Genomic DNA, 115,742 nt, shown 5'->3' with positions numbered 1-115,742 from the left:
GCGGGGATTTGAACTCACAGACTCTGGACTCCCAGCCAGGCTCTCCTCCCCACAGCAAGTCCCCATATAAAGCCCCTCTGGTGTAAAGCACGTGCCCATGGTCCTCCTGCTTCCCCAAGCCTTGAAGTCCAGAAGGGCAAGGCTGGCCACACCCAGATTATATGCATCATTCAGCTTTCTCTTGGTGGCTGTTCCTGGGATTCTGATTTACACGGTTTACCCAGAATGCTACAGCACAGAGATGATGTGGCGCTCCACCGGTTGAACTTTCTGCCAGTTACACAACTGTTTCAAGGCGTGCCTGGCCAGCCAGCTGGCCCAGGGGGGAAAACACCTGCCATGTGCGCTTGCCCAATTGCTTCTGCATACTTCCTTAGGTGTGGATCCTCCATGGTACTCAGATGCCCAAGAACTTGGGCTTGCCTCCTGATGCCAACCTGTATTCCTCAGATGGGTACATCTCTGCCCGGGACTGGGCCTTTCTTTCAAGGGCCGAAGGACTTGCTTTACTAGCTGCCTGGCAAGCCCTTGCTGCCTGGAACTTCCGAGGAGCGAGTGATTCCCGTGCAGCCTGGCTGGCAGCATGAATATTTGATAAATGAACTATTCAGACACTTTGTATGAAATGCCCCACCCTTTGCCTGCCTAGTAGTGGCGTTTGTGTGCTGGCAGAAGGATCCTGCCTCTCTTCCAGTCTGTTTTTGCCCTCCACCTAGCCTCTCTCTCTTTTTTATTTCCCAAAGAGAGAGGTGGTTTCAGTTTAATGGCTGGTTCTGCAAAAGGTGGGAGGTTTCGTTTTTGCTTTGGGTGTCAGGAGGATGTGTGTCTCAAGTGTACTTGCTGTGAGTAAGCCACCCACATCGCCTGGAGTGATAGCAGGAGAGAGCGAGCAAGGAGGATCAGAGGAGAGAGGGGGCAGTCTAACTTCAGACAGAGGAGAGAAGGACAAGAAGAGCCTCCCCTTTCACACATGGGTTTAAGGTGAGGCTTGGTCTGTTCTGTGGGATGCCTGTCTGTTCTCTGCATGCACTTGCCTGGGAGTAAGCTCTTGCTGAACACAGTGAGACTTACTTCTAAACAGAGATGGCTAGGAGTTTTGCAGGGCAGCTCTGTACCTATTTAGTCGGAAGCAAGCACCATCAAGGAAAGCGAGGCTTACTCCTGACTGAGTAAACATGCTTAGGATCACACAGTGAACCTGCGCGCATGGCACTTGGATGAGAGGAATATACAGTGGTTGAAACTCCTGTTTTATGAGATGATACAGCCCTACAGGCTGAAGGAAAAGCATTGCTTGCTAGATTTTTTGGGGGGAGGGAGAGGGAGGTTATTGTTGTTGATGTGCTTTGTTTGGGGGAGGGTGAGAGAGAAGAAAGGGAGGGGATTTTGCTGTGTGTTACTTCTGTTCTGTGGCACTTTTTATGATGATACAAAACTGCTAGGACAAAATGCATTAGCTAAAAAGTCTGTTAATTGCTTTACGTCAGACTGATGGATGTGATGCCTACTTGTGGCTTCAGTGCTTGTAGTCCTAATGCGATTTGTGATAGAATTTCTTGAGTTACAAAGCAGCAACAGGAATAGAAAGTGTTTTATCTGTGGAAGATGTGTGGAATCTAATCACAATCATGAGGGATGGAGAAATCAAAAGTGACGTTTTAAATATGTACATCACATTCCTACGAACTTCCCACGGTGGGAAGTTTTGAGCAATCTGACTGTACTGTGCATTTCAGAGGGCTTTATGTTGTGGCCCCATAGAAATTCGCATGGAAAATGTTTTCTTGGTGGGGGGGAATAGTGGAAAGTTGTGACGTTTCCCTCCAAGTGTGTTGCCCACATCTTTTGTGTCCTGCCAGAGCTGGCTCTTAGGAGAGGATCAGAACAGTTATTAGTTGCCTTTAGTTCCGGGGGTTCCCAAACTGTGGTCCACGACTTTTGTTCAGGCGGTCCATAGCATGTCTGTAAAAATACAATTAAAAACAGCACACTGCAATTGCCAAAACAGGCAAAACACCACCACCACCCACTTGAGTGGTGTGCTGAGATCATCAGCAATGTTCAAGTGGTTCATGGGGGGGAAAGTTGGAGAACCACCACTTTAGTTGGTTATGCATCTTTCCTCAAAAGTGTAATGCTATGTGGGGTGTATGATAGGTCCCATTAAACTATGGCTTCTGGTCTTTGCATGCATCAAAGGGGGGGTAAAGGCCCGATGGTCTGGGGTAGTGCTGGGGGTTCATAATCCGGCCACTTTCAGAATTAATGGAAGGAGCGACTCGTGTTTGTGTTGAGGCCCGTAAATTCTCTCAGAAGCCTCTCTTGCCGCTTGCTGCCAACACGCGGCGGTTTGGAATTTCCACATGGTGCTGGTATGTGTCTTATCATGCCCCTTGTCAGATAAACATACCCAGAACTTTGCTGGGACTTACATTTAAAACTCTTTGGAATGCCAACATGAAGGGTGCTGCAAATGGGGAACAGCAATCAGTAGGAGGCAGACATGTTGTACCCCAGCCTCCACCCCAACTTCTAGAGCTGGGGTGGGGAGCCTCTGGTCCACCACATGCTGCTGGACTGCAACCCCCATTACCCTGACCATTGACCATGCTGGTTGGGGCAGATGGAGTCCAACAATATCTGAAGGGCCACAGGTTCCCCACCCTTGCTCTAGACAAGGTGTAGGGACCCTTTGGCCCTCCAGGTATTACTTAACTACAACTCCCATCAGCCTCAGAAAGCAGGGCCAATGGCCAGGGATGATGGCAATTTCTAGCAACATCTGGACAGCCAAAGGTTCCCCATACCTGCTCTAGATCAGTGATGACACAGCTAACTTCTTCAGCCTGTTAGATTTATGAGAGGGGGATGGAACTGCCCTCTCCCCAGCATTGATATCATTGGTCTGGTTTGAACATAACACTAAACCATGATGAACGTTAACCATAGTTAATAAACCATAGTCAAAGGTGATGTGTCTGGCAGACAATTACTTATTATGTCACAGGCAGCTATGTAGTTTTTGGGTGGCAACAAGCTCCTTAATCTATAGTTAAGGAGAAGGTCCAGCTTCACATGTAATGCAAAGCTATGGCTTATAAACCAGCTAAAAACTATGGTTAACACTGAACCATAGTTAATAAGCCATCAAGTTGAGTTCATACATACCACTAAGGTACGGTTAGCGTTATGGTCAAACCAGGCCATTGAAGCACCCAGTTTCCCAAGTAGAGGGACCTCTTGCAAAAACTCAGGGGGCAGGGGTCCTTTCATTTAATTTCTGCCTACCAGGACAGAAGTGGTGCGTCCCCTGATAATGGACTGCCTTCAAGTCGATCCCGACTTATGGCGACCCTATGGATAGGGTTTTCATGGTAAGTGGTATTCAGAGGGGGCTTACCACTGACTCTCTCTGAGGCTAGTCCTCCCCAGCTGGCTACAGCATGCTCAGTTTGCCACGGCTGGACGAGCCAGCCCCTTCCTTGTCTGTAACTGCCAGATGGGGGGCAACTGGGCTCTTTGGGACTATGCAGCTTGCCCACGGCTGCACAGGTAGCAGGGCACGTAACTCCTGAGCCACTCCCTGTGGGGGTGATATTTAGCTGGCCCTTGACACCCAGGAGACACGAGCGGGGATTTGAACTCACAGACTCTGGACTCCCAGGCAGGCTCCCCTCCCCACTGTGCTATACCAGCTGTCTCCCCTGATAAGTGTGCTGTTGTCCAGAGATCTAGAGTTTTTCATTTGCCCCTCAAGTTGCATTAGTCTAACATCTGTTGTCCATGCTCTGGTAACCTCTAGGTTAGATTACTGTAATGCGTTATACGTGGGGCTGCCTTTCAAGATTGCTTGGAAACGGCAGCTGGTACAGAATTCAGCAGCCAGATTGCTGGCCAGGGCAAGATGCTCTGAACATATAATACCAATCCTCATACGATTGCATTGGCTACTGTAAGAAACGTGGTTTTCCTTAAGGGAAAAAAACCCTATGAGACCCCCAAAAAGGTCTTTCAGGGAAAACTCACAACAGAGACAATTGTGAAGCAGTTTTCAAAGCTTTATTTCGTTCTTGCAAGGACGGGTGCCTACCAGAAGGCAGGCACACCCAACATGACATTGGTACAGACTTTTATCCCCTAGCTCGACGCTATGGTTCCCTCCCCTGCCTTCTCATTGGACAGAGTACTACAGGGTTCACAGCCTATCCGAGACGCCTAATCATGTCACATGAAACTCCTCCCCTGTTTACATCTCCCACTCCTCAGTTTTAGGCTACCTTATACCCTTATTTATTATTTCCCATATATGATATATTGCTCCCCCTCCCTTCCTCATTAACTAAGCATAAAAACTCCCTTTACGTCAAGCAAAGTAATGAAAGAATAAAACCTCATCTGAATCAGCCAAGCATGAATCCCCTTTCTATATTAAAACAGATTTTGACCACAAACAGATCTTAACTGTCTGTGTCCCAGATGGTCATCTTACCTTATTCTATCTTTACAGGAGAAAAAACCCCTCTTTGCTTATCAGCATTCCTCATCTGAAACCCTTCTCTGTGTACTGCCTCCAAGGGAGGTGCAAAGGGTGGTGACATTCTCTTCTTAGTGGTGCCCCCCCCCATTTATGGAATACTCTCCCCAGGGAGGCCCGCCTGGAACCATCCATTTCTGTTTTAGGTGTCACACAAAAACATTCTTATTCACCCAGGCCTTTGGACCTTAATTTTCTAGTTCTCTTTTAGTGGGGAGGGATTGAGTTGGATCTGCTCTTTTACACATGTTATTGGTGAGCATTTAAAGTTTTAATGCTTTTAATGCTTGTTTCTATAAGTCACGCTGAGTCCCCATTTTCTGAAAAAAGCAACTAAATTATTATTAACAATTAATTAATTAGTTAATTAAAATTATAATTATTATTGCAGTATTGGCCAACCTCCAGGCCCTTTGCTATCCTAGTTGGCTGACTGGCCCAGCGGTTGCGTCAAAAGGGTGGCGCATTGGGGCTTCTGGCTTGCAGGGGCATCAAGTATACAAGATGCTTTGATTGTTAGTTTTGCAGTTGATGTCCCCTTCATCCCAATGCACGGGTGGCCCAAGGCATTTTTCTAACTGAGGCAAAGGACAAGGTGGCACTCCTTCCCATTCTACATACAGAAGCCAGCAGGGCTGGCATTCGACGCTAGCAACAGGAATGTGTACTCCAGTGCATCTTAGGGCAGCTGGCTAACTTAGGGGGTGCACAGGGCCAGCAGCACATGGCACACACAGCTCTGTCTTTTAACACCTTACCACCACTCCCTGCTGCCTGGAACAGCCACCTCCCTTTGCCTAATGATAGGGCCAGCCTGGTCTTGATGGTTAAAATGTGTTAAGATTGCCTTAACGGTTCAGTGACAGGGCATACGCAGGATTCTCTGATCCTATATGCATCTGCCCAGTTGTCAAATTCTTCACTGGAGGTCTCTCAGTTTTCACGGTAAGGGTGAGTGGTTTCCAGAGAGAGGGCCATCTGTGTGGTGGCACCCCATTTGTGGAGCTTCTTCTCCACAGCCATCCACTGGGCTGGCACCAACTTTTGTTATCAGTGTTTAGGTAAGAACGCCTCTCTCCCACAGCCGTTTAGTGGCATTTTGACCAGTGGGATTAACGCTGTTAGCGCTTTATTCAGATTGTAGCTGTGGAGGTTTCTTAGTGTGGATTGTTTGTGGTTATTTTTTGATAGTATTTTAATATCATAAGCATGGTTTGGGGAAAACATCCCAACGGTCCAAATTAGGATCCTTGCTAGGTCTAATTAGGGCTGCAGGCCAGAGGTTCCCCACCACTGTTTGAAATAATGTGTCCTAAACTGTTTTAGGCATTATATCATCAAAAGGCAGGGTAAAATATATTTTAATTAATTAATTTAAAATTTGGGCTGATTATATTTTACCTAATTTCCAGAGTGGTTTAACAATCAATCCCTGTTCCCTTGGAACTCTGGGAATTGTAGCTCTGTGTGGAGAATAGAGGACTCTTAACTACTCTCGGCATCCTTAACAAACTACCGTTCCCAGGATTCTCTGGGGGAAGCAATGAAACTTTAAAGTGGTATGATATTGTTTTAAATATATAGTGCAGATGGGGCCGTAGAGGACTAGGATGACAAGTTACTAACAGACTCAAGCCTGTGCATTAGGGTTGCCAGGTCAGAAGCATCCCAAATCCTGAGATTTTAGGGGCGGGCCCAAGTGATGTCACAGGGCAGGCCCAGGTGATGTCATTAAGCATGATACATTAAGCATCAATCACAGTTGTTTGGAGCGTACAATTAAAAAAAATCTGACTGAAAATTAAGCTAGACGTTTTAGCTAAAAGATGGAGCCTGGGTAGGGATCATTTAATCTAGCCTACTTGCTTTCGGCAACAACGGTTTAAGTGCCTTCAGGCCAGGCCAGTCACCAGAAGCCCACTGTAGGAAGAAAGGAGACTAGTGTTGTGGAGATGTTAGATGGGAGCATTCGGGAGTAAAGATGGATGCCCCTGAAGGCTGCAATTCTAAACACATGTACTAAGGGACTAAGCCCCCATAGAACTCAACAGGACTTACTTCTGAGTAAATATAGTTTGGATTGTGCTGTTGGTAAAACTTGACTAGGGATCCTCTGCAAAGACATCCATATCCAAGAAGGGTTGGCAACCCCCTGCCTGGAATGCCCTGCCCTTATCTTTTAATGTGGCTGCTCCAAACTTCTTTACAGATTTGACCCTTCACTTCAGAAAGAGGTCTGAGAAATGAGTAAGAGTAAGAAGATTCTCTACCCTTTCTGTCTGCATAGGTGCCCTCATCCTTCCCCTGCGCCCAGCAGAAGCTCTGGGCCAGGCGAGACACAGTGGCATCTCGTAGAGGACACTTTGTGCTGTCCCAGAGCAGAGTTTGGGGTGGGCACCCCCAGTTACTTGTTTTTTATGATTTTATGACATCATTATGTATTTATGATAATATCAGAAGCCTGTTGATTTTGATTGCATAAATGTATTGTTATTCTTGACGGGGAGAGTCCCCCGATCACAGTGATATATCATACAGGGTACCCCAACATATATTTTGGGGTTCAGAGACATGTTAAGTTTGGTTTGAAGTTGCTGTAGTTGTCAGCTCTTCTTTTTTAGTGTTTTGAACTTTCAAGCAAATAAGGAACTGGGAACTGGGAACTAGGAACCAACTTCAGCGTCGTGTCAGTTAAATAGATTAAACAGTCATGGGGGGGGCTGACGTTTTGGTGTATATCTCGGGGACCAGACCACCTAGAAACTTAATTTTTTTTTTTAATTGAAGCTGAGAGTTCAGGGGTTAAGGTGTGGGAGCTGGAGGGCCCCCCAAAACCTGGAGACTCTGGCTGAAAACCAGAGACCTGGTAACTCTACTATGCATGTTTACTCAGAAGTAAGTTCCACTAAGTTCAGTGGGACTTCCTCCCAGGTAAGTGTGTACAGGATTGTAGCCTCACAACTGTAAATAATAAATAAGAGGTAGACAGATTTATGTGTTTAAACAATTGCAAGGATGCAACCTTAGTACAGAATTGGTATTTTTTTCTATTGAAATTTCACTGTAACTTATAAAACAAAATCCTCACAAGACCTTTTGTTTGGTCTTGTTTGGGCCATCTATCTGCCAGGAGGGACACCAAGAAGAACCTCCTTTTTTGATTATCCCAAATTTTGTTGCCAATATCTTTTGCCCAGGTATTGCAGATCTGACTTAGGCCCCTAGTTCTTGCATTTTGCAGGAGGCAGGAAAGATCACAACTGTTACAAGATGGAAGGTGGGGAGAGATAGGGAAATAGCTGCTTTTGTAAACTGATAAGTTTATTTTTTTTACAGTTTGGCAGGTGCTAAGCAGCACAGACATGTAGAAGAAGGTGCCTCCCTCCCTCCCTGCCAGTTGCGCTCAGGCCGAGCTGGTAGAAAGACACCCTTTTCCTCTGTGTGATCCTAACATTCCAGGTACAGTGCTGCTTGGTTGTTGATGTACAACTCTAACCTGTCAGGGCAGGGGTTAATTGAGACAGAGCATCTTGTGGGATTAAGCTTCCTGTTGTTTTGGTTGGAGATGGATTCTCTGCAAGCCCTGCCAGGAGGGAGAAAAAAAAGCCAATTTCTAGTTCACATTAGGGCACTTAATGGCCTTTCAGTGGGCACTTAGCAGTTAATGGTGATGTGAAAGCCACTGCAGAATCGCATGGACAGATTCATTACTTGTTGTAGTGTTTCCTAAACTTCCCAATGGCAGAGATGCTTTTCTTCTGAATTAACATTTGAGCCATACTTCATTTTTATATTGAAAAGGGTGTTTTTTTTAAATGGTTCCTCTTTATTTAGAACAGTGATGCATAAAGAGGCACAACAAGCATCTTCCTTTGAGAACAGGTAATTGTGTTGCATTGATAGGGGTTGAATGTTCCAGTCAAACCTGAAGCAAAGGCTGTTGGGAGAACTGAACCAAGAGCCCTGTGGATCAAACAGGGGCACTGAGCCTGCTAGCAAAGGGAAGAAATGCCGGCCATTTTAGCCAAGAGAATACTGCAACAGTTCCATGATCCATTTGACCTGGGATGTCAGGTGATGGTCGAGAGAAAAACTTGCAGGCCAGCAGACCTTTCTCTGTCTGGAAAACAAGCACTGTTGCATTCCAGTCCTGCTTGTATGCTTCCCAGACACATCTGGTTGGCCATTGAGAGAACAGGATGCTCTTAAATTTGACGTCTGCATTATTCTCTCTCTTTTCTCCCAGACATCTAGCTTTGGCCAGCCAGTCTTCAGCCAGCTTCTGATTTATCATGCAGAGAGGCAGTGGGCAGCCTCATCTATGAAGGGGATACTTTGGGCTTATAAGAAGGAACCTATTATTATTTCATTAATTTGTCTCTTGCTGTATTTCTAGCAGTTATCCTGTGGCACAGTTGTGTGGCTTGGAATACAGTTTAGGAATGCCTGGCTTAATTTTAAAGAGAGAGAGATAAAGAGATGCTGGAGTTCAAGAATATTCCCAAGATCCATCCTGCCCTCTAGTTCAGGAGCCCCTAACCTTTCTGGGCCTAGAAGGGAATGTTTGGAAATCTAAGAAACTGTTGTGAGCACCAGAAAATACAAGTTTCACAGAAGAAAGACTGGTGATGCTCAGAACCCCCCTCCCCAAACAGCCCAGACACCTTCATCCCACTAAAAGAAATTAAACACAGAAAAAAGCAGGCCACCCCCCTGAACCAACCCTCCCCCAGCCAAAAAACCCTCAATTAAAAAGTTACTAAATTGGGAGGTGCGTGCCAGGAGGGGTGGTCTGAGAATACCATATTGGGGATCACAGCTTTGGCCCAAGACTTTGTCTCCCTAATAAGTCCCCAGTAAATTTTAACTACTTTGAAGGTTAAATCAAATGCTAGGAAAGTCATCCGTAGGAATCATAATGTCAGTGGCTGTAAGATCATGTCTATACCACAGGCTTGAACCGGTTTCATAACTGCTCTCTCTCCCCACAGAATCTTGAAAAACCCCATGGTGAAGGTGGTAATTGCTAGTTTTCTTTCAGGAAAATTTCATAATAGCTTCTTTCCTATATTATTTCATTCAGTGTTTAGAACTCCCCTCTGGATTAGGTAGCTGAATGTTGGAAGATTTGGAATAGACAAAAGGAAGTATTTCTTCTCAAAGCTCATAGCTAAACTATGGAATTTGCTCCAAGATATAGTGATGAGCAACTAGACAATTAGACAAATTCATGAAGGCTATCCACGGCCAAATGGTGGCTATTTTCTCCCTCCACTGTAAGAGATAATATGCCTCTGAACACCAGTTGCTGGCATCATGAGCAGGAGAGTGCTTTTGCATGGTGAAGGTGGTAATTGCTAGTTACCAGTTCTTTACTTGACCAAAAGTTAGAGATAATCACAAAAGTTTAAAAACAACAACTGAAGTTTATATGTCACTGAATCCCAAAATACAGTTTGGTCTACCCCATAACATACATCTCCATGACTAGTGGACTGACCCCTTCAGGTTCCACAGTATCGTTGTTTTCACAGTTCTGTCTGTGCAACACACATAGAAATGCGATGACAAGAACAAATAAGGAACTAAGGTGTGCACATGCCACAATAAACCCAAATCATACACTTCCACACCCAGGAGAGTGTCCTCTATAGGATGTCATTGAATTGCATCTGGCCCAATGCTTCTTTGGGGCATGCACAAGATGCTGTCAAACCTGGCACATCCATGCCAATAATGCCCAAAATATGTAGAAAGGAATAAGGAATTGGAGGTTTGCACCCCAAAATAAGCTTTGGGCCACCATAAAGCATACACTCACACATCCAGGAAAGTGTCTTCTATGGGATGTCACTGAAGTGCATCCAGCCCAGTTCCTTCCCTGGGCACAAGACACCGCCATAGGCATATAGTCATGCCTGTAGCAGCCAAAATAGGTATAAAAGAACAAGGAACTGGGGGTGTTAAGCCCAAAATAAGCTTTGGGCTGCCATGGATGTACATTTTGAAGAGCTGATCATGAAGATATATTTCTCACAGTTTTATGAGGGCCAGTGTGGTTTAGTGGTTAGAGTGTTGGGCTACAACCTGGGAGACCAGGGTTCGAATCCTCACACAGCCACGAAGCTCACTGGGTGACCTTGGGCCAATCACTGCCTCTCAGCCTCAGAGGAAGGCAATGGTAAACCCCCTCTGAATACTGCTTACCGTGAAAACCCTATTCATAGGGCCGCCATAAGTTGGGATCAACTTGAAGGCAGTCCAGTTCCATTTTATCAGGTGGAAAATATACATTAAGAGAAATTAAAGCAACCAGCTCCCCCCCCCAGATTCTTCTTACCAATACTGATAGTATAACATCAGATTTGGATTGGTAAATTACCTCAGCTACAACATCGCATTTCACCAAGACTAATGTGGCCAGGCCCCCCCAGCTCTACCTTTCTGATGAAATTTTATTGCAGGTAGCTAAAAAGAACTAAACCGTCACAGCAAAAAAGTTGATGTATCCAATAACCACGTTTCTTGGAGACAAAGAATATAATACAGCCGAAGGAATTTACTAAACTCTTGAGCTATACACTTGTTCTGCCACCCAGCAATAATCCATGATGTCACGAAAAGGGAAGAGTGTGGCTCCGTCCTATCTAGTCAGGGGGGTTGCCAAAACAGACGTTGGGTATTAAAGGGGGGAACTCGAATTTTCTCCCTGCTTTTCTTAAAAGCAATGTCCATCTCCTGGGTCTGGGAGATTATTTGATCTTTTGCTTGTGTCATATCTAACTCTATCCAAGTTATAATTAGCTTGGGTACTCCTCACATAATTTCTGGGTGGAATAGAAGTATTAAGAGGGGCAGACATGAGAGGTAAATCTTCTCTAAAGACAGGGCTGTCCCCATGACTCTTCCATGAAACAAGGATATTATTTGGATAAGTTACATATGAGGGTATGCCTTCCTTGGACATCCTGCATTTAAACGGGGGCTCTTTAAGAGAATGAGCCCTTTTGTGTCGTTGGGAGAAATGGCTAGGGACTTTTCTTTGTTGAACAACTTCTTGGCATGAATACGTACATTTAGATCTTTGTCCCAATGTATGCTTACACCCTTAAAAGACACATTACTATTTTTAAAATAAGAGAGAAGAGTCCAAAAGGTTTGGCAATGTTCCAAACAAGTGAAAGTCTATTCAGTTATACCCCTTTTTCTGCCATGTCTCCAGAGGTACAGACATATACGAGTCATTTCCTTAAGATCCCAGCTGCAGGTGATTATTCTGATAACACCTCTGGACCTTTTTTCCATGAGCTATCCATCTGCTTCAGTGGCCAATTAAATATAGAAATACAGAAATCGGTCTTATCCTGTGGTATCTGCCGAGTCCCTATTAATTCATTATCTGCCTGATTCCTCACACTCATCTTCGAATCCATTCTGCCCCATAACATTGTCTAACCTATCAAATTCTGTTAGTGAGCCCTCTTGCCACTCATCTAATACAATAAGGTTAGGGTCAGAAAGAGTAAGGTGGGAAAGTTCAATAATGTCATCCTGGATTTCTTCCTCATCTGCCATGTCTGGCCATATTGTACCCTGTCTTTCCCAGTCCGTCAAAAAGTCACACACGTGATCCCCAAGATCCTGGTCACCAATGTGGGAAATATCAACCTGCAGCTCTCTTAAGACAGAGTTTTTATCGGCTTCTTGAACAGGTGTTACTGGAGCAGGAGCTGTTGTCAGGATCCCAATCTCAATTAACCCACTATGACCTGCATATTGGCCTTAAGACCAGAGAGCTCCTTCCTTGGATTGTCTAGGTTCTGAAACATTCTCTCATTCTCCCTGAGATATTTATATACTTCAGCAAGGGCTGCCTGAGTTTCCTTTTCTATGCCCTTAACCAGTGAATTGCCTTCAGTACAGTATCAAAATTGTACAAAGATGCACCATCTTCAGGAAACAATAAAAAAGAATTTCTGCATATGAGTTCTGGGTCAAGAGACCATCTGTTCTTGACTGCAAGTATCTGGAAACTCTCCCAGCTAGGGATCTCTACTTTCTTCATCATTCACCAAAAAATAAAGTTCAATGAGTCTTGCCCTTACTTAAATTTCCTTCATTAAATGTTCCTTCAATTTCCACAGGGAGGCAATATTCCAAAATTGACCTCTGTGCAGGTACAGAGAGAGGTTCTATAAATCTCTTTTGACTTTTCTGGGATCTGGTTACTACCATAGTGCCCTAATCACTCTGAGTTCACTCCAGGAGAAAAATGCCAGGCACTTGTTCTACTGAAATATTTGTCATCCACTCAATGCAATTAAAAACAGGCAAGGCAGCTATAAAACAATTAAACAACTTCAAAACAGAGTGCTACTTCCTTGTTCCTCTCCTGACAAACCCTCCCTCATCCTTGACTGGTAATAAACTCACAAGATACTCCTAATTAGAACACCCAAGGGGCCAATCAGTCTCACCTCAGGTTGTAAATTTTAAACTTTAGACTCCTTAAACACAAAACACTATATTTGTATATTTGTTTTAATGTTTTTGGTTGCTGTAAACCTCCCAGAGAGCTTCAGCTATGGGGCGGTATACAAGTGCAATAAATAAATAAAATGTTAAAATGCTAAAACCCTAAAACAATAAAATAAAAGTGTAAATCAATAAAGCCAGTAATTTAGGAGGGGGCAATGGAGCTCACAACAAAGCAACCTTCTCTGTCGCCATTTCTCCCCGTTTTCCTCATGAAGATATATGATATATGGTGGACCAAAGCTTATTTTGGGATTCAGGGACCTCAGCATTGTAGATTTATGTTCCTAGGATGATGGGAGTGGGTTCTAGGGTTGCCAGGTTCAGGGCCTGAGACTGATCCTGTATCTTTAAGAGAAGAGAAAGTCAGCCAAGTGCAGGTGTTCTTGCAACACTGTAATGGGAAAAAACACACAGTGGAATTCTCCCTTCCCCCTGCACAACTTCCGTATCTTTAAAAGTTGTGCAGGGGGAAGGGAGAATTCCTCCTTGTGGTTTTTCCCATTATAGTGTTGCAAGAACACCTGCACTTGGCTTTCTCTTCTCCTAAAGATACAGGATCAGTCTCAGGCCATGAACCTAGCAACCCTAGTGGGTTCCAACAAGATTGGGAGGGCATAGGTTATCTCCCCTCTGAGGTAATCAACGAGTTGATTGAAAGCTGGACATCCTCCTAAGAATACGTACTCAGAAGGCTTACAGAGTTCAAGTAGTGTTGTTATTAATTTAAGTAAGCACACATAGAATTGCAGCCTCACAGCAATTGTCCAATCCTATATATGTCTACTCAGAAGTAAGCTGCATTGAGTTTGGTGGGGTGTACTTCCAGGTAAATGGGTATAGGTCTGCAGCCTAATTTTCTGTACATTGCATTTTAAATTGTTGTGAGCTGCCCTGAGCACCTTGTTGTGAAAAGGCAGGATGGGGGACTGAGTGGCTGAATCCTGTGCATGTTTTCCCAGAAGCAAGCCCTAGTTTCATGGGGCTTATCCAAATAATTGGGTGTTAGAACAAATTAAACCAGAACTATCATTAGAAGCTAAAATGACGAAACTGAGGTTATCATACTTTGGACACATAATGAGAAGGCACAATTCACTAGAAAATACAATAATGCTGGGATAAACAGAAGGGAGTAGAAAAAGAGGAAGGCCAAACAAGAGATGGATTGATACCATAAAGGAAGCCACAGACCTGAACTTACAAGATCTGAACAGGGTGGTTCATGACAGATGCTATTGGAGGTCACTGATTCATAGGGTTGCCATAAGTCTTGTTCGACTTTAAGGCACGTAACCACAACAATCCCAAGCAGGCATGTATAAGACTGCAACTGGGCTCTGTGCAGATGTATCCAGAAGTAAATCCTATTAGAGTCACAGGTGCCTACTCTCAAGTAAGCATGCTCACACTTGCAGTCTTCCAGTCTAATCCTAAACAAATTTACTGGGAAGCAAATTCTATTGGGCTCAGTGGGATTTATTCCCGAGTCAGCATGCAAATACAGCAGGTTTACAGCACCATCCTAAGCGCATCCTTCTAGCACATGGCTGCCCCCCCCCCGAATCCTGTGAACTGTAGTTTAAGGGTGAGGGGAATTGTAGCTCTGGTACACAGTACACTACATTTTCCAGGATTTTGGGAGGGAAGCCACGTGGTTATATATATAGTGTGGATGGACTTGTTGGGCTGAAGGTTAGATTGCAGCTGTGCAGCCCGATCCTATGCCTGTTTACTCAGAAGCACTGGGCTCATTGGGGCTTATTTCAAAGCAGACGTGGACAGGGTTGCAGCACCTTCGGTCCATTCAAATTTGGACGTCCTGGTGGCCAGTTGCCTCCCAGGGAAGAGTCGAAGAGGGCGCTTGGGTTTTCTCAGACACGCAAGTATATAAAGTTTCTGCTGCTGGTGTTTAATCGCGAATCAAGCCACTATATGAAGTACTAGGCACTACATTTCCCAGCATGCTTTAGATAAACCGCTCCAAAGGGCGGTTCTGCTTCCCTCCTTCCGGCTGGGCATCCTAGGTAAAGGGGTCCGCCCCATGGCGATGTTTAACTGAGGCCCATGGCAGGCTGCCGGAAGTAGGTCCCTCCCGAGGCACGCTGGGTAGTGTAGTCCTTCAGTGCTGCTCCCCTCTTGAGAAAGGCTTGCGAGTACTTCCCCGCTGGCTTCTCTGGCCTCTTACTATCTGCTGCCGTCGCTGCTAAAGAAAGGGATGGTGGGGCCTCCTGGAAGGCCTGCCGTTTAATAAAAATAATAAAGGCACACGAGGGTGCAACCCCCACCTCCTGAGCTGTGCGCACGGCATGTTGGGGAGCGTAGTCCACTCCTGTTTCTCCGACGCTTGTCAGGCTGCAATCCTCACACCCAATGATCAGAGGATCCACGAGATCCCTTGATTGATTCCATGTTTTTTGCACCATGGCTGTGCCGCGAAGCAGCAAATCTGTTTTTTGATTGTTACCGTTCAGTCTATAGATAGAAATGTATTCTGTGATTTGGTGGGATCGTCTGTAAAATCCAGAAAATCCGTAACGATCCGTGCCACTAATCTGTGTATGTCTTTTGCCATGGTGGTGCAGTGAGAAATGGGATCCTTTATTTTTATGGTTCAGTCCCTGGGCACAGATACTGTTGGGTATGGAAATATTACTGGCTTGATATAAAGTAGATATCGGTTTATTTCCCGATGACTTGACCCCAAACATTCCAGTGGCTAAGTGAATAAAAGCCTGATTGAACTGGAAATGTGTTCCCCTCCCATTTCCTTGTGCATATCTATACTCTCTGTCTTATATGATGTTACCAAGTGTATCACAAAAGAATGTCTATGCCTTATTGACATGGCTGTAGAGCTTGACACATACACGCTTACAAATGCAAAAATGTAACCTGAGTGCAATTCTTAGTTTAATGATCCCCCTGTAACCGAACCTCCCCTTTCCTATCTATCCTTTGTTCCTTTGACTCTGAGCGCTTATCTCAAGGTCGTATAAACTATGCAAGCCTATGCCTGAAAAGAGACAAGATGTTCCTGGCTTTTGTTAACCTAAGCACCCCATTTTCCATATCTAAGATGTTACTATGTCTAGCAATGTTTTTCTATTCTTTATGACGTCTGCTCCCCATTTTTGTAACCACTGGGGAAACTATATAATCTACTGTATTTCAATAAACGGGGTTCCCACTTCTGAAAAGCATCTTGCTGGCAGGTCTTGGGACTCCTTTGCAAAGGTAATATTGTGTGTTATTTCCTGGCCTCTGGTAATAGATTCTTGCTCTCAACTTCGCACCTTCCCGTGTGGATGTGAGCTGAGTAGACAGTGACGGCTTGCGTGTTGGGTTTGGACCTAACAATACGATCTGTGATTTGATGGTAAATGTGTGGTAGTATGGGGGGAAATTGAGGATCTGTGCTCTAAATTTATTTATTTATTAAATTTGTATCTTGTCCATCCTCCCAGAAGGAACCCAGTGCACTATTTATTTATTAAATTTGTATGCGGTGTAGTGGTTAAGGTATTGGGCTACAGGGTTCAAATCCCCACATAGCCATGAAGCTCACTGGGTGACCTTGGGCCAGTCAATGCCTCTCACCCCCATGAAAACCCTATTCATAGGGTTGCCATAAGTCGGAATCGACTTGAAGGCAGTACATTTATATTTTTCCTCCCAGAAGGAGCCCATAACTCTTTCCATAGCTGTGCACCACAGTAACACCATGAACTAGCAAATTATGATTTTTATGGTCCAGGCCATGGGCATTGACGTGATCTATGATCTGATAGCACTTTGGTAGTATCCTGTGAAAATATTTTTGCAGATCTATGCCCTGGATCCATGTTTTTGTGCCACCATGTTGCTGTTTAGGATCCAGGAACTTATTTAAGTTTTGTGACCTAGCTGCGTTTTGGATTTTCATACAAATAAAACCAGCTTCAGCATTGCCTGCTTAGCTATACTCACTGGGCCTTAGACCAGTCACTCACCATCTCTCAGCCTAACCTACCACACAGGATAGATGGGAGGGGAAAAATAGGGCATAGGGAGAACTACATGCACCACTGTGAGCTCCTTGTAGGAAAAGTGGGATATAAATGCAATACCTAATTAAATAAAATATAAATGTAATAAAATAAGTATGTAAGTATAGTTCTGGGTTTATTTCAACTCATTTTATGTTGATGGATAAGTCAGCTTCAGTCCCTACTCTATAAAATGTGGAATAATGGCACCCTTCCCAACAGGTTAGTTGTGAAGGTAAATAAAATGTTTTTGTGATTTTAAAGTGTGTGATTCTATTGTGAGCTGCCCTCAGTGCCCTGTTGTAGGGTAGAAGGGCGGGACAGAAATATTTTTAATAATAATAATAGAATAACAGAATACTTTTTGGATTAGCAGTGTCTATACATTGAGGGGCTGCGGGGGAGGTACATGGGTTGTCCTCATCAATTAGAAATTGTGATGGCAATAACATTATATTAGGAAAGTATGCAAACTAGAAAGAAAAACATGCAAAGCGTTGGGTTCGTGGTTCATTTCTGATGTGGCCCATGTTGTCTCGCAAACCGTCCAGGTTAGGGTTTTCTCCGGTCTAGATGTCATACTGTCGGAAGCAGTGTGTCTCTGAATGAATTCCAGTTGCTGGGAATTGCAAGTGAGGAGAATGCTCTTCTGCTCTGGTCCTGCTTGTGGGCTTCCTGTATAGGCATCTGGTTGGCCACTGTAAGATCAGGATGCTGGACCAGAGTGGCCACTGGCCTGAACCAGCAGTTCTTTTCCTGTCTGTATCTTCCCCCAGCTCCCTACTCAGCAGGCAGAAAAGGAAGCATTAAATTGTTCTAATCTGTGGCTGCCCTTGGGCTTTGAATTTACCTGAGGAACCGAGGGAGAAAAAAAGATTTGTTACAGGGAGGAGTGGATTTGGATAGCTCTGGCTCCTTATCCTTCTCTCCGCCCTCCAGCGATTGCTAAGGGAGATGTGGCAGATGCTCTTTTGGATATGCAAATACACCGTTTTGCCTTCTCATTTGCACAAATATTTAGTTTTGCCACCCAGGCAGAATTTAATTTCATCCCCCTGGCAGTTGCCAAGATCAGAGGGTAGAAAGCCTGGGGGGGGGGAACACACTGGTTTGAGCGCATAATATGTGTGTGATGTCACGCTGCATGCCTATGTAGTAGGACTCCATTGGAGAGCAATTCCGTTATAATGTGGTGGCAGTGCGCATGTACCGCAAAAACTATGTGTCATGGGTGCAGATGTCTTTTCTCCAGGGAGAACAGGAGGACTTGGTACATCAGATATAATTGGCTGTTGGCGCCAGAGTTTGTAAGCACACCAGTCTGCTGAAATAGCAAACAGAAAACCTCTTGCTCAACTGTACCGACGAGCATCCAGTATATAAAACTTGCAGCATTTAAAAGGTAGATAGGTGGGGGCTGTCCAGTGTTGTGCCTCTGCTATCACATGCTGGGCTGAAGGTGTGTGCTTGGAGCCAGCTCCTCCTCACTCTTGAGGAACACGTTTATTCCTTGAGGCAAAAGAGGTCAACCTGGAGAAGGTTGAATCATAGAATCGTAGAGTTGGAAGGGGCCTATAAGGCCACTTAGTCTAACCCACTGTTCAATGCAGGAATCCATGTAGAAGCATAACCAACAGGTGGCTGTGCAGCTGCCTCTTGAATGCCTCCAGTGTTGGAGGGCCCACCACCTCCCTAGGTCATGAGTTCCATTGTCGTACCGCTCTAGCAGTTAGGACTTTTTTCCTGATGTTCAGTCGAAATCTGGATTCTTGAGTCCATTATTCCATGTCCTGCACTCTGGGATGATTGAGAAGAGATCCTGGCCCTCCTCTGTGTGACAACCTTGCAAGTACTTGAACAGTGCTATAATATCTCCCCTCAGTCTTCTCTTCTCTAGGCTAAACATGCCCAGTTCTCTCAGTCTCTCCTCACAGGGCTTTCTTTCTAGTCCCCTGATCATCCTCGTTGCCCTCTGTGATGTTCCTATATTAATGTATATATGGTAAGCGTTGTTGTTTAGAAGATACATGGTAAGTGGAGTGAAAGAGGGGGAGTGAATGGGCAGTAGAATGCGAGATGATTGGCTGAGTGTTTAAAATGGCTGAACGTATAAAAGGAAGAGTGAGAGTGGAACCTGGGGGGGGAGAAGAGAACTGAGTGGGTTGCTTGGTGGGGTTTAGAGAGTTGTTTGCCAGGAGGGAGGTGGAGTTCGGATTAGTATTGAGTAAAACCATATGATTATGTGCCTTAAGAAGAAATCTTGTTAATCTTGTGAGCTTTGTTATCTGTAATAAATACTTAATTTGGTTTACCAAAGGCCTGATCCTTGGCTGGGGTTTCACAGACCAGAAGGGAGGGTAAGGTAATGACCAAGGCTGAAGGGGAACTGTAACAAATGGTGGCAGCGGTGAAGAGAATAACAATACCAGTATTTAGAGTCTCTGGGAATACTAGTATTGGGACGTTACTGGTGGTTGCCTAGCAGGGGGATCTGTTGAGATCTGTGCTAGAGTGGGGAGAGAAACCATAAGAGAGAGCGGTCCGGACTGGTGGAGTCCCTGGTGGTGCCTAGTGACAGGCAGTAACCACGAGCGGGTAGGAACCTGACAGGGAGAGCCAGGGAAGGACGCCTCACACTCTCCTCTGAACCCGTTCCAGTTTGTCTGCATCTTTCTTAAAGTGCGGTGTCCAGAACTGGACACAGTTCTCAAGATGAGGCCTAACCAGTGCTGAATAGAGGGGAAACAATACTTCATGTGATTTGGAAACTATACTTCTATGCATCCTAAAATAGCATTTGCCTTTTTTGCAGCCACATCATACTGTTGGCTCATATTCAGCTTGTAATCAACAACAATCCCAAGATCTTTCTTGCATGTAGTATTGCTGAGCCAAGTATTCCCCATCTTATAACTGTGCATTTGGTTTCTTTTTCCTAGGTGTAGAACGCTGCACTTATCCCTGTTAAATTTCATTCTGTTGTTTTCAGCCCAATGCTCCAGCCAATCAAGATCCTTTTGAATTTTGTTTCTGTCTTCCAAGGTATCAGCTATCCCTCCCAATTTTGTATCATCTGCAAATTTGCTAAGCATTCCCTGCACTTCCTCATCCAAGTCATTAATAAAAATGTTGAAGAGCACTGGGCCCAGGACCAAGTCCTGCAATACCCCGCTTGTTACCTCCCCCCAGTTTGAGAAGGAACCATTGATAAGCACTCTTTAAGTACGATTCTGTAGCCAACGATGGTTCCACCTGATAGTTGTTCCATCCAGCCCATATTTACCTAGCTTGCTAATCAGAATATCATGGAGCACTTTGTATAAAAGCTTTGCTGAAGTCGAGATTCCCACAGTCTAGCAGGGAGGTTACACAAAAAACTGAGATAAGATTAGTCTGGCAGGATTTGTTCTTGATAAATCCATATTGGCTTCTAGTAATCACTGCATTGTTTTCAAGGTGCTTACAGACTGACTGCTTTATAATCTGCTCCAGAATTTTCCCAGGGACTGATGTCACACTTACTGGTTTTCTAGTTCCTAGGTTCCTCTCTTTTGCTCCTTTTGAAAGCAAGGACAACATTAGCCTGAAGAACTTTTTTTTTTTTTTGCTTTTGGCATCTCTTGCTAACCTCAGCTCATTCTCAGCTTGAGCCTTCCTGACACCATCCCTGCAATTCCATGCTATCTGTACTCTTCCGTTGTGGTCTGGCCTTCCTTCCACTTCCTTTATGTGTCCTTTTTTGTTTTCAGGTCATCTCTAAGCTTGTTGTGAAGCCACATTGGCTTCTCCTGCTGTCTTTCCCCCTTTTTCCTTGATGGAATTGTTTGCCGTTGTGCCTTTAGAATTTTCATTTTTTAGAAACTCCCACCCATCTTGGACTCCTTTTATATGTTGATTGATATTTTGGCCAAAATTTATGCTAAGTATCTCCTTCAAAGTTTAGAGAATCATACACTGGTTGTAGAGCAGGCAGGCTTCAAAGAAAAGAAGGTCCATTATTGTTTCTCACTATTCTGTTTGATAATGGGAACACACAGCAAAAGATGGGCAGCTTTTCACTGCATGTATTGACTTAAGTGCTGCTTTTGAGTCTATAACAGAAGTCATCTCTGGGATAAATGTTTAAAAAGAAATATTGATCGCAGACTTTTATTTTTAAGTAGCATGCTGTACAAGGAAAAGTGTTTGAAGGTTCAAATAGGCTCAAATTGTGTTCTTACGGAAGAGATTCTGCGTATAAAGGAGTATAACAAGGCTATTTTTTGGCTTCACTTTGTTTTTATTTTCCTATTCATGTTATAATCATCAAAACTGTCATGTGCCTAAGATTCTGGAATGGCCTGTAAATATTTAGGCTGATGATATGGTTTTACTTTCAGTATCACAAGTTGCATGAGGGGTTAATTGAGATGGTTTGTGGTGACTAGATCGAAAATTGGATTATTGCGATGTGCACTCTACGTGAGGCTGCCCTTGAAGACAACTCAAGTCCAAAATGCAGCAGCCAGATTATTGGCAGGGGTTGCTGTGATGCGCCCTTCCCTGGCTCTCCCTGTCAGGTTTCTACCTGCTCGTGGTTACTGCCTGTCTCTAGGCACCACCAGGGACTCCACCAGTCCGGACCGCACTCTCTTATGGTTTACCTATCCGCTGTAGCACAGATCTCAACAGATCCCCCTGCTAGGCAACCACCAGTAACGTCCCAATACTAGTATTCCCAGAGACTCTGAATACTGGTATTGTTATTCTCTTCACCGCTGCCACCATTTGTTACAGTTCCCCTTCAGCCTTGGTCATTACCTTACCCTCCCTTCTGGTCTGTGAAACCCCAGCCAAGGATCAGGCCTTTGGTAAACCAAATTAAGTATTTATTAAAGATAACAAAGCTCACAAGATTAACAAGATTTCTTCTTAAGGCACATAATCATATGGTTTTACTCAATACTAATCCGAACTCCACCTCCCTCCTGGCAAACAACTCTCTAAACCCCACCAAGCAACCCACTCAGTTCTCTTCTCCCCCCCAGATTCCACTCTCACTCTTCCTTTTATACGTTCAGCCATTTTAAACACTCAGCCAATCATCTCGCATTCTACTGCCCATTCACTCCCCCTCTTTCACTCCACTTACCATGTATCTTCTAAAACAACAACACTTACCATATATACATTAATATAGGAACATCACAGTTGCTTTGAAAACTCACATAACTTCCATTCTACAACAGTTGCATTGTTGCCAGTTTGTTTCCGGGCCCAATTCAAGGTGCTCACAATCCTAAATGACTCAAGCCCCCAAATATCTGAGAGACCACCTCCTTCCCTACAGACCCTCTTGGGTGTTAAGATCAGCAGAGGGGGCCTTCTTGATAGAAACCTCCGAAGTTTGGGGGAAGGGTGGCCCAGTAGAGGGCCTTCTCTGTGGCAGCCCCTAAGTTGTGGAACTCCATCCCCAGAGGTGTGTCTGGCCTCTTCACTGTACAGTTTTCGGTGACTGCTGAAGATGCACCTCTTTGCCTTTGGCAGCTGGGGTGTATGTTTTCAGGACCCACCCTATTCCTGTGATTGTAATCTGTTTTAATTGCTTTTAACATGGAACTTTAAACTGCTGTAATCCACCCTGGAACTTGCTGGTGAAGAGTGGGTAATAAACATAAATATAGTAACAACAGTATCTCATTCCCAAACGATGGTCTGCGAGTTTCATTCAGGTGGTACACGGTGTGTCTCTTGCTTTGTGGCTGAAGACAGGAGATGACACATCCATTGCTTTAAATGGTCATATTTCATTGTGACTTTATTGTTTCCTTTATTTCTTTGATTGTATTTTATTACAATTTGAATTCTATGGGGTTTCAGGAGCTGCTTGCCAGGTGGGGCAGAGTCACAGGAATAGCCTTCCAGCAGCAGCAGCAGTGCCGGTTAGGGGGCAGAGCAAAGTGGTGGCAAAGTCAGGGCTGTGTGGCGCACTGGTTGAGCTAATCCAGTGATCCCACCAGTGCACTGCACAGCCCCAACTTGCCACCTCCTCGCCCCTCACCTTCCTGCTGAGCAACAGTGACACTCCGCCCCATGGCGGGGGCAGGGGATGGAAAGATCTGCCTGTTTTGGTTCTCTCGTTTTTCCAGTCGTAAATTCAGTTCTCCGTGTTTCTGCAGCAATTTGCAAAATCCTCAAGAAAATTCTTCAGCATTTTAGTGTGAATTTCTCCTACGGAGCATGCTTTTGCATGCTGCTTTGACTAAAGTACACATTTTTGCAAGCAGTTTCTCCTAATACATATTTGTATGTTATTTTCACTGATATATTCATTTCTATGCACATTTTCCCATGATACATACATTTTTGTAAACATTGGTTGGTGAACTGCACGGTGGCTGTGTTTCGCTTCTAGTATTGTTTCGGAAAGTGCAGATTTGATAGATTTGCCTTGAAATGTGAACCGAATTTCTCCCGTATCCCTCGCCCTGAAGTACTATGAATAGCATGATGCTTGCCATTGTGACTTCCCGTCCTTTTCCTCACCCCTTTTGATGCTCACCTCTCCCCCTGCTCTTTTCCCCCCCAGGAAAGAGATGAAAGCCTCCCGGTGCCTCACAGTGGCCACTGCTTTGCTGACACTGGTGGCCCTCAAGGCCTACATTGAGTGGAGTGCAGAGGAGAGTGAGCGGTTCCCAACCCCTCATGGGGCCGGCTGGCAAAGCAGCTCTGTCACGCCTGACCAGCCCTCGGACGACGAGTTCCCGGCATTCGTTCTGCAGCATTTCAATGCCTCCCTGCAACAGATGCACCTAAACATCCCACGGACAAAAGCCTACTGGAATGAGAAACAGCACCAGATCTTCCGGGCCCTGGAGGACGGGTTGGTTAATGCCTCTTGGAATGAATGCTTTGGGCCTGAAACTGCAGACAGGGTGGCCAAGATCAAAGACTTTGCCTTCTACCCAGAACTTTACAGGAACTTCATTCTCTATGACGAATGCCGGAACTTTTCGCTGTTGATCAACCAGCCGAGCAAGTGTGCTGGCACTAAGAACCACACTTTCCTGCTCTTGGCCATCAAATCTCTGCCCGGGAATTTTGCTGCCCGTCAGGCTGTGCGGGACACATGGGGGCGCGAGGGTGAGCCCGGCGGATTACCAGTGCGCACCGTTTTCTTGCTGGGCACAGCCCAGTCTCGTCACGGGCCCCACCTCCAACAACTGGTGGAGTACGAGAGCCGGGTCTTCAATGACATCCTGATGTGGGACTTTGAGGACACTTTCTTCAACTTGACTCTGAAAGACTACCTCTTCCTCAGATGGACAGTGCAGCATTGCCAGGATGTCCGTTTCATTCTCAAGGGAGACGATGACGTCTTTATCAACACACCCAAGGTCTTGGATTACCTGGGCTCTTTAGAAGCCCACAAAATGCTCTATATGGGCCAAGTGATGGCAAACGCTTCACCATTCCGCGTCCGCAAGAGCAAGTATTATGTGCCGGAATCATACTACGTGGGGCCTTACCCAGCCTACGCGGGTGGCGGTGGGTACATCTTCTCAGGGCCACTCGCCCGGTGGCTCCACCTCATCTCTCAACATGTAGCATTCTACCCTATTGATGATGTTTACACGGGGCTGTGCTTCCAAGCCCTGGGTATCCACCCCGAGGCTCACCCTGGCTTCCTGACCTTTGATATTGCCGAGAAGGATCGCAATGACCCTTGTGTACACAGCAGGCTCCTCCTGGTCCACCGGCGCAGCCCCCACCAGACTCTCCAACTCTGGAAGCAAATCACGGACCCAAACCTCAAATGTTGAAGGATGCCAGGAACAATTTGGCCTCAGAGTGTGGAGGTGCGAGGCTCTTCTTCTTGGGCGTTGAACGCAAAGGCAGATGGAGATGGAAGCGATACACCTTTGGTGTCATACTTTGGAGTCTTCGTTGGACACAGGAGCGTGCTGCATGTGCAGTTAAGGGGGAGCATTACCTCCTTGAACATTCCATGTACAGAGGCAGTGCACTTTGGCAGGCCAGCAGCTGGCAAATGACAGGGGCAGGTCATTGCCCTCTTGCTCTGCTTGTCAGCTTTCCTAGAGGCATGCGGCTGGCCACTGTCAGAAACAGAATTGTGGGACTTTGGCCCCTTCAGTAGGCCTCTCCTCAGGTTTATGTTGCCTGCCCGCTCTGAGGTAGCAGGAGGGACGGAGAGGGGAGGCGTTGGCAGGTGCCACCAGCAACGGGCAACCCTACAGAAGGCAGGGAATAAAGGTGCATTTTTCTGATAAAGGTTGTTGGGAAGGACAATAGCTGAGTGACAAGAGCACAGGTTTGAATGTGCCAAGTCCCACCTTTAATCCCTAGCAGAGAGGTGGGGAACTTTTTTCAGCCTGAGGGCCACATTCTGTTCTGGACAACCTTCTGGAGGCCACATGCCGGTGGTGGGCAGGGCCAGAAGGAAAAGTGGACAGAGAGCAATGAATGTAAATTTGACCTTTGCACAATAAGCGAGTTTCTACACGTAACTGCACCGCCCCTCTCTGTCCTCTATTAGGATAAGCAGGAAGCATTATTGGAGTTTAAGGACATGTTCCAGCCACCAAAAAAAAATTGGGATGCGAGGCAGACCCAGTGAGGGGTGTGACCCAGGGAAGAGTTCCGAAGGCCAGGCAGAGAGGCCGAGAAGGTTGCATTTGATCCTCGGACCTGTGGTTCCCCACCCCTGCCCTAAAGCTGTGGTTAAAGCAGAACTCAGGTAACAAGACCTGTGCCCAAGCTCTGGGGGCACTACTGCCGGTCAGAGCACGCCTTAATGGGCCAGATTGCTGCAGTTTAAGATGGCTCCTTCTATATACCTAAACCCCATATTGGTTACTGGGGTGTGTGTGTAGAGAATCTACAATTTGGGCTAAAGCTGATACTGGCTTTGAAAATAATCAAACCTAATAATGGACTGCCTTCAAGTCGATCCCGACTTATGGCTGCCCTATGAATAGGGATTTCATGGTAAGCAGTATTCAGAGGGGGTTTACCATTGCCTCCCTCTGAGGCTAGTCCTCCCTCACTGGCTAGGGCCTGCTCAGCTTGCCACTGCTCCACAAGCCAGCCCCTTCCTTGTCTGCAACAACCAGCTGGGGGGCAACTGGGCTCCTTGGGACTATGCAGCTTGCCCACGGCTGCACAGGTGGCAGGGCACGTAACCCCTGAGCCACTCGCTGTGGGGTGATCTTTAGCTGGCCCTTGACACCCAGGAGACACTAGCAGGGATTTGAACTCACAGACTCTGGCCTCCCAGCCAAGCTCTAAGATACTGTTAAAAGCACAGGATGGACTGCCTTCAAGTCGATCCCGACTTATGGTGACCCTATGAATAGGGTTTTCATGGTAAGCAGTATTCAGAGGTGGTTTTTCCATTGCCTTCCTCTGAGGCTGAGAGGCAGTGACTGGCCCAAGGTCACCCAGTGGGCTTCATGGCTGTGTGGGGATTTGAACCCTGGTCTCCCAGGTCAGATTCCAACACTAACCACTATGCCACACTGGCTCTCCAATCAAACCTAAACATACCTACAAAAGGAATATGAAACCAGGGAGGTTGCAATGCTACCCGACACCTCAAATGTAGGAAATATTCTTTTTCTAGATTGTGAAGGGCAGCACCTCTTACCTTCTGAGACCATTCAGGTTAAAAAAGTATGGAAGGATCAACAGTAAAACCCAGAAGAGGCCTGTAGCTCAGTGGTAGAGCATCTGCTTTGCATGCAGAAGGTCCCAGGGTCAATCCCCACCATCTTCAAGTAGGGCTGGGAAAGAACCCTGTCTGAAATCTCGGACAGCCACTGCCAGTCAGTGTAGACGATACTGAGCTAGATGGAAGAAAGGTCTGATTCTGTTTCCTAAAAGGACAACTTTGCGGAGCTCCTCATCCAGTTTGAAGGTATATAGCCTTATCAGGGGTGTTGTAGTCATGGATTTCCTGCACTGACAGGGGGTTGGACTAGATGGTCTTTTGGTATTTTCAATCAACACATTGTCAAATTTGCTTTCTACAAAACCTTTTTATCAGAGAGTGGGATTCTATAGGTCATGGGCCAGAACTGGCCAGGCCAATTTAAGCGTGGATATTAAAAATCCAAAACATAAAAATGTGTATGCCGATTTCTTTCCTCTGAAAAAACGGAGGGCTTTGGCGCCAACCACCACCCAGATCCTGAGGCTGCCTTCTTTTTGCCCTGGCCTTGCAGCTCTGTCTTTAATAGGATCATGTTTTGGCTGATAACACTGAAACGGAGCAGGGAAGTACCAACACTCTGTGGCAGAGCATCTGCCTGGCATGCAGAAGGGCCCAGGTTCAATCCCCGACATCTTCAGGGAGGGCTGGGGATGTCCCTCATCTGAAATCCTGGAGAATTGCTGCCAGTCAGTGTATACCATACTGAGCTAGGTGGGCCAATGGTCTGATTCAGTATAAGGCAGTTTCCTTTGTTCCCTACGCTATTAAACAGCCGACTAAGTGGTGTGGAAAACTGCCTGCTTCAATGTCTGCCTGTCAGGCCATTTGAAAAGGGCCAAGACATGTGGCAATGCCGTTAGTCTGGGTGGACCCTCCTTCCTCACCCCTAATCACCCTGCTGGATCTGGCACATGTCAGGGAGGTCCTGCTGAAAAGTTCTGTATTACTTGTGTTTTTCACAAGCGTTTCCCCTTCAGTCTGTGGCTTGATCTTCCAGGGCCAAGGCACTCAACGCTGGGTAAACAAAGGAGTCAAGCGAACTTGTCTGCACTAACAGCCTCAGGGTCACTTCGTGTTTAAATACACCTTAAGAAAAGCGTACACCTTCATCCATGGTAAAAATAACCAGCTGTTAATCACTCCCTTCTTGGCTGCACAGGAATTTGAAGAGGGTTCAGATATTTTAATGTGCTCTATTTAAATAGCAGGGAAGCTCATTTCTCCTACGCTGTTAATGATGTACAGGTATAATAAAATACGTCTCAGGTGCTGTGTATTGATTTTGTGTCTCACGTCTGCAGTGGTCTGAGGTTAGTTGTTGCTCTTTGGAAAGTATTTGTACATCTGTCTTTTGAAGTACAGACTAGTTGTTGCTGAAATCTAGTGCTGAACTCTTATTTTGCAGTAAGGCAGTGGTTCCTAAACTAGAGGAGAGCCATTTTCAGTGTTACATTTTAGAAACTGAAAAGCAGTTTCTTTTTTGGCAGTGCAAGCAGTTACAGCAAAAATGGAAGGATGGGTGACAAATGGAATCAAGTGGACAGAATCCGCTTGATCAACAATGCAAAAAGAAAATCTGCAGTACAAGTGTTCAAGAAACTGACCCTGGATTCTGTACGCAATACCTGTTTCCATGTTTGTACAGTGAAATTGTAGACTATGCATCACAGTATCTAGTTCTGGGGTGAGATCAGATGATACAACCGGCTTTGCTCCACTGTCAATTTTTAAACATTCATCAGGGCTTAATCCTGGAACCTGTTTCAATTTGAGGTGCAAGCCCCAAGTCTTGTGAAGCAGTAACAGAATATCTCTGAGCATGTGCAAAGTGCCTTTCTCTCCTCCCCAAATGACTGCATCGAGTTTCTACCCATTTTGAGAACAGCACTAGCACAAATACGAATGTTGCACCTCTCGCTGTAGAAATTCACTGGTCAAACAGCAGGTAACACATACAGGCAAATGCCCATATATTTTTTAATTTATATCCCAACTTGCCCCATTGTTTATACATACACCGGTCCCGATTAGAGCGCTTGAACTTGTTACTCCCTGCTGCCCCAACATAACCATTGCTTTCAGCAGTAACAGCTTTTGATTGTAACAGACCAAGAGAACTCTGCCCCCATGCAAAGGTGCTGGAAATAGGCACCCTTTGATCAGGGAAAGGGCTCAGGAAAAAAAGACCAATCAAACATGCTTCCCAGCACCCATTTCATTCACTGCTAAAGGCAGCCTGTAATGTACACCATTTAATTGCTGTCTCCCTAGCTGCTAAAATCCCAAGACAGACCCTTAAAGTGTTGCAGTGAATCAACTGGGGACAAGTTTGAGGTTGATGTCTGCATCCTAACAGATATAATTTATCACCCAAAAGACACTATCCAGGGATGCAGAGTTTGCTTCCCAGAGAGGACACCAGTTCAGACATTGCAGCTTTACTTCTGAAGCAAGGTTATGGGAGCAGGAAAAGAGCCCCAGTAAGGGAAGCAGCAGAGATAAGGCAATTCACATCCACAGCGGGAGAGCTATGAACTGATACTGTGCTTTAAATAGGCTGTGTGCAACTAACAGATTTTTTAAGTTGGGTAAAATAACCATCAGTAGACAGCTTCCACAGGCTGGTTGGAAGCCACTGGGAGGACCCAAGGACATGGCTTATAGATGTTGGCTCCTCACCCCATTCATCCAGAAGTACTCAGCAGCAATTCCCCCTTAGCAACTGAATCTTCTTCTTCAAATCATCACTACTGTGACAAGGAAGGGGTTGCAAAGAACAGGAAGCTGCTTTTCTCTCTACAAATCGGTTTGAACTAGGTTTCCTACAGATCCCAGTTGCTGGAGAGCAAGGAGGCAAGGACCTAGTCCAGGGCTGCAGAGTCACTTCTCGTAGTGGGCCAGGGGGTAGTGCTCGCCATATTGCTTGAGGTGGCGCTCCAGGGATTCTTGCTGCTTCTGGAGGTGCCAGGGCATCTCGCAGTAGACATCCGAGAAGAGGAACTGAGGGCTGGGCTTCAACTTGCGCTCAGCCTCCTCAAAGGCCTCCATCACCTGAGGAAAAAAGGCAGCAGGGTGGGGTGGGTAGAGCACAAAATAAAACCAGAGATGGAGTCCAGGGGGGGTTATCTAATGCACTTGTTCTGTTAGCACAAGGACTGATGCTTGTGCAGCGGTGCTTTCCCCCTCTTCTCCCCCCCCACATGCAGCCTCCTCACCAGATCTGCTCTAGAGGGTTGAGGGAAAACCCAGAACAGGTTTAAAGGGTGCATGAGGGGCAGGAGGAGTTCTGTTGTGCAAGCGTAAATCCTTGTTCTAGCGGAACTATACTTAGTAAGGAACAGCCTCCTGAATAATCTTAAGAGGAGGCTTTAATACTGGTTGCCTTTGTTCGTATTATTCCTAGTTTGATAAGGATACTTGAACATTTTCCCAGTTTATCAAAAGATCCTTGGCAGGCATTCACAGAAACACAGGAGAAAGGGGTGGTGGTGTAGTCCTCTTTAAAGAGATATCCATGTTCCTCTACCCGTGTCATCCTAATTCCTCTCTCGGTTAGAACAACATGGGAGTTAAAAGATGTAAAGCATTCATTAAACTTAAGTTAACCTTCATATGGAAACGGGTGAAGCTCTTCTTACAAAATGGTAATTCCCAGGGGTCCTCTAGGGAAAGGAGTGGAGAAAGTAGTAACAAATGTGAAAATGTGGATCCTCCTAGTCCTGCAATACCAGTGGCCATATTGCAGGAGATCGCTATATATCCAAGCCACTCACCTTCTTGCGGGATTTCTTCCGCCAGGTCTTCTCCTGGTCCTCATCCCACCAGCCTCGGCCTACCATATAGTGACGGAGACGAGAGATAGGATGGTCTTGCTTGTCCCAATAGTTGACTTCATCCACCGAGCGGTAGGCGGAGCTGTCGTCGCTTGTGCTGTGGTGCCCAATCCTGGGAGGGCAATGAGCAGGTGGGTTCTTTAGTCCCACCCCCATATCAGACCACCTCCCTTTAGGCCAGGTGTGGGGAACCCTTGGCCCTCCAAATGTTTCTGAACTACAACTTCTGTTCTCCCTGGCCGCTGCCTATACTGGCTGTGGCTGATGAGAAGCGGTAGTTCAGCAACATCACACTGCGATTGGGCTCATGCTCCATTTCCACGTCTTCGCTCTACACGTACCTGTAGGTCATGGCTTCAATTAGGAATGGCTGGTTCTCTGCAGCAGCGCGGCGACGGGCCTCCTTGGTGGCGTTGTACACGGCAAAGACATCGTTGCCGTCCACCCGGATAGACTGGATGCCATAGCCAGGACCGCGTGCAGCTGTGGAAGGAAACAATCCATGGACACACTTGGAATCCACCTCTCACAGTCCCTGAGCATGCGGATTTGTGGGTTTATACTAAAATTTGACATTTCTACTTATTTGAAATATTTGTGTATGATCCTTCAGCGAAGCTTCCAGGACTGTTTATGAAACAATGCCAAAATCAGAGTGAGGCTTGGTTGAGTAGATCTGCTCATATGGAAGAGATTACTCTGTGTGTTTGCGAGAGACAGAGAGGATGCAGCTTCTGTCTCATTTATTTTAATTACTAACAATGCTGTTTTGTGGTGTTTGTTATACAATGTTTATGTTAAAGAGAATACCTTTTCTGTGAATTATGCTGCTTTGAATGTGTCTTTTATATTTGACCTTTATCTGTAATGTTTTATTTTAGTATTTGTGATGTTTTGTTTGATGCTTTAATTTAGACTGTAAACCACTTTGAGATTTCCCCCTCCCCAAAAATATAAAGCAGTAGATATAACTTAAATGAATAAATAAAGTATGAAACATGCATATACATTTCCATGCAAAGCTGTACAGTGCAGGGCCACATTCACACCATACATTTATTCCACTATTATTCCACTTTAAGCAGCCATAGCTTCCCCCAAAGAATCCTGAGAAGGGTAGTTTGTGAAAGATACTGAGCGTTGTTAGGAGACCCCTCTTCCCCTCACAGAGTTACAATTGCCAGAGATCTCTGGGAAGAGAGGCTGACTGTTAAGCCACTTCAGGAACTGTAGCTCTGGGAAGGTAACAGGGGTCTTCTAACAGCTCTCACCACCCTTCACAAACCACCCTTCCCAGGATTCTTTGGAGGAAGCCTTGGCTGTTTAACGTGGTACAATAGTGGAATAAATGTATGGTGTGAATGTGGTTCAAGTTAAGCACAGCAGCCTCTCACAATGGCAGGGATGGGTGACAGTGACATCTTTCTAAGTTGTATGCTAAGTTAACACATGAGGTAGCCTGAACTGAAAACACTGGCAGGCTGCAAACCTAGACACACTTACTTGGGAGTCAGTGGGATTTACTCCTGAGTAGAAAGGCACAGGATTGCACTGGGCCTTCTTCCCCTGTGAGTAGTAAGCCTGTCATTATGATGTTTAGGGTGTGCCTGGAGGGAAGATACTCCAGGACCCTGAAGTAGTGTATGATGCTCAGCGGCCTTGTGCCTTTGGGACAGGATAGGGGATGCACACCAAGTATATGAAGTTGGATGAAACAGAAGGCAATTTGCTGTTTGTTACTGAGGATCTGTGTGAGAAGCTGTTTCCCTAGTCATCCTTTAAAGCAAGTGAAAACATTTAAGAGCCACAGACAGTTCAAAGGGGTCCCACTCTAATAGGAAAGGTCTTTCTCAGCCCAGCACAATGCCCTTAACAACCCTGGACTTGCTTCACGCAGAACCTGGGGCGGGAAGGGAGGGCCACGTTCATGGGGCCTGAAAACATTCTCCATCTCCTCCACTCTGTCCTAACTGTCTTACCAATCCCATCGCCCCGGTATTGCTCAGATGTTGGGGTGGAGATGGCATAGCCGTTGTTCCGACAGAAGAAAATGATGGGGCAATCAAGGGTGGCGGCAAAGTTGAAGCCTGCATGGGCATCGCCCTCACTGGCTGCACCCTCCCCGAAGTAGCAGATCACAATCCGGTTGGTGTTCTCCCTCTTAATTGCGTAAGCAGAGCCGACAGCTGCCAAGGGGGGGAGAGGGAATGAGAACAGGAAGAGGAAAGGAGATGGCGCTCAGGCAATCCATGGCAATTTTGTGGTCACATAAGCCTTTACTTTGCTTTAACCAATCCTTACCATGAATAAAGTGGAGGACCTGCTCATACTGAACCGTGTTGTGACCTGCCAGCTCCCAGTTTTCTTTGACAAGGGATTGTTTGCCTCGGAAGCTCACCACTCCAGAAATCTCCCAGATGTAAAGAGGAACCCTACTTTCCAAGGAATAGTGTCTACGGCAGAGCTTGGAAAAGTTACTTTTTTGAACTACAACTCCCACCAGCCCAATCCAGTGGCCATGCTGGCTGGGGCTGATGGGAGCTGTAGTTCAAAAAAGTAACTTTTCTAAGCTCTGGTCTACGGACACACAAAGCTACCTTCTATCAAGTCAAACCAATGATCAATGATTCAGCCAAATACTGTTTACTATGACTGACAGCAGTTTCCCCATATCTTAAGTAAGGGGCCTTTCCCAGCTCAGCTGGGAGTTTGGACCCAAGACTGGCAGTTGAGATCTCTGGTGGGCTGATTCAGCTCAATTCCACCATGGCTATTTGTTCCCCTAGCTGTCCTGACTGCAATGGGCAAAATCTGAGGCCATTCAATGGTGCCACAACATGTGGCTCTGCTCCTTTAAATTCCCCACAACTGCATGAGAGGTGGGACTCTGGCAGTCATCAGGCCCTGCTTGGAATATATGAAAGCTCCATTCAGTGCTGGACCTTGTTAGGATAACATCCTTTCCTAATAGTGTTGCAGAGTCTGAGTAGCTACTGAAAAGCAGTTATCACTTGGAATCAGCTATTTTCTTCCTGCTGTGATGCAAAGTTGGCTTGAGGTCAGTTCCGTCCTGGAGTTGCTTACTTTCTATGGGTTCACAGCTCAGCTTGAAGAAATATCCACACATGACTTTGTGGCTTGTGACCAGGGAGGAGGAGGGGGGGGAACAGCTGTGTATTCAAAACGTGTGTGAACAGTACCTAAATATGCATTTGCTTTGAATAAGCCCCTCCAGGAATATCAAGGGCTGTTTGCTTTTGTTTGTGTGAATGCAGGTCAAGGTGGCATAGGCATAAGAGTGAAAGTGGACTGGTATGTGTGTATCTCCTACCAGGCTTGTGTATGGGAAAACCAAATGGGTTGGAATTGCAGGTCACAGGTGGGTGGGTTGACCTCAGGAAGATGGTAGAGTTGGCAGGGGGGGCTGTTGGAAAGCTGGCAAAAATAACAGTTGAGACCAAAGGCTTTTTAAAACAAATTATGGCTAGATTATGCCTGTACAATCAAGTGATGTTTATCTAGCTCCCTGCAGAGTTCATATCTTTCTGAACTGTCACTTCTCTCTGCTAAGCTATTAACATCTCAAATAGCCCTACAGGTTAGTGCAGATGCAAACTACTAATGTTACTACAAAAATTCATGTGTATCATTTGAATGTTTTTCTATACAGTCATGATTTTATTGCCAATATATATTTTACCAGAACGTGGAGGATCCCCAAAAAACAAAAGTTAAGCTGGTAAATCACTCTCTCACTTGCACCAACTAAGCTAATTAAGAATGTACAAACACTTCTCTGTCACAGAAGGCTGTACTGAATCTTCATTTTTGCCTGTGAAGCACAAACCTAATATGCAGTCTTTTGAGTAATAAAGTATGATTTTATGTACTACTTATATATCAGGCTTGAAAACAGCCAGTTGCCTGTGCTAAAAATTGCCTCTAGGTGAACAGGTAACAAAATTATTGTAAGCTGAATGTAAGTCTTTTTCCCCCGGCAAAAGACTGCAAATGATTTACACTAGTATGTACCTGATACATGCTCCAAATACATATATTTTATGTGTTAATTTTAATTGCAGGCTTTGCATTTTATGAAAGTTTTAAAATGTTTGCTATTTTGTTTTATCTTGCTGTGGTCCACGGACCAATGCAATAAACGTTATTCTATTCTGGTATGTATCCATAGGTTGGCTAGTAATATGTGTGAACTAGGGTTGCCAGGTTCATGGCCTGAGACTGATCCTGTATCTTTAGGAGAAGAGAAAGTCAGCCAAGTGCAGGTATTCTTGCAACACTGTAATGGGAAAAATCACAAGGTGGAATTCTCCCTTCCCCCTGCACAACTTTTAAAGATACAGGAGACCTCTTGGTTGCCAGGCCCGGACTCCAAGAGGTCTTTTGTATCTTTAAAAGCTGTGCAGGGGGAAGGGAGAATTCCACATTGTGTTTTTTCTCATTACAGTGTAGCAAGAACACCTGCACTTGGCTGACTTTCTCTTCTCCTAAAGATACAGGATCAGTCTCAGGCCATGAACCTGGCAATCCTAGTGTGAACACTTAGAAGTCTACTAAATATTTTGTGTCTTAAGAATGTTTAATGTTCTGAGCTGCTGGTCCCTTCCCAGGAAAAGGTCAGCAGGCCACATCCTTGTAAAGATATGAAGGGGGGGAAGAAAAATTTGGGGGACAATTTCCTCCTCCCTCATTTAAAAAAAAAACATCGGGGAAATTGGGAAAAATCCAGGTGTTGTGTTTCTCCCCGTTTTTGTTTATCCCCCCCTCCAGACCTTCACATTTCTACATGTCAAGCTTCCAAAACAAGCTGGACTTGTATATCTTAGATCTGGGGCACACAAAGTTTTCCAGTATTCATTATGTGTCCGGTGGTGTTTTGCCTACCTCCCCAGAAGGAAATATCTGAACCTGGTTTTGTCTCACCTTGTGGGATCTGTGTAGCTAGTGGGGATGATATGGTAACAAAGTGCAAATCTTTGCAGCCGTAGTGCACGGGCATTTGTCGGCCTTTCCCGGGGTCGCTGGCATTGCCATAGCACTGTGCCATGAACAGGTCCAGAGGGTATCCTCTATGCATCAGTACACCTGGAGGGGCAAGAGGGGGCATGAGGTTAACTAGGAGGACATTAGATCAATGTAGGATGCCAGGAACTACATTAACAGTGCACTAGGAAGCTGCAGAAAATTCAAGAAATGCTATTTCTACAGAGGGGGCTTATTTGATGGGCAACAGGGAGGGAGAGAGAAGGCAGAGACAATAATGCCATCTCAGTTGAGGATGCAGTAATATTCATATCAAGGTTCAAAAGCCTGCTCTAAACTTGTTCAAATTACACTGCAAAAAATGAAGTGTATGAAGAACATCTATTGTAATTGCTGCTATTATGGAATATAAAAAGTAATATTAGCAAAACAGGTTCATCACCATTTAAAGCAAATAGGACTACAGTAGGGCCCTGCTTCTCGGTGCCCTGCTTTTCGGCGTTCTGCTAATACGGCACCAGCGGGGCGATCAGCTGGAGGGGGGGCTGGAGCTCCCTGCATTCCAGCTGATTGCGCTGGAGGAGGGGAAGATCAGCTGTAGCGTGCCACAGCTAATCTCCTCTTCTGGTGCGATCAGACTCCCCCGCTTGAACTGATTGCACCAGATTAGGGGAAGATCAGTTGTAGTGTGTCTGGTTAGGTTCCAGACCCACGCACTACACCTGATCTGCTTTTCGGCAGTTTTCGCTTTCTGGTGGGGGTCTGGAACCTAACCTGCCTTATGAGTGGGGCCCTACTGTATACAGTATGTGTGGCTATATGTCTGGCTAACTAGCCCATTCAATTGTTTGTAACCAGTCGCCTAGGGTATAGAACTAACAAATTGGTCCAAGATGCAGTAAATTCTAAGGGAATGTGGGAACAGAAGATAAAAAGTGGAAGAACAGGAAGGAAGAGGTTTTACTGCAGTGATCGAGTTTTCTGGGGATAAGGACATGCCCAATGTTGTAAGAGCACTTCAGTGCTTAGCTGTCACGTGCTGCCACCCAGTGGCTGAGCAGCTAGTAGCACACCATGCTTTAGCAGGACTGAGAGCAAAGTTGCTTTACCGATTGCCCCATTACCTGCTTCACGGTACTGCCCAAACACCAGATCGGTGTCGTCAAGAGCAGCTGCGCTGCCAATGTGCGTGCCTTCTTCCCCATAGTTGGTCATGTAAAAGGAGATCCGGCCCTAAAATGGAAAACTGAATTCAGTCATGGAAGGAAAGGGCCTCCAGTTCAGGAGAGAATGAGTGTGCATCTCTATCTGTCTGCTGTTCTTCGATCTTGGGTCCCCAGACGCCGATGGACTACAACTCCCACCAACCCCAGCCGGTTTAGCCAATGACCAAGGATGATGGGAGCTGTAATCTAACATCTGGGGCCCCAAGGCTGAAGAACAGTGCATTAGATTAATGGTCCCCAATCTGGTGCTCTCCAGATGGTATGGACTACCATTCCCATCAGCCCCTGCCAGAGTGGCCAATGATCAGGGATGGTGGAAGTTGCAAACTAAAACATCAGGAGGGCATCAGGTCAGAGAAGACCGTGCTAGATCAACATTCCCAAATAGGGAACCTTTGGGCTACCGGATGTTGCTGAACTGTAACTCCCATCAGTCTCAGCAAGAATGGCCAAAGGCCAGGGATGATGGGAGTTGTAGTTCAGCAACACCTGGAGGGGCAAAGGTTCCCCACACCTGCTCTAGGGCAATTCACACATTACTTTTTGAATGTGGATAAACTGAGGGGAATTGACTGTATCTTACAGCATGCAATTCTAATCATGTCTACTCTGAAGGAAGTTGTATTGGATTCAGTGGGGCTTATTTCTAGATGAGTGTGGTCAGGACTGCAGCCTTAGTCAACCTTCCTGTTCTGACTGTGGGTGGGTCTGCACCCCTTGTGGACATACCTGCCTCTGGGACTCATAGAGGATTCGATCCATGGTGTTGAGAAGTGTCATGCTCTTGTAGAATTTCAGCACTTGCTCTTTGGGGAGCTGCAATAAAGGAAAGTGGAAAACACCACTGGGTGAAAAAAGTCTGAACAAGGCTGAAGAAAGTATTTCAAAATTCCTTGGCAGGAAACTTGGACACCTGCTTCATTCCCAGCAGCAATACAGGACTATACACCACTCTGGAAGGGGCAATCTGATGGAGCGCCTACGTCTTACCTGAGGGTCCTCACTGGGATTGGTGATCTGCCCCTGTCGGTCCATGACCCGGTAGATGGGAATCCCCGAAATGACATTGGGCTGGATGAATTCAAGCCTGTCTACAAACTCAGCTGAAGCACCAGGGAATTGTGGCTTCTCCTCCAAAGAGGTAAACTCTTCCTGCTGGTGAAGGGATACCTGGCTCGGATGAGAGAAGAGAGTGGCCCACTTGTGAAAAGGTGAACAGAGTGGCACCATGCCCTACACAGGGATGAGGCAATTCACATATAAAGCGTATCATTTGATTTCAGTATCTTACACCTCTGTGAAGCTGCCGCCACGCAAGCATTTTTCCATCTGCTTCCAAATAGTAGCCAAAACGTAAGAATTAGCCCTATGGCTTGGTTTCCCACATGACAGGCCTCTCTGACTAGTCCACCAACCCTCAAACCCTTTGCTTTCCATCCCCGATAATGATGCAGAGGAAGGACGTGTGTATTGCAAAGACGGGTGGTAGTGGTGGTATTCATATATGTAGGCCTCTTGTGGACCTCCTCTCGGTGAGAGCTGGGCTGTCAGAAGTAGTAGGTAAGTTGCAACACTGTATGCAGCTGTGGGAGCCCTTGTGTAGGCTTGGCTTTGTAGGACAAAAATGTATAAATAAGATAGTCCTCAACTGTATCCAAGCCCAGTGTTGTAGGCTGTGTACACGACATAGATTTAAAGCACATGGCTTCCCCCCAAGAATCCTGAGAACTGTCGTTTATCCCTCACAGAACTACAATTCCTAGCACTCTTAACAAACTACAGTTCCCAGGATTCTTTAGGGGAAGCCATGTGCTTTAAATGTAGTGTGTTTACACAGACTCAGGGAAGACCACTCCCCACAACAACAACAAGAGCAGTAGTAGTGGGAGACTCCCTACTGCATGGGACCAGGGCTGTGGAGTTGGTACACCAGACCTTCGACTCCGACTCCTCTATTTTTCTACTGTCCAACTCCAACTCCTTCATAAATGGCAAATGTATATTAACTAGTAATAACAAATTTACTGTAGTAAAATGGTAGCACAAGGCATTCCATCACCACCACATGAATCCAGAGCTTGGAAAAGTTAATTTTTTAAACTACAACTCCCATCAGCCCCAGGGATTGGGCTTGTGGGAGTTGTAGTTTAAAAAAGTAACTTTTCCAAGCTCTGGATTCACGTGGCTGGTGATGAATGCTTATCAAATTTGCAGATGATACAAAATTGGGAGGGATAGCTAATAACCTGCAGGACAGAAACAAAATTCAAAAGGATCTTGTTGGGTGGAGCATTGGGCTGAAAACAACACAATGAAATTTAACAGGGATAAGTGCAAAATAGATCAAATGCACAGTTATAAGATGGGGAATACTTGGCTCAGCAATACTACATGTGAGAAGGATCTTGGGATTATTATTGATCACAAGCTGAATATGAGCCAACAGTGTGATGTGGTTGCAAAAAAGGCAAATGATTTTTTAGGCTGCATTAACAGAAGTATAGTTTCCAAATCACATAAAGTATTGGTTCTCCTGTATTTGGCACTGGTTAGCCTCATCTCGAGTACTGCATCCAGTTCTGGACACCGCACTTTAAGAAGGATGCAGACAAACTGGAACAGGTTCAGAGGAGGACAACAAGGATGATCAGGGGACTGGAAAAAGCCCTTTAAATAGAGACTTAAAGAACTGTGAATGTTTAGCCTTGAGAAGACTGAAAGGTAGATATGATAACACTCTTGAAGGACTTAAAGGTTGCCACACAGAGGAGGGTCTTCTCGATCGTCCCAGAGTGCAGGACACGGAATAATGGGCTCAAGTGACAGGAAGCCAGATTTCAGCTGAACATCAGGAAATACTTCCTAACTGTTAGAGCAGTAGGATAATGGAACCAGTGATCTAGGGAGGTGGTGGGTGCCAACACTGGAGGCCTTCAAGAGGCAGCTGGACAGCCAACTGTCAGGTATGCTTTAACTTGGATTCCTGCATTGCGCAGGGGTTGGACTTGATGGCCTTACAGGCCCCTTCGAACTCTACTCTTCTATGATTCTATGATCTCAGGGGAGTGAAGAGCATGTAGTGAGAGCTAAATCCACTCTCTGCCTTTTACTGACCTCAGCCACAAAGAACCAAGTCTACCGTTAATTTGATATGTCCATTCACAGTTGCATTTCTTGGTGACAAGAACGGTGTAACAGAATGGCAGGGGCTGGCTTCTACAGATAAATTTGTGTGTGTGTAAAATTAAACATAAAATGTGGACCTATCTGTCAAGTGAATAAATATTGTTGTAAACCTAGACTTCTAATATAGTGATGATGGATGAATAGAGGAGGGTTTTGTTCCTATCGCATGTATTAAACACCTTAGAAACCCACCCTGTATGGCAGGGAAGAGGAAATTGGAGTCCAACAGCACACAGAGGGGCACAACTCCCATCATCCCTGACCACTGGTGATTCTGGCTGGGGCTGATGGGAGGCTGATTCCAACAATGTCTGGAGAGCCACAGGTTCCCAATCCCTGCTGTTATAAGCTCTCCAAAATAACAGTGAATTAATCTTTAAATTCAGAACTGAAATGTATGTTAATCAAATACAAATGGCCTTGCTGATGTCAGGTGAAGCAGGAAAATATCTCTGCAGATCTTGGGTCATGGAAAGCTGTGACCAAGAAAGCTAACTTGACTTCAGTAACTGAATCCGGGGAAGAGGGTGAGGGAAACTGGATGCAGTCCAAAAAAGCAGCACATGCCCTCCTCACGCCCCCTAAGATGGCCCAATCAGATGGGAGAAAGTCACAGGAGGAATGAATTCCCTCCTCCAAGTTTCTGAAAGGAAGAAAATGAAGTGTTTTCATAGTCCTGAATACACACACACACACACACGGTGACTTCCCAACCACCCCTCCACTTACTGCATTTGAAAATGCCTTTTAAAAGACTGGTTCTTTTGAGAATAGATCTTCCCAGCATTTCTAACACAAGCCTACCTTCATCAGAACACAAGTTAACAGACTCCCAGACCCCTCTTACAGCCTCATCTGTTCTACGCATGTTTCCTTGGGAGTAACTCTCATCAAGTTTAATGGAAGGAGGTAAGTCCTGCTGAATTCAATGGGGCTTACTCCTAAGTAAATGGACCCAGCGCTGCAGTCTTAATTATTAAGAACAGTGCAAGATATCCAAATATATGAATTTTTGGCTATTAATAGCTAACTGTTTGACTGTAGTGCTCCAGGACATAGAATAATGGGTATATGTGTGTGTGTGTGTATATATTTACACACACACACACTCATATATATACAAGCTGGGGGCCAGCACAGAAAAGGCTCTTTCACCCACCCACCGACCCACAAACTTCACAGGGCAGCAGACCTACCAGCAAAGCCTGCTTTGCAATCCCAACACCCTGGCAGCTCTATATGGGTGGAGGCGCTACTTCAAATATTTGGGCTCCAAGTCGTAGGGCTTTGTATGCCAACATAAGCACCTTAAATTGAGCCCAGAAGCTCACAAGTCTAGCCCTTTAGCCAACTCCCGCCCACCCGTATACTCTTATTTACAAAATTATTTCTTTATTCACACACTTTGCCAACCTGGTGCCTGCCAGGTGTTTTGGACTACAACTCCCATTAGCCCCACCATCATTTAGACATGCTGCTCCAGGGGCTGATGGGAGCTGTAGTCCAAAACACCTGGCAGGCACCAGGTTGGCGAAGGCTGGTATTATTTATTAATGAAATTATTGGGGCATAGCCCACTCAAGTTAGCTCACAATGTCCTAAAAAACACAATACATATATACAACAACACCAAAAAAAACCCACTCCTGTTAATGGCAGCACCATCAACAGTCCTTTACAAGCATATGCCAGTAAAAATACAGTAACAATACAAAATTCCTGCAGGTCGGAATACAACAAAGTCGACTTTGTTGAGGAGAAGGCCCGAAATAAAAGGTTTTTTTAAAAAAAAGTTTGCACACACATACACGTGCAACAAGGTACGTATGGATGTTCCAACCTGAGTCCTGGTACGTAACCCGTCCCCCCCAAAAAACCAAATACGCCACCAGCCCTTTCCTTCCAACCTTTCAAATAGGTTGTAGCAATAGACGTGTTAGGGGAAACAACACCCTGAGGAGCCCCCTCTGCTTCCATTTCTTTCAGAGACACTCCCCTCAAGTGGGGCACACGCCCCCCTCCACTGGGCGAGGGGAGCTTCTCGCTGAGAGAAGCATCTCTTTCCTCTGCCCATCCACCTGAGCGGGGGAAGCCTTGCCCCCCAATATTCTCCGCACCCCGACACTATTCCCCCCCTCGGGAAGGGACGTGACTGGCGAGTCTCTGGCCTCGGGGGACTCACTCCTGCGCGGAGCCCCCGCGTCGGTATCCGCCCGGGATGCGGTGGGCGGCCCAGCAGTAAGCACCGCAGGGACCGCAGGCCCCCTCGGGTAGACCTCGCAGCCGCCGTTGCCGCCGCCATCTTGGGCGGCTCAGAGCTCGAGCCGGGGGGCGGGAGGCAGAGCCTCGACAGGCCGCGCCTCTGAATCGGGGAAGGAGGCCAGGCCAGGGAACGCCGGCCTCGTTTCTCCTTCGCCCTATTTGTGGGGACCCCAAACGACTCCCAATGTTGGGGTGGCACCTGGTTTTCCTACCCCCTTTTAATCTATTTAACTCTTGGGGATGAGCCTTCCAGTCTTTTTATTCCTATCTCACAACAACCCTGTGAGGTGGATGAGTAGGAGAGTCACTGGCCCAAAGTCACTCAGTGGGTCTTCATTTTCTCCTCACAGCAGCCCTGTGGAGTAGGCTAGGCTGAGAGTGACTAGCCCAAAGCCATCCAGTGAGCCCCTCCTTTCCTTTTTAAATTTTTTTATTCCATTTATGAACCACTTCCCATAAAGCATCTTGAAGTGGTTTCACAGTAAAAGTGTCAACAATAAAAACAATTCCTTTTATTTAAAAAAAAATACCATGCACACAAACAATGAAAAACTATTTAATACATAAAAACAATGTCAAAATCCAATACAGATACAAACTGGGATAAAGATCTCCATTTAAAAGGCTCGCAGCAACTACATGAAGAAGGTTAGGGTGAGAGCGAGTGGCACAAAGACATTCAGTGACCTTCCTTTTTATCTTCACAACAACCCTGTGAGATTGGTTAGGCCGAAAGAGAGTGAGAGTGCCTGTCAAAAGGTAATCCAGCAAACTCCAATTTTATCCTCATAGCAACCCTGTGGTGTAGGTTAGGCTGAGAAGGGATTTTGAAGGGATTTTAAACTCCCCCACCTTGAATTTCTATACTATACAAAAATGAAATGCTTGTCCACTCTGAATTTTTAGCCCTGTTCTTGGTCCTGGTTGGCCACCAGTTTTAATGGTAGCCCACATGGGAAAGTGAGCTGGTGTGGAGAACCGTTGAAGCAAAACTTCAGCCTGATGGCAAGCAAGACCTATGTCTGCCATGTGGCCCCTCACTTCAGCCCCCTATTTTTTCTTCTCTGGACAGGCAGTTCAAGATGGGGCTGGATTTAGGTCTGGAGGTTGCTAGTTGATCAGCTGAAAGCCAGTGTGAGGTAGTCGCTGGAGAGCTAGACCCAGTTCAGAGAGGCATGGGTTCCAATCCTTGCTCTTCCACAAAATCCACAGGGTAACCTTGGGCTGGTGGCTTTCAGATGAACCTGCCTCACTGGGTTGGGAGGAAGACAAAATAGAGGTGGGGAACCATATCCTCTGCCCTGAATTACTTGGAGAAAGAGGAAATGTAATAATACACTGAAGTAAGTAAACTCCCAGTTTAAAGGCTGAAGGAAGAACTTCCCCATTTTCTTGCCAATCATCTTTAATACCCCTTTCCTCAAAAAGAGGGAGGTGGGTGATGACCAGTAGGGTAGTGGCAAATTCAGAAATGCAGGATCCATTCATATTAGTCACAGCCACACCCCTTCTTTTTTTGCTGCTGGGTTGAGAATGAGACACTTGTTAATGCCTTCTCCCACAACAACAGACATCCCGAGGAGCCAGCAAGCATGAAATGGAAGAGTGTTGGCTGCTGAAAAGAGTCTTCTCAGGGGCTGATTCACCTTCTTTCACTCTGGTTGGCTCCAATCAGCAGTAAAGGACAAGGAAGCATATTAGAAGACTCTTCTCAGTGGCCAACACACTCCCGTCATGCTGATTGACTCGTAGGATGCTGGAGACAGAATGACCCTGCTGAGACCTTGCTCCCAAAATTGTAAAGGGACTAGACTCCTGGACAGCTACACCCCTGGTGGTGACACCCCTTTTCAGAAATACCCCCTTCCAAGCTCTGTCTTTCTCCGCATCTTCAGAGAAAAAGCTACCCAACGGTCCCTTTTCTCATTCCCCATCACCAGGACTGTAGCCCTTAACTCTTTCCTATTTCAGACATCTTTTGAATTTGCCACTACACCACTGGTCCCGACACAGTTTTGCCAGCACCTTTCTGAAAACTATGCCTGAATCTTCAGAACTAAAAGGTAAGAGGGAAACTGCCTAGACTAGACTAGAAGGTTAGATTTGGGTATTGCTTTAAGAGGAGGCGGATCTTGCCATCCAATAGCCCATAGCCCAGCCCCTTCAAACCCCGGATCCGGAAGCATCAAGGGGAAGCCACGTGGGGGGATTGGCGTGATGGAGAGTGAGCAAAAGCGCTTCGATTCTGGGGATCTTCCAGCGCTGCGCCGGATCCTGTGTGAGCAGGGACTGCTGTCCCGTCCTGATGGCTCTGTCTCCTGGATGCAGGGTCAGCAGTGGTTCTCCCCCCGCCCCACTCCCAGGGCTGTATCTCCCGCCGTCCCTTGACTAATGTTGCTCATACTTCATAGGTGCAGAACCCAGGGGGGCGTTTCTTTAGTCTCTCCTCCCAAGTTTCTGAGAGCTTTTAAGTTTCTTTTCGGCTCCGAGGTTTTCGTCCCTCGATATGGCGGTATTGCTCTCTCTTCCAACCAAGAACTTTATTTGGGATGGGTCTTTAGTCTTTAGCCTCGCATCTCTGAAGCTCATGTCTGTTTTGGAGAGGGTTATGAAACCGGGGGGTATTAAAGTTCCAGATGGTTAATACCCCCGCTTTCATAACCCTCTCTAAAACAGACCTTAATCTGCATCATGGCCGAGAGCCTCTGTAACGTGTCAACGTAACACATTGCTATCTGATAGTATGTTTTCATTACATCTGAAGTGGTGTGGTGAGACTACATTGTACTCCCATTGCAGACAATGGGATTTTTCCCAGAGTAAACACTGATAGGCTATAGTTAAGCTTCAGAGTCCACTACTACACAATTTGGCGATCGCCACCAAATATGGATGGCTTTAAAAGGGGATTAGACAAATTGATGGAGGATAAAAGTATTAGAGGCTGCTAGGGCTGAAGGTAGAGCCTATGTTGTTGTTATGTGCCTTCAAGTCGATTATGACTTACGGTGACCCTATGAATCAGTGACCTCCAACAGCATCTGTCATGAACCACCCTGTTCAAATCTTGTCAGTTCAGGCCTGTGGCTTCCTTTATGGAATCAATCCATCTCTTGTTTGGCCTTCCTCTTTTTCTACTCCCTTCTGTTTTTCCCAGCATTATTGTCTTTTCTAGTGAATCAGGTCTTCTCATTATTTGTCCAAAGTATGATAACCACAGTTTCATCTCTGATTTTATTCCCCCCTTTTTAGTTTTTACCTCTTTTATCCCTTTTAATATCATTCCCCTATATTTCTTAATTGTGTTTTATGTATTTTTATCTGTTTTAATGTTTTTGTGATTTTATTGGGCATGGCTTTATTGTGAGCCACGCTGAGTACCCTATTGTAGGGTAGAAGGGCGGGAGAGAAATATGTTAAATAAACAGTCATGGTGGCTGTGCATTACTGTCAGTATCAGAGGCGATGTGCCTCTGTATACCAGTTGCTGGGGATCATGGGAGGAGGGGGGAGAGTTTTGTTGCTCTCGTGCCCAGCCTGTGGCCCTCACATAGGTATCTGGTTGGCCACTGTGAAAACAGAGTGCTGGGCTTGATAGGCCTTTATCCCTCAGGGTTCTTCTTAAGTTGTTGCATTGATTGCATTGCATATGAAAACCTTCCAGGGCATCCTGAGGCTGACCTCTTCACCCTAGCGTGCCCACCCCATTGTTTTGTTAGGGCAATGTCTGGGGTGCCTGGTGCCCATTGAGACTGGCAGGGCTGAAGGCAGAGAGGCCAACAATAGGCGGAGCCAGAACCAATGACAGGCCAAGCCAATTCATTCTAGTTTTGCCCTCTTCCTCCTCCTCCTTACTGAATTCTGTAAGGGGTAACACTGAGACTGAGGAGGAGGAAGCTGACAGCCAAGGCCACCCCCTGGACAGGTTGTAAGTAAAAAGGTGGAGGGTTGCCTAAGGGCAGGCTGAGAGTGGTAGGGCACTGCTCCATTGGCCTTAATGGAGCAGCCTCCCCTAGGGAGTGTTATGCTCTCTGTGCATAACGACAGAGTGGTTGGACTAAAATGTGCTCGGAAGCTATGAATTCCTTGGATGCTTCCTCCCTACCCAAAATCCCAGACAGATGCATGTGGCCTATTTTGGTTACTCTGTTGTAAGGGTCAGTGCGGTGTAGTGGTTCAGGTGTTGGACTACAACCTGGGAGACCAGGGTTCGAATCCCCACACAGCCATGAAGTTCACTGCGTGACCTTGGGCCAGTCACTGCCTCTCAGCCTCAGAGGAAGGCAATGGGAAACCCCCTTTGAATACCGCTTACCGTGAAAACCCTATTCATAGGGTCGCCATGAGTCGGAATCGACTTGAAGGCAGTCCATTTCATTTTTCATTGTAAGGGGAATGGCACTGTGGTATGTTCAGAGGTATGCTTTTATTTTACATGTTTGATGGCTGATATCTATAGATGGATAAAAAGAACAAGTATACCATAGTTGGTGAAATCCCTCTGACCTAAAACATGTCGTTCATATTTAATCCAGTTGAAATACGAGCTGGGTGTTTTTTGCTATCTGTTAGCTTTTTACTCCTGTTCTTTTTCGCTGGGCTTAGGATTCTTGGGTGTTGCCCCATTTTCATAGGCTCCTGGTGCATGTTGCTCTTTAGGCAGCAGTGGCTAATCTTCTGCTAACCATTGTACTTCCTTTTTTAAATTAATAGGAGTTCAACATTCCTGTTCTCCTGCATACTTCTCTCCCAAAAGAGTGGGGGTTCAAGGTTGAGAAGTTGCTAAAATTAGGCCAAAATGTTCATGCCTGCCCCCTTCCTTGTTTCTTGCTGTTTTCAGGGGATACCTCAGTGCTAGCTGGTGTGTATGGGCCTACTGAAGTCAAGATCAGCAAAGAGATCTATGATAAAGCTACCCTGGAAGTGCTTCTGAGGCCCAAAGTGGGCCTACCAGGTGAGAGGTTCTTGTATTCCAAACCTACTCATACATCCCTTTTGGGGGTTGCTTTGACCCAGGATTTTAGTAGTTGGAGTTAAGGGGGAATTGTGGTGCATACGTGCACTTGCAAACGTTGGTGTTCATATAAATCAGAGGTTCCCAGACTTCCCCCACATGGACCACTTTAAAATTGCTGAGGGTCTTGGCGGACAACTTGATTATTTTTCTACCTGTTGTGGCAATTGTAATATGCTGTGTTAGATACTGTGTGGTTTTTAATTATATTTCTATTGATTCTTTTGTTTCTTATGTTGTATTTTATTGTATTGTGACTTGCATTTCATAGAATTCAGATTGTAGTAAAATATAAGAAATAAAAGAAGCAATAAAAATGCAATTAAAAACCAATATGAATGTGTAATGCAAACATACCATGGACCACCTGAATGAAGTTCGCAGACCGCTGGTGGTCCACGGGCTGGGAGTCCAGAGACTGTGAGTTCAAATCCCTGCTCGTGTCTCCTGGGTGTCAAGGGCCAGCTAAAGATCACCCCACAGCGAGTGGCTCAGGGGTTACGTGCCCTGCCACCTGTGCAGCCGTGGGCAAGCTGCATAGTCCCAAGGAGCCCAGCTGCCCCCCAGCTGGCAGTTGTGGACAAGGAAGGGGCTGGCTTGTGCAGCTGTGGCAAGCTGAGCAGGCCCTAGCCAGCTGGGGAGGACTAGCCTCAGAGGGGGGTAATAGTAAACCCCCTCTGAATACCACTTATCATGAAATCCCGATTCATAGGGTCACCATAAGTCGGGATCGACTTGAAGGCAGTCCATTTCCATTTTCCAATTTAAATGAAATTGTATAGTATTTTAAATCAACATTTCCATGGTATATTTTGGCAATTATTTTCTGGGGAGGGGGAGTTAAAAAGACAAAAGGGCTGAGATGAACTTCCATGTGCATTTAAAGTGGTTGTGGGTGGTTGCAGGGCCATGTGGGCTAACCATGCTGCTGACATGCACAGACACACACACTCAACTGCACATTCAGTGAGTGTGTGAAACAACTCCCATGTGCATTCCAGCTTCATGGGCCAATGGAGGTGCTTTACATGTCTATATATTGGTATACATGTAGGGCTGCTTCACAAATTCTTCCTTGCAGCCTGGCTGGAAGGGTGGGGAAAATGTGCAAGCCTGAAGCTAAGTACGGGTTGTTTTTGTTGCAATAAACATTTTTTTGTTGCATAAACTGCATGATGTCTGAACCTGCCCAGAACCCATGCTGTGTCACTGTCTTTAACTCCTTCCCCTGCCCTCTGGGTGGGATGCTTGCTGTGCCCTATTAAATCTGTCATTATATCCATTTTCAAAATGGCTTTGAATGATGGTGTTAGGAAGTAAAAATGTGTCCCCCTGTTCTAATTTAAATTTAGCATGTGTGCTCACCATTCATCTTCCCCACCACCACCAAGGAACTAACATAATCAAAAGGTGAGATGAGTCGTTATCTCCACAGCCAACTGGGCCATCTGGAATCCTGCAGCGATGCCATCTGGATATCTTGTTCCCTCCACAGGGAGCTCACAAAAGAAAATTGCTGGCATCAGGAAAAAATATATTCTCCCTTCTTTTTTTCCCTCCCACTGAGACTTTCGGTGCCTGTGAAATCTCCGGAGGGGCTGGCTTTGCTGTGAATAATTAAATTAAGAAACAAAAGAATTTCTTTCCTTTTCTGTGGCAACAAAAGAGAGTTTAAAAAAAGAAAATGTTTCTGATCCTATTTTCAGCCTTGATGGTGTTAACATTAAATAGAGAAAGAGAACTGTGTCAGGGAGTGTGTGTGCCTTTAGGCTCTGTGTGCTTAGGAGAGTGGCTTCTGAACTGCAGGTTTTTGAGTTTCACAGAAATCTTTGTCAAGCATAAGAGTTTCTGTGAAATGTGAAGGGTTGCACACTCCTGCTTTTATCTAAAACTGTCCAATAGAGATAGAATTTTATCTATTTATGTCTCTCTTATCCTTTACTATCAATATGGCAACCACTGATAGTGTTTGGGGCAGAGCTGGAGCTACTTTTTAAGGATTGCCTGTTGCTTGAAGTGATCCTAGGGTAGAACCTAGCAGCAAAGCGTTCCTGGACTGAACTGTTTCAGGTGAGAGATGGCATGTTTGAATGGTCTCTCCAGTGTACGCATAATTTTCTCCCTGAATGTAGAAAAAAAATAACAAGGACAGTAACCTGGGCTGAACCTTTTTTCTTCTTAAGGCTGTATTTTTCCTACATGAAAGGAGGACTTTCCTTTTGTTGGGGAGCATTTAGGCATTTTGCCACCGCCACCACCTCACCTGCAGGCTGAAGGAAAGCTTTACCATTTTTACCACTGCATTCTACTGAATGTATAAGCTACTCTTAGACTCCCTGTTGTTCATAGCAACTATAAACCTAAGGCACAGCTGGGCCAGTGCTTCAGATTCCCACCCTACCCCAGAGAATTTTCTGAGTTCCCTCTGAAGTGTCCTGTGCTTTGATGCATGGTAGCTAAATAGAGCCTCCATGTCCAGTGGCAGTCTGCTCTTGAAGGTCTGCTACTGGGGACATGCAACAGGGGGAAAGGCCTAAAGACACTCAGTTAGCTGCTTTGGGGAAATTAGATGGATCTTGATCTGATCCAACAAGGTGGCCTTTATGTTTGAGCCCCGACAGTGTGACCTTTGAGAAGATGGTTGCTTTAAGCCTCTTGTTTCTCCCTGTAGCTCACCTGGTCCTCTCCTTTCTTTCCGTCTGCCCAGGTGTCTATGAGAGAAGTCGAGAGCAGATGATCAAGAAGACATGCGAGGCGGTGGTCTTGGGCACCCTCCATCCCCGTTCCTCTATTACAATTGTGCTTCAGATAGTGACAGATGCGGGCTCTGTATCCTTCCTGTGTAGCTTGCCAAGAGGGGAGGATCCCTCACATGAAAATGCCTAAAGGGGCAGGAAAAGGCTCTGCCTTCACCCGCAGAGGAAGGTCAGGAATGCCAGGGATATAATTTCTGTGTTGTGGTGTTCTGAGAAGTTTTGTGTTCTCCTTTGTGTTTGCCCATAATTCCTTGCCTCACTAACAGCACTCTAAAAATAGCTGAGAGAGGCTTTCTAGAGAAGCAGCAAACCACCGGTCTCCCTTCCATTTGTAAGGTGGGTATAATTAACACTGGGGTACCATGCAGGATTGTTGTAAGAGTTACTTTGGTAATGAGCTTGAGGTGCTGTGAGCAATTGGGATGTCTTGAATGTTAAAGGGTCTGAGATGCAGCTTGGCTAGCCTGCTGCATTGTTTCTGATTCTGGGGAAAAGTAAAGAGGCACCCAGGAAAGGAAACCCAGATGCTATTGTTCAAGGGCAATTGCTCCTCACCTGGGATGTAGCAATATTGCACTTCTGAATCAAACTGGGCCAAAGTTGCATGACTCTTTCAGAACATGTTCCCTTAGATCCAGTCTAGGGGACCTGTGGCCCTCCAAATGGCTGCAACTCCCATCAGCCTCAGCCAGCATGGTCAGGGATGATGGGAATTGCAGTCCAACAACATCTGGAAGGCCCCAGATTCCCTACCCCATTTGAGATAGTAGGTCTATAAAAGATGGATCCTCCATATGTCTTTTCCCATGTGAGGCCTCCTAAGTGGCTTTGAGAAGATGTCGTCTTCTGGTCTGTAGCATCCAGGCCAGCAGAAGGTGAATGTGACTTAGGTGCCTGGGACAGCATCCAACCTCTGGCCTGCCTGAGGTAAACAATTTTAATGGCAGATGTGGTGATGGCAGACTGCTGGTTTTTTGCCTGTTTTCAATCACTCTGTTATCTCTGCTTCTTCCTGGCCCACTGCCCTGTGAAAGCGTGAAGTGGTTTGAGTTCTGTGCTTTTTCTTGGAAGCAGTTTCCTCTAACAGAGAAACCTAGTTCTCTCCATCCCTCCACGTTTTAAGCTGGTGTGGGAAAGAAAAATGTTGCACAACGCTTGACAAAGGCCAGCGGGGGGCAGAAGCTCTGCAAAATAATGGCCGTTTTAACCTGTGCAGCTCACTCCTTAGGAAGCTCATTTCCCTGCAGGAGTGCAGAGTCCGATTAAGAATCCCGCGGCCAAAGATTCCCCGGAGTCCACACAGACTCATCCCCATTGACTTGCAGCCATATGCATGTTAAATTCTGTAACATTAACGTCCCAGTCAGCAAGTCGTTTTGCAGGCATCCAGCTTTGAATGGGTTGTGGTGGATTGAGCCCCCGCTTTCTCCTAGCCTCCTGTATCTGAGGGAGAAAGAGAGGACCGAGTAATTGGGACAAGGAAGGGAGGTTCACCCTTCTATTTCTTGGAAACTCCTTTTCAAAATCATGGGGGGGGGAGGGGAGAGTTGTTCAGCTTGCTTGCATACTCTTCTGTTTGTCTTCCCCTCCATCCCTTGCATCCACCTCCCCATTTCAGGTAGCAAGGATAGATAGGAGGAAGAGGAACAATGGATCACAGAGAGTCTGGGGCTGCTGCTTGTTAACCCTTATCACTGATGACAACATTTTATATGAAGAAAAGTAAATAAATATTCTGCTATTGCACTTACTACCATATAATGACAAGTAATCTTTCTGCTATCTCAGCTGAAACAACACGTCAGTAGGCCATATGTCTTGGATGCTCTTAACTTAAATGGAGTCTTGGGGAAACGTGGCTTCTCTTGGCTGTGTTAATATGCCTCTGGTAAAGTGGGGCTGTTGAATGTGGACAGAAATTACAATTAAGCAGCCGCTAGAAAGGTGGGTTAAGGAGGGAAGCACTTCTCTGTGGCTTGCTAAATCAGAGGTGTCTGCTTTGGATGTGCCTGCCATTTGATAGGTTTTGTGGTTGCCGCTGGTATTCAGCCGAATAAAATTCAGACAAACCTGGAACCATTAATAAAAGGTTGAGTGAGGGAAAGAAATATTCGTTTCTGCTAGGTGTTTTGCAGAAAGGAGGAATGGGGCTATTTTCTGCCTGATGGCAGCAATTCCTTTTGGAGTTTTGAATTGGAGGGGGGAGAGTTTGGTCTTTGCCCACATGCAAGAGCAGCTTCGTTCCTCCCTCCCTCTCTGCAAATCCCTGCAGCATATGACAGCATTTGCTTTAACACCTGTTTCTTGACTCTCATCAACAGAACAGTTAATCTTTTTATGCAGCTCAAATGCAGGCTGCATTTAAAAATATATCTTGTGACATCTCTGTGATGTCATTTCCCTGTGTGGTTACGTAAGGAACATCTAGAAATCCAGAAAGTTCTTTTGGAAGTATGTTAGGGGGGAGTTGCTGTGATTTTGGGCCTTTGGGTCCCCTCCCCAAGTTTCCAGACTCTATACCCAGTGATGGGAGCTGGGAAGTTGTCCCAGCATTGCCGATAACTAACCCTGATCAGCAACCTATTTGGCTGCTTCCTGCTGTGTCAGATCTTTGAGGGATGTCTAGGATACAGTTGAGGATTATCAGTTGTAGCCTAGATATTGGTGTCCCAGAGCAGCTGGACCATGGGGTTGTCATTGGCATAGTGGAGATTTCCACCAGTTCCAAAGTGGCACAGTTTATCCGTTTTTGTGACAAATGACACCACCGGTGTTTCCTGCTTAACCTCAAATGTGGCACGGGAGATACTAACTCTGAGTGCTGTGGTGGTGTTTTATCAAAACTGAATCTTACAGTGGCTTGGAGAATTAATTCACTTTCATTTTGAGAGGAGCCTTCTCTTTCATTTGGCCTGAACTGAGGTTGTATACCTGATTTCATGGCTGCTGCAGCCTGGCAAGGGAAACACAACCCCCCCCCCTTTTTTTTTGTGCTGCAAAATTAATCAGGTTTTGTTCATTTAGATTCCTGGCTGGCACTGTACGTAACATTCAGGATGGATAATAATTTCCTCATCTAGCTGTCTGAAATCATGTGAGGCGGGGGGAAACTGCAAAACAGAGCTTGTGAGGAATGCTGACTTGCCTAAGGCCAAGCTGTGGCAAAGATGGAAGTTGAACTCAGTGTGGAAATGTCTGTTGCTCAGCCCTTTGGATTGCAGTCACTTTATTGGGCGTCTCTGAGGTCTCCAAACTCCTGGAAACTGTTGAGCCTTTTAACCCCTTCTCATGGAGCTGTCCCACACCTGAAAACTCAATGGGAATACTGTGGGGACCCGACTTCCCAGGAAGGCTGCAGCACATGCAGTGCCCTCCTAGAGCAATGGATAGACTCCCTGCCTCCCTCCCTGCATCCAGCTCACCTCTTACCTGTTCTGTTTACTTAGATCCCTGCTCCTCAGTAGGTAGCCTTTCTTGCAAGCCTGCTAACCCTCCCTCTTTCCCACCCACTGCTGTTGTTCCTGTACCCTTCTGATTCCTGCAAGATGCTAGACTATATGGGCCTCTGGCCTGATCCAGCAGGGCTCTTCTTGTCGTCTTACGCCTTCCCTTGCTGAGTGAGTGGGATGTCAGTCAGCGCCCCAGCTTGTCCTCGGATTCCTTTTGCGTGTTTGTGTGTGCATGCAGCGGTGGCTAATGCATATTGGGACTGGAGGGGCAGAAGGCAGAGAACCCAGACAGTAGGTGGAGCCAGAGCCAACTCATTCTAGTTTCATCCCCATCTTCCTCCTGTGCCTCTATGCTGAGTTCTACAAGGGCAACACTGAGACTGAGGAGGTCTCAGTCTGTAAGCTGACAGGCAGGGGATGGCTGAGATGGGTGGGGTAGTGCCCCATTCACCCAAATGGACCATCCTCCACTGTGTCTGTTTGTGTTGAGGTATATATCTTATCTATCTGTCCATCTCTGTAGTATTGTAACATGGGGCAGCCAGTTTTTAGCCATGCCAGCTACGGGGATCCTCCATGTTCAGAGGCAGTTTACCTCTAAGTGCTAGGTGCTGCGGATAAGCCACAGCGAAAGGCCTCTTGTGCCCTGCTTGTGGGCTTCCCCAATGGGGCATCTTGCTGTTGGAACAGAATGCTAGCCTAGGTAGTCCAGGGGTAGCTTACCTGTGGCCCTCTAGAACTTGTTGGACTTCAGCTCCCATCAGCCCTAGCCAGGCTAGCTGCTCCTGAGGTAGACCTTTAGTGCAGTCCAGCAAAACACTTCTGTAGATTGGCATGTCAGGGAGTAGGCTGGTTTGCCCCGTGGCTTAATGGGAAAACTCTGTGGGTGGATCTTGGGTACTGTGTTGCCTGCGCTTGTGCCATCCTGTTTACTTCCCTCCCACGGTAGGTAGGTTTTCCTCTTCTGCCTCTGATTGTTTCTTCTCCCAAGGCTTTCTATCTCAGTCAGTTGGCTCTGGATAACGAGAGCTGCTGGTCCTCATTTCCATCTGCTGCTGAGCATCCTGCTGATGCTGGCTGGTTTACCTGGAAATGCAGAATGCCAGGAGCAAGAGAAGTTTTGGGCTTTTCCTGTGGCTCAGACATTTTAAAAAAAATCCAGTGGGGCTTCCTTTTCTGGTCTTAAGCAGAGACAGTCTTGCAGAGCAGAGCCTCCACCCCTTTGTGGCCTGGACTAAACACTTTCCTCCAGACCAGAAGTAAAACCAGAAGATTTGGGCATTTTTAATCAAGCTTTTTCTGTCTGTTTGATTCCCAGCATTCTCTGGGGTCTCCCGGCTGCCCTCCTTCCTAGTTTGCTTAGCTGCTGCTGTGTTGCTGATGCTCTTTCCTAGAGGTGATTGAGAAGGCTTGGAGATGAAGAAGGTGGACAGTATTTCACAATGGGCATGTTCACATAAGATGCTGCTGTTAGTGATTGGAAATGGAAATGGGCTGCCTTTAAGTCGATCCCGACTTACGGCGACCCTGTGAAGAGGGTTTTCATGGTAAGCGGTATTCAGAGAGGGTTTACCATTGCCTCCCTCTGAGGCTGAGAGGCAGTGACTGGCCCAAGGTCACCCAGTGAGCTTCATGGCTGTGTGGGGATTCGAACTCTGTGTGGGGCCAGTGAGACCAGGGATAAATGTACCCTTTTCCACAGTGGATAAGCTGAGTGCTGGAGCCAGGCTGTGAGCATGGGGAAAAAGAAACAGGCATTTATGAAACCTAATGGGTCTTACAGACAGGGATTCTTTTCTACTACCCGCAAGCACACACGGAACCCTGAAATGTGCTTCTGAGATCCTGGTGACCCTGAAGCAAAGAAAGGGATAGTGATAGGATTTGTCTTCATTGCTTCCACGATGCTTGATGGGGCTCGGAGAGTTGACATTTTCTGCCTTCTTTCAAGCTGCTTTCCCCCACCTTCAACCTTATCAGGTCCAGGAATGAGAAACATTAATATAATAACGGAGTCCCTTTTGGACTGCTTATCGGTGCTGCTTCTCCATACATCTGCACTGTGGGGTGTAATTGACGGAATGTCCCTTCTGGCTCTCTGATAATCAGAACTAGCTTTTCATGAGGGGTGTGGCCTTCCTCAACTCCTTAGCACAGCCCTCCGGATGTTTGCTGACTGGGCTGATGGGAGCTGTGGTCCAACACACCTGGAGGGCACCCTAGCCAGACATATTGTGCGGAGTGCCATCGCTAATGCAGGGTTATTCTTGCCTCCCACGGGGTTATTTTTTCCTTAATAAAGCGTCTTCTGCCGCAGCTGCTAGCAAGCTGCTTGAATGCCACCTGCATGGGTCTGATGGATGCAGGACTACCCATGAACTCCTTGTTCTGTGGAGTGACTTGTGCCTTGGATGCGGATGGTAACATCACCCTGGACCCCACGGCGAAACAGGAAAAGGTGGGTGTCTTGATGACTCAGTGAGAGGACTGAATGCCTTTGTTCTTTCTAGGGGCAAGGAGTTCCATAGATCAATGGTGCACTGGGGTGTGTGTGAGGAAACATGTCCTTTTTGTGCCCTTAAACTTGAAATGAGGACAAAGTTTGCTGGGCTTACCTACAGTTCAGTCTAGGAAAAAGATAGCCAAACACTCGACATTTGGGCTCCTGTGTTAATTGTGTAGAAGAGAAGATATCACAGGTGTATTTTTCCAAACACCTCTATATTTCTGCATTGCAGCAAGTTTCCCCTCCGACAGATTGGTCTGATGCTTGGGGGTAGGAGGAATTGGCAGCTCAAGGTGCCTGGGCCAAAGCAGACCCTCTGGTCAGTGCTGCCTACTCAGGCAAAGGAGGACTGTAGGCCACTTTCAAGAGTGGGCCAAGGAAGAGGACTTTCTCATCACCCACTAACTAAGTGCCTTTTTAACTGGAGATGACAGAGATTGAACCTGGCACCTCCTTCAGTGGAAGCATGTCCTCCTCAAGAAGTCGGTGCTCCACTGGTCTTATGGGGCCATTTCCCCTGGTGGCTGTTTGTGGTCTCTCTGCAGTCCCTCAGGTGGGTTCTGTGTCTGTGTGCAGCCAACTCCAGGAATGTTCTGGAGGTCTAACTAAGGAGTTAGTGCCCTTCCCTCAAGAGGAAACACCAGAGGGTTTTGAAATTAATAATAATAATGGGCTGCCTTCAAGTCGATCTTGACTTATGGCGACCCTATGAATAGGGTTTTCATTGTAAGTGGTATTCAGAGGTGGTTTACCATTGCCCCTCTGAGGCTGAGAGGCAGTGACTGGCCCAAGGTCAGCCAGTGAGCTTCATGGCTGTGGGGGGATTCGAACCCTGGCCTCCCAGGCCGTAGTCCAACCAAGTTAGCACTCTTCCCTCAAGAGGAGGCACCAGAGGCTTTTGAGATTACCTGTGCATATCATGGCTGTGTTGGCTGGGGATGATGGGCGTTGTAGTCCAAAACATCTGTGGGGCACTAAATAGGGGGCGGCTGGCCAAGGGGTACAGAGCCAGAGCACATTAGTTTCCCTGTACAAAGGGAGAAAGCAAAATACGTGAGAACCAGCTGAAACGTTTTTGGGTTCTGTCTCCCCCATTGGCAGAGAAATGAGGCGGGAGCATGACTCTTGGAGGCTTCTGGGATTCCATCTGAAGACCCTTGGCCATCGCACAGCTCTTTTGGCATTGGCTACAGTCTTGGTGCCCAGGGTCTCTTGCTCTTCCTTCCTGCGTACGCACACACTTGCAGGCACACAGTCGGCATGGTGCCAAGTGCTGCAACAGGGATACAGACCTATATCATTAGCTCCTTTATCTGCTGTGGCAGGTAATTGCTTATTGTGACCTAGCAGGTCAGTAGTGCTCTCACTCTCTCTGTCTCCAGCCGCCTGATCCTTGTTGCCTTTCTTAATGGCTTTGCTTGTTTTTATCGGCTGCCGGATTCAATCCATTGCTAGCTGACTTCTCTACCCAGGTCTCCGCTTAATCAGCTGCAGTTTGGCTCTGTGTCTCTCCACACTGCTAGCTCCCTGCCTCTCTTGCAAGTTTTCTCCAAGAAAGATAATGGGAAATCCCAATTCCCCCAGAGCCCGCCTGGCCAGCAAGTAGATCTGGGCTAAATGGTCTGTTTGGCTTTGTCACTGTCAAAAGCAAATGGTGGAGAAGGGGTAGCCAGCAGACCAAGCACCATTGCATTCTCTTCTGGATGAATCATGCAAGCAGTTTTTTATACTAAAAGACAATTTTACCATTTGTCATTCAAATAATGCCTGGGGGAAATGCAAAAGGTGAAGCCAATTAGGTGCAAGGACAATTTAATGAACAATTCCTGGTGTGTTTTGAATGTCTTTGTCAGGGGAAATTTATTCAACATTGAAACAGATGGGAAGTTGCATCTCCTTCTAGATTCTATTTGCAGGGGAGGTGTATCTCCAACTGACAGTCAGTCCAGTGCTGTCCTGAAAGAGTGTTGTGCCATCCCTAGGCAAGGACTGAAAGTATGTTCTTTAAAAAAAATAATAGTAATCCAGCCCTCTGATGCCCTAATTGTGAGTACAACCAAATGGTTAACTCTGAGCCAAATTGTATATGGTCATTTTCTTAAAATGTTTATACCCCCACTTCTCCACTGTTATTTATTTGTAAATTGATTAGTGCACAAAGTGGGTTACAAATTATAAGCAGTCATGAAAGCAAATCCCAAAAAAGTAAATCACCAATTCAGCAACAGAAACTAAACTGCATTAAATTACTGAATACTTAAATAGCAGCAAGAAGACAGCAAAACTTAAATAGACAACGTATGATTTAATCAGCCAGCAGAAAACTGAACAGAAAGCTCAAGAGTAAAGTAGTCCTACCTGGGTGCCAAATAGTAACAACTAAGTCACCAAGTGGACATCTTTGGGATGAACATTGTGCAGTCACTGTGCTATCACAGAAAATGCCGTATCTTGAAAATGCCTTGAAAATTGAAATTGAGAGGTTGGAAGTGAAATAAAAATGCATATATTTAGTCATCCATCACACCTCTTAAGTCTGGAGAGGTACCTGTGCTGTTGATCTAATCGGATGGGAAAGTTCATATGACTGAAGGCCTAAGAGTGAGAGGAAAGCAAAGGCCAGGTAATACACCTTGAGTTGCAGGTCTTGTTCATCCTTCCACAACTTCTGCAACAGGTCCTCTTTTGGCCGGAGAACCTGTGGGGGTCTGTCCTCCTCACCAGGAATATTCAAAACTTTTCCTGAATTACTAGCGTTCATTGTTAATTTTTCGATACGGCTCTCGGCCTTTTTTATGTATAGAAATACCAGGGGAAATATACAGGCAGGATTCCATGCAATTACCAGCAAAGTCATAGTGCAACAGAGCAGGCTGTCTGTATTTATGTTCCAGATGTTCTGCAATTATTCCTTACCCATGTGGATCCACTAGCCACAGTTTTTCTGACTAGGGCCCTGCGCCCACTTTGCCCCCTTCTAAAACTGGCTATGGGTCACAGAAGGAGTGGGCACCTGGGGCCCACCAGATGTTGGGCTCCCATAATCCCTGGCCACTGGTTATTCTGGCTGGGACCAGTGGTCCAATCATATCTGGAGGGCCACAGATTCTCCACCCCTGGCTTACAGCCTCTTGGTCTTGATTGTGTTGGTGAACCTCAGGGCTTTTCTTTGCTCTTGCAGGAGGCCCAGTCTGTCCTGACATTTGCCATTGACAGCACTGAGAAGAAGGTACTGATGTCGAACACAAAGGGTACATGTTCAGTGGAGCAGGTGAGTGTAATGGCCTGGGCCAGGCCAGGTGTATTAAACCTTTCCACATGCTATGCCAAAGTTTGTCTTATGTATTTATTTGTGATTTCTAGTTGTCAAAATCCAATTTGGGTGATCTTTTAGGAGAATACAGCAGTTGGAAACAGACATGTGGCGCGTCAGATTTAAGCATGAAATGTACAGATTTGCAGTATGTCTGCCAGTATGAATGCCAGTTGCTGGGAATCGTAGGGGAGGGGTGCACTGTTTTACTCAGGTCCTTCCTGTGGATGTCCGACAGGCATCTGGTTGGCCACTATGAGAACAGGATGCCCGACTAGATGAGTCATTGGCTTGATCCAGCAGGGCTCTTCTTGTGCTCTTATGAAAGTAGCAGCTTAGCTGAGTTGCCCTTAAAATTGGATAAGAACAACAAACCTGAAGTAAATAATGGGAACTGTATATCAAAACGACAAGGGTGCCAGCCTGGGGAAGGCCATCTTAAACTCTTGAGACTAGTCTTCCAGGGAAACGAGTTGCTTCCCTGGGCTGCAAACAGCTGGGCTTTTTCTGCAGAACCATTTTGCCCAAGGCTTCAGTGACCACCATGCTGTAAGGGGCTTCTCAATTCCACTTCCGCTCATGCTTAGTTCAGGGTTAATTCCTCATTCTTCTGCCTTCTTTGATTCATCCCTGATTATGTTGCTTTATTTATCCTACGCTCTTGAGACACTTTCAAAAATACTTTTAGCATCTGCTTGCTTTGGATGATACTGATTGATTTATTGCTTTTCTGGTAAGGCATCCAAGGCGATTCATAGTTTAAAATACTATAACAAACAAATAAAGGAAACAGGGTTTTTTTTGAAAAAGGAGAGTTGTCTCAGGCCATTTGTAATCTTTCAGGAGCTGATGGCATGAGCTCCCAGGCCTGGTCTATTCTTCTTCTGCCTTCTCTCAGGCCACACAGGTTGTATTAAACCAACCTCAATGTCTATTGGATTTTGCTGCTGTGCAGGGTATATTGATCCCTGCATTGGGAGATAACCACTAACCTGGAATCGCTCTGCTTTCTTCTTCTTTATGGTTGTTTCAGCACCAGGTGAAGACTTTTTTATTCAACCAGATCTTTTAAAATAAACCCTAGGCCTTCACGGTTTTAAGGTGTTTTAGGTAAACCTTACGCGCGCTCTCACTCGCACTGGCAGGGCAGAAGGATGGCAGTTCATTAGTTTTTCTTTTCCCATTCTGTTTAAAAAAAAAGTTTCCCTCCCACTGGAATCGTATTAGGGAAATAAACTATGGCAGCTCCAGAGGTGTATCAGGGGAATGGGACAGTTTTGGATGCACAACTTCTCTTGGAACGCCACCCAGGATGTCTCAGTCTTTGCCCCATCTGTTGTAGCTCTGATGTCAGAGAGGAACTGGCTGTGGAATTTTCTGCAGCCTCACAGTTGAGACTGCTGATGTTGGCTCTTCCTCTGAAGATAGATGTGTGTCTCTGTGAGGCGTCCTTCCCTGGCTCTCCCTGTCAGGTTCCTACCTGCTCGTGGTTACTGCCTGTCTCTAGGCACCACCAGGGACTCCACCAGTCCGGACCGCTCTCTCTTATGATTTCTCTCCCCGCTCTAGCACAGATCTCAACAGATCCCCCTGCTAGGCAACCACCAGTAACATCCCAATACTAGTATTCCCAGAGACTCTGAATACTGGTATTGTTATTCTCTTCACCGCTGCCACCATTTGTTACAGTTCCCCTTCAGCCTTGGTCATTACCTTACCCTCCCTTCTGGTCTGTGAAACCCCAGCCAAGGATCAGGCCTTTGGTAAACCAAATTAAGTATTTATTAAAGATAACAAAGCTAACAAGATTAACAAGATTTCTTCTTAAGGCACATAAGCATATGGTTTTACTCAATACTAATCCGAACTCCACCTCCCTCCTGGTAAACAACTCTCTAAACCCCACCAAGCAATCCACTCTTTCTCTTCTCCCCCCCAGATTCCACAATTTACCACCTCCCATTCACCCAGATTTACCTGTCATCCTTTCATTTATACTGTCAGCCGTTTTAAACATTCAGCCAATCATCAAGCATTCTATTGCCCATTCACTCCCCCTCCTCTTTCACTACTTACCATGTATACTCTAAACAACCAGCACTTACCATATATACACTAATATATAGGAACATCACAGTCTCCACCTTTGGAGAGGATGATTCAGCAGATCCTATGGCCTCTTGGACACCCTCCCCAGGACCATGCAATTGCAGCCTGGTTTTAAGTTTGTGCAGTGGAACTTCCCCTCCTCTTCTCTGCAGCCCCTTGTGCAGCCTCACAACCTCCAGCAATTTGGGGGACCCTCCAGAGCAGGTTGGGAGGAGATGCATGGGGAGAACTGCACTCGCACCACATTGGATATAACCCTGTGAGTCTTGGCTTCCTCCCCTCCATTTACAATAACATGTACACTTCAGTGAGAGAAGCCAGAATTCAGCTTGTCTTGGTGCAGAATTTGGGATTGCCTTGGCACAGATCTTTCTGGAGTATGTTTATAGATCACAGTTGCTAGCCTTCTGACTTATCTGGCCTGTAAAGGAGTTAAAGATCCATATACCTGTTAAGTTGTCTTCTCCATGTAGCTGCTTTGACTCAAAAGAAACAAGAGCGGGTGTGTGAGTGAGTGAGGGGGTGGGGAATGTGGAGATGAATATAAAAATCAGTGATGCAAGCCAAAACCATCAGACTCAGAAATGCTCCATTCTGCCAAGATTGTTTTTTTTAAAAGGATTGTTCATGGAACCTAACATCACTAGGCCAGGATTTTGTACACTGGGATGAAGGCCACATCCACACCATACATTTTAAGCACTGGTATACTACTGTAACAGTCATGGAGAATCCTGGGAACTGCCGTTTGTTAAGAGTACTGGGAATTCTAGCTCTGAGGTAAGCACCCTTAACAAATGACAGTTCCCAGGATTATCCATTACAGTTAAAATGGTGTAATAGAGCTTTAAATGTATGGTGTGGATGTGACCAAAGTGTGAGACCTTTCTCCTCATGACCCTGGGGAAGCATTTCCCTTTTCACTCATTGGCACTTGGGTGATAGTTTTGCTTTCCCTCACCTTGTAGTGGGGTACACAGCGCACTTCAGATTGAGTTGTTTGGTTACCATGGAAACAGGCTTGGATGAAACATTGCAGCTAGGCTCCACATGGGGTCCTGGGCCCAACTTCCCTCTAGCCAGTTGTCCTGTTGTTTCACAGTTGCTGTCTGTCAGATTTTTTGTTTTGTGGTGGTTTCCCTAATGGGAGAGAAAAAGAGGCTGACTGTGGAGCCAACAGTGGCAAGTGGCATCCCTCAGACATTAATGGTCTTTCCTGCCGGTGGTGGTGAGAAAGTGTGGGGAGGGGGTTAATGGAGCCACAGAGGCTAAAACTAGTTCTCTTATTGTGCTTTATTGTGTCTGAATTCATTTAAGGATCATGCCCCGCATCTTTTCCCCCCCTTTCTTTTGTTTTGGAGTGCTTGCGGGGGTGGTTGTGGCTGCCCCCAGGTTTTGACCTTCAAGACCAAGGGCTGTGCAGACAGATCAAAGTGCTGAAGCCATTTGAGCAGATGGATGGAGGGTTGTCTCAGTTACTGAGGCGTTCCATAGTCTCCATCTGCAGGTCCTGCTCCATTCTCCTTAAATCGCTCTTGACAGCCTGTTTTGGCGGGAGGCTTGGAAAGGCCTCCACCAGTCACGTTTATTGAACGTATCCATCTGAATCGGCCAGAGTGCCTGTCCCACTCCATCCATCACCTCCTGCTTGTTCTCCCAAGGCAGGAAAAGGGAGATTTGTCTGGGGGACGACGACACAGGTATCAGCTTCAGGTAAGCAAGGCATGTAAAGCGGTGTGTGTGTGAATTGATTCTTGTCCCCCCCCCAATACATTTAGGGAAGCCTCTTAGTATTCTGGACAAGGCCCCGGAGTCGTTTCTCATTACTTGTTGCTGCGTCCCTGCCAAATGGCTCGAAACGCCAAGCTCGTCCTGCTCGAAAGGAACAATTATGAACACTAATGTGCTATTGAACGGAGGTGGCAGCCAGGCGCCATTAATTAGACAAGTGTTTCTGTCAAGAGAAGGAGGGGAAGAATTGCTTTTGTTTTGGGGTGAATTCTAATGAGTTTAGTGCTTTTAAAAAAAGAGAGCGGATGGCCGCTAAGTGGGAAAAATAAAAGCAATGCTTCCTTTTCTCTGAGATGAATCGAACGTATTGTGAGACATCTTTTGCCTTGCAGGCTCGTTTCATAGAATAGTAAGACTGCAAGGAAGCAGAAGGTGGTTATAATGCTGCCGTGGAGTTCTTTATACATCAGCCCTTGACAAATTATACTGCGTAAGCCAGGATGATCATGGCATGTCATATGCTGAGGGAGGAGGGACTTAGAAGGTGCAACATGGTAAGAATATCAGCCAAGGAGACTTCTTAAGATGCTTCCGGAAAGGGAGGCAGTGAGCAGGGATGGGGCCCTCAGGCCCAGGGGCCAAATGTGGCCCTCAAAACTCCCCAAGCCACACCCCATCTGCCTGGGCATACCTTTTGCCCATTGTGTTCAATGACCTTCCAACCTGTTGCCTGGCTGGAATGTGTCACTGAACTGTGATAATCCCTTTTGTTGTTCTGGATGGAGAGAGGTGTTTGTAGAAATCTCTTTCGACGGCTGCAATGTAACTTTCTGTACACGGGTAACAAAGGTATCTGTTGCTCCACCCACTTTTACCTCTGTTCTTGCCCACCATTGGGGTGTAGCCCCCAGAAGGTTCCATTGGAAGGAATGCAGACCTCAGATTTAAAAAGGTTCTCTTTCCCTATATTATAGGGCAAGCAACAACAAAAAAGTTCTGCTCCAACATATGTAAAATTCCGCAGCTTGTGTGAATTATGCAAATTAAGAGGAAACATGCACCTTTTCTTATTTTGCATAAATCTGTGGGTTTTCTGCTACTTCATATTGTGCATATTTTAAAATCACTGTGCTAAGGAAGAATTGACTGAGAGTCCCTGATCATTGTAAATCTTATTCAGCCACTGCTCTGGGTAGTGGGATGTTAGTAGGCATCACCCACACATTTTCAAGCATATATTTGCAATCATAATGGTTAAATCTTGACCTTCTATATCAACAGTGTTTTTCAACGTTGATCTCCAGTGTTGTGCACAACAGTGAATGTTGATCTCCAATGCTGTGCACGACCAAGTCACAACATATAAAAATCATAAAATAATTTAAAACTGAAACATACAAGATTAATTGCAAAAACATCAACAACACAGCCAAGCAGGGGGATATTTTTAAAAGCAGTTCATCTACTTGGAAGGCACAGCAAAAAAGAAAAGTCTTAACTTGCGGTGAGAGGGTTAATGAGACAGGAGCCAAAAATGCCTCCTGAAGGAGATCATTCCAGAATTCCAGGGCTGTAGCAGAAAAGGCCCTGCATTTTGTGGCTGCCAACTTAGTCTCCTCCACCTAAGAAGGAATTTTAAAACAGGGTCTTGCAGAGATTGATCTTAAGTGACAGGCAGTTGCTGGCAGGCTGGACCAGGGTTGAGTTTTCCTCCACCCCTCCTTGAAGGGGATCTCCTGTAGATTTGTAGAAGGAAAGGTGGGAAACATTTGCCAAATGTCTGGGGGTGCGAGGAGGAACTATTTGTTCCACGACTACCCGGACACATCTTCCCATTTGTGGGGATTTTTTGGTGACCTTGGAGTCTAATAACATAAGATGAGCCCGGCTGGATCAATCCAAAAGCACATCTAGTCCCCCAACCTGTTTTCAGCATCAGCATTACCACATCTTGATGACTGCCACATTTGGGATTCTTTTTTTAAGTTGGTGCACATTAAGAGAGCCACTTTGGTGTGATGATTAGAGTGTCGGACTATGACCTGGGAGGCCAGGGCTTAAATCCCCACTCAGCCGTGAAGCTTACTGGGTGACCTTGGGCCAGTCACTGCCTCTCAGCTTAACCTACCTCACTGGGTTATTGTGGGGATTAAGTGAGGAGGGGGAGAACCATGTATGCCACCTTGAGCTCCTTGGAGAAGGGGATATACATGTAGTAGTAGTAGTAGTAGTAGTAGTAGTAGTAGTAGTAGTAGTAGTAGTAGTAAGAGTTTCCTCATCTTCGGGTAATTGTAGCCATCCCCCATACCTGTAGGATTGATAGTCATAGCTTTTAGCTCAAGAGGAGTGATTTCCTCACTGATTTGAAACTTTTCACGTCCTTTTTAGCTCCTTAAGCTCTGCTAAAGACTGAAAAAGATGGTGTGTGTGTGTGAGAGAGAGAGATGTGGGGGCTACTTCTGCCCAAAGTCTTGCCTGCTTTCCTTGCATTCCCATTGTTGCTATTTTTATAGTACTGAGATGGACATATTTTAATAACTTGCATTTAGCCTTTGGAATATGCCTGGAAAGAATCTTAAGATATGTGGGGCAGAAGGGGTGCCCAGGCTGCCCTCTTCCCCTGGGCCACCAGCAGCAGACGTGCAAGCCTTCCCTCTTCCTGGGAGACACTCAAATGTCACAGGAGGTGGGGTGTTGTTGTGAACAGCACTCGGAGCCAGTATCCATCAGTAGTTGTCAAGCCCTCTGCTGGGGAAAAGTTTTGCCTCTTGCCAGAGCAACAGGCAGCAAAAGTGCACACAATCAGTAATTATGATTTACCTCCATTCCTGGCATGTGCTCAGAGGCACTAGCCGCATGCTAACGCTGGCTTGGAAACCACACCGTAGAGTACAGAGAGGAGGAAAGGAGCCAGTTCCCATCATTTTCAGTCACAGCTGAAAGCTGCCAGGTCCCCACAGTGGTCTTGTTCTTTCCTCACAGCTCTTGGAGCAGTCAGGTTTTGCTTGGTCAACTTCTGCAGCTGAAATCTACTTCGTAGGTGATTGTCTGGAAAACTGGGTCCTCAGCCCACAAAGGAGAAAGGGAAAGAAGCCATGTGCTTTGACACTATTGGGGGGTGGGGAAAGAAGGCAGCACAGCCTGGAGAGGTGCCCACCATCTAGCTTCAGAAGGTTGTTTTGAAGAGTTCAGAGACAGCTGGGCAAGATTTGTCCATTTCTGAACAGACTTTGCAATCAAAGGCTTGAAATGTTTTTGTTTGGATAATTATTAGTTTATCTGTCTCTATACTAAATATTCGATGGTAATGTGAGATAGAAATGGTTCCCTTTTAATTTCTCAATCCATGATTCTGAATTCTTTGTGATCTCATGCTGTAACTTATTTCCTTTTTTTCTTTTTGTATTAGCTATGTACAGTATATGCTATGTTTTTATAAAGTACCTCCTTGTAGCTCATCTTAGCAGTTCTGTTAGATAGTTTCAGTTGATGGTTTTCATATTTTTGTCAATAGTTTTGTGAGGTTTGCCTGAAAATTTGTGTGTGGGGAGTAGTCAGTGCTAGTCATTCTCAAGTAAATCCATTGGAGTTAATGGTCATGGCTAACTCAGGTGCATTAAGTTTAATGGGTCTACTCTGAGTAGGTCTTTGTTGAATAGAGCCCTCTGTGTGTGTATATCTATATACGTGCATTATTGTGATTAACAAAACAGATATTATTTATGTAGCAAAATGTTTCAGCTTCCACTTTCATCAGCTGCTCTGATAAAATTTCATTTTTATCAGAACAGCTGATGAAGATGGAACATTTTGCCACATAGCTAGATAAAATCTATTTTGTTAATCACAGTAATGTATATATTTCAATAATTAGCTGAATCCCAAAAGGGATCCAGAGTAAGCTTGTGTGCTGTTTGATACTTTTATCACTATCTCTCTATGTATAAAATGAATAATGGGCAGAGCTGTGGCTGGCTAGTGCCCCCAAAATGGTTCAGATTGCAGCTGCTTCTGCTTCCTGTCAGGTGATTTGAGGAGAGCATCTGCTAAGGCTGAAACTTTCTGCCATGCACAGTGAATAAATGTGCTTCTCTCAGATCAGCACAGGGACTGTTATATACTGAGGAGCCACCCGGGTAGACTGATTAATGGACAGTTAGTTTTGGCAGGAATCCAAAATCACCTGGAAGGTACCAGAGCATCATGTCCAAAATTAAGGGCTGAAAAGGTTTGCTTGGCCTGACTCTGGATTTGGGAAGAGGGACTGGGAGACGAGCAGCCTGCTGGGTACGGTTTTGTATCCATTTGAAGGAACCATTTCTAGCACTGCAGTAGGCAGGCCCTGTGAAGCCTTTGGATTGCCCAGGCCTGGTCAATAGAGCTGAAGCCTTATACTGAGACAGACTATTACTCCATCTAGCTCAGTATTGATAGGACTGCCTGCAACAGCTCTCTAGGTTTTCCGAGACGGATCTTTCCCAGCCTATCTAGCAATAGTAGCTGGTGGCTCCATGTCAGTGCAGCAGTGGAATCCACGCTAGGTTTTAGTCTGAATTTTCAAGGAGCTGTCCAAGGTGCTAAAACCTAAAAGCATCTCTGACAGCTCCTTGAAAAGTCGGACTAAAACCAGGAGCAGATTCCAGTGCCTCGATGACATGGAGCCACCAGTCACCACTGCTATCTGGAGATAGAAACTGGGACCTTCTGCATGCAAAACATGTGCTCTTTTACCTGAGCTAGAGCCTCTTGCCTGTTGTGCATAGGCTATGTAGCTCATGCCCTCTTCCTGGGTACAGCTACAGAACAGATCCTAGCTCAACCAAACTTGGGGATCCCAAGTTGAAGACCTTATATTCCAGGTCTGGAGTTGGGTATTGCTTCCTGTAGCCTTGGCGTGACAGGACTGTAACACTGCAGCTGGGAGTACCTAATCAGTGCTGTGTGGCTTCACGCAGATGGAGGTCATCCACGAGCACCTCTAGAATTAGGTTCCAGATGTTCTTTCTCTTTTTTCCTCATTTCTACCAGGCTGAAATTCCTTCTCGTAACCACAAAGAGCACCTGTTAAGTCCAAGGTCCAGATTTCCCTATTTCAAATGGTTGGGACTTTCCTCTCTCATCTTCCAGTAGGTCTTAAAAAGGATGAAAAAGAAATTGCATAGAAAAAGGAATTCACAACTGCTCCAAGAACTGTGACAGTCCCTTTCTTCTGGAGGTTGGCCAAAGTCTGAACCCATTTATCTTCTGGAATGCTCAGGAGTATCTAATGCTTACCCCCACTCCCTGTTTGTATGAAATTAGACTGACGCTGTGAGCACACTGGTTGCCTACAGCAAAGCGTTTCCTTTGCCCACACCTGGAGGGGGAACAGGTTAATCTGCCGATCACTACGAAATCTCTTGGAAATGAATTTTTAAAAAACACACTCAGGCTGCTCCCACCAGGTTTTACAGTAAAAAGAGGCAGGGTTTGATTTGCATGGTGTGCCCCCCGTTTTCAGAAAAGAGAGGTGGAGATGCACTGGAGCCGGCAGAACAGGGAGTGTGCCTCTACCCTGACTGTGAGTGGCACAGGGTGACTAATCCAGGGTAGCTAATCCAGTTTATAAACAATGCGGGTCATACTCATCCCAGGTCTCTGCTTTCGGGTTGGCGTTATGACCCCAACACAGAGCCACACATGAATTTCTTCCACCCGTTAGAGCGGATGCCTTAGTACGCCCAGCCCAGGGATGCTTGTCAGGCCTGGGAGGAAATTAAAAGCAGCTCTTTTGAACTCTCTTGATAACAGCTGTTGAAGGAAGCCTTGACAGTTTTCCATTAGCTTGCCTTTCATTTTAATGACAAACAGCACAATAGCTTAGAGGGAAGGGCTGTTGGGGGGGTGAAGAGGTGAAGGGTTGAACAGATGGGCTGGAGGATTCATTTTATCTCCTTTTGCTATGGTTACATCATCCTTTGCCTTAAGTTTGTGCACCAGGTCTTCATCCCCCTCTCCACTGTACTCCTGGCCCTTTAATAAGCTCTCCGACCCTTCATGTGTGCGCACCTTTCCCCTTTTTAACCTCTTTGCCCTCTGCCCATTTGCTTGCCCCTGTGACATGCCACTCTCTTCTCCCCTGTTCCCACTGGGCCAGGAACAATCATGCCTGCCCCCCTTCCCCTCTGTAATTGAAGGGGGACAAATTCCAAGGACCCTTGTTTTCAGCACAGCTTTCTTTGAACCCTCAAGCTTCAGCTGGCTGGTGGGTCACAGCATGCTCTATGGGGGGGGGAGGTGCCTCTCCAGCTGCACCTCAGCCTCCACTTAGACTAGTTTAGGGAAGAGCCGCCTCCTCTGTGTGCAGTAGCTGCATAGGAAGAGTGGAAGGCTTAAGCTTTGGGAGAGAAGACTAAAGGGCACATTTTTTATTGCTGTGAGGCCTAGTATGAAAACAAGGAACCTTCTACATGCTTCTATCTTTGCATAATTCAGCCCTCATTTCATTTTGTGGCTGGTGAAGGGGTGTATGTAGAAATAAGCAATTTCTACTCCGTATGGTTGTCAAGATAAGCTGGAAAGTATGTGGTCAAATGCCTGAGATTTCCAGCCGTTGTGTGTATGTCAGTGGGGACCAAGGCTTCAGTGCTGGGGCACTAGCAGAAGCTGGAATAAATCACAGAGTTGTGGAAATGGTTGCACAAGCCATGAAAAATAAGGTTGACGGCGGGTCCCGCACTTCAGCCTACCTCGGTGTGGAATGCGGCTGACTTCGACACAGAATTTTGATCTTGTCTTTCTCAGTGCGCATGGCAGCCTACTGTGTACACACCATACATTTAAAACTTCCTGGGAATTGTAGTTTACCCCTCACAGAGCTACAATTCCCAGCACCCTTCACAAACGACAGGTCCCAGGATTCTTTGTGGTAGGGGTGAATGTGCTTTAAAGATATGGGCTGTGTGGATTTGTGGGCAGAGCTAGTGTGTAAATTGGCCCCTGATCCAGATGTGTGGCATATGGAAATGTGGGTGGAAGAAGCGCAGGTCGGGTGCCGCTCAGGGAGGGCTTTCCTGGGAATCCTCCACCTCGCCACCCTCAGAGAGGCTTGTCTGTTGCGGGCTGAGATGCTTTGCCCACAATGGCAGGAGGAGGACACATGCATTGTGTGCATATGCATGTGGAGCGTGCCAGAAGATTGATGCGTGGCTGTGTTGAGGGGGAGGGCTGAGCTGGTGCACTGATTTGTAGCTGTTTGCCTACATGCCCGCTCAGCGCGGCGGCCGGCTGAGCTGCCCTTGCCGGGTGTGTAAATCAATTGCCAGACACAGCCGCCTGCCTCCCAGGGCGCGCGGGCCTCGCTGACACGCGGGAGAAGGTGGCGGAACAGGAGGCACGTGCTGCCCTCCTGCCCATGCCACGCGTGCCAGTTCCCATCATTGAGTGGGGATGCCCTAAGCGGGCCTGTCAGTCTCGGGCGGGCTGGCTGTCATCTTGGGCTGGGAGAGGAGAGAGAGATCCGTCCCTGGTTGTTGTTGTTGTACCAGGTTTGACAACTTCCCCTCGCATTGAAATTGACTAATTAAGACGCAATGAACTATTGGGGGGGGTGAGAGTTCAGCGGTGGCTCTTAATGCCCCCCTCCATTCCTCAGGGAGGTAGGGAAAAAGCAGCACTGGGGTTTAATTGGCTTGGGGAAGCCTGCCAGAGATTGCTACCAGGGCTGGGTTTTTCTTTTTTTTCTTCCTGCATCTATTTCCCCCCCTCTCCTTTTAAGGCAAGACCTTTTTATTGCTTGGCCCTTTGATAGCTTCCTGCCCTTGTCTTGTCTCTCCCCACTGGGATCCTTCCTCTCTCCTCCCCCCCCCAGTCCCCTCCCTGCTCTGCTCTCTTCCCAGTGTAACTTTTGTTGTCTTCCTTTAGTTGGCTTCCTTTTCATCTGCCGGAGGTCAGGCTAGAGGGCTAGCCGCCTGCAGGGACCCAGTGGTATGCCTTGCCAATGAGGGCAGTGCAGAGGCGGATTCATAGAATCATGGAGTAGTCGACTTGGAAGGGGCCTATAAGGCTATCAAGTCCAACCCCCTGCTGCATGCAGGAATCCAAGTTAAAGTAGAATCATAGCATAGTAGCGTTGGCAGGGGCCTATAAATTCTGTCTGGAGCTGGGCTCTCTTCATTGCCCAGGTCCAATTTTCACAGCTGCAGAGAGACAGGCAGGCAGCGCAGGGAGGTGTCAGGAGCTGCCCTGGCTGAGCCCAGCTTGGAACTATGTAGCAGGCAATAGCATGGGATTGGCCCTCCAGAGTCAGGACAAGGAGGATTCTCCTTAAAACAATGTGTAGTTCCCTCCTGTTGACCAGTGCATAGCCTTGGGGTATGCGCAGTGGGAAACCTAACCCTAACGGACATGGAACCAGTTAGCTCAAGCTTCATGTTAAGCAGTGTGATGCAGCAGATAGAGTGATATTCCTAGTGGTCTACCCCCTCCCCAGGGTGCAACAGATCAGATGAGTCTCTTGTCTTGTTGCACCTCCTCATCACCCTTGACGCTGCATCATTCCAAGCTGTGGGCTTGCTTGTTGGAAGATCCAGGTCCAAATCCTTACTCCAACCTGAGGTTTATCAGTATTATTAGCTAGCAGGCTAAGTTCAAGGTGCTGGTTCTGGTGTATAAAGCCTTATACAGCTTAGGACCAGGATATCTAAAAGATAAACCCAGTTGATCACTGTGCTCTGCCAGTGAGGGCCTCCTGCAGAGAGGTCCATTCCACACAATATAGGAATCTGGCTTTTAGTGTTCTGGTACCTATCCTTTGGAATTCTCTCCCCTTAAATATTAGAGAGGTGCCATCTCTGTTGTCTTTTTGGGGCCTACGGAAGACATTCCTCTTCCAACAAACCTTTAAGTGAAGACCATTCCCAGTCTGGATGGAATTGGTTTTAGATGTTTTAATTGTTTTATCATGCGTGTGAGAGGAAGGGCAGGATACAAACTGAATCACCGTTATTGATATCCGTTGTGTTTTTGCACTAAAGTGCCTCAAAGCGACTTACATATTAAAAATAGAAGTAAGAAAGGCATTAAATCCAGTTATATAAAACAGCAGTAAACACAAACTTAAATACTTATCCAAAAATACGTTTCAAGGAACAAATCCTACCCACCCCACTTAACGGACGAATACCAAAACCAGCCATTTTGGGGGGTTGTAGTGGACAGCACGATGAAAATGTCGACCCAGTGTGCGGCAGCTGTGAAAAAGGCAAATTCCATGCTAGCAATAATTAGGAAAGGTATTGAAAATAAAACAGCCGATATCATAATGCCGTTGTATAAATCTATGGTGCGGCCGCATTTGGAATACTGTGTACAGTTCTGGTCGCCTCATCTCAAAAAGGATATTATAGAGTTGGAAAAGGTTCAGAAGAGGGCAACCAGAATGATCAAGGGGATGGAGCGACTCCCTTACGAGGAAAGGTTGCAGCATTTGGGGCTTTTTAGTTTAGAGAAAAGGCGGGTCAGAGGAGACATGATAGAAGTGTATAAAATTATGCATGGCATTGAGAAAGTGGATAGAGAAAAGTTCTTCTCCCTCTCTCATAATACTAGAACTCGTGGACATTCAAAGAAGCTGAATGTTGGAAGATTCAGGACAGACAAAAGGAAGTACTTCTTTACTCAGCGCATAGTTAAACTATGGAATTTGCTCCCACAAGATGCAGTAATGGCCACCAGCTTGGACGGCTTTAAAAGAAGATTAGACAAATTCATGGAGGACAGGGCTATCAATGGCTACTAGCCGTGATGGCTGTGCTCTGCCACCCTAGTCAGAGGCAGCATTCTGCTGAAAACCAGTTGCCGGAGGCCTCAGGAGGGGAGAGTGTTCTTGCACTCGGGTCCTGCTTGCGGGCTTCCCCCAGGCACCTGGTTGGCCACTGTGAGAACAGGATGCTGGACTAGATGGGCCACTGGCCTGATCCAGCAGGCTCTTCTTATGTTCTTATGTACTTAAGTCTCTCTCTCAAGCACCTAACCCACCAACGGCTGCTGTTGACGATGGCTGTGTGCTGCCGCCAGGTTCAGAGGCACCATGGCACTGAATGCCAGTCACCAGGATGCAACAGCAGGAGAAGGCTGTTGGGCTCATATCCTTGCTTTCGGGCTTCCTGTAGACAGCTGGTTGGCCACTGTGGGAAACTATTCTGGACTAGATAGGCTTTTGGACTGATCTGGTAGGGCTCATCTTAAGTTCTTACTCCATGGGGATGCTGCGATGATGAGGTTGCAGTTGTAGATCATCTTGGACACACTGGAAGAGGTAGACACGATGAGTAATAAGTTGGTATTTCATTCCTGAGGGTGGGAGGAGGCTTTAAGATGGATCGATATACTAGCGAGGATAGTTTGCCACAAGTCAGAAGCTGCGTAAGAGTCTCCTTAGTAACACATTTGGGAGCTATTCTTTTAGTTCCATTGTTAAGGAACATGGAGTTCCGGCGCATTGCAGGGACAAACCAAAATTGTAGGAGCAGGGGAAACTGAAACGTGACTGCAGGTGCCCATGCAGATGAGATTTGTCTCCCCGGCATCTTTGCCACCGTCAAAAACACTTTATCCCCCAGGGCGTGCTAATATGGGCCTCTCGGAGAGCCCTTCTGCCCCCCCCAGATCTTTAGGGACCCCTTTCCCTTCTGGTGTAACATCCCTTCTCCCTCTTCATCTCCACAGCTCCAGCAGTGTGTTGCCGCCTCACAGCGAGCTGCTGACACCATTTTCCAGTTCTATCGCGATGCTGCTCACAGGAAGTATTCTAAGTGGTGACTCCTCTCCCAAGTGGGATGGAGCAGAGACTGGCTGCTGCTGCTGAAGAGAACATGGTGTGGGCTGGATCAGCGCCACCCCTCCCCCCCCCACACTTCAACTTCCTTTCCAGCTCATCCTTTATTCCAAAGGAAAGGTGGTGTGATCAGGTTGCTGATAACTAGGGTTGTGGAGTAGGCTGTGGGTTCAGATTGCAAGACGCTGAAAAGGCTGGGCTGCCTACCAGTCGACTACCTCTCCGTGCCACAGGAGACGTGCCATGCTGGATGATTCTCCATCTCTGCCCTCCCCAAGCATGTGGGTTTCCAGTACTATTACATTTTGATAAGCATGTTTTTCCTCTCTCGCTTTAACAAAAAATATTGTTTCTGCACATATTGTTAGGTGACTGTCTCAGCTTGGCCTAGTTGCAAAGTTCTTTTGTTCTTTTTCAGTCCTTTGTTCTCTGTTTTGCCTAAAATAGTCATGTTGTGGTCATTAAAGCACACACTTTTCTTTTTCCCGCCTGTCTGTGCTACCGACTGTTTTGCCTGCCCTAACAAAGCAGCGGAAAGAACTCTAGCTTGGAAGTGATGGGTGTCGGCGCTGCCTGCCTTCAACAATTCCTTCAAGTAGCTGAGCCCTAGGATTCCCATTTGAGCCAGTGTGGTGTAGTGGTTACAGTGGCAGATGAGAGCCAGGGAGAACCAGGCTCAAATCCCCATTCAGTCATGAAGCGCACTGTCTCTTTCAGCCTATCCTATCTTGTGCGAATAAAACCTGGGGGTGAGATGTATGCTGCTCTGAGCATAATCAATAATAATACTAACGGCATTCAAGATTGGTGAATTAGTCTAGCTGCGTTAAAAGCACAACAGCTGGGATGAGCAATTGCAGCCTTGGATGGAGAGATCAATTACCACAGTCTGCCCGCCCCCACCATAAAATGCCCTTGATGTTTGGGTCTAGAACTTTCCGCCGCTCCTTGTGCCCCCATCATTGCTCAAGCCTTGCAGTCTTAGGGAGACTTCATTGCTTCTGTCCAGACTGTGACCATGTGTGTAGCAATGCCTGGCATTGTCCCATTCAGGCCTGGCACGCCCTCTGCCTTCAGTTTGCCCGCTGCTCCCGCTGCAATCCACAGGGCCAGGCTGCATGAGATTCTGCCCCCCCACCCGGGTATCCACCACCTTGTCATTTTGATACAGGCCTCATACTGGGATGTGATGGAGATACAGGGCTCTGCACCATCTCCCCACACTCATTAATATTCTGTGGAACTTGCCTGCTTGTTTTTAATTTTGCAGTTTGGCAGCCATGGTGGGGGAGAGCGCAGCCTTTGCCCAATCAGAATCCGCTCAGAGCTTGGCAGATACTTCTTCATTACCTTCCTGTGCCTCGGAATGCAGCAACGTATTGGTGAGAAGGGAGGCAAGCCTGGGGGTCCCAAAGGACTCCTGCCCCTCCCACCACAAGATGGCTGCTAAGCCCAAATAGATGCTCCAGTTCTAAACTTCAGAAGGAATCAGGATCTGGCATTGGGTGGGCAATAGAATTCCTGTCTCCAAAGGTCTGTTCCCAGAACTTAGACACAGGTTCTTTCTAAGAGCAAGCCTAGCAAACCTCTCCTCCCAGACCTGGATATCACATAAAAATAATGCGACACTTAGTCTTTTAATCATTTCCCCCCATTGTAAAGTTACATCGCTAGATGCTTAGGAGAACAGAGTCCCGTGTCACGTGCCCTGTGGCCCCTGGTGGCAGAGCTGAGATTTGAACTTGGGGGTCTTGCAGATTTACTGGAAGGGTCAGCAGCTGACAGCCCCTGGACCAAGTCTGCTTTCCTGGGGAATGGTCTGGTCCAGTGATGGCCACCTCAAGTTCTCCCCCTCATCGTTCCCCTGGCCAGAACCAAGGGACTTTAAACAGCTGGAAGGAAGGGCTGAGAAAGTTGCAGAACATAAAGCATGGAACCAGTGTGGGTGCTGTTTAGGGGAAGAAGCAAGAGTGGCATTGAGAAACAGCCTGGGGCTTGGCCTAACCCTCCTTCCAAACTGCCTCCTCCAAATGCCCTTTCTCCCTTACGGGGAAGGGCTGTAGCTCAGTGGGGGAGCAGAAGGTATATGGCTTGCTCCCTGCATCTGCCGGTAGGGCTGGGAGACGGTGGTGGCTGCTTCATTAAGGCATATGGGGCACTGCCCCACCAAGCTCAGTCCACCCTCTGCCAGCCCCCACTCTGCCTGCCTTCATACTTGTAGGGCGTGGCAGAGGGTGGACTGTGCTTGGTGGGGCAGTGCCCCACATGCCTTAATGCCTGTCAGTTCCCTTCTTGCAGTCTTAGTATCACCCTTGCAGAACTCTGCAAGGAGGAGGAGGAGGAGGATGGGACCGCAACCAGAATGAGTTGGCTCCGCCTGTCATTGGCTCTGGCTCTGCCTCCCTTAGCTCTCCCTGCTTTCTGCTCTACTAGTCCCAGTGGGCATCAGTCACCACTGCTGGGAGAGACTCCTCCCTGAAGCCCTGGAGAGCCACTGCCAGTCAGAGTAGACAACGCTGAGCCAGATGGACCGGTGGTCTGATCCAGTATAAGGCAGCTTCCTGTGTTCTTGAAAACTCTGCTGCCGACCTCGGCTCTTTCATTTATGTCACACTGTGCTGTCTACAGAACCTTTCGATTGCACTGAAGCTTTCCCTAGCACTGCTTGCATGCTTTCCATAATTTTTTTTCTTAAGCGATGAGGACTAGAAACGGGAGCTTTTGTGGGATGTTCAGCAATAAGATTGTGCACTGGGTGAGCAACCATCTTGCGCTCGCATTGTGTGAAGGGCTGGCTTCTGTGCTTTGAGAGGCAGCTTCCCGCAGAGTATGATTTTGTCTTGTTCCTAAGGCGATATCTCTCATCTCCATCAAGTCACTGTAAATGACAAACTATGGGGCTGCCTTTGGGTTCAGTTGCTGGCAAGACTGCTGCCCTCTTCCCCCCCCCCCATTGATCTCCTTCCCCAAGCGTTTTGCCTCTTCTCTTCCCAGAGTTCTGACTGCTCTTTTAACCTTCACCAGCTGCCCTGGCAAGAGGCAAACAGCCTGCTTTGATTAATGAGCCTAATTGAGTTGATGAAATGGTCCTTTTTTATTTCCCTCATTGGTGCTTTCTGAGGTCTTCATCGTTTCCTTATTTGAACCAGCTGCCCCTCTGGAAACCCCCCACCAGTTTCAAAAGGGCAGGATATCATCACACAAGCACACGCAAGCAACCGCCTCTGTTTTCCCCTGGCTTCAACACCTTCCACCTCCTCCTTTCCTTTAAAGGACGGGGTGACCTCGTCTCCCCTTTTTCATAGTAGAAAACAGACTCGGTTCCCAACCGCTGCACACTCTGCCTCCCGTTTCCTGCAATGAATTTGCAATCAGGCTGAGCTAGATTATTTTGCGCTCTTTCTACCCTTTCACTGCCGCCGCCTCCTCAGCACTTTCTGGATGTGGGGGGGGGGGGATTGAGATTTTAATTAATAGATGCTGAGGGGCAGATGCAGTGGAAGGGGACGGGTGGAAGGATCAAAGTAGACCCTGTTGCTCTGGCTTCTGTTTGGGGAGAGACAATCAAGGGCAAACGCTCATCATTTTTGCTCTCTTTTCAATGAGGCAGGCTTCCTTTGAAATTGTTTCCCTGTGTCTTCCCCCCTCCCCAAACACTCTTGTGCTGTTGGGTTTTGATGCCAGATTGGCTTCTCAAAGGAAGCTGCTCTCTGCCTCTTCTTCGTTAGGCAAGAAACACAAAAGCAGTCAAGGCCACCTCATGTCTTGCCCATAACGCAGAACGGTTGCTGCCCTTTCTTCCGGTTTGATCCTGGCTTGCCAGCCTCAAACCATGCCAAGTGTGATACTACTCCTTGCTTGACTCCTGACTTTTGGGACGGGAGGCTATAAGTGATAAATCCCACCCGCTGTCTTTAAAATCTGCCGCATGCTTTGAGTTGGGTCTGTCTCCAAGAGATGCCAGGATGCCAGCCCTGCAGGGGAAGTAGGCCTTTGCAGGCTCTGCGAAGTGTGCGGTCTGGCCTCCTGAGTGCTTTGGATTGAGAGGGAACTCCTGAGTGCTTCGTGGGTCCAGAGGAGAATGCAAGCAAGGCTTTCTATGCTTTCTACCACCTGCGGTCTTGGGTGACACAGGTCCAGAGTCAAGTACCTCTTATCCATTAGGCAGGAAGTGCATGGCGACAGGCCATGATGGCTATGCTTTGCCTCCATAGGCAGAGGCACCATGCTGCCAGATACCAGTTGCCAGAAACCGCAGGAGGGGTTGCGCTCAGGTCCTGCTCGTGGGCTTCCCATGGGCACTTGGTTGGCCACTGTGAGAACAGGATGCTGGACTAGATGGGCCATTGGCCTGATCCAGCAGGCTGTTCTTACTTAACAGTCAGCTTTCAGTACCCAGAGAATCTAAGCTTTCCATTCCAATCATGTTTCTAGCCTGGGAATAAGCAAGGGGACCTGGGCCAGCATGCAACTAACTTACAGAATTCATTGAAATGGCTTTAAAAAGCAGACAGATTCAATCGCTAATGTTCATAACTAGTGGGACCTGCATGAAAATGTTGCACTGTAGAGTCCTTTTGTTCACTGTGCCTGCCAGCCAGCTATAGCCTTCTCCAGAATACTCCATTCAGTTCCCCTTACTGCGCAGTTTCTGCCCCCGCCCCGCAAACAAGCAGAATTCTGTTGCTACTGGGACTGCTGAGTCCTCACTGAGTTGTTTTGCCTGTTTTGGTTTTTTTAAAATTTCTGCAAAGCTTGTGTTGCCCCAAGATTGCCGATAAGAACATAAAAAAAAGCTTTGCTGGATCAGGCCAAAGGCCCATCTAATCCAACATCCTGTTCTCACAGTGGCCAACCGGATGCCTATATGGGAAGCCAGCCAGCGGGACCTGAGTGCAACAGCAGTCTCCCCATCGGTGATTCCCAGCCTACTGCCTCTGATACCGCCTCTGATAGTGGGAAATGTCCCTATTGAGTGTAGTGTTGCTTTTGCTCCATAAGCAATGACATTCGCAGTTGAACATCAGAAATCGTATTCTCAGTGGCTGATTGGAACCTCCGTGTACAGAGGAAGTATATCTCTGACTGCCAATGTCTGAGGATAAGTAACAGACTCCTTAGGTGTCTCAAAAGCGGCTATCCAGGACATTTTGTGCTGTGAGAAGTGTTGGGAACCTGACCGAGTATCCCTTCCAAGTTACTAACTTTCCAGTCCGCTGCTGGAGAGACAGATTTGGGAGGACAAGTTGAGTTGTTTATACTTCAGACCTTTCTGCATCTAGCTGTCGATAATGTTCTGCTGCTGAGTAGCTGATCCAAAAACAGAGCCTCTTCCCTCACTCTGTTTTGAGGGGGGGGGGGATGGTCTGTATCAAAGGTCTTAGGTTCCTTTGGAAGGATATACATCTAAATAATAATAATTAATAGATGGGGAGTTTATAGATCTCCAGATGTTGCTAGACTACAGCTCCCATCATCCCTGACCATTGGTCATGCTGGCTGGGCTGCTAGATAGATCTCTCTCTCTTCCCCTCCCCTTCAGGAATCGTTGCTCCTGACATTTAACTATATGTACAGGAATAGGGCCCTAAACAGTCTCGATGCTGAGCCCTTTATTATTTTCCTTTTTATTTATTTTTCTTCTCCTTTCCACCTGAGCTGAGCTTGAGATGATGGTTAATGCTTTAGAAAGATGCAGGCCAGGGACCGCACATAAATATGTGATAAAGCGCCAGGACACTCAATAATTCATGGAAGGCTTTGGGGGAAGGCAGGAGAATAAGGAAAAGAGCATAATGGGTTGAGGTGGGGAGAGCGAGGACAGGAGTAAGGGAGGCCCCCATTCTGAGAACTGAGTGTGAGGAAGCTTTTTTCCTAGACTGTATTTCAGCCTTTGCCAACCTAGTGCACTTGAGCTGTTTTGGACTACAATTCCCATCAGCCCCACCAGCACGCCTAGGTGGCACCAGGCTGGCAAAGGCTGCGTTACCATTTCAGGCTGCTGATGGGGTGGTGGTGTATGCACATTTTATCTCCCCGGCACGTAGAGAATTAGACTGTCAGGAAGAAGAATTCGGCTTAGCCTCCTACCTGACATGTTTTTCCTACAAACACTGCATTTCCCTGCACCCCCCATGCTACAGTGGAGGATCCAAACCTCTCCCCACCTCATCTGCAGCACGAAGTAGCAAAATGCAGCCCTTGAGTGCTTTACCATTTGAGCCAAAGGCTTGCAGGGTCTGGGACAAGGGTCTGTTTAGACCAGCATCTGTTTCCAACAGCCGGATGCATCCTCCAGGACAAAGCTTGAAGGCCATAGCCCTGTCCCGTTTGCCGTGTCTGATGCGCAGAGGTAGACTGCCTCTAAAGTTGGGGGTTTCATTTGCTGCTCTGGCTAATTGCATGTGTAATCTGGGCCTGAGTGAGGCCAGAACTTGATCCTGTAGTGTGGGGATGGGGAACCTGTGACTCTAGATGTTGTCTGACTTCCAGCTCTCAACAGCCCCAGCTAGCACTGCCAGTGATCAAGAATCATGGGCAGTAGTGTAGTGGCAAATTCAGAAGTGCAGATTCTCTTCATGATAGTCACATGCTCCCCCTCCCCCAGCCATGCCCTAAGGATTCACTATCTGTTCTGCCATTACAAAATTGTAGAACTAGAGTGAAACTGCTGTGTGCATAGGCTCCCCCTCCCCCATCCTCTCTCTGGGGGCTAAATGTTGCCAGAAACCTTTTGATTTTAAGAATTCTGAAATGAAGCCAAGTGCAGGACTAGAATTTGGGAGACCGAGATACTTTGCCATGAAGCTCACTTCTCATTTACCCTAGGAGTCAATCAGCATGAAAGGAGAGGGGGGTGTTAGCTACAAGCATGTTAGCCAAGTGAGAGGACTCTTCTCAGTGGCTAATATGCCCCCTGTTATGCTGACTGACTTGTACATTGGGACCCTGCTCCCAAAAAAGAAGAGGTCTACCACCCCCTGTGACCCTGGACAACTATGTCCCTGATGATGGGAGGTGGAGTCCAAAAACATTGGAAGGGCTGCAGGTTCCTTATCTCTGCTGTAGTGTAAATCCTGAGGAATGGCCATCTCAGCCTAAAGTCAAGGGGCACTTGCCCCCTTGCTCCTGTGGTCACCATAGCTTCTGACACGCTCCAGTCTCTTTACAAAACTAAACTGGAGCACATCTGTAATGGAATGTGGTCATCAGCCAGTGGGGAACCTACAGCCCGGGGACCATATGCACCCTCACAGGCCTCTCTGTCTGGCCTAGGAACACTTGCCAGGCCACATCCCTCACTGGGCCTGCTCCATGCCCCCAGTGTTTTTGCTTGACTGGGATGAGTCCTTGAACTCTGATCGTGTCTCTTGCACGCTGGGATGGAGAGTAGAGAGTTGTGTGTGATTGTTTGATGAAATCTAGCCTACAGTACAAAGGTAAAATTTACTTGTTGCTCCACCCACTTTTGCCTCTGGCCCTGCCCACCGCTGGCATGTGGCCCTTGGGAGGTTACCCAGAACAGAATGCAGCCCTTGGACTGACAAAAGTTTCCTAACCTTGCAGTAGAAATAGACACGGGACTTGGGAGTGGGGGAAGGCGTTTGGAAGGCCAGTTAAAGCCACCACCCCGCCTTCCTGGTAGGTCTGACTTGACCCACAGGGGCCCTCACCGGTTCTGCAGCAGAAAGAGGGCTGTCTTGCCTCCGCAGTGTGCAGCTGCCGCCCAGCTGCTTTTGTGGGCCAGGGGTGGGATTGTTGGCATGGCCACGTCGCAGGAGACGGAGGAGAGGCCAGTTGGACAGGTGGCAACAGAGGCAGAGTGCATGGGCATTTTATTGAGGGCAGGGGAGAGGGCGTGACCCTTGGATGTCAGACCACAGTGAGCATGAAAGGGTACGGAGGAGCTGTGTAGCAAAGGAGATGCAACAGACACTGTGAGTTGAGGGAAGGCAGGGGTGAGAGACTGGGAGGGCCCAGTTTGTCCATAGGCAACATCCCTGTCCCCATTTCCAGCTGTGCTCAAAGTCCCAAACATTCTCTTATATGACTAGTCTTAAGTGAATGAGCCCATCTCTTCACTGGGGCTGAAGCTGACTTCTCCCCAACCTGGAGGGGCATCGAGAGCAAAATCACCTGGATCAGATAGCGGCCAGCCAGCCCATCCATCGGTTTTGGAAGGAGAGGCCTGGAGGGGTCCAGGTCTGGTGTACTCTGCTGCCTCCCAACCCTTTGCAGAGACCCAATTCCCAGCCTGGTTTCCTGTCTCTTGCAGCCGTCTTCACAACTGTTTCCTCTTTGGTCCAAGGGCTCACTGAGTTGAGTTGAAGGGTGGTGGATCCCTCCCCGTTTTGTGTGTGTTGTTTTGTTTTTGCAAAATCAACATCAGGAAATGTGTGCCGACTCCATCCTGTTCATACGCACCTCTTTCCAACTCTGACTTGGGGACAGGGGCGAGTGTGTGACGACTGTGGGGCAGGAAGATCTAGGTTGGTGCCTTGTTGGACAGGTAGGCAATGAGGGCCACCACAGCCCCAATGTAGGTGCAAATGCCAAGAATGATGGACAAGACAGCCAGGGCAAAGGTTTGGCGAGAAGCCGTCCACGCTCCTGGGTAGTCCCCCTTGGCTGACGCCTTGTTGGTCTGCGGGGCAAAGGCAGGTAATTAATGTCTTGACAAAAGAAAGGTGCAGGGGCTCAAGCTCCCCAGCCTACAACTTAGTAATGGCTTTGATGAGGGCAAAGCTGGCACTGAAAAAGGTTCTGAGGCTGAGCCCAGTCCCTGAGTGCTAGAGAAGAGATGGTGCTGCCCAGTGGAGACTGGTGGCTCCGATGTCAGTGGGGCAGTGAATCCGCGTTCGGTTTTAGTCTGACCTTCCAAGGAGCTGTCCATTGCCTGAGTGACATCAGAGTCGCCAGCTCCCCTAGTACTTGTTAATTTGTTAATTTGCTTAATTTATATACCACTTCATATTTCAACAGAAACCTGCAAGTGGTTTACAAATCCCAACAAAAAGGAATTAATGCAAGACTCAAGATAAGAAATAGAATACAAACCCCACTTTCAAAACCAAACAATGCTAGTACTGCTACGAGCAATATCAAAAGTCCACATTTCAAGTAACAGATAATAATAGTAATGATTTCTGTCTCACACAATTTCTTTTACGGCATTTCTAAACTCCAGATCTGAAAGCTCCCTGTCTGAAACCCTGGAAAGCAGCTGCCAGTCAGTGTTGACAATATTGAGGTAGATGGACCAATGGTCTGACTCAGCATGAGGCAGCTTCCTAGGTTCTTACCCACCTTTTGGGATAGATAGAAAGCAGCAATGCCCAACGGCCAGAAGCAGCAGAGCATGGAGAAGACGGCCAAGCCCAGGTAATCTTGAGGCAGCAGCATGGAGAAACTGCTCTCGCTCTCTGTATCGCTGTCACTCGAGGAGTCATTCTAGGGAGGGAAGTGGAGAACGAGGGTTGGCTTCCTTCCTTTTGACCTCTGAGGTGTTGGGAGTAAAGCACCAACGCTTGCAACCGGTGGTGGCTGGTGGCCCCATGTCGGTGCGGCAGTGGAGTCTGCTCCAGGTTTTAGTCTGAACTTTCAAGGGGCTGTACCTTGGACAGCTCCTTGAAAGTTCAGGCTAAAACCCAGAACAGATTCCACTGACATGGAGCCACCAGCTGCCAATGCTTGTAACAAGTAGCTTGAATTGGGGGCGAGGGACAGACAGAAAGGCAACCTATTCTTCCCTCACCGGCTCCTTCTTGTGTATACATGTTGATATGTAGATTCCCCACCCACCCCTGCTCAGGTCTTACTTCCTTCTTAGTTAGTGTTAGTGTAGGTTAACCTCATGACTCCATCATGGCCACATGTATGTCTGTACTCCAAATGGCTTTATTTCCCTGGAGGAGTAATAAGCCTTCCTTATTCTTTCAACCACCAGTCTTACCAGACGATTCATTTCTATACTCCGCTGCTACAAACTCCCAATATGTGGCAAGAGCCCCAATCAATACATTCATTCCACCCATATCATACCATGGAGCTCTGACTTCATTGATGTGTACACTAAAATCCGGCATGTTGCAGAGAAAGGGAATAGGAGTTTTTCTTTCCCTTGTTATACAAAAGACGAGAGGCCCCATCAATACCGGCAATCTGCCGGCTCTCGGTCACATCTGTTTAGACAAGCATTCCCCTGAGTGCCTGACCTGAACCTTCTAACTGAATTGTTTTAATTGCTGTTTCAACTGTTAGTCTGTTTTTATTGGACATTTTAATTATGGATGTTTTTAATGTTTTGATGAAATTGTTTTATTGTGTGTTTTAATTATGTGTGAATATATTTGTGTAATTGGTTTTACCTTAATAAACTGCTTAGAAGCCATTTTGGCAAGTAAGCTGCATATATATTAATCAGAATAAAAAATGATAATGCTAGAACCCAATGGGGGTGATCTAATGAAGCTGAAGGGTGGAAGATTCAGGTCTGTAGACACTTCCTCACATGGTGCATAGTTAAACTATGGAATTCACTGCCCACAAGACGTGGCAATCGGCTGTAGTCATCTAGGGTCTTGGGGGTTTTTAGACCCTTTACTTCTTTGGGACCAGGGTCCCTATGTCTCCAGCATCCTATGAGCCAATCAGCATGAAAGGAGAGTGTATTAGCCACTGGGAAGAGTCTTCTAGCATGCTTCCTTGTCTTTTCCTGCTGACTGGAGCCAATCAGAGTGAAAGGAGGTGAGTAAGCCACTGAGAAGCCACTCTTTGCAGTAGTTAACACACTTCCCTTTCATGCTGATTGGCTCATAGGGACGTCTGTTGTTGTGAGAAAAGGCATTAACAAGGATAGAGAAGCAGAAAGCAGTATTCAAACCAGGCCAGGTTATTCTATAACAGTAGGTTGTATAATGTTAGCAGGGGTGTGAGGGGTTTAGCTGTGACCATCATGAAGGGACCCCGCACTTCTGAATTTGCCACTACATTGCTAGTGGCAATGACCACCAGCTTAGATGCTTTTAAAAGGAAATTAAATAAATGCACAGAGAATAAGGCTATCAGTGGCTATTAGGATAGCTATATATAACCTCTAAAATCAGAGGAAGCTGGACTTTGAAAACGAGAGGAAAGGTGTATAAAATTATGCATGGAGTGGAGAAAGTAGACAGAGGAAGCTTTTTCTTCCTCTCTAGTAATACTAGAACTCAGGGAACTTCAATGAAGCCGAATGCTGGAAGATTCAGAACAGGCAAAAGAAGTGCATATGGAACTCACTCCCACAAGAGGCAAGTTCATGGAGGATAAGGCTATCATTGGCTACTAACCATGATGGCTGTGTTATACCTCCTCTGACTATATGAAACTGACCATATGAAAGCAGTCTAAGAAAGTCCTGGAGCATCTTTAAAGTTGACAATGGGGACATTGAACTTGTCAAGGGTTATCAATACCTAGGCACAGTCATTAACCAAAATGGAGACAATAGTCAAGAAATCAGAAGAAGGCTAGGACTGGAGAGGGCAGCTATGAGAGAACTAGAAAAGGCCCTCAAATGCAAAGATGTATCACCGAACACTAAAGTCAGGATCATTCAGACCATGGTATTCCTGATCTCTATGTATGGATGTGAAAGTTGGACAGTGAAAAAAATGGATAACAGAAAAACGAACTCATTTGAAATGTGGTGTTGGTGGAGAGCTTTGCGGATGCCATGGACCACAAAAAAGACAAACAATTGGCTAGACTAGAAGCTAAAATGATGAAACTGGAGTTATCATACTTTGCACACATAATGAGAAGACCTGATTCGCTAGAAAAGACAATAATGCTGGGAAAAACAGAAGGGAGTAGAAAAAGAGGAAGGCCAAACGAGATGGATTGATTCCACAGCCACAGACCTGAACAGGGTGGTTTATAACAGATGGTACTGGAGGTTGCTGATTCATAGGATCGCCATAAGCCGTAATTGACTTGAAGGCACATAACAACAAAGGCTATTGAAGGCTGCTAGTCATGATGGCTATGTTTTGCCTTCACTGTCAGAGGCAGTAGTTGTCTAAATACCAACTGTTGGGAATCACAGATGGGGAGAGTGCTGTTGTGCGCAGGTGCTGCTTGCGGGCTTCCCGTACGGGCAGCAGGTTGGCCACTGTGAGAACAGGATGCTGGACTCGATGGGCCCCCTTTGGCCTTGATCCAGCAGCCAGGCTCTCCTTTGGTTCTTATTTATGTACAGTTTCCTGCTGACGCCGGTGGTAAGCAAGCCGTTTAGGAATGGCTATGGAAGTTAGCATCTCTTTTTTGCAAAAGGCAGGGAGCAGGCGTGAGCCTCTCTTTTCTCTGCCTGAGACACTCTGGCCAACCGCTCACTCAGCCCAGCCCTTACCTCTGGGTCTGGCAACTCCGTGTCGCCCACTTCATAGCAGACGGTGTGAATGTCTTTCTCCAGAGCCACCTTCCTGGGCAGCTCCGAGGCCTCCTTGCTGTCTCCAAAAGCAGTTTCAATATAATCTTTCTTCTTCCAGCCTTGGGGGTTGCTCGACTTCCACAGCTCTGGGTAGAGGGTTGGCTCTGGGGTACTGTACGGTTTGACCACCTTCTGCAGGCTGCTGGGATCCAGGAGCTGCCTAGGCAGGATGGTGGGGCCAGTTTGGAGCCAGGAGAGGCTGGGGGGCACGTGGTGGGGCAACGATCCAGAGTGGTCATGCTGCGGAGTGGCTGGGCTCAGCATCCCGCCCTGGAGGGTCACTTTCCCAGGCGGCTTGGCCAGCAGCGGGTGCTGGAGTTCATGGATATTCTCCATAGCACCCCTTTGAAGAAGGTGCCAATTGACTCTGCTCTCTCGCTCTCGCTCTGCCTTCAGTCACGTCTGAGCAGTTCCTTCACTTCAGTTACCTTGGGGAGGAATTTTAAAACAAACAAAACATGGCAAAGCATTTAGGGCCTGTATGTCTCATTTATGCATTTATTTAGTAAATGTACAGAGTTGTCCACCAAAAGCGTCTCTCCAAGCGGCACAGAAGCAAATTTACAGGTAAAACAGAACCAAGATCCACAAACGAATCAAAAACAAATAAACGTAAAACCCTCATCGTTAGAAATAAAGATAAAAATCAATCAGCTTCTGCTAAAGATGTGCCTCTTTCAACAAGCCTTCTGAAATCTTTATCCCTTTATTTATGTATATTTGGGCCCCCTGAGGAGGTTACACTCAGGTGCGTAGTCGTGCAGGGTCTCGGGGTGTGTGTGTCTTTAGTCCCTTTGCATTTTTGGGAGCAGGGTCCCAGCTGGGTCCCTATGTCTCCAGCATCCTACAAGCCAAGCAGCATGAAAAGGGAGTGTGTTAGCCCCTGAGAAGAGCCTTCTAACATGCTTCTTTATCCTTTCCTGCTGATTGGAGCCAATCAGAGTGAAAGGCGGTAAATCAGCCACTGAGAATCATAGAATAGTGAGTTGGAAGGGGGCTATAACGCCATCAAGTCCAACCCCTGCTCAATGCAGGAATCCAAATCAAAGCAGTCCCTACAGATGGCTGTCCAGCTGCCTCTTGAATGCCTCCAGTGTCGGAGAGCCCACTACCTCTCTAGGTAATTGGTTCCATTGTCGTATGGCTCTAACAGTTAGGAAGTTTTTCCTGATGTGCAGTCGAAATCTGGCTTTCTGCAACTTGAGCCCATTATTCTGTGTCCTGCACTCTGGGACGATCGAGAAGAGATCCCAGCCCTCCTCTATGTGACAACCTTTCACGTACTCTTACTGAGAAGACTCTTCTCAGTAGCTAACACTCTTCTCTTTCATGCTTATTGGTTTCTAGGCATTATCAAGGATCTCATTCTCAACCCCACAGCAAAAAAAAAAAAACAGGAAGGGGGGCATGGCTGTGATTAACATAAAGGGACCCTGCACTTCTGAATTTGCCACTACGCTACTGGTTATGCTTCTCAATTTTATTTATTTATTTATATGCCGCCCTTCCTCCCAGTAGGAGCCCAGGGTGGCATATATACCAGAGGTAGTTCCATTTCAGTGGCATCTGGCTTCCCACAGACTGAAACATACATGGAGTTTGATGTGAGATGGTAACGTTTAAAGATGCCGCGCTGTTCCTGCTAATTTTATCTGTACCTTTTGGAACTTCCCATTCACAGTAAGCCTTGTTGAAGGAATTGCTGGGCAGATTATCCTTGATTTGAAAATACTACAAAGCAATATTTGTCAAAGGAGAGTCTAGGAATACTACTACATTGGCCAACAGCAGAAAAATTCTGTTTTAATGTAAACTGGAATTTAAGATGGATGCTCCAGGACTTTCTTAGACTGCTTTCATATAGTCAGTTTTATGCCTGGGACTAAATACTCATTGGTAGTACGTTGATTTCTGGGAGGTGCTAATTCAATTGTATGTAGGGCTCACGTGAGTATAATTTTTTTAAAATCCCTGCACATAAAAAACCATGTCAAGGAGAAGTTTCACCTAGCCTTTACCCTGACATACCAACTTTCTATGCGCAGTCACTATATTTTATTTTGGTATAACATTCAGCCCTGACAACCCTCACCAGCATTCTGAAGTAATGCAGTTCAGAAACAGGTTTACTGTCTTCCCTATTGTTTGGGAGAAACAGGCAGTGATGCAGTTAGGTAATAGAGCCAGGACTGAATGGTCTGACAGGGAGGAACCTTTTTAAATGGTAGTGTGTATTACTTTGCTTACTTCAAACTGTGACAAACTAGCCTTGCACCGTTTGGGGGCCCTCCTGATCATTCTGCAGAGTGAAGTCCTGGATCTCTGCTCCAAAGTCATACCCTGGTGGCATCATTTTGAAGATAGAGAGCAGAAAAATAGTTTATTGAAAACCTGCTTATTATGAGCTGCAATGATTAATATCTTGATGATGTCGATCCATATGCTTTGTGTCTGCCACGTTGCAATGGGATTCTGCTTTATTGATAAAACCATCCATTAAAAAAAACACTTTTAAATGGTTTCACTTAAGCCTAGAAACTTTAGACACAGTAGCAGATGAATTCAGAAGACCGGGGACATATGATGAAAAGTGGGAACACTGGAAGGGTGATAAAGGATTTTTTGTAATAAAAATGAGCTTAAACCAGTGAGACTTAGGAGGGATTGTTGGAGGAGGTATGCAGAATGCAACCATCTGCTCACAGTGGTTCATTAGAATTGGCTGGTGCTTCATCTTGCTTCCTTCCCCTGCAACCTTTATGTAAACCCTACAGGAGTTAACTGTTCCAGAAATGAGACAACCACTGGCATTTTCTGATGGCACATCACCGTAATGCAATTGCAGTCACTCGGCAAGAAGAGACTTTTGGGGACTTTTTAATTCCAGTCAAGGCTTCCACCAACTCAGAAAGCCATGCACTGTGAAATCTGGTGCAACCACATGGGATTTCCTTAGCAGGGACAGAGAACTGAGCCAAATGTGTGGCAGTTCATGCATTCCATGGACACTCACAGTGGAGCTCCAGAGCACTCTTTTCAATATTTGGAAACAAAGCAGTATGTCAGCCCCAAAACTTTTGCAGCTTTTCTTCGGATGTCCTGGGGGGAGGCAGGAGTTTGAGATGGGAGGTAGATTCATTTTTATTGTCAATCTTTTCATCAATACTTAATTTAAAAAAACTTTTGCAGGCACAAACAGTATTGAAAGTGGGATCAGGACTGGTCACGGAACCGAAACAGCCTTGGTCGCTCTGGTAGATGATATGAGGAGGGCATTAGATAGGGGAGAATTCACCTTTCTTGTCCTCCTCGATCTCTCAGCGGCTTTTGATACTGTCGACCACAGTATCCTTTTATATCGCCTAGAGGGATTGGGAATAGGAGGCACCGTATTACGGTGGTTCCGTTCCTTTCTCTCTGATAGGTACCAACAGGTAGCATTGGGGGAGGAGGTTTCAGACCCTTGGCCTCTCAATTGTGGTGTGCCACAGGGTTCTATCCTCTCTCCCATGCTATTTAACATTTATATAAAGCCGCTGGGGACAATCATTAGAAGATTTGGGCTGCAGTGTCACCAATATGCAGATGACACTCAGCTCTATCTCTCATTTAAATCTTCACCAGAGTCGGCTGTGGAGACCTTGTCCAAGTGCCTGGTATCCGTGAGTGGATGGATAGGAAGGAACAGGCTGAAGTTGAACCCTGATAAGACTGAGGTGCTGCTTGTGGGGGACAAGAGAAGGTTGGGAGATGTTGACCTGAAGTTCAATGGGGTGAGTCTACCCCTGAAGGACCAGGTCCGTAGCCTTGGGGTTGTACTTGATTCCAGGCTGTCCATGGAGGCTCAGATTTCGGCAGTGAGCCGGGCAGCCTGGTATCAACTACACCTCATATGAAGGCTGCAACCCTACCTTCCTGCTCATCAGCTCCCACTGGTAGTACATGCCCTGGTCACCTCTCGATTGGATTACTGTAACGTGCTCTACGTGGGGTTACCCTTGAAAACGGTCCAGAAACTACAACTTATACAAAACGCGGTGGCTCGATTACTTATGAATAGTTGCCGCCGGGATCACATCACACCTGTGTTGTTCGATCTACACTGGCTTCCTGTTGTTTTCCGGGCCCAATTCAAGGTGTTGGTATTAACCTTCAAATCCCTATACGGTTTCGGCCCAGTCTATCTAAAGGAGCGCCTGCAACGCCACCAATTATGCCGCCCAACACGATCAGCCACACAGGGCCGTCTCTCAATCCCACCGACAAAAACAGCTAGATTGGCGGGAACTAGAGAGAGGGCATTCTCAGTGGCGGCCCCTACTCTTTGGAACTCCCTCCCACAAGATCTACAGCACGCCTCTTCCCTAAATGCATTTTGCAAAGCCTTAAAGACCTGGCTCTTTCAACAGGCCTTTGGGACCTCCGGGGAGGGTTAACTGTTATGATTAAATGCCTCGTACCCTGCATTATTATTACTTGCTGCTGCACTGTTTTACTTGTATTATTGTATTTTACTGTATTGTATTTTAATTCTTTTTATGTACATCGCCTAGAGTGGCCATTGGCCAGATAGGCGACATATAAATTAAATTTATTATTATTATTATTATTATTATTATTATTAATGAGCACAAATCATTGTGAATGCACAATAAAAAGGGCATCTGCTGAAGGGGCTACACATTTGCATGGCAGTTTCAAGAGCTCAAAGCACTTCACATACATTGTAATCCTCACAACAACCCTGTAAGGTGTCGGAATTATTATGCCCCATATTGCAGACTGAGGCTGAGAGAGGCTTGCCTGAGGCCACCTAGGGAGCATGACAGAGGAAATGTTTGAATCAGGGTTTTCTTGATTGCTACCCCAGTCTTAGCCACTGCACCACAATTCTGGGAATTTACAGGTAAGCCAAAACATTGTCCTTGTGGAAGGGTATTTGCATTCAGGTCTGGGTCTGTCTATAGCACGCACATGTGAGTTTCCACATGTGGTGTTTGTGTTTTAGATCCAGTTTAAACCCACCACCTTCCATGTATGTTTGCCTGACAATGAACTCTGTGTGACTCAAAAGCTGGCATACTCCTATGCTGAGACAGAGAAAGGTAAGAGAGAGAGACACACACCCTCTTCTTGCGGGGTATCAAACTGTGCTGCTATTTTCACAGCCCACACCAGTTTGTTCTGGCTCTGTTAAAGAGCAGCTTTGGTTTATTTGCCTTGCAAAAACGATAGGTCACGTTTCCCTTGGAAATTTCCCTTGGGTCAGAAGGAAGAGGGCCGAGGAGGCTGTGCCTGATCCAGCCAGGACACTAACTGTGCTGGTGTGTATGTGTGTGAGATGTATGTGTGTACAGTAGATGTGAATGTATATTATAGTTGTGTATTGTAGCTTCTTCTAAATTTTGCTTCCTAAAAAAGGGGAGGAGGAGGAGATGCAGCTCATTTGCATAAGGTGACTCTCTTAAATCTCTGTAGATTTCAAATGGCATTGCCTTAAAACTAAATTGATTTTTTAAAATATTTTTTTTAAAAAACTCTAGGTAGACAGCTGTCTTCTTGTTTACTGATCATGATGTCTACAATTTAATTGGGTCACAAGGGACTGTCTTGCCCTCTGAGCATGTGCAGAGTGCCTTCTCTCTTGACCACTGAACTGCAGAAAGGGCTGTAGATAGGGTGGGGTGACAGCCATGGCTACTTAGGGCATAGTTTTTTTAGGGTGTGTGTGGAGACAATAGGGTCTGAGGAAGAGAGGTGTGTGTATTTTTTTACTGTGAAGGGAGATGAGGGCATGGGGTCATACAGAGCCTGTCTGTTAGTTTCCCACCTCCACGTTGCTTGAAAAATTAGGATTTTCAAAAAGTCTCAAAGTTCGTATAGTGGGACAGAACCATAAAGCAGGATTCTATAAACAGAATGGTCAGTTTTGCTCAAGCATTGAAGGGGAGGATTGATGCCTGGAGCCTGCCCACCAATACCAAAATGATCAAGGGGATGGAGCAACTCCACTATCAGGAAAGGTTGCAACAGTTGGGCCTTTTCAGTTTAGAGAAAAGGCGCATAAAATCATGCATGGCGTGGAGAAAGAGGACAGAGAAAAGTTTTCCTCCCTCTCTCATAACACTAGAACTCGTGGATATCCAATGAAATGGAATGTTGGAAGATTCAGGACAGACAAAAGAAAGGATTTCTTCACACAGCGTGTAAGTGAAATGATGAGACTGGCTCCCACAAGAGGCAGTGATGGCCACCAACTTGGATGCCTTGAAAAGAGGATGAGACAAATTCATGGAGGATCAGTGGCTACCAGCCACGGTGGCTATGCTCTCCCTCCATGGTCAGATAGCAGTTGCTGGAAACTGCAGGAGGGGAGAGTGCTCTTGCGCTCAGGGCCTCCTTGCTGGCTCCCCATGGGCATTTGGATGGCCACTGTGAGAACAGGGTGCGGGGCTAGATGGGCCACTGGCCTGATCCAGCAGGGTCTTCTTATGTTCTTACTTAAAAAAAAAAAAAGGTAAGTAGAGCCTGACTATGGCTGCACACAGACGGTACATTTAAAGCTCATGGCTTCCGTCAAAGAATCCTGGGAAGTGTAGTTTGTTAAGGGTGCTGAGAACTGTGACTCTGTGAGAGGTAAACTACAGTTCCCAGGATTCTTTAGGGGAAGTCATGTGAAATAGCTGCTTTCAGTACTGCTCTGGCAAACAGATCCACTTCATTTTGGATTTGCAGGAAGGGCATCCCAGTTGGCAGATGATGGACTTCTAAGCAATCATGCCTGTCCCAAGGTGATTAGTTTTCTACAATCAGTCTCTGATAACTATAAATCCTATGTGGATTTAAGGAGGCCAGACTGGGCCCTTTGTATATCCTCAGATTAACTTATTAACAAATGTGTGCAGCATGCAGAAAGTCACTTACAGAGCAGCTGGAAAATGTCAATACTTTGAAGCAGAATGTGTAATTGACTGTGGGTTTTTTTACACGAACCACCATACAACAATTAATTGAATAGTAAATCAGCTTGAGCTGTATGGTTTTATAGCCGTTATGACTACCTAGAGTCTTAACAAATAAATGATTTTATATCTTTTGCTCCTCCAAACTCCCTCCTGCTGCATTATTTGTCTCTACCTCAGCAACCTGAATCCTGATTCCTTTGTTTCATATGCTGCTAGGTGTCCCTTCCCTTGCCAGAGGTTTCTGAGGAAATCTTTCTCTTTCGCATTTCGTACAGGAAACAAGATGGATATGAAGAAGGAAGCTGGCTCACTTATGGGGACTGCAAGACTGAGGCTGTGAGCACGCTAGACACTTACCGCAACCATTTCCATTGGCCACTCCTGGAGGGGAAACAGGTTGATCTGCCAATCAGTTGCAAAATCTGACTGATGCTATTTTTTTTTTAATACACTTGTGCTGCTCCTACTGGGTTTTACAGTAAAAAGAGGCAGGTTTGACTAGTGTCCTGTGCCCCCATTTTCAAAAAGAGAGAGGTGGAGATACACTGGAACCTGTGTCCCTCCTTGCAGCCCCAGCCAGTGTGGCCAGCCGTCAGGGATGATGGGAACTGTAGTTCAGCAATATCTGGAAGGCCACAGGTTCCCCATCCCTGATATAGAGGCATGTGAAGAAGAGGCCTATTGCTTCTACAACCTGGCTGTGTCCCCTTATACCAGGTCTGAATGGAGACTTAAGCCCTCACTATTGCTTCAACCCTCTGCTTCTCTTTCTGGTGAAGGGAATGCCAGGGCAGCCATATGCACTGATGGGAATGCCGGTGAATATCACCAAAGGGAGGGCACTTTTGAGTGTGGGGATTGAATATGGGGAGGGGACATGGCATAAGTTGCCTTATGGGGCTGGGGAGATCCTGCGGGAGGCTACGGCTGTGAGCACACTAGTCGGCTACAGCAAAGTGTTTTCATTGGCCACACCTGGAGGGGAAACTGGTTGATCTGCCAATCAGTTGCAAAATCTGTTTGAAGCTGAATTAAGAAACAACAACACTCAAGCTGCTCCCACCTGGTTTTACAGTAAAAAAGGACCATGGTTTGACTAACATCCTGTGCCCCCATTTTCAGAAAAGAGAAGTGGAGACGCACTGGAACCAGCGGAACAGGGAGTGTGTCTCTACCCTAAGACGCAAGCTCCCCACTTCCACATAGCCACTGGCAAATCTCTCCATTTTGGTTTCTCTCTGCTTCTCATTTGTCCAATATTATGCTCATCAGCATTTTAGTGTGAGTTCTCCTAATATTAAATTTTTGCAGGCAATTTTGCCTACAAACACATTTTTCCAAAACATATTTTCCCTAATATTTCTATCTTCCATAACATAATGCATTTTTGTAGGTTATTTTCAGTAACAGATTAAGTTTTTTTAACGCACCCTTTATCTTAGTACATGCATTCTTGTACATGCTGCTTGGCTGGAAAACTGCACTGCGAAATTTGGAGAAGCTCCCATTTTGAAGGATGGCTGCGTTTCAGTTTGGGTCTTGTTTTGGAAAGTGCAAATTAGGTAGATTGGCCCTTCAATGAAAGAGGAATCAAATTCCTCCTCCATCTCCACATGACACACAACCCAGGGGGTGCCTGGAGGATGGGCTGTGTGTGTGTTTTAAGTGAATTAACACCCACTCTGTGTGTGTCTCTCTCTGTGTGTGTCTGTGTGTGTGAAATTGGCACTCGAGAGAATGAAGCAAAGGACAGAAGTGCCACAGCGCTATCCCACCAAAGAGACTGCAGAAACGTCTCCCTCACCGCTCCCATTTAAGAAATGCATGTTGGCATCAAAACATTGCAGTCGCATTTGGCAATATTCACTTTGACTTTGTTGAACCCGCAGTGCGCCACAGCCTTGCCAACATCTGTAGAGTTTGCTGCAGTTGTTGTTTTTTAACTGAGAAGGGAACTGGGGTGTGAAAAGTGCAGAACCCAGAAAAGGGACCCATGCTGGCAGTGTCATCCTGAGGGAAGGACTGTAGTTCAGTGGCAGAGCATCTGTCTTGCATGCAGACTGTCCTAGCTTCAATCACTGGTGTCTATAGGTAGGGTTGGGGAAAGACTTCTGTCTGAAAGCGCAGAGAGCCTCTGCCAGTCAGTGCAGACAACACCAGATGGACCAATCGTCTGACTCTGTCTAAGGTAGCTTTTTCTGTTCCTATTTCCTGGTTCGCAGCTCCACCCAGCCCGTTCAACAGGCAGTTTGGGTGGCTGTCTGGGGCAGTTGAATTATTGGGGCTCCATCCTAACTAGGAAATCCTTCAAGGGGTAACAGAATTCCCCCCTCCTTTTCTCTCTCTCCAGACTCTTGGGGCAACAGGGTCTGAGATGAGGGGGCAATGGTCTGCCCTTCCCCGCACCTCCAGTTTCTCAGATAGCAGCATTTCTCCCCCCCCTTGCTTCATATAAGAGAACAGAACAAAAGTGGCCCATTCACCTGTACAGAGCAAGAGAAAACGCCTGCTCTGTGGAAATCTTGTCAGTGCAGGTAACACAGTTCCTGCCACATGAAGCCCCATCTAGTGCTAACCACTAGGGACTGCTTCCCTCCCAAGGTGGGAATCAAACTCACACCTCTGGCCACATTCCTAGCCTGAATCTCAGACTTTCATCCCAAGGACCAAGGGTAGGAGGGAGATTGCCCCCTCCCTCTTGCTTTTCCCAATTGCAGTCCTTTCTCTCCATTCGCATTAACCAAAATGGGGACAATAGTCAAGAAATCAGAAGAAGGCTAGGACTGGGGAGGGCAGCTGTGAGAGAACAAGAAAAGGTCCTCAAATGCAAAGATGCATCACTGAACACTAAAGCCAGGATCATTCAGACCTTTGTATTCCTGATCTCTATGTATGGATGTGAAAGTTGGACAGTGAAAAAAGTGGATAAGAGAAAAATCCACTCATTTGAAATGTGGTGGTGGAAGAGAGCTTTGTGGATACCATGGACCATGAAAAATACAAATAATTGGGTGTTAAAACAAATTAAACCAGAACTGTCACTAGAAGCTAAAATGATGAAACTGAGGTGATCATACTTTGGACATATCATGAGAAGACATGATTCACTAGAAAAGACAACAGTGCTGGGAAAAACAGAAGGGAGTAGAAAAAGAGGAAGACCAAACAAGAGATGGATTGATTCCATCAAGGAAGCCACAGACCTGAACTTACAAGATCTGAACAGGGTGGTTCATGACAGATGCTGTTGGAGGTCACTGATTCATAGGGTCGCCATCACTCGTGATCGACTTGAAGGCACATAACTACAACTCTCCATTCCCTCAAACAGGAAACACACTCCTCCTCCCTCCAGTACAATCCACAGGAAGAACATAGGAAGCTGCCTTATAATGAGTCAGACCACTGGTCTATCTAGCTCAGTATTGTCTACACGGACTGGCAGCAACTCTCCAGGGTTTCAGGCAGGGGTCTCTCCCAGCCCTACCTGAAGATGCCAGGGATTGAACTTGGGACCTTCTGCATGCAAGGCAGATGCTCTACCACTGAGCTACAGCCCTTCCCCTAACTAATTAACTAATCATTGACTAACTAACTAACTCCATTCATTTATTCCTTATGTTTATATCCTGCTTTTTTCTATCATGGAACCCAGGGCAACATACATGTGGTTCCAGGTCATCTCCAATCCAGTAGTATAGTGGCAAATTCGGAAGTGCAGGGTCCCTTCATGATAGTTGCAGCCACGCCCCTCCCTCTATTTTTGCTGCTGGGTTGAGAATTAGATTCTTGTTAATGCCTTTTCCCACAACAACAGACGTCCCTAGGAGCCAATAAGCACAAAAGAGGAGAGTGTTCGCTACTGAAAAGAGTCTTCACGGTGGCTGACTCCTTTCACTCTGATTGGCTCCAATCAGCAGGAAAGGACAGGGAAGCATGTTAGAAGACTCTTATCAGTGGCTGACACACTCCATTTTCATGCTGATTGGCTCGTAGGATGCTGGAGACATAGGGACCTTGCTGGCCCCTGCTCCCCCAAATGTAAGGAGTCTAAAACCACCTGAGACCCTGGACAACTACACCACAGCTCCCATCCCCTGACCATCAGACCCTGACCTACTTAGCTTCAGCAAGACGGAGGCCTCGTATGCCTTCAGACCACACACTGGAGCCTCCTATGTACATGTAGGCACATGCTGGGGAGGAGAAATTAATCTACACCCAGTGGCAGTTGGTGGCTCCATGTCAGTTGGGCAGTAGACTCCACTCCATGTTTTAGTCCAAACTTTCAAGGAGCTGTCCAAGGTGCTGAAAGCCCACTGGCATGGAGCCTCCAGCTGCAGCTGTGTAGACCTACGTAAGCAAAATTCCCCTCTCCCCCAACCCCCACAGATCTATCCAGCCTCTTAATCTGCCCTTCCCTTCCCAGGGCTGAGCTTCCAAGTCAAGAGTTCTGTCACATAAAACCTCATCTTTGTGCTAACCAATGGGCCCCACTTCCTTCCCAAGGGTGGGATTCAAACTCATGACTCTGGCCACGTTCCTAGCCTGCATCTCCTGCCAACATGCTAAATTCTGGACTCAGTTAATTAAATCCAAGCATTTTAGCACATTCACACTGCCTTGCTCTCTCGGGAATCATACAGCAACTGAAATTATTTTTGGGTGGAGAGAAGGAGGAGCAGGAGGAGAGTGAGTCTCTGGAGATCTTGGCCCTGACTGTGCTTGGATGGTGATGCCAACAAATGCCCATGAATCACCGCTGCTTCCCCAAAGCATGGGCGGCACAGCACAGGTGGGCGGGCAGGCGGGTGGGTGGGCAAGGGGGCAGGAGAAGACGCATCTCTTGCTTTTTGTCTTCTTTTCCCAGCTCAACTGGATGGTGCAGGAGGGAGTCAGTGAAACTCTCCCCCTCATCCTCGCCCTGCTCAAAAATAGGCAAGTTGCATTTCTGAACACAACGGGGTCAGTACTGTGGTAACCGAAGCAAGAATGCTGATGCTTAAGCATTTGCAGAGCACATTTCCAAGAGTTCCTAAGGAAAGGCAGAGGAGCCCTGCTGGGTCATGCTTAAACATCCGTCTAGCCAAGTGTTCTGTTTCTGACAGTGGTCAGCCAGGCACTTCTGGGAAGACTACAAGCAAGGGATGAAAGACCCACAACTCTGCAGCAGGGCACACGCTCTGGGCACAGACAGTGCAGACTGGTGGCTCCAATGCCGGCAGGGCAGTGAATCTGCTTTAGGTTTCAGTCCAAACTTTGCAGGAGCTGCCCAAGGTGCTGGACCTCTTTTGTCCACTGACATTAGAGCCACCAGTGGTGCAGAAGAATCCCAGCAGATTTCGCCCTTAGCACCTCCAGTTTAAGAAGAATAAAGAAAAAAGGATCGGGTACCAAGTGAAGGGGAAGAGGAAGGCCTCTGCCTGAGGCTGTGGACCCCCCCTACATTTAAAGCACCCACCCACACCAGGAAGTTCTAGTTTTGTTAAGGGTGCTGGGAACGGTAGCTCGGGGATGGGTAAACTACACTCCCTGGGGTTCCATGTGCTTTAAAGGAATGGTGTGCATGCTCTGCAGTGACCCTGGAAAGTCGCTGCCAACCCTAATTGTCAATGCAGAGCTAGATGGGAGGGGTAACATTCCAACTCTGTATGGGCTGCTTTGGGGAACCTGCGGCCCTCCGGATATCTCCTGGACTCCACCTCCCATCGTTCCTGACCACTGCTCATGCTGGCTGGAGCTGATGGGAGGTGGAGTCCAACAACATCTGGAGGGCCGCCAAACCTCACCACTGCCTTAGCTTGCTGCAGAGCTCCCCAGGATTTAGCCTCAGAACCCATTTTTCACCCAAGACGTGTAAACCAAATGCTGGCGTCCAGGCAGCATGTGATTAAATAATGACGCAAGTGACTATAGGAAGCTTCTTTACAAGGAGTCAGAACAATGATTCATCTAGTTCAGCACCTGCCCTGTCCGGCAGCAGCTCTCCAGCAATATCTCCCAGCCCTACCTAGAAATGGCAGGGATTGGATTGGGAACGTTGTGCGTGGACAGCAGGTGTTCTGCTGCTGAGCTGTGGCATCTGAACATGTGCTGAGTGCCTTCCCCTTGCCACTGATGAATCAGTACTCGCTCCTAGGACATACCTTAGAATCTGAGCAAAAAGCTTCAGGTTATTATCTTTATTAGATTTATTAGTTGCTTGATACCCAAAGGTTAGAGGGCAACTGTTAAGTGTTGGCTTTAATCGCATCAGGTAGCTTCTCAGAAATGAAACATGCCAGGTAATTATTCCCTTCAGTGTAGAACATCAGCCCCAGCCAGCATGGCCAGCATGGCCAATGGTCAGGGAAGATGGGAGGTGTAGTCCCTCAACAGCATCTAGAGGGCCACAAGTTCCCTGACCTAGAAATTTAGGGCTCTCTTCCTTTGCTACAGGTGGCACATGTTTGGAGCAAAAACTGGTGCACCTCTTCTTGACCGTACGTGGCCAGATGGTTGGGACACTCGTTGCAAACACCAGAGTCCCAGGTTCAAATTCCGACTGGCCTATGAAATCTACAGGGTGAGCTAAACTCGACCTCCTCTTCACAATATGTTTTAACTGAATGAGAATATATATGTATCAGTAGTGAAAGATAAATCTCGCAATTTAATGGTTTGCTTTGACAATGCTTCCCCACCCCCGCTCTCCCTGATGGCACTCGCATATGCCTGAAGTTGACAGCCATATGTGGATGGTGGCAATGAAGGGCCAAACTGCACCGATTTCCCCCCAGTCCAAAGCTGTAGTCATAAGTATATTTCTTGACATGCAGAAAAATATACATGTGCTCAGCCCTTCCTGCGTGATTTTTTAAAAAAAATTGCAAGCATGTTTTGTACATAGAACAATGATGTCTCTGCAGGGAATGTGTTACACTTGATGTGGGGGTTGTTGTTGTTATTGCTGTGAGGATGATAAAATTGGCCTGCGCAAGTTGTGGTTCACCACCAAGCTGCAGCCAGCCCCCTACCAGTGGCTTGATAAGCCACTTTTTATTGCCTGCCTTCCTGGGACTGAAAACAGCCGGATTGTTAAGCACCTGTTGTGCCATGATATCCAGGTGATGGGCTGCTGTCAGTTTGGTGGGTGGCAGGTTGTACGAGCCACCCAAGACATCCTGTAATCCACCTTGAGCTGTTGGGAGGGGGGGCGCCAAGGAGCAGGGATTTGTGGGGGGGGACGACTGTGAATCATAACCATCCATTTTCCCAGGAGATGAAATATGATTGTTGAATTTCTGGGTTCGCTCATTGCTCCAATGCTCGCCCAATGGCGTCACTGACCACTTATTTATTTTTCAGATTTTCACACCACCCTTCAATATGCAGTTATCAGGGCTGTATTGCAAATGCTAAAATAAAGTTAAAAAAAACACGATAAAATATCAGCGACGTCATAATATCTAGCAGGATACTGTTTCTTGCTAGCCAAAGCATCCCCCCCCTTTCTCTGCCTGTTGCTGGTGAGGGAAAGCTAATAAAACCAAGCATTTTAATTAACCAGGCAAGGCTCCAGCATGGCATTTAAACTGGGCCCCCGATTTTGGCACTAGTAGAAGACCAACACTCAAATTCTTGAGGGAATTTTCAGGCCATTTCACACATTACGCTGTAACAAATTCAGGTTTGCTGCATACTGTAAACTCTTGTCTACTGGGAATCACATCCAGTCCTGGATCTATAAGGAATGTGCCTCGATGATGCACTTATTTTCATCACGTCCATGCGTTACATAATGGGATGCGTGAAGAGGCCCCGTGAGAATGTCCATGTTTACACCCATGGGGTCAGGAATTCAGTTGTTTATTATTCTCGATTCTAACTAGGGCATGCCACAGAGTAGCCCCTAACATGTTAAGCTGCAGTTGCACAAGTTCAGCTCAAGCTTTACTATGTGAGTTGCATCAGATTAGCGCATCCATTGGGGGCAATCAATTTCTAACTCAATCTGTTGACACTTATGATGCTTGCCACGTGTGAACAGTGTTACATGCAGAAGGGAAATCAAGTGTACAAGACAAGGGAGGCTTTACTATCTGTGTTGCAAACTATTTTAGCCCAAATTGGTTTCTTCAGTCCTCACATAAGAAAACAAGCTCATTTTGATGTGATGTTCCCATGAAGATGACAAAGGAAGTAAGGCACGCAATGCATCATTATCTTACAAAATTCACCGCCCCAGGGTGCGATGATGGCAGCTATTTCAGATGCCTTTAGAACAAGATTAGAACAAAATCAAAATGAAGCAGTTGATCTGCAGCTGTTACTATATTAGCCACGATAGCTTAGAGAAACCTCCATGTACAAAGACAGTATACCCCCAAATACCATATTATGGGGGACAAGGAAGGAAGGGCTGAGGTCCTCCTGCCTTGCCTGTGAGCTTCCAAGAGGAATCCAGCTAGCTGCTTTTAGAGGCTGAATAAGGACTGTTTCTGTCTTTATGGACATCTCTCTCTCTCACACACACGACATCAAAGGACATTTGCCTCTACTGCTGCCCCCACATTTAACCCTTTTAGTACCCTCTCCCCCACCCCCACCCCTGTTTTGTTCCTGGCTCCTCCTCTATAGAATCCAAAGAGGACGTGAGGAGGCAGCTGGACACACCACCCTTTCCAAAGAGCGACAGCCACAGGAGTGACAGCAATGGGGTTCCCCCAAAGGGGTTAATCTCCAGCAGTCAATCCCAGCACTTTGATGGTATATATCAATCTTCCTCCTGCTGCCGCCTGCTTGGAGCTCCGCTTTGCTCCCACAAGGGAGAAAGAGAGGAGTGGAGGGGGGGGGAGAGAGAAATAGCTGGGGGTTCCTTTGCCCTCGCTTCCCCAGCCCACACACCTCCTGGATAACAATGGGACTCAGGGATGATGCATCAATTACTGGGCTATTTGGAGGCTGTGGGGGCTGGAGAGAACGTGGCAAAGCTGGAGGCTGGAGGAGAAGGGGGCACCCTCTTGCCATTTTCGAGCAGGGACTGGCAACCTTAAAAAAATGCACAACAGAAACCCACCTGCTGCTGGCCACATTGCCATTCACTATGGCCACCCTGAACCACTCTTCCCTTGAGACTCCAAAGGTGAGCTCAGCCACCGATGCTCCTGGTTCAATCTCAGTCTCTCTCCCCCTCCTCCCCATAATAAGAGAGAGGTTAGGGGGATCACTGGACACCTCCATTGGTTTAAATTGGGGGTGGTAGAGCAGTATTCTACTTCATGTTAAGCACAGGAGGGGGTCCTCTCTCTCTCTCTCTCTCTCACTTTTGGTACCCAAGGCTTACCATCATCCAAGCCAAGCTCGAAGGAACCTGCTATCTGGTGGTGAACGACACCTCCTAACTGGCTTGACGGTCCAGAGCCATCTCATTGAACTTCCACCTGACAGTTGCGATCTGAGGACCCTGCTTGGTGGGGTGGGGTGGGAGGAGCGAGAAGAGCCAATTGAGTCTGTGGGGCAAAATCCAGGGCAGCCAGCCGATGGGGCGCTGGAACAAGCTGGGGTAAGCCGATGGGCTGGCATTCGCGAGGCCACCTGGAGACTTGGCATAGAGCAGGAAGGGGATCCATTGTGGCTGGCACCTCCTGGGTAGCAGCCCAGGTCGGAGAGGGGCTTTGGGTTGGCAGAGCCTAGAGGAGCGAGAGAGAGAGACTTACCGCTCACTGCCAGCGTCCCCGTGGCAAGCACCTGTTCGCCACCAGCCAGACCTCCCTAGGCTGCATCCTTCGGAGAAGAGTGCCCATCTCTGCCCGGTCCGGCGACGAGGATGCCCACTTGGGGAGAAAGTTGCTCCGCTTCAACAAAAAACCCCCAAAGCGACGTCCCAGCCTTGGCAGGCTGCCCTTCCCACCCCCGGCGCTGAGGAGAAGGAGGAGGAGGAGAAAGGGACCCTCCAGGCTCCGGCTCTCTGCTGCTTGCCCAGGGCTTCCCGGGCAGGCGGAGAGGAGAGGCAGACCGGCCCTACAGCGTGGCTGGCGCTGGTTTCTGCCCTTCTCCGTGCCAAGGCAATTGCCCGTCTACGGCAAGGCTGCCATCCGGCGCTCCTGGCTAGCGGCTGTGCGACTGCTGCCAAGATGCAGTGGCATTAGTGGAGCCCCCCTCCCTCTCACCCCCAGATCGGGATGGGGGGGAGGAGTAAGCAGGGGAGGGGTGTCTTGCAAGCTGACAGCCACGGACAGGCAGATGCCTTCGCTCTTCCCAGAGATGGTGGACAGGATTGCATGCCCAATATATATATATATATATATATATATATATATATATATATATATATATAAACCCTCTTTGTTAAAACTCTCTTCCCTGTGGATGCTCTGGGGTGGGTGGGTGTTTGCAATTTGGTCCCCCCCCCGCTGGGATCAGGAAAAGATAATAAAGTCTTGCCTATAACAACAAGGGTTTTCATGGTAAGCGGTATTCAGAGGGGTTTTTACCATTGCCTCCCTCTAAGGCTGAGAGGCAGTGAGGGGCACAAGGTCACCCAGTGAGCTTCATGGCTGTGTGGGAATTCGAACCCTGGTCTCCCAGGTCGTAGTCCAGCAATCTAACCACTATGTCACATGGATCTTTAAAATTAAAATTTTAAATTCTAAAATTGATTTAGGATGATAATATAGGGACTGTGATGGGGCTGCAGGTCCCCCATTCCACCCTTCTTAGCTGTGCTATCATTGGAAAGGGAGGAGGGAGATTTCGGAAATATGGGGCAGGGTGTTCCTTTTCAGGTTCCTCTTCAGCATACTGAAAGAGGTGGCTGGCTGAGTTTTCAGACCCCAGTCTTGCACTTAACCTGGAGCCCAGATTTTATTTTATTTTGGGGGAGGGTGTCACAGCCATCCACTCCAACATCTCCCCCGAGCTGCATTCCGCCCACCACAGTCAAGTTATTCCGCGCCCTTCCATCAAGCGCCCGCTGTTCCTGGCAACCTTGAAAGGATTAGCTGTCTGGATCTTTGATTGTACTTTAAAGGCTTTTCCGATGTTTTGAACTGATCTTTAAAAATTATTTCCATAGTTTTGCTTTCTGCCACCCTGCACTCCTTTGGGAAAGCACTGTAGCTCAGTGGTTAGAGCATGTGCTTTGCATGCAGAAGGTCCCAGGTTCAGTCCCCAGCATCTCCAGGTATTGCTGGGAGAGACCTCAGCCTGAAATCCTGGAGAGCCACTGCCAGTCAGTGTTGACAATATTGAGGTAGATGGACCAATGGTCTGACTCTGTATAAGGCAGCTTCCCGTTTTCCTAAGTGCAGGATAGACATTTAATAATAACAACAACAATCTCCAGTCAATCTGGCCACGGCTTCTCCTTCACATCCATAGCATAGGTTTTATATCATCCACCACCCCCAGCCCCAAAATAAATGCGTATTTCTTCCAAATGTTCAGTAGGCCCCTGATCATGTGGGTGATGATGACTGTAATAAATAATATGCCGTGGCAAATCTTGATATTGGGTGGGCCACTTTTTCCTCCCCATATATGCTCCAAAGGACACCCCTTAGACATGCAGTTTAGCAGTGTATACATGTTTTAAATAAATAAAACAACTTTCCTGTGGACTGTGGTGCAGTGCAGAGATGGAGAACCTTTGTCCCTCCAGTTGCCATCAGACTCCAACTCCCATCGTCCCTGACCATTGGCTACACTAGCTATATAATGCTTCACATTTATATAGTGGTCTCTAAGTGCTGAAACTGCTTCACATATACATGATCTTGCTGCCAACTTCACAACAATCCTGTAAGGTAGGCTGGTCTTAATCGTGTCTTGGTACTGCTGAGGCTGGGGAGGAGATGCCTGACTAAGGAGGCCACCAAGTGAAGCTGAGACTGCGGGTGAAGCAGAAAGCATTTAATAATAATAATAATAATAATAAATTTAATTTCTTCGTCGCCTATCTGGCCGATGGCCACTCTAGGCGACTTACAAAATTATTAAAATACAATTAATAAAATACAGTAATACAATAAAAACAATAGATCTGCAACGACAATATTAAAACTGGGTAGGAGGCATTACAATTATATCAATTAACCCTCCCCGGATACCCCGAAGGCCTGCTGAAAAAGCCAGGTCTTTAAGGCTTTCCGAAATACATTTAGGGAAGAGGCATGCCGGAGATCTTCTGGGAGGGAGTTCCAAAGAGTGGGGGCCGCCACTGAGAATGCCCTCTCTCTTGTACCCGCCAATCTGGCTGTTTTTGTTGGCGGGATTGAGAGAAGGCCCTGTGTGGCCGATCTTGTCGGGCGGCATAATTGGTGGCGTTGAAGGCGGTCCGTGAGATAAACTGGGCCGAAACCGTATAGGGATTTAAAGGTCAATACCAACACCTTGAATTGGGCTCGGAAAACAACTGGAAGCCAGTGTAGGTCGAACAACACTGGTGTGATGTGATCTCGGCAGCGACTATTCGTAAGTAGTCGAGCCGCCGCATTTTGTATCAGTTGTAATTTCCGGGCCGTTTTCAAGGGTAACCCCACGTAGAGCGCATTACAGTAGTCCAAACGAGAGGTGATCAGGGCGTGTACCACCAGTGGGAGCTGATGAACAGGAAGGTAGGGTTGCAGCCTTCGTATGAGGTGTAGTTGGTACCAGGCTGCCCGGCTCGCTGCCGAAATCTGAGCCTCCATGGACAGCCTGGAATCAAGCACAACCCCAAGGCTGCGGACCTGGTCCTTTAGGGGTAAACTCACCCCATTGAACTTCAGGTCAATGTCACCCAACCTTCTCTTGTCCCCCACAAGTAGTACCTCGGTTTTATCAGGGTTCAACTTCAGCTTGTTCCTTCCCATCCATCCACTCACGGATTCCAGGCAGTTGGACAAGGTCTCCACAGCCAACTCTGGTGAAGATTTAAACGAGAGATAGAGCTGAGTGTCATCCGCATATTGATGACACTGCAGCCCAAATCTCCTGATGATTGCTCCCAGCGGCTTCATATAGATGTTAAATAGCATGGGAGAGAGGATAGAGCCCTGTGGCACACCACAATTGAGAGGCCAAGGGTCTGATACCTCCTCCCCCAACGCTACCTGTTGGTACCTGTCGGAGAGAAAGGAATGGAACCACTGTAATACAGTGCCTCCAATTCCCAATCCCTCTAGGTGAAGCAGAAGGATACTGTGGTCGACAGTATCAAAAGCCGCTGAGAGATCGAGGAGGACAAGAAAGGTCAATTCTCCCCTATCTAATGCCCTCCTCAAATCATCAACCAGAGCGACCAAGGCTGTTTCAGTTCCGTGACCAGTCCTGAAACCCGATTGGTATGGATCCAAATAATCCGTTTCATCCAAGTGTGCTGACAACTGGTTGGCCACCACTCGCTCAATGACCTTGCCCAGATATGGTAGATTCGAAATTGGGCGGAAGTTATCAAACACTTGGGGATCCAAGGAGGGCTTCTTTAAGATGGGCTTTACAATTGACAGCTCACACTCTTTAACAGGGATGGGGAAGCCGTGGCCCTCCACTTGCCGTCAGACTCCAATTCCCAGCAGCCCCAGCAAGCATAGCCAACAGTCAGGGATGATGGGAGCTGGAGTCCAACGGCACCTAGACGGGCAAAGGTTCTTCATCTCTGCACTGCACCACAGTCCACAGGAAAGTTATTTTATTTATCTAAACCATGTATAAGCTGCTAAATTGCATTTCTAAGGGGTGTCCTTTGGAGCATGTATGCGGCCTGCCCAGTACCAAGATTTGCCAGGGCATATTTGTCATCAGGATGGCAATTGGTAATTGATGATAATCGTTCCACATAATCCATTAAGGCTCACTGTCAGGACTTTGGGATGCAACAGCCAGGAAAGGTGGGGCATGTGGGCTGCCACTATGGGGCATTCACAGCTCCAGGAGAGCTGTTTCACATTCTTTTCCAAATCCCACTCTCTTTGCTCCTTCCTTCCTTCCTTCCTAATCCTCCATCCTGACCTACTTTTCTGCCTGCTCTGCTGTCCACAGTGATTCAGATTTGTCCGGCCCTCTGCATAGCAGGGTCACTTCAGCTGCAAGCTCACTCATAGTGGAGTCCGGGCTTTTGTCTTTGTTTTGTAAGCCGTCACTGCAATTCAGAGGGACTAAAGTTTTGGAGCTGTTATTGATTTCGACGGAGATGTGGAACTTGTATATTATATACGTATGCATGTGTGTGTGCATTGATACATATCAAGGGTGGGGAACTTTTTCACTCTGAGGGCCTCATTCCCTTCTGCGCAACCCTCCAGGGGCCACATGCCAGTGGTAGGCAGGATGACCACAGGCAAAAGCGGACAGAGGAAACAATTTAAGTTTTACCTTTCTACATTACACAAATTTCTTTCTACACTCGCTCCTCCCTGTCCTCCATCCAAGAGGCACAATCAGAGTGCAATGACATATTCCAGCCAGGCACAACCTTTTGGGCTGTGAAGAAGGGCCAGTGAGGGGTGTGGCCTGAGGTGCAGGGTGTGCAGGACGAGGAGGAAAAGCTGGAAGGCAAGCTAGAATTGGGGCACACAGTTATACGAAACATTAATATTTCCCCAAAATAGGGTAACACAATAGAGAGCCAGTGTGGTGTAGTGGTTAAGAGCTTCGGACTGGGACCTGGGAGACCAGGGTTCAAATCCCTGTTTGGCCATGAAGCTGGCTGGGTGACCTTGAGCCAGTCACTGCCTCTCAGCCTAACCTCCCTCACAGGGTTGTTGTGAGGATACAATTGGGAGGGGGTGAACCATGTTTGTACACCTCCTTGGAGGAAAGGTGGGATACCTAATATGTAATAATAATTTTTAAAAAATAAATACATGTCTTTTCTGTCATTCCTTTGCTGTCACCTCTATCTTCAGCCCCTGCTTGAACGCCCTGCCCCAGAGGCATCTGGTTGGACACTGTGATAACAGAATACTGGAGTAGAAAGGCTTTTGGCCTGATCCTGCAGCTGGTCCCTGATCCTGTTCTTAATTGCAATTAATTCTAAAGACTTATAACTGCATTTGCTACAACCCTTCCTTGTCATCCTCTCCTCTCCCTGTTGGCTTCCCCTCTGCAGAAATGTGCAGTGTAAAGTTCTTGGCATAGGAATCGACCTTTTCCTTTTGATGCTTGTGGGACTCTTTGGATGGTGCCATATACAGAATAATACCAGATATGTTGGGTTCATGCACATTCACTGAAAAAGCACCCTGTGTTCCCGGCTTCAGCCTGGAAGAAATGGTTGTGGGAATTGACCATAACAAGCTGGGCACTGTAATGCTGAGTTTAAATTGACACCAGATTCGCACAGGCAGGAAGAGTAATGAGTTATACACCGTGATGCAAAATTTCAGAAGGATGTGTCAGCATCTGGACCTGTGTATCCACTGCTTTCAGGCCGCTGGGTGCTCTCTGGGTCCACAGGTTGGGTTTATCACACAGGCGTCTCTGAGGGGTGTTCTTCTGCTTGGGTTTCAGACTCACTGCTTCCAAGGAATGGGGGCATAGGGGGAGAGAATGGTCATCCGCTGGAATCCCAGAGGTTCCACCATAGGCATTCCGGCTCTCCAAGCCCCATTAAAGATTCAGGAACATGCAAGAGCAAAAAACTGCTTTGGGGAGCTAGGAGACCCCAGTTACTGGCTGTGAAAAGCAGAATATGTGTGCGAGTAACCTGATGAGGAGGAATTAATCATTTTTCAAAACAGTCTGCAAGGGAGGCGGCCTGGGACTGAGTGGGTATTGATTGCTGAAAAGTAATGATTAAACAATTCTCTTTTTAATTTTAATATTTTAATTTTATTGTTTTAATATGCAGTAAGAGGGTATCTCACAAGAGTGATTATGTTTAATGCTTCTTTTAAGTGCATTTGTGTATTAGTACATGTTCAGTTCGGTCTATGACCGTAAATAAAATCAATCCATCAGTGGGTATTCAGAGGGGGTGGTGATTGCGGAGGAGGCAGCATAAGATCTGATTGGGGGGAAAGGCAGAATTCTAGTGAACGAGAATCTACAACAACAGGGATGGGGACCCTTTTTCAGTTTCAATGGCAGGCAGGGCCAGACGCAAAAGTGAGTGGAGCAATGACTACACGCTTCGTCGGTGTATTGTAGGCTTGTTGCCACTTTCACTCCCCCCCTTCTATCTTCCATCCAGACAAGCAAGAGGCATGATCAGAGCTGACGGACACACCCTGGTTTTGCAAAGGCTATGGTCTGAAGGCACATGTGGCCCTGCTGAAGCTAAGCAGGGTCAGGTCTGGTCGGTGCCTGGATGGGAGACCGCCTGGGAACCACATGTAAGCCGCCTTGGGTTTCTATCAGGAAAAGAAAGGCGGGGTATAAATGTAATAATAATAATAATAAAGGTGCTCAGGGTGGGAAGCATGGCCAGTGAGGGGGGGTAGCCTGGGGAGAGTTCCAAGGCCCAGACAGAGGGGCCTGGAGGGCTGTGTTTGCCCGCTGGGCCTGAGGTTCTTCACCCCTGTTCTACAACATGAGGAAGGAGAAGGCTAGGTGTCTATTTTCCCAGCCTATAAGCAGCTCAAATATCGTAAGAGATGGAACTGTGCTCTGAAAAGGCCTTCCCTGGCCACCACTAAGTGTAATTTGTTGTGGTTATGTGCCTTCAAGTGGATTTTGACTTATGGCGACCCTATGAATCAGCGACCTCCAAGAGCATCTGTCATGAACCACCCTGTTCAGATCTTGTAAGTTCAGGTCTGCGGCTTCCTTTATGGTATCAATCCATCTCTTGTTTGGCCTTCCTCTTTTTCTACTCCCTCCCTCCCTCCCTCCCAAAATGGTATTTTGAGGAAAGTTCAGACTAAAACCTGGAGTGGATTCACTGCCCTACTGACATCAGAACCACCAGCCTCCACTGGGTCAAAGTCTTTATTTGATTTAAATTTGGGGCCAGTTAACATTGCTTTGGGGTCTGAATGAGGTCGAGGGACCAGTCCCCAGCTTCATAGCCTGACAAAGTGTTTGCACTTCAAAAGGCTCACCTTCAGCATGAGTCAATAAATCTGAATTGCCTTGCACTGCATTTTTGTTTCAAGAAACAAATTGTTTATAGTGCAATATTTCTTTCTGCATAAACATTCAGAATTTTCTCCCTGCATTTCTTTGTAGGAAATGTTTTACAAAAAAGAAGCAGAAGCAGGGTGTGAGCAGCTATGAGACTGACTGGCAGGAATCAGAAAGTCCCCGTTTGAAATTTTTCCTCTGCCATGAACATACTGGTGGCCTCAGAATCAGGGTTGCCAATGTGGCACCCATGAACATCAGTGAGCCCTTCAGCACCTCCTATAATACCCATGAAAGCCCTCCATAAATACCCCTCAAAAATCCATAATGCACACGAGACTGGGGGAGATAAAAATGTTGGCCAACTGTGTAGGGTTATTGTAAAGATTTCTGAGATAATGTACACAAAAGCCTCTGGACACTATTTGCATATTTTCTCAGCAGCTGTTACTCCCCAAGTGTTCAAAATTTGGATGTTCAAAACAACAAAAGCAAGTTTGGAAAATATGTATCATTTTCATCAGATGGTACATCTGATCGGTTATCATGCCAGCCAAAACAATAGGTAGAGCTAAAAGATAAGCTCTATTTTATACAAATTTAATGCACATCAGTAACTTGCACATCTGGAAAAAATGTTATATCACTTGCTAGCCCGAAGAGAGACTTTTTTTTTCTTTTTTGCCGAGATCTCGGATCAGCTTGGGCTCTGGGGAACAGAGGGAAATATATTTCCCCTCCCTGAAATCCTCACCCTTCCAATCCCCCTGCTCTTGATTCTTAAGCCCTGAGACAGTAAAACTTCTGAGATTTCTTCTAGATCATGTGGGAGCAAAAGACTGGCATAAAAAACAAGATATCAGCTCTGGACAACTAAGTTTCAATCAAGCACATTCTTTTAATATGTAAAATGACCTTCCCCTCCAGGCTTTTGTACAGTTTGCAGGCAGTGTTTGCTAAATGTCTTTTGATGGCTGGTGGCTACTAGGATGTGCAGTATTTGCTTGGGCTGGAGCAAAAGAACTGGGCTTGTGGTCTGCCAAGCGCCTGAGTTTTTGCACCTGGCTATCAGGAAAGAGCTTGGGGTGGTGGGACTCCACGGGTATTCTGTTCCTTTGAGAAACTGATGCTGGCACTGCCTATTTCCTTCTCCCCTGAAAAGCTAGAAAGATAGTAGCTAGCTGGCTGAGCTAGCTTTCTAACTGCTGGGGAAGCATAAAAAACTTGGCCCTTCCTCGCAATCTGAAGTAATGCTGTCCACTTTTTCTCCCGGATTCTGTCACTTCATACCACCGTGGTTATACTCTCCCTCCACTGTCAGAGAATCTCTGGGAATCACAGGTGGGGAGAGTGATGTTCTGCTCATGTTCTTCTTGTGGACTTCCCATGGGCATCTGGTTGGCCATGGTGTGAACAGGATGCCCAATCGAGCCACAGTGGTTTAACAATCAAGGACGTCTGGGAATTGTAGCTCTGTGAGGAGAGCAGGGCGGCTCCCAACAACTCTCAGGACCCTGAACAGTTCCCAGGATGTTTTCAGTGGTATAACATTGTTTTAAATGTATAGTGCAGATGGGGTATCACCATTGATAAAGAGAGCCATGTTTGGACCTACAATTCCTTTGATGCCCTTCTCTGTCCCAAAAGGATAGCCTCTCCCTACTCCCCTGGTGGCCCCCTCCCCTCCATCCCTCCTCCCAAAATGCCCTCTCTGTGTTCTGCCAATCAATCCTGACCCAGAGGTTAGTGTTTCTTTCCTGCAGAGGCTGTCAGAACGGCAGCCCAATTACTGCTAATTGTGACGGCTGCTTTTCTGCTGGTCCTATTGGGAAATTTCTGGCCGCCAAGAAACACCAAATGAGCTGAGTTGCAGCCAGAGGGGACTTTAGTTGCGGTGTTTAATTTGTAAAAAAAAGAGAGAGATCCACCAGAACATTGGCAGCCGCAGTGTTCATTGGTTTGTCTGTTTATAACATTTATATCCCACATTTCCTCCAAGGAGCTCAGTGTGGCATATGTGGCTCCCCCAATCTTATCCTCATGACAGTTGTTTCATTGACTGCCTTCTTGGTAGTTTGGTTGCCCTCAGAAGGCCAGGGTTGTAGTGGCCTGGCTGAGGGCATTCTCTGTGGCAACCCCTCAGTTGTGGAACTCTCTCCCCCAGAGGTGCGTCTGGCAACTCCACGGTAGTTTTCGGCTAATGCCTCTTTACCTTGGCTTTTGACATCTGAGATGTATTTTTATGATTGTTTGTGATTGTAAGTTGTTTTAAATTGTTTTTAATGGTGCATTTTAAACTGTTGTAACCCGCTGTGGGACTGGAGGATGACAGGCAGGTAATACATTAATAATCATTATTATTATTTCTGGCATGCCAACAGTTCCACCAAGGCATGAGTTTGGGGTTTTCAAGTTGTGATCAGTTTCAAGATCTTCCTAGTCTGAAGGTAAATTGGACTCTGTGATGTTACCTTCTTTGTGATATAATCTTCCCTCTCTGCTAAATAAAAGCAATGTTACTTTCTCCACCACCACCATGCAAAGGTCAGTGAAGAGAAGTCTGTGATGCTCCTTAAGATGCATTGGCTAAAGTCTCCAAAGGGGATTATCTGACTTTAGTTCATTCTCCCTCCCGATGCTTAAAACAAAAATAAATCAAAGTCACCCTCTCAACCCTTCCAATAAGAGTTTAGACATGCCAACACACTGCCCCCTACAGGTATAAAGGGGCTACTACGAGCCATTCCCCAAACTAGTCATTAAGATGGGATTTAAATTTAAGACAAGTGATTTTTTAGGATGTAGCTGGTGTAAATTTGCTGACAAGGCTGTCTGTGTTCTGCTGTTGCTGCGGCAGCTGGGCTGGCAAAGCAGCAGTTGGGAAGGCTGTCATCCAGAAATCCGTGGAGTCATCATAACTCTGGGACCGTTAATGATTTTTCAGTAACTGTAAAGAGAAATTGGAATCCCTGTGGTGTTGTTCCAAAGAACAAGACACATAAAGGGAGCCAAACATGACCAATCGAGATTAGAAGCAAGTTTTTATGTTACATGGAGCTCTTCCTCAGGAACAGGTGCAAGGGTGTGGCTTCATTTGTGTCCTGCAGGGCAACCTGTTTTGCAGATCAAGACTTAACCTTGGAGCTTTGTGAAATCATTTAAACAAATGCCTCTGAACATGTGCAGAGTGTATGTCCCACAACACCTTGATTATCAACAGACAGACACCCATATGCACAGGGATGTGTGGGACAGAGGCTTTCTCTCCATACTAACCAGCCTGCAGCCTAAGGTGAGCAGGTGTGGGGATGGGAAGTTGTGGCAGTCCCATCAGTAAGTGTAGCTTGTCTGATGGGGACTCAAATATCATGTTTCATCCAGGAAGGAGGAAACTGCCCCCATCACACACACACCATGGATGCCCATGGCAGTGCTCAATTCACCCTAGTGGGGCAGCTTCCACTGGCTAAAATGTGTCTAGGTTAGTGTGGATAAGCGGCCTTTGCAGTAGTGTAGCAGCACATTCAGAAGTGCAGGGTCTCTTCCTAATAGTCACAGCCACGTCCCCTCACAGCCATGCCCCCTTCTAAAACTATGTAACTTTCGAAGACTACAGAATAATCTGGCCAGACTTGAATCCTGCTTTCTGCTTCTCTGTCACTGTCACCACTTGACTGTCCTTTCTCAGTGTCAGAGATGTTGCTTGAATGACTGAATTCAGTGCATACACATTTATCTCCTGCTGCTACCCAACTGCTTGATGATGTAGATGGGATACTATCATCAGGATTCACTGTCTCCTCTTCTGCAATTACAGAATTCTCATTCTCTGCAGTTTGCATGAGGTAGGGACTAACAAAGGCTGGCCTGCAACACTCTTTGGGACTTTTCTCAGTGGGCTGATCAGCATGAAGGATGTTAGAGACATAGGGACCCTGCTGGGACCTGGCTTCAAAAAAAGGAAGGTGTGTAAGATCCTCCACTGGGACTCCAGATGACTACAACCCTGACGACCATTGTAAAAGTGAAAGACAGCATCTGCTGTTTTCTTTATGGCATTGGTGAGCAGACTGGGGGGAGCAGAAGCACATGTGCATGGAAAGGGTTGTGAAATGGCAATACATCCGATGGTGTTTGTCATTGTGTCACACCATGCCCACTGGTGTGAATGAAATTTAGTGCAACATCATGGCGGTACATCACTCAAAAAGCCACAGTTTCATAACACAACAGGTAGTGCAATTGCACAGTTGCTGGTCCTGCCCGCCCCCCATGTGCCCCATGGCCTGACCTGCTACCTTCCCCCCAACCCTTTTTAGAGGCTTCCATAGGCATAAGAGAGAACATGCCTCTTCTTCCTTCCTTCTTTCCTTCCTTCCTTCCTTCCTTCCATTTCCCCCTTTCTTTTATTGTAGTGGTTAGAGATGCCTTTCCCAACCAGTGTGCCTCCAGATGTTGCTGGACCACAACTCCCATCAGCCTCAGCCAGCCAAAGGTCAGGAAAGATGGGAGTTGTGGTCCAACAACATCTGGAGGCTCACTGGTTGGGAAAGGCTGGGTTAGAGTGTTGGACTATGACCTGGAAGACCAGGGTTCGAATCCCCACACAGCCATGTAGCTCCCTGGGTGACCTTGGGCCAGTCACTGCCTCTCAGCCTCAAAGGAAGGCAATGGTCAACTCCCTCTGAATATCGCTTACCATGAAAACCCTATTCACAGGGTCGTCATTTCATTTTTCCTGTTCTGTTCTGTTGAGGAACTGCTCTGCGGGAAAGCGCCCCTGGCAGCATTTTAGCAGGAGATGAGACAAACACTTAAGAAGCCATTTATCAAGGCCCCCAACAGAAAGCCAATTCCAGACAGGTGGGGAGACCTGGAAATCGACAGCGGGAGGCAAAGTTTAATCAACCCCAGGGGGCTTCTAATACCGATGACGGACCGCGTCTTTGCTTCTTCGTTCTCTTCTTCTTAAATTTATTTTTTATTTTTAAGTATTATGAGCTGATTCCATTCCTTCCAGATGCAGACAATATGCCCTTTTTCTTCTGAACAGAAAAACTGGATATGTCTGGGTGGCAAAGAAGGTGAACACCTTTTGTACCGGGCGGTGGGGGAGACTCAACCACAGCCATTTATTCCTCTCTCCTGCCAGTGGGATTTGATTTAAGTAAACACAGGTTTCCACACTGTAGCGCGCTGCGGTTGCAGCCGTAAAGATGGCCAGGCGGTGTATTCGGCCTGCAAAACAGAGGGAGGGAGGCATGGGATT

The 115,742-nt window shown here is 46.8% G+C and overlaps 4 protein-coding genes across 13 annotated transcripts; 2 read left to right on the top strand and 2 right to left on the bottom strand.

The window, feature by feature from the left end:
* The first annotated feature begins 759 nt into the window (after positions 1-759).
* Positions 760-28,073, top strand: B3GNT8 (UDP-GlcNAc:betaGal beta-1,3-N-acetylglucosaminyltransferase 8). Of its 5 annotated transcripts, none has more exons than XM_061598013.1 (3): positions 761-981; positions 7,871-7,993; positions 23,666-28,073. In XM_061598013.1, exon 3 carries the CDS (start codon positions 23,673-23,675, stop codon positions 24,897-24,899), a length of 1,227 nt encoding a protein of 408 aa, XP_061453997.1. In that variant the 5' UTR covers positions 761-981; positions 7,871-7,993; positions 23,666-23,672; the 3' UTR covers positions 24,900-28,073. The 5 variants fall into 5 exon arrangements, with proteins under 5 accessions (XP_061453996.1, XP_061453997.1, XP_061453998.1 ...); XM_061598014.1 differs by lacking the exon at positions 761-981 and adding an exon at positions 7,418-7,465; XM_061598015.1 differs by lacking the exon at positions 761-981 and adding an exon at positions 7,651-7,731.
* A 682-nt stretch (positions 28,074-28,755) lies between these two features.
* Positions 28,756-42,403, bottom strand: BCKDHA (branched chain keto acid dehydrogenase E1 subunit alpha). Of its 2 annotated transcripts, XM_061598010.1 has the most exons (9): positions 42,238-42,401; positions 37,860-38,039; positions 37,599-37,685; positions 36,768-36,876; positions 35,584-35,745; positions 32,622-32,828; positions 30,984-31,125; positions 30,583-30,754; positions 28,756-29,860 (listed from the first exon to the last, which is right to left on the bottom strand). In XM_061598010.1, exons 1-9 carry the CDS (start codon positions 42,355-42,357, stop codon positions 29,690-29,692), a joined length of 1,350 nt encoding a protein of 449 aa, XP_061453994.1. In that variant the 5' UTR covers positions 42,358-42,401; the 3' UTR covers positions 28,756-29,689. The 2 variants fall into 2 exon arrangements, with proteins under 2 accessions (XP_061453994.1, XP_061453995.1); XM_061598011.1 differs by lacking the exon at positions 32,622-32,828 and having other exon boundaries at positions 42,238-42,403.
* Positions 42,404-44,471: 2,068 nt separating this feature from the next.
* Positions 44,472-93,828, top strand: EXOSC5 (exosome component 5). Of its 5 annotated transcripts, none has more exons than XR_009759228.1 (7): positions 44,698-44,829; positions 47,158-47,271; positions 50,039-50,160; positions 55,854-55,994; positions 59,224-59,313; positions 63,588-63,749; positions 73,903-73,990. XR_009759228.1 is itself a non-coding variant. In XM_061598019.1 (7 exons), exons 1-7 carry the CDS (start codon positions 44,709-44,711, stop codon positions 73,938-73,940), a joined length of 678 nt encoding a protein of 225 aa, XP_061454003.1. In that variant the 5' UTR covers positions 44,698-44,708; the 3' UTR covers positions 73,941-74,501. The 5 variants fall into 5 exon arrangements, 4 of the variants coding, with proteins under 4 accessions (XP_061454004.1, XP_061454003.1, XP_061454005.1 ...); XM_061598019.1 differs by lacking the exon at positions 63,588-63,749 and adding an exon at positions 63,126-63,177 and having other exon boundaries at positions 73,903-74,501; XM_061598020.1 differs by lacking the exons at positions 44,698-44,829; positions 63,588-63,749 and adding an exon at positions 44,472-44,646 and having other exon boundaries at positions 73,903-74,501.
* On the bottom strand, positions 82,497-86,819 carry TMEM91 (transmembrane protein 91). Its single transcript, XM_061597604.1, has 3 exons — positions 86,403-86,819; positions 83,318-83,461; positions 82,497-82,655 (listed from the first exon to the last, which is right to left on the bottom strand). The coding sequence occupies exons 1-3, from the start codon at positions 86,817-86,819 to the stop codon at positions 82,497-82,499; spliced, it is 720 nt and encodes a 239-aa protein (XP_061453588.1).
* Positions 93,829-115,742: the final 21,914 nt, after the last annotated feature.

The sequence above is a fragment of the Rhineura floridana genome, chromosome 15 (assembly GCF_030035675.1).
Source record: "Rhineura floridana isolate rRhiFlo1 chromosome 15, rRhiFlo1.hap2, whole genome shotgun sequence".
Taxonomy (NCBI): Eukaryota; Metazoa; Chordata; class Lepidosauria; order Squamata; family Rhineuridae; genus Rhineura; species Rhineura floridana.
The sequence above is the reverse complement of the archived record's forward strand: the minus strand, read 5'-3'. Positions and strand labels throughout refer to the sequence as shown.

What these genes read in the sequence shown, in the direction of transcription:
- BCKDHA (XM_061598010.1), bottom strand. Translation starts at nt 42,357, where the DNA reads ATGGCGGCGGCAACGGCGGCTGCGAGGTCTACCCGAGGGGGCCTGCGG. An exon ending in ATACCGGGGCGATGGGATTG is followed by an intron (nt 31,126 to 32,621) that starts GTAAGACAGTTA and finishes TTCCTTCCACAG; the next exon opens with CTGCACGCGGTCCTGGCTAT. An exon ending in ATTGAAGCCATGACCTACAG is followed by an intron (nt 30,755 to 30,983) that starts GTACGTGTAGAG and finishes TTGCCCTCCCAG; the next exon opens with GATTGGGCACCACAGCACAA.
- EXOSC5 (XM_061598018.1), top strand. Translation starts at nt 44,709, where the DNA reads ATGTTGCTCATACTTCATAGGTGCAGAACCCAGGGGGGCGTTTCTTTA. An exon ending in GCCCAAAGTGGGCCTACCAG is followed by an intron (nt 47,272 to 50,038) that starts GTGAGAGGTTCT and finishes CCGTCTGCCCAG; the next exon opens with GTGTCTATGAGAGAAGTCGA. An exon ending in TAGTGACAGATGCGGGCTCT is followed by an intron (nt 50,161 to 55,853) that starts GTATCCTTCCTG and finishes CTTCTGCCGCAG; the next exon opens with CTGCTAGCAAGCTGCTTGAA.
- TMEM91 (XM_061597604.1), bottom strand. Translation starts at nt 86,819, where the DNA reads ATGGAGAATATCCATGAACTCCAGCACCCGCTGCTGGCCAAGCCGCCT. An exon ending in CGGAGTTGCCAGACCCAGAG is followed by an intron (nt 83,462 to 86,402) that starts GTAAGGGCTGGG and finishes TTCCCTCCCTAG; the next exon opens with AATGACTCCTCGAGTGACAG. An exon ending in CTTTCTATCTATCCCAAAAG is followed by an intron (nt 82,656 to 83,317) that starts GTGGGTAAGAAC and finishes TTTGCCCCGCAG; the next exon opens with ACCAACAAGGCGTCAGCCAA.